Source organism: Lynx rufus, unplaced genomic scaffold, assembly GCF_022079265.1.
Source record: "Lynx rufus isolate CCGP_SWC_20201006 ecotype Redwood Valley unplaced genomic scaffold, mLynRuf1.p SCAF_7, whole genome shotgun sequence".
In the NCBI taxonomy this organism is placed as follows: Eukaryota; Metazoa; Chordata; class Mammalia; order Carnivora; family Felidae; genus Lynx; species Lynx rufus.
Window position 1 is genome coordinate 16,594,844 of NW_025814889.1, and position 144,179 is coordinate 16,739,022.

At 41.8% G+C, this 144,179-nt stretch overlaps 1 protein-coding gene across 3 annotated transcripts; it reads left to right on the forward strand.

Moving 5' to 3' along the window:
- Nucleotides 1-5,249: 5,249 nt before the first annotated feature.
- On the forward strand, nt 5,250-89,928 carry SLC39A12 (solute carrier family 39 member 12). Of its 3 annotated transcripts, none has more exons than XM_047067414.1 (12): nt 5,250-5,510; nt 13,249-13,530; nt 17,644-17,851; nt 29,744-29,916; nt 35,162-35,333; nt 40,566-40,738; nt 43,634-43,786; nt 45,625-45,735; nt 49,328-49,394; nt 53,449-53,607; nt 55,642-55,829; nt 89,800-89,928. In XM_047067414.1, exons 1-12 carry the CDS (start codon nt 5,250-5,252, stop codon nt 89,926-89,928), a joined length of 2,076 nt encoding a protein of 691 aa, XP_046923370.1. The 3 variants fall into 3 exon arrangements, with proteins under 3 accessions (XP_046923370.1, XP_046923371.1, XP_046923372.1); XM_047067415.1 differs by having other exon boundaries at nt 45,628-45,735; XM_047067416.1 differs by lacking the exon at nt 45,625-45,735.
- The last annotated feature ends 54,251 nt before the right edge of the window (nt 89,929-144,179 follow it).

Here is a 144,179-nt window from a genome sequence, read left to right on the forward strand (position 1 = left end):
CGGCAAGACTGACCTGAGATGAATAACAACGATGAGCTTCAAAATCATGCATAGAACATAATTCAAATTTCGTTAAAATAATCAGTAGAGATAAACTAAAAGACATAAACTAAAAAAGATACACATAATACAGAGGCCACTTTTTTTTATACTCTTAGGTGTTTTCTATAGTTTCTTTTATTTTTTATTTTTAAAAACTAAAAAACAAAAATTTTAACGTTCATTCATTTTTTGAGGGACAGAGACAGAGCCCAAGTGGGAGAGGGGCAGAGAGAGACGGCAGGGGGAGACAAAGAATCCGAAGCAGGATTCAGGCTCTGAGCTGTCAGCACAGAGCCCGATGCGGGGCTGGAACTCGTGATCTGTGAGATCATGACCTGAGCCGAAGTCAGACGCTTAACTGAGCCACCCAGGCGCCCCTATGGTTTTTTAATTAGTGAGTATATATGGCTTTCGTAAGGAGAAGAAGAATGTTGCTTGAAAGCTGCACATGAAATGTGTGTTTCTTTTAAGAATCATTTTTACTATCGGCTTCCAAATCGAAGATGGCCGAAAGGTCTAAAGTCAAAACAGATTGACATTTTCTAATTGTTACTTCCGTGTCGCAGACTCAGAAGTTGTGTAAGGTAGTCCCTACCCTGTAGGGGCTGTCTTCTCAGTGGAATATCCTGCTTTTCCTCTGAGACATCGTTTCCTGAACAGGTAGCATTTGTCTCACACGCCTGCTAGGTTGCCCTGTTAGGTAGTATTGAAAAGTAGAACCTGAGATTCTGTTGGTTTCAAAGTTCTATTTTTTGCTTACTTTTTTTTTTTTCCTCTGAGAATTTCTGGGCTGAAAGGTTTGGGGAAGAATTCGAAAATCAGAATGTAGCAGATCATTTCCTTGATGATGGGCTCTCCTCTGATTCCTCTGTGTATCCCCCCCGCCCCCCACCCATGCTGTGCTGTAAGAGAAGCTTGCACTTATAAGTAGAATCAAGGGACCTCGTCACAACCCAAGGTTGCTCCATGGCGTAAACACCAGTTTCAATGCCGATGGGCCTGGATTTCTTGCGGCACCTACCATCTGTGTGACACTGAGTATTTCTGAGATGTACAATGAGTTCATTAGGTTCCATCGATATCACATGAGAAAATACACATGAAGTTGCTTAGCACCATGCCTAGGCATAAAAGACACTCAAAAAGTGATAATAAACATTTTTATTTAGAGAGGTTAGTGTCTTGGAAAAAGAGGGAAGAAGACCACGTAAAGGAGCACCTGGGGAGAAACTGGGCCCAGAGGTAGCTCAGAGTTGTAGGACCTCCTATTACTGCCCGAGAAACGCGCCCCCCCCCCAAGGCTGAATGCTGAAGAGGCACGCACGAAACCCTGTCACCAGCTCAAAGCCTCCTTTCCTGAGGAAATTTGCTGGCAAATTGTTGAAATGGATATATAAATCTGTGATGACTACGGAAGTGAATGATGATCCCTAAAGTTGTACAGTGCACAACCTGCAAAACTGTACTGGGCATGCCAGAACTATATCCACAAGATGGCTTTCTCCTCGTTTCAGTCTCTTAAATTGCTGATGTGTTGTATTTTACGTTTCCCAGTGGGCCCCTTTAAATTCTTTCTAGGTCAAGGCAGGGAACCCATGTCAATACGTTATAAGACCTGAAGAAGTTGAAAGGTAGGATATACCAAAAGGCACAGAATCCACGCTGAAGGAAGGACTGGTGAGTCCCTGTCTTCCCTCCCACTTCCGGTCCCCTGCATCTTCCTATGATGGCACAAAGTATCTGTACATCAAGACATACTGCAGCAGACGTGAGTGGTCCCAAGGGGGCTAAATGCCTTGCAACTACCAGTCAGGAGGAAATTAGCTCCTTCTTTATGCATTTGTTTAGCTAACATCTGAAACGTACTACCCCTCGACGTTGGCTTCGATTGCAGATACAACCATGTTTGAGAAAGGTTGGTTTCAGGCCTGTGGGGGAAGCAGACGGCTGCGACCCAGAGTCAGGAGAAGGTGACACCAGCCGTGTTCCGCCAAGTGTCTCCTTACCCTTTATTATTCCCACTTTCTTCCGATCCGCCTGCCGGCCCTCCGCGGTTTGGCTGGACTTGGGGCCACATCCAGGGCTTCCCCCCGACCCACCTGAACGTCATCTCAACGGGGACAGGGACAGGGACGTGGTCGGTGGCTGACTGTGGGGGCGCAGCCAGCCTTGGGGGCAAACAGCGCAGGCTCGGGCACGTGACAGGGGGAGGCAGTCGACCTCGTGGGGTGTCGAGCGGCTGTGGGTGCGGTGGCTGCAGGCGGTGGGAGCAGCGGAGAATTCCTGCAGGAGGTCACGTGCTGGGGTCCTATCGGGAGCGAATCCCTTAGCCACAGGGAAGCCGAGGCTGGGAAATAGGACTTCTGGGGTGGACACCGGCATAGGGGAATCGGGAAAAAGCTCCCCAAGTCTCGGAAGGGGGGCACTGTCCTGGCACCAGAGGTTAGAGCGAATCAGGATCCGGTTCCGCTGCAACCCGGCAGTTTATGCAGTGAGACCTGGGCAGGGAAGGCAGATGCGGCACCTGCTGGTTTGGGGCGGGGCCGGGAAGCCAGGGCTTAATTCTGGAAACAAGGTCAAGCTGAGGGACTGAAAGCACGTGATGGGAGGAGGTGATACTGTGCTCAGTAGGTTTTGGACTACTTTGCTCTAGTCACCTCCCAGACGACCCCCGAGACCCCCGGGGCTGAGATGGTCTCCCCTGTGGAGATGGAGGGGGCTCTGGCCACGTCCCTCTGTCCTGAGCCCAGGCCCTTCTCCGCCCCGACTGGGGTCACAACTGGGGGCGGGTCCTGACCAGCTCCTCTCGCCTCTGCTGGCCTGATGATTCTGGACACTAACTGCAGCTCATCTCACCAGAGAGCTCAGGAGAAACAGGCCAGGTCTCTGCCCTTGGCAGTTTAGGCAAATCCAAGGGCTCCGTGATGTGCAATTAAAGAGACGCCGGGCATTTCTGGGAGCATTTGCCTTCCACGTTTCTGTGAGTATTAGCAGCGTTCTCTTAGGATGGCCTCACCCTGCTGCTGCCAGTTTTCATACCCAGTTAGTGACGGAGGAGCTAATCCTCCCAACTGCTTTCTCTTTTCATTTCCTCCGCCTCCTTCCAGAAGCCCCCTCCCCTCCCCACTCCTACCCCAGGGCCCGAACTCGGAACTCCGTCCCTTCCCTTCATCCTTCAGCTTCTCTTTGTTTTTCATGTACTATTTACATGCACTCTGTGCATTTTGAAATCGTGGGTTGTAGCTTCTTACCTCCTATACAATTTGCCACTTTGTTCTCTCAGTCACTCCTTCGTAAGAATTTGCTGAGAGCCTGTTTCACAGGGCGCTTGTATCACAGACTCTGGGGTCAGAATATACACCCTAATTAAAGTTCCCCACTCCCATCCACTTACTTCCCGGGTAAGAACTTTATGCCTCCAGTAAAGACTTTTCCTCCTGTTTAAAGACAGCTTTTTACAGATTTTCGAATGCCTTCAACCTTTTAAACCTCTGCACCTGATAAAATTAAGGCTTTAAAGAGCTTACTTTTTCAATAAATCTTTGGTTTGAGGGTTGATAAAACAGAGAAGCAACTGAAAAGAAAAAAAGAAATCTCGATCTAACACTAAAGCCTTTCCGTCCTGCAAGGTGGAATCCTTTGACCTAGATCTGTCTCTTCAAAGGCACGTGACTGTAAGAAATTCTAGGTTTTTCTTAGACTTCTAAGAGAACTGGTAAATATTGATCTAAAACGTTAGGTTCATTAGCCAACTTTTATTTGATTTTCCTGAAAATCAGCCAGACAGAAAGTTCTCACTTTTACCCGCCTTCATTGGTATCCCCGGAGCAGTTTTCTCCACAGCAACCGAAAACGTCTCTGGGTTGAAATAATCCTCTCCTGCTTCCAATGCACAGTCAAGGAATTTTAAAACCAGAGGACTTTGTAATCACAAAATACTCTCCGAGATTTAGAAGACCACAGAGCTCCAGAGAAATAGCCATTTATCTTTCTTCTAACGGTAAGCACTGCGTTTAGAAATGTTTGTAGCATCTTCTGTCATTCTTTAAGGCTAACATAAGAATCTTAAACTCTCTCTCTCTTTTTTTTTTTAATTGTGGAAGTAATCCCAGTATCTTTGTTACTACCCCACAGTCATTATTAGGTCATTTCTGGGCCAAGATCTGACATGAGATGCTGTTAACAATTTGTGTTCCTTAAGCAACAGATTGAAGAGATTAATTTTTTTTTTTTTTTCAGAAAGCTGATTGGCTCTAACATTGTCCTTTATGCCTTTACAGACCACTGAGTCTGTGGATTTATTGTGGCTCTTGTGGTCTTGAAACACTCTTGTTTTTCTGCTAGCTCCTACTTTTAATAAATTAAAAACTGGAAAATGACCAGTGTTTTCTGGACGTGACAATTTTCTTCCATAGTACCCTTCTTATCTAAAACCTTCTCACTCAGCATGATGTACGTAATTTGTTGAAATTTATTTTCTCAGGCACATCTGGGTGGCTCAGTCGGTGAAGCATCTGCCTTCGGCTCAGGTCATGATCTTACGGTTCGTGGGTTCAAACCCCGGTCGGGCTCTGTGCTGACAGCTCAGAGCCTGGAGCCTGCTTCAGATTCTGTCTCTCTCTCTCTCTCTCTCTCTGCCCCTTCCTAGTTCGCACTCTGTCTCTCTCTGTCTCTCAAAAGTAAACATTTAAAAAAACTTAAAAAATAGTAATAATAAAAAGAAATTGATTTTCTCTTTATTTTTATTTGTTTACTCGAGTGATGAGAACCACACCTCACAGAGTTCTACATTAGGATGGGATAAAATGAGGGTATTTCCTGTCTGGTTCCTATGACTTGTACCCCGTGCAAGATAAACAGAGAAACTTACTCTTCCTGACTTTTTTTACTCTTTTTTATTTTAGAAGGAGGCAGTGTGACAAACTTCTTGGATGTTCTACAGTTCAAAAGTCTCCAGCCATGATAGTTTCCTGCTGTTCGCAGTTATAAATGACCTACAGACCCCCTACTGTTCAGAAACAGCTTGCCATTGCAAATCAGCTTAGCCACCCAATTAATGAATCCTTTCAAACACGTTGCAGCCACGGTAATTAAGGCCTTTATTTTCCCCCTTTACCACAGAAATTCCTCCCATTACAAGTTTACACCGTGAACGGCAAGCCACCCAACTCCCTTAGACACTGACTTGAGGTAAAGGAAGAGTGGAAATGTGCTTCTGGACAAAGCTTCCGGTATTTTGGGTGCCATTGTTCCTTCTCCTCAGCCTTGTTCCCTCTACTGAGACAGAAAGACCCTCAACCCAGGACAGCGGCAGCACTTGGAGTCCGGGCCACCTGACGGAAGTGCTACGAGCTCTCTCTGCTGGCGATCCCCCACCCCTGAACCATTCTGGAAGCCTCCTCAAAACACTGATGGAGAAAACTGGCTGCCCACGGAGGACAAACGGAATGCAAGGAGATTGCCATCTGGTTAGTGTGACAGAATGGGATCAGGTACCAGGGAACGTTCAAGAAAGAGCAGTGGCTTCTCTAGCCGTTTGCTTCAGTAAGGCAAACTCAAATGCAGTACCCAAGTGGGCTGTGCCTTGTGATATCATGTCTCCCATATTTAGGATACGGAAAGTCATTTAGCGTTCTACAAATAGTACTTGAAAACAGGGAGGATCTTGTTGTAGTAAAATGGTAATGTTTGTAGAAGCCTTTCTACGACCCTTGTGCAGGTTCAGAGGTATTTAGTTATAAGTGTGAACTTTTTTTTTTAATTTTTTTAACGTTTATTTATTTTTGAGACAGAGACAGTGCATGAACGGGGGAGGGTCAGAGAGAGGGAGACACAGAATCTGAAACAGGCTCCGGGCTCTGAGCTGTCAGCACAGAGACCGACGCGGGGCTTGAACTCACGGACCGTGAGATCATGACCTGAGCCGAAGTCGGCCACTTAACTGACTGAGCCACCCAAGCGCCCCTGTAAGTGTGAACGTTTTATTTTTAAGAGAGAGAAAGAGTCCGTGCGTGCACAAACTTGGGGGGGGGTGCCCGAGGAGGGGAGAGAGAGAGAGAGAGAGGGAAAGAGAGCAAGGAAGAATCTTAAGCAGGCTCCATGCTTAGTGCGGAGCCCAGTGTGGGGCTTGATCCCACAACCCTGGGATCATGACCTGAGCCAAAATCAAGAGTTGGACACTTGACCGACAGAGCCACCCAGGTGCCCACAAGCATGAACTTTCAGTTCTTTCTTCTTTCTGATTCACTAATCTCCCCCCCCCCCCTTTTCTTTTGTGGTTGCCGTGAACTTGTGCGTCACTGGTTAGATACGATTTGTTTTTGATGGCACAATGATAGTACTATTATATTTGTCTAATGTTGAATTTTTTAAGTTTACTGATTTAAGAGAGAAAGCATGCATATGTATGAGCAGGGGAGGGGTGTAGGGAGATGGGGGCGGGGGAGAGAATCCCAAGCAGGCTTCACACTCCACACTGAGTCCCTTTGGGGACTCGATCCCAGCACCGTAGGGTTATGACCCGAGCCATAGTTGAGAGTCAGATGCTCAACCAACTGTGCCACCCAAGCACCCTTAATGTCGGATTTTTAAGTACTTTACCCTGATTGTTGATTGGTGTTTTCTAGTATTTTGCATGGTGGGCAGTTAATGAATTGGGTGATCACCCTCTTAAAAATGAGGTATCCGGGCTGAAATGAGGTCTGTGGCTCCTGCGGCCTGGGCCCACAGCCTACCCCCGGTTTGCCAGGCGACTGACGCCCTGTTTGCACCTCAGCATTGTCTGGGCAGCTCTCACCAAATACTATGTGGAGACTTCTTCCTCCATAGATGAGGTTGAATTAACTTGCCTGGGATGGAATTAAAAAAAAAAAAAATTCGCTGCAGGTCACATGAATGTAACATCCACATTAATGTAAATTCAGCATTTAAGGTAGAATCAGAATGTCTGTGTCAGGGTAGGGGAATTGACAGGAGCCTCACCAGAGGTCGGAGCCCATGTCTTAATTATACCCAAAAATAGACAAAAACACTCTTCACCATCCCTTTCCTGACTGGCGAGATTTTTTTTTTCCCAGAATGAACCTACAAATAAATAAATGAAGACATGAGTGAATGAATGAATGAATGAATGAATGAATGAATAAATAAATAAATAAATAAATAAATAAATCTAGTAACTGCCTCCAGCAAAAAAATTTTGGCAGACTTTCTCAATCGTGCTTAGTTTTAGGGAAAACATTTCCTGGCCAAGTGTTTTTGTTTTTTATGTTTTTTGTTTTTTTATTTTTTTGTTTTTTTTGGTTTTTCTTTCTTTCATGACAGAAGGGTCTGCTAATAGAATTTGTCTCTGCTCTGTGCAAACAGTGAATAATTCAATAATTAGTGAAATTCCCAAGGGTCCCCAGAGCAAACATGTGTTATAATAGGCAACTCATCTGTGATGACATTAATTTATATATATAGCAACATGAGACTTCCCCATGGAAATAAGTAGGAGTCATGTCTTATTAATGTCCTCTGAGAATTTGCTGTGGGGAAATGTTCTCCTCTAATGACATAAAGTGCCTTATTAAGGCTGTTTGAATATTAGTCAAGCTAGGGGGAATGTAAACATGCAAAATTGTTCTATGTTTTGTTTTGTTTTGTTTTTCAGAGGGAGACGCTGTTTTGCACTTTTTGTTTTCTGTGACATTATCGAGACTTTGGCCAATTTCGCTTCCGTTTCAGCTATTTTTATTCCTATGAAGTGAAACACAGTCTTTAATAGCTTCGCCCTCTTGCTGCTGCTATTTCTTTGTGTAAAAGACTGAGGTAAAAAAAAAAAAGTCATGGGGTGGCCTGGGTGGCTCAGTCAGTTAAGTGTCTGACTCTTGATTTCGGTTCAGGTCATGATCTCACGGTTCACGAGTTTGAGCCCCGCCTCGGGCTCTGTGCTGGCAGTGCTGAGCCTGCTTGGGATACTCTCTCTCCTCTCTCTCTCTGGCTCCCCTTTCAAAATAAATAATAAACCTTAAAAAAAATAAATGCAAATTTCAGCTTTACTTGCTCAGAGGGCTACAATTCACCTGAATCACCCATAGGCAAGGATTCCATGAAATCTCTCCACGTCATTCATAAAAAGCCGGGGAGAAACAGTGTCCTATTGATTTCACAAGCATCTGCATTCTGGCACAAGCCACAGGGCTTAGCTTGTCGTTGGATCTTTTGTGTCTTTTTAGGAACTTCGTCCAGTTAGAGGCAGGGTTTAGATTAGAAATTCTGTGGTAAAAAGAGGGCAAGGGGATGAGCTCATATCCCTAAATGTCTGAAAAAAAGAGGGAAGTGAGTGTCTTAAATTTGTGGGGGGGGAGACGAAAAGTTTCCAATTTTATTTCAGGCTTAGGTAAAAACTGAATGGGTGTGTGTGTGTGTGTGTGTGTGTGTGTGTGTGTGTGTGTAAATCAATCTGAACTATCTGAAAGCACTGTGCACTTAAATCCATTCAAACTTCAGCCTTTGAAAATGGACAGTCTTGCCTGATCGTGGCCTGGTTTCTTTTTTTCAATGAGAAGGGCTAGACTGCAGTTTTAATGAATTTAATGAGGGATTAAGTAACTCTAAGAGAACAAATTCCACTTCAGTAATGATGAGAACCATAACCCTACATGAGTTCCAGAAGCGGTGAAGGGATAAGAACCTGGTATCTGGAGTCAGCCAGCCCTGGGCCCAAATCCTTGTTCTGGCACTTTCCAGCTGTTAGGTCATGCTGAACCTTGGCTTTCTCATCTGTAAGACCAAAGTGCCAGTCGTCTCCCCGGGGAGCTCTCTGTGAGGACCGCAGGGCCATATGTGAGCTAGCTGGGTCACGAGAGCGCCAGCTCTCTCTGTGCCCTCACATTTCCTGTATGTTGTGGACATGTCCAATGCAGCGCTTCTGGGAAATAAGATCCTCCTCAGCACCCCCTCCTGTCCCCTCCCCCCCCCCTCCCCCAACTGTTCAGGGCTGGGGGTGTTTATTCAAGACCTCCAGGAGATTCTCAGACACATTCAAGGTAGAGAACCACTGCTTTAAGGTCCTGCATTTAATTCAACCTCCCTCCCGAGTTTGTCTTAACCTGCCTTGCGTTGAAGAGTGGACAGCATCGAGCTTTATCTTAACTTGTTGATCTAACAGGTTTCTTAACCCTTCTCAGTAAGACTTATCTCTTTGTCGGTCAGAAATGCCACAAAATCTGGTCATGGGTCCACAAAAAGCCAGTGTCTGCCATCAGCAAACACCCCTCCAACTCTTTGGCAGGAAAAGGAAGAAATATAATTTCCTTTTTATGATCAATTCTAAGACAACCCACTCCCCCCAGAAGACCTTGTAAAAGCCTAAGAACTTGAAAAAGGCCAGTGGGCTTATCCAGAACCCCAAATCAACTTTAAGCATCTTTGGATCTAAAAATTTTAAAGTTTATCAAGTCTGACAACTCCTATTAACATAGAAGAAAGATTTCCTGTTGCTTTTTGTTACCGAGACTCTCTCCTCGCATAAGCAATGAACAAAGCTGAATGCAACAGCTGGGGGAGGTGATCTGATTTGGCTATTGGAATCCAGAATCTGTGCTTTTCTCCCCAAAAAACTTAGGCCCCACATGACAAGATTAAAAGGAAAATCGATGGATTATTCCTGAATGAGTCCATTCTTCTTTAACAAAGAATCACTTCACCAGGGTCAGTGCTTTGGATGGGTCTTGATGCCTATGAGGTGTAAGTATTTGCAAAATTGGACTAAACGTCCTCCCCCCAAAACAACCCAGCCACTGCTAACAGCTCTAACAACTGAAACAAATCTTGTGATGATGAACCGGAAAGTGCAGTCCACCATCAACCCCCATGGTGCTTTTTGTCATGTCAATGTCTGTTCGATTTTCTGGTGTTTCCTACAGTGTTCTTTCCTCAAGCCACTGTCTTTCGTACAAAGGTAACTCCTTTAAGAATCAGATGTCTCGGGGGCACCTTAGTGACTCAGGCGGTTGAGCAACCGACTTCGGCTCAGGTCATCATCTCATGGTTTGTGAGTTCAAGCCCCACATCAGGCTCGCTGCTGTTAGCACGGAGCCCGCTTCGGGTCCTCTATCCCCTTCTCTCTCTGCTCCTCCCCCACTTGTGTGCTCTCAAAAATAAATACACGTTTAAAAGAAGAATCAAATATCATAAAAGGGCAGAAGGTTTTCAATTCATGGTCATTTGATTCGCAATTGAGCTTTATTCCAGCAGGTCTCAGAAACTTAAAGCAAGGTTTGGGCAACTTCTGTTCATTCAAGATGACTGAAATTCTAGTCAGACAAAATGAGATGCTCCACAGGTATTTAAAACATTTTCAGTCAAAAGCAATTGACCTTCCATGTTATATGCTTTTTAGAAACCACTTCTGGAGCGAACATTAGTATGATTTCAGATCTTACCCTCTCCTCTGCTGCCCCAGGCCACATCCCTCCTATTCCAATCCTAGAAAGGTACATTGAAGAGGAACCACAAATGGACAGGAGTGTGAGGCACATCGGATGGGTGAAGTGTAGCCATATACTCTGCTGTGTGCTATCAACCAAGCTCTGGCCACATGTATCTGGTCTGGTGGCTTCACGGAGGTCCCATTTCTCGTGTCACTGATACCCTTTTGCCTACCTACTCAACCTCATCAAACAGCCTAGACAGCATTTGAAAGTCTGTCAACAGGAACTCATTCAATCTTCAAGTGGTACTATGTTCTCTCATTGATTTATATTAGAGGCTTACCAATTACTTGGCCTCCCCATTGACCTCTTTTTCTATCAAACAGGAGGGAGAGAAAATTACTGGTTGAAGGGGTTGTACTTTCAGTACATAGGTGGGTCTACAGCTCAAATTCTTCATGGCCCAAAGCAAAGAGATAAACAAATAAAGCGAATCATTGGCATAGTGGGAATTAAGATTGGGCAACCACTATTAGCTTTGTGATTTTAGGTACATTATCTACCCTTTTGTAGACTTGGTTTTCACATATGCTATAGGTATACCTTCCTTGTAGAAGGAGGACATACCTCATGCTGGATCCTGTGCACACAAATGTACCCACTGTTTAATTCACGAGGCACCAAATAATTGAGGAATTGGTACTCTAATTCTTTACATCATTGCAGAAATAGTTGGTGACTTATCAAATAGGCTGGGGCCATTTTGTTTTCTATTTAAAATTTTGGAATCATGTTCTTACCATCAAAAAACTCATTATCTGACTTTTTCCAGAAGCGATTAGATTGAGGAATGCCCAAACACATAAGGTGTTTAGCACAATCCTGGGCACCTGGCTTCCAGTAAAGGCTAGCTAATGCTATCAATAGTTCGGTTTCAGGAGGCGGTATGTTACAAAGAGAGGCTTGATGACACTATGTTTCAGTTGACTAACCTCCTTGAGTCTTGGTGTCAGCCCCGCCAATAGCTACCAACCCATGGACTTTTCTCGTCTGCTACTCAAGAAACAGAAATGTGCTGGGGTGGTTTCAGTGGTGGAGCTCAATAGTCACATTGAATGACTTGATGGGAAGCCGATGTCTCTCTTTTTGCCGAACTCTTACCCCATCGCAGTTGAGTTGGGGAGAGAACAGAACCTGTATGGCTTGTGAAGAATGTGATTAATGCTTTGCTTTGGAGACAGATGACATGTTTCTTCCTGACTCAGACAGTATGTCCCAGATGTTATCTGGTGGGACACACAGCATACATGGAATTAGGACACCTGAAATTTCCACCTCAGAGAATAGATTAAAAGATACCATCGTACATTGTCCCACATTGGGAAGAGTCCTTCTGGGGCTCAGGACAGGCATCCCTCCGTGCCTTCATTCTGTGGCTGTGCCTCTGGGATCCTAGGAGAGTTGTCAGGAGCTCCCCACTGTCTCTGAAGGAAGGCAGCTCCTGTCTTGTGGGGAGGGCTTCCGTTCCATAGCCCTGTGTGTATCTTTTTCTCATTGTCCCGTTACGTTACCCGAAACACCTTCTGCCATGCAGACTTCCCAGATTAGATGAGCCAGACGTCTTGCTGTGGGTGTGAAGCAAGTAAAGTGTCATGGAAGTATTTTTTAGCCGTTCTCTTAGGTAGGATAAAGGCGAGGCAGGTGGCATTCGTTCATTCCATTCCACGCCTTGTAAGTGCCAGGCATTGTGCTGGATGCTGAGGATAGAACCGTGCACGGACAGAACCTGGCCTTAATGGACCACTCGTTCTTGAAGGAAGAGCGAAAATAAACACGGGGAGAAAGCAAGTTTAGAACACTAGTGCTATGGAGAAAATAAACGTGATATATGTTAGAGCTGCCACCAGCCACGTGTGACCGTGGGCCACTTGATAATGTGGCTCATCTGAATCGACACGTGCTGGTAAGTGTAAAGTACGCACCAGAGTTTGAAGACTTGGCACGACGAAAAGAATGTCAAATGGCTCACAAATAACTTCTTAAAATTGTGATTACAAGTTGAAGTGATCATATCTTGCATATCTAGGTTTCAGTAAGACACATTACTAAATGTATTATTAAAATTAATTTCGCTTTTTCAAATGTGGCCACTAGAAAATTTAAAGCGATGTGTGACTCGCCTCTGTGGCGAGGGTTGTGTTTCCATCGAACAGTGCTGTGCTGGAGAACGTGGGACGGGGGAGTCGGGGCTTTCTACTTTGGGTAGGGTGTGGATCCTCAACGGGGTATCTCTTTAAGCTGAGATCAGAGAATTGAGGGGGAAGGAGACCCGAGAGATGGTGGAAAGAGCTTGGTGGAACTGATGGAAAATCACAGGGGTGGAAGGTTAGTGAGTGATGTGGAGAAAGGCTAAGGTAAGACAAGAGAGGTAGGCAGGCAAGAGCCAGACCAAAGAGAAAATTGTATGGAGCTTAGATTTCAATCTAAATGCAATGGGGTCATTACCTTAAACGCCAAAGAGCCAACGGGTTTTACTCAAGGCAGCAGATGGACATCTGGAGAGAGAGAGATTACTCTCAGGGAATAAGGGCTCCCCGGGAGGGCAACATCAATGTGTAGAAGTCCAGCCACGACTACCTTATTTGAAGCTGGCTTGTTAGACCTACCCGTATTCCCCCCCTATTCGTACAATAATGAGCACTGGAGATCTGGCGGTCGTTAGTGTTCTAGGACTCTTTGCTAAACTTCGTTTCTACTTTTGTTGTTTTATGTTTTGTTTTTGGCACAGTGCTTTGAACCAGATGCCCTGTTGCTAATAGCTGGAGGAGATTTTGAGGATCAGCTCAGAGAAGAAGTGGTCCAGAGAGTGTCTATTCTCCTCCTCTTTTACATTATTCATCAGGAAGAGATCTGTTCTTCTAAGCTCAACATGAGTAATAAAGAGTATAAATTTTACCTGCACAGCCTCCTCAGCCTCAGGCAGGATGAAGACTCCTATTTCCTTTCACAGAATGAGACGGAAGATATCTTGGCGTTCACCAGGCAATACTTTGACACCTCTCGAAGTCAGGTAAGAAGGGCACAAGTCAGGTAAGAAGGGCACCTGGCTCTGCTGCTAAGAGGCAGACTTGGAGCCCTGTTTTCTGTCACTTGTTTATCCCCATGACAGTCAAGGACGTCTAAGAGAGGTATTTGTGGGTTTTAGTGATGGGATGTTAAGTGACATCATTTGAAATTCTGAGTATAAAAGGGGGAAGGGTGATGACTAATGATTGTAAAAGGAGTTCTAGCCAGAAGGCAGGTGGGTGGTTGGGTGGGCAGGAAAGCCAGGTGACAGGACAACTCTCTTTTCCTGAACGTGAAAGTGAGTGATTCATGGCTTCCGATCGATCTCCAAGAACTGACCCACGGTGGGGAGGACGCGATGCTCTTTGCCTCGCCTTCCGGCCAGGGAAAAAGAAGACAGAACCGGTGTGAGAGAGGTGAATTTATCATTCGTTGCTTCACCGAAGACGCAGCTTGCAAAAAGCATTATTCATGACAGTCAGCACAGACAATAGCTCTTCTGTAGCTTTTGATTTGTGCCGCACATGTTCAGGGGTCTCTCGAAGTGCTTTGCTTTCCTCGTGGCTCCCACTGTGAGGAACCAGGCACCTGGTCCCTTCCGGCCTTCGTTACTGTTCCAGCAAGAGCTGGCCTTTCAATTAACTTTATGCTTTCTGCCTTGCGGTGGGGAGTTTGAGCAGATAAAGCGCTCTGGACGTAGGAAAAATTTTAAAGCCACATTTTCTTAAAGAATTGATTGAACAGTCACCAGTGCATTTTGAAGAGTGCCATGAAACCTGTTTTATTTTTCTCTCTTGAATTTTTCATTGACGTGTGTCTTTGAGCTGCTGTAACAAAGTGGCTTCTACACAACAGAAATTTATTTCTCATGGTTCCGGAGGCTGGAAGTCTGAGATCAAAGTACTGGGCAGATTTGATATCTGGTGAAAGCCCCCATCCTGATTCCTCAGAGACCATCCCCTCACTGCGTCCTCTAATGGCAGAAGGGGCAGAGGAGCTCTCTGAGGTCTCTCTCCTCAGGGCACTAATCCCATTCCTGAGGACTTCACCCTCATGACCCAATCACCTCCCAAAGGCCGCACCTCCTAACACTATCACAGTAAGTGGCAGGATTTCAACATTTGAAATTTGGGGGAACGCAGTCATTCAGTCCTTAGTGATGTATATGGACGTATTTGGTTTTTGGCCTCAATTCTGGCTTCCAGGAGCCCAAAGGTGTCTGTGCATTCATGCTGTGGCTCAACGACGAGCCGACACGTCCTCCAACTTGCTGCAAAAACGTTTAATTTCTCTTGCGATTGGCACACAGATGGAAAGACTGTTTCCTGAGGTCTTTGTGGGCATCATTTTGGTAACTCTCATCTCATGACTCTCCAAATAAGGCCGTATTTTTGTGTCCACTTCCAACTGAGAAAACGGGTTCCTTTCTAGAATTCGGTTTCTGCTTCAATAAGGAAGTACGCCCACATACAGTTTCTTCAGTGCAACATCCATATGATACAAGATCGGTTCAGGTCAGCCACTTCGAAGCAGATGGTGTGTACATATTCGACGCAGATTTCTGGTTATCCAACACAGGCCGCAAATACCTGGGCCTCCAAGCGTATGTGAGAGCCAACATTCCGAGAACAGAATAAAATAATTCAAGATTATGTGTAGACGTACTTTTTCCTCCTCTTCAGTCAAGAAGAATTAAGAGCTCGTAACCCTTGCTGGGCCTCGGACGGTTATCTTCTGGAGGAGAGCACTGTCTCCAGTTCCTGGGAAGGATCCTTTGTTCGCTTGGGCTGGAATTCCCTTAGGAATCCTTAGTCACTCGATCCAGACTTGTACAGGAGGCCTCTGGGCATCTCACCGGAGGATGCCGCTGTCTCCGACTAGAGAGCGTGAGGCCGCAGACGGTGCTGGCAGACCAGGCCCGCCATTACCAGCAGCTCCAGGTCTTGGTCTGCACAGGACTCAGCCTCTGCAGGTGAAGCCACTAACAGCCACTCCAGGGGGGCCTTAACCAGCTCACCAAGAAACAGCTTTACCCCGTAATACGCTAACGTAGCCACCCTCCCTGATGGCCCAGAGTATAAACATCCCTCTATTCCTTCATTCTCTTTTATCCAACTACTATTTTATCTTCTTGGCTCAGTCTCTTGCTCCCACCTCTCCCTGTTTTTTCCCCCCACTGTTTGCTGTTTCCATGGGAGATAAGCAGGGATCTCTACAGACTTCTCTGCTAGCCCTGACTCTTACGTGGAGGAATAATGGGTTGGTATCACCATTATACAGTTGACAAACCCCGAAACCTGAGCCATTTTTAACTCTTTGGACTCCTTCACATTTTCCTACAAGTCCTTTGTAATGTGCCTCAAATACGTCCATTTCTTTCCGTCTCTGGTGCTACCCTCTTAGGTCGAGCAGTATCTTGGACTAATAAATAACTCCCGAACTAGACACTCAGCCCTTAGTTTCTATCCCTGGCAATGTCTTCACTACTTTGCCACCAGAGTGATATTTCTAGAACATACCATATTGTATTGTTCTTTTGTTTATAGCATCAGTGGCTCCTCTGAAGCCTTTAGGGAAAAGTTTGCGTGATGGCTCTTGCTACCTTCTCCAGCCTCCTGTCTATCAGGTGACCACTGGACACTGGGACCAACAAGAATAGTAGCTAAGACTCGCTGACCGTGTTCCGTGCACCAGCTACCATATTAAGTATTTTACACACATGAGCTAATCTTAATAACCTTTGTGGTAGGCAGCTTTGTCCCTTTTTACTGATAAGAATATGAGAGTGAGCAAAGTTAATCATTTGGCCCAAGTTTGCTCAGTTACAAACAGCAGAGATAGTTTTAAAACCTAATCTGTCTGTCCCAAGCACGATGCTACGGAACTCACTTTGATGATAGGAAAGGCCCATCAGCAACTTGGATTTCCGTTTATTTCTCTACACAAAAGGAAGGGTATTTAAGAGCATAGGCTATGGAGTCAGATCTGAGTGTGCATTGGGACTCTACCTGTCACTGGCCAGGTGGTCTGGGAAAAGGGTATCCTGTGCACAGAGCTCTGGGACAATGAAAAGAGAACATAGTGTCATGGACCTAGCATGGCGTCTGGCACACAGTAGGTACTCAGTAAATGTCGGTGTGGCGACGAGGCAAAAATAGGGACTCGGTCCGTTTCAGCCATGATGATGATATTATGGATGTAAAGCCAAGGGAGAGATTTTTATGAATGGGCGTTCTAGGGGCACGTAAGGCTAGAGTCTAGCCTTTCAGATGCTCATATTTAATTGAAGACCACTCAGGGTACCCATGGAAAAGATCCCATGTCCTATGGGAGTTCAAAGAACACAGAGACTGTGCCAGCTTTGGTCATCACTTAGCACTTAGCACGCATTGAGCCTGAGACTAAAGGCAGGCGTTAAAAAGGAAGTGCTCTGTGATGACACGAGGCCGCAAGGCCGGTGTGAAGTCAAGGTCGGGAGCAGAGATTTGAAAGTCCTTACACTGTGGGCTGGACTTGAAGGTGGAGAAAAACAAGTCACCACCTGGAAGCCTGTGAACAAGAAGAGCGAGAGATCTCTTTGGAGAAGACACATCTCTGAGGGAATAGTGAGAAAGGTTAGGTAACTGAGGACCACTAGGGTGGGAGTTAGAAAATACAGGGGCGCCTGGGTGGCGCAGTCGGTTAAGCGTCCGACTTCAGCCAGGTCACGATCTCGCGGTCCGTGAGTTCGAGCCCCGCGTCGGGCTCTGGGCTGATGGCTCGGAGCCTGGAGCCTGTTTCCAATTCTGCGTCTCCCTCTCTCTCTGCCCCTCCCCCGTTCATGCTCTGTCTCTCTCTGTCCCAAAAATAAATAAACGTTGAAAAAAAAAAAATTAAAAAAAAAAAAAAAAAAAAAAAAAAGAAAATACAGTGTCCGGGCAGATAAAAGAAACAAGCATTTTCCAGACAGAATTCTATCTGAGACTAGAGAATGTTGATAGTTGTGTTCCTACAAACAGCTCAGACCTCTTTAAGGTGAAAAACTCTTCTTTGTCTTTTGGGGAGATCCTAGAGATATTTTAATCAAAATGGCTTTCGAGGTGCAAGCTTTTTCTTTTTACTGTGCATCTGATTTCAGTGTATGGACACCAAAATGCTGCAGAAAAAGTCCGGAATACTGAGCGGGGATGGCGCTGATGAAAACACACTCCCTCGGTTGGCAGCGACGATCATCACTTTGTCCCTCCAAGGTGTTTGTCTGGGGCAAAGAGACTTGCCGCCTCCAGACTATTTTACGGAATATATTTTCAGTTTTTTGAATAGTACAAATACTCTCCACCTGTCAGGTAAGGATGCTTTTCATGAATGTAACTACCAAGTCATACCTACTAAACAAACTGTGCCAAAAAGAGTGACGCTTTTTGATGACTAAATTTGTTCAGGTATTTTCTAAACACTATTTTATCATAGCCTGTGGTAAGACAGCTCAGGTGGCCCTTTTAAGGCAAACGTGCTATCGTATCTTTGTGGCGATGAGGCAAAAATTGGGACTCGGTCCGTTTCAGCCATGATGATGATATTATGGACGTAGAGCCAAGGGAGAGATTTTTATGACCTGCCGTAAGTGCTGAGGAACGCTTGTCTGTTTGGTACGTAGTCCTGGGCGAGGGGTCACGAACTATTGCCTAGAATGAAGACATGGAAAGCCCAATGGCGCAAGAGCCTTGGTGGTGTTTGCTTGTAGCCGTAAAGATCTATTATTTAATTTTAAATAAAAGGCGTGTGAGCTCTCCGTCCTGGTTATATTAGTGACTGCCAGCTTTTTGGAACTCCGAGAAGAAATGGGATGCCAGGGACGGAGACAGAATGTTTGTTTTGCACATTTCTTTGTACTCGACAAGGCATTAAAAATGAAATGACGTCTAAAAAATCTGTACCAGGAGGCCCTGTTTTGCACACCGAGGGCTCTCGGAATGTCGCGTAATAGCTGTTGCTGCTGCCAACACCCTTCCTCTTGGGAAGTCACGAGAAAAAGGGAGATGTGAGTTTACCAAGGGACCGACAACGCCCGTGATCTGGGTAAACCTCCCAACTCTGAAAGAAGGGATTGGGGTCTGGGGCCATACATTCAGTGTTGAACTTTCCCTGGACCTGTTAGCACAACCATTTGAAGGACAGATGCGGGTTTCTGCAGTTCATTTTCTTTTTCTGTGAAAAGTTGAAATGTAATTAAATCATGTTACCTGGCTGTCATACACAGGAAACAAGCCAGGGAAAGGCATGTTATGCCGAGAACAATTTTGAGGTGGGAAACAGGGGTTGGGAAATTTTAGCGGTGCGATTCCCGTTGCAACTGGAGGAGAGCCGTGACTCCACTTTCCAAACAATGTCAAGATGTAGGCCACTTGAAGGCTCTATCGCCCCCAAGAAACGGGAGGTGATCAGACTGCAATACAGAATATAGTTAGAGGCAAGCTGGGTAGATATGGATCATTGTGGACCTCCATTAAAATGCCCAAGTAACTGCTCACGAGCGATCTACAGTATCGCCTCTTGGGGCAAAAACCAGTCACTTTTGCATCTGAGAAGTCACAATTCCGTTTCCAAGTGCCATTTCGTGTCAGCACAATTAGGTGTTTGTTTCAGAAGCTATGAGACATTTTCTCTCACAGCTGCCCCGAGCTAGGACTCTGCTGATATTGATGGTATCATAGAAGACAGTGTGCTCATTTTAAGTGTTGTTTTTCATTTAAAACTAGTAGAGTTAACATACAGTGTTGTATTAGTTTCAGATGTACCATATAAAGATTCAATACTATACATAACTTATCGCTCATCAAGATAAATGTATTCTATATCCCTTTCACCTATTCCCCCATCTCCCCCTGCCCCCCCCCCCCCCCCCCCCCGGAAATCATGTGTTTGTTCTCTACAGTTAAGAGTCTGTGTTTTGGTTTGTCTCTCTGTCTTTGCTTTTTTCCTTTGTTTGTGTTGTTTCTTAAATTCCACGTGTGAGTGAAATCATACAGTATTTGTCTTTCTCTGACTCATTTGGCTTAGCATTATACTCTCTAGCTCCATCCACGTTCTTACAAACGACAAGGTTGCGTTTTGTGTGGCCGAAGAGTATTCCGTTGTATATATACAACATCTTCTTTACCCATTCATCTGTTGGTGGACACTTGGGCTGCTTCCGTAGTTTGGCTATTGTAAAGAATGCTGCATAAACATGGGGTGTATAGAACCTTCTGAATTGGTATTTGTGCATTCTTTGGGAAAATACCTAGTAGTGCGATTGCTGCTTCATATGGTAGTTCTATTTTTAATTTTCTGAGGAAACTACATACTGTTTTCTGCAGTGGCTGCACCAGTCTTCATTCTTCCCGATGGTACACGAGGGTTCCTTTTTCTCCACGTCCTTGCCAATATTTGTTATTTCTTGTGTTTTGGATTTTAGTCATTCTGAAAGGTGTGAGGTGATATCTCATTGTGGTTTTGATTTGCATTTTCCTGATGGGAGTGATGTGGAGCATCTTTTCATGTGTCTGTTGGCCATCTGGATTTTTTTTTCTTTCAAATTTTCATTCAGATTCTAGTCAGTTAACATATAGTGTGATATTGGTTTTAGGAGTAGAATTTAGTGATTTATCATTTACATATAACACCCAGTGCTCAACACAAATGCCCTCCTTAATAGCCCATCCCCTACCCAACTTCCCTCCATCAACCCTCAGTTTGTTCTCTGTAATTAAGAGTCTCTTACGGTTTGCTTCCCTCTCTGTTTTTTGTTCTCCTTCCCCTATGTTCATCTGTTTTGTTTCTTAAATTCCACATATAAGTGAAATCTCATGGCATTTGTCTTTCTCTGACTCATTTCGCTTAGCATAATATACTCTTACAAATGGCAAGATTTCACATCACTGCAGATGGCAAGATTTCATTCTTTCTGATCGCTGAGTAATGTTCCATTGTGTATATACACACCCCATCTTCTTTATCCGTTCATCAGTCAATGGGCATTTGGGTTCTCTCCATAATCTGGCTATTGTTGATAAGGCTGCTGTAAACACTGGGGTGCATGTGCCCCTCCAAATCAGTATTTTTGTATCCTTTGGGTAAATAATACCCAGTAGTGCAGTTACTTGTCATGGAATAATTTTAATTTTAACTTTTTGAGGAACCTCCATACCGTTTTCCACAGAGGCTGCACCAGTTTTCATTCCCATGAACATTGGAAGGGATTTCCCCTTTCTCCACAACCTTGACAATATCTGTTGTTTCTTGTGTTGTTGATTTTAGCCATTCTGACAGGTGTAGGGTGGTATCTTATCATGGTTTTGATTTGTATTTCCCGGATGATGAGTGACGTTGAGCATCTTTTCATGTGTCTGTTAGCCATCTGAATGTCTTCTTTGGAAAAATGTCTATTCATGTCTGCTGTCCATTTCTTAATCGGATTGTTTGTTCTGGGGGTGTTGAGTTTGATAAGTACTTTATAGATTTTGGATACTAACCCTTTATCCGATATCTCACTCACAAATATCTTCTCCAATTCTGTAGGGTGTGTTTTAGTTTTCTTGATTGTTTTCTTCAGCTGTGCAGAAGCTTTTTATCTTGATGAGGTTCATAGTTCATGTTGGCTTTTGTTTCCCTTGCCTCTGGCGATGTGTCTAGTAAGAAGTTGCTCTGGCCAAGGTCAAAGAGATTGCTGCCTGGGTTCTCCTCTAGGATTTTGATGGTATCCCATTTCACATTTAGGCCTTTCATCCATTTTGAATTTATCTTTATGTATGGTGTAAGAAAGTAGTCCAGTTTCTTTCTTCTGCATGTTGCTGTCCAGTTTCCCCAACACCATTTGTTGAAGAGACTGTCTTTTCCCCATTGTATATTCTTTGTCGTTTGTCAAAGATTAATTGACCATATAATCATGGGTTCATTTCTGGGCTTTCTATTCGGAACAGAATAGTGTGCCAGAATAGTGTGCCAGTACCATACTGTTTTGATTACTACAGCTTTGTAGTATAACTTGAAGTCCAGAATTATGATACCCCCTGTTTTGTTTTTTGTTTTCAAGATTGCTTTGGCTATTTGGGGCCTTTTGTGGTTCCATACACATTTTAGGATTGCTTGTTCTAGATCTGTGAAAAATGCTGTTGGTATTTTGATAGGGATTGCATTACCTCTGTAGATTGCTTTGGGTATTATAGACATTTTAACAATATTTATTCTCTAATTCATGGGCATGGAATGTTTTTCCATTTATTTGTGTCTTCAATTTCTTTCACCAATGTTTTATTATTTTCAGAGTATAGGTCTTTCACTTCCTTGGTTAAGTCTATTCCTAGATATTTTATTATTTTTGTGTAATTGTAAATGGGACTGTTTTCTTACTTTCTCTTTCTGCTTATTTATTATTAGTGAATAGAAATGCAGTAGGGACACCTAGGTAGCTCAGTCAGTTAAGCATCCAACTCTTGATTTCAACTCAGGTCATGATCTCACGGTTCTGTGTTCGAGCCCCACATCTGTGCTGTCAGCACAGAGCCTGCTTGGGATTCTCTCTCTGCCTTTCTCTCAACCCTTCCCCTGGTCTCTCTCTTTCTCTCTCTCTCTGTCTCTCTCTCTCCCTCACACACACACACACACAAACACACACATACACATTCTCACTCTCCCCCAAATAAACTTAAAAAAAAAAAAGAGGGGCGCCTGGGTGGCGCAGTCGGTTAAGCGTCCGACTTCAGCCAGGTCACGATCTCGCGGTCCGTGGGTTCGAGCCCCACGTCGGGCTCTGGGCTGATGGCTCGGAGCCTGGAGCCTGTTTCCGATTCTGTGTCTCCCTCTCTCTCTGCCCCTCCCCCGTTCATGCTCTGTCTCTCTCTGTCCCAAAAATAAATAAAAAACGTTGAAAAAAAAAAAAAAAGAAAAGTAACAGATTCATGTTCACTGATTTTGTATCCTGCAATCTTATTGAATTCATGTATTAGTTCTAGTAGGTTTTTGGTAAAATCTTTAGGGTTTTCTATGTGTAGTATTATCTCTTCCTTACCAATTTGTGTGTCTTCTATTTCTTTTTCTTATCTGATAGCTATGGCCAGGACTTCCAGTACTATGTTGAATAAAAGTGGTGACAGTGGACATCCTTGTCTTGTAACTGACCTGAGAAGAAAAGCTCAGTTTTTCTCTCCATTGAGGATGATATTGGCTGTGGGTTTTTCTTAGATGGACTTCATTATGTTGAAGCATATTCCCTCAAAATCTACTTTCTTGAAGGTTTTTATTATGAATGGGTGTTGTATTTTGTCAAATTCTTTTGCTGCAACTATTGAAAAGATCGTATGTTTTTTTATTTTTTCTTTTGTTGATGTGATGTATCACACTGATTAATTTGCAAATATTGAACCACCCTTGCATCCTAGGAACAAATCCTACTTGATCGCGGTAAATGACTTTTTTTAATGTATTGTTGGTTTCAGTGTGCTAATATTTTGTTGAGGATATTTGCACCTATGTTCATCAGAGATATTGGCCTGTGGCTCTCTTTTTTGTGGTGTCTTTATCTTGTTTTGGTACAGGTAATGCTGGCCTCATAGAATGAATTTGGAAGGTTTCCTTCCTCTTCTTTTTTCTGGAATAGCTTGAAAAGAATAGATATAACTCTTCTTTAAGTGTTTAGTAATTTCACCTTATGAAGCTCTCTGGTCCTGGACTTTTGTTTGTTGGGAGTGTTTTAGATTACTGATTCAATTTCAGTACTAATAATCAGTCTGTTCAAATTTTCTGTTTCTTCCTGATTCTGTTTTGTTAGGTCACATGTTTCTAGGAATCTATCCATTTCTTCTTGGTTGTTCAATTGGTTGGCATATGATTTTTCACAGTTTTCTTTTATAATCCTTTATATTTCTTTGCAATTTTTATTTCTTCTCTTTCATTTCTGATTTTTAAAATTTGGGTCCTCTCTCTGGCTGAAGGTTTTATCAATTTTGTTGATCTTTTCAAAGAACCAGCTCCTGGTTTCATTGATCTTGTTTTTTGTTTGTTTGTTTCTATATTGTTTATTTCGGCTCTAATATTTATTATTTCCTTTCTTTTACTGGCTTGGGGTTTTGTTTGTTCTCCTTTTTCTATCTCCTTTAGGTGTAAGGTTTGCTTGTTAATTTGAGATTTTTCATGCTTTTGATGTAGGCCTGTGTTGCTGTAAATTTCCCTCTTAGAGCAGCTTTTCGTGCATCCCAAAGATTTGGGGCCGTTCTGTTTTCATTTTCATTTGTCTCCATTTATCTTTTAATTTCCTCTTTGATTTTTTGGTTGACCTATTTATTGTTTAATAGTACATTATTTAACCTCCAAATATTTATGTTCAGATTTTGTCTTGTGGTTGATTTCTAGTTTCATAGCTTTGTGTTCAGTAAAGATGCACGGTATGACTTCAATCTTTTTGAATTTGATCAGACTTGTTTTTTGGCCTAATGTGTGATCTATTCCAGAGAATCTTCCATGTGCACTTAAAAACAATATGTATTCTGCTGTTTTAGGATAGAATGTCTGAATATATAGACCCATTTGGTTCAATGTGTCATTCAAAGCCACTGTTTCCTTGTTGATTTTCTGTTTGGATTATCTGTCCATTGATGTAAGTGGGGTATTAAAGTCCCTTACTATTTTTGTATTACTATTTATTACTTCCTTTTTGTTTGTATTAACTCTTTTATGTATTCGGGTGCTTTCATGTTGGGTGCATAAATATTTACAATTGTTATATCATCTTGTTGGATTGTCCCCATCAAAACATTTTTTTGTAATGCTTTTATTTTTGAGAGAGAGAGAACATATGCACAATGAGTGGGGGAGAGGCAGAGAGAGAGAGGGAGACAGAGACTCTGACATAGGCTCTGCACTGTCAATGCAAAGCCCAACGTGGGTTTCCAACCCACAGACCATGAGATCATGAACTGAGCCAGTCAGCTGCTCAGTTGACTGAGTCACCCAGGAGCCCCACACCATTAATGATTATACAGTGTCCTTCTTTGTCTCTTATTTCAATCTTTTGTTTTAAAGTCATTTTATCCAATATAAGTATTGTTACCCTGGTTTTCAAATCCATTTGCATAGTAAATACTTCTCCATTCCTTCATTTTCAATCTGCATGTGTCTTTAGGCCTGAAATTGGTCTCTTATAGGCAGCATATAGATGGGTCTTGCTTTTTTATTCATTCTGTCATCTTGTCTTTGATTGGAGCATTTAATCCATTTACATTCAAAGTAATTATTGATAGGTAAGTATTTATTGCAATTTTGTTACTTGTCTTATGATTGTTTTTGTAGTTCTCTCTTCCTCCCTTCTCTTGTTCTCTTCTCTCATGATTAGTTGGCTTTCTTTAGCGATATACTTGGGTTCCTTTCTCTTTATTCTTTGTGTATCTATGACTAGTTTTTGATTTGTGGTTTCCATTCATTTTGTATATTAAATTGATAGTCACTCACGGCTGAACCCATTCTTTAAACCTCTCCCCACCTCCATGTTTTAGATTCATGGTGTCATACTTTACATCATCTTATTTTGTGGGTCCTTTAAGTGATTTTTATAGATATACTTATTTTTATTGCTTTCATGGTTCCTACTTTTCTTACTCTAACTTACAGTCTTTCCTTGCCACACAGAATCCACTTTAACATTTCTTGTAGGGCTGGTTTAGTGGTCATAAATTCCCTTAACTTTTGTTTGTCTGGGACCTCTTTATTTCTCCTTCTATTCTGAATGCTAACCTTATTGGATAGAGTACTCTTGGTTCCAAGTTTTTTTCTTTCAGCACTTTGAATATATAGTGCCATTCCGTTCTGGCCTGCAAAGTTTCTCCTGAAAAATCAGCTGATAGCCTTATGGGGTTTCCTTTGTATGTAAGTATTTTCTTTTCTCGTGGTGCTTTTAAAATTCTTTCTTTACTGCTTCTTTTTGCCATTTTAATTACTATGTGTCTTGTTGTGGACCTTCTTGGGTTGATTTTGGGGGGCTCTCTGTGCCCTTGGATCTGGATTTCTGTTTCCTATCCCAGATTTGGGAAGTTTTCAGCTATTATTTCTTCAAATAAATTTTCTACCCCTTTTCTTTCTCCTTTCCTTCTGGGTTCCTTATAATGTGAATATTGCTGAGTTCCCTAAGTCTATTTTCATTTTGAATTTTTTTTTCCTCTCAGCTGTTCAGCTTGATTTCCTTCTATTATTCTGTATTCCTGGTTGGTGGCCCATTCTTCTGTTTCCTCTAGTCTACTATTTACTCCATCTGGTGTATTTTTTATTTTATTTATTGCATTCTTCAACTCTGATTGGTTCTTTTTCTGTCTCGTTGTTAAGGGTTTCATTGATGTCCTTCAGTCTTTTTTTCAAGTCCTGTGAGTATCTTTATAACCACTGATTTAAATTATCTAGCAGGCATATTTCTTATCCCCATTTTGTTTAGGTTGCTTGCTGTGATTTTGTCCTGTCCTTTCATTTGGGACATATTCCTCTGTCTCTTCAGGTTGTCTAACTCTCTGGGTCTGTTTCTTTGTGTTAGGAAAGTCAGCTATGTCTCCTGCTCTTGATAGTAGTGCCCTTATGAAGAAGAAGTCCTGTAGTGCCCTGCAGTTCAGTGTCTCCTGTTCAGCAGAACCTGGTGCATCAGGAGAATCTTCTATGTCTCTTGCATGCATCCTGCTATTGGCTGAAACACTTTTTCCTTCAGTCCAGTAATCTGCAATGGCTCTCTTTGCCTGTTGTGGACAGGGTTTGGTCCCTGTGGGGTTAGTGCAGGACACTTTCCCTGTATTGTACCCTAAGAAGCCTTCATTGGTGGGTGGGACCTATAGTAAGACCAGCTGTCTGTCCCACTGCTAAGCCTCTACCCTGATGGTTGTGTGTGGTTCTTTCCCTCTCCCTGGGGCAGGAGTTAGTTTGGTGTGATACTGGCTCCTGTTTGGGATGCTTGCACACTGCCAGGCTTGTGGTACCACTTTGGATTAGCTAACCCAAGAATGTATTGGAGGGGGCAGATCCTCAGAAGTGTGTGGGGTCAGAGGAATGGTATTAGCAAGGTTTGCCTGGGTCTGCTGCAAGAGGGGACGTGAAGCAGAGGCCTGGCTGGAGGGAATGTGTCTGCAGGGGAAGAAGGGGCAGGGCATGCTCTTTGTAAGTTATGCAGTGAGTGTAGGTGCTGCAGTGGGCCCCACCGATGTCTGTGTGTCTGGGCTGGGGGAACAGGGAAGGAAAATGGCACCCACCATCATCTTTGTTCCTGGAAAAATGTCCCATTGGTCCCTGCCCTTCTAGCTGGAGCTCTTAGATTAGTAAACACATCTCTCTCCCGTATGCTCCTGGTATTTTTCAAACTGCTGTTTCTACCTTGTATCACAGCAGGTCTGTCTGTTGTAATGTTTCTTTAAGGACTGGGAGTCAGTTTCCTCTCACCCTCCCGGTTCTCTCAGAGCCAACCCCACTGATTTTTAAATTTCCAGATTTTAAGCCTCATTCATTGTAAGACCTTGTGAAATTTCGTCTGTTTAGTTTTCAAAGCCAAATGTTATGGAGATTTGTCTTTCCTGAGTGGGCTCCTTGGTGTGAGAATCTACTTCTCTCCCCTTTCTGGGATTGTGGGTCCACCCTCCCCCAGACTCTCCTGCAGTCTTTTTCACTCCTCACCACGTCTCCACCCTTCTTACCCTCTTCAAAGCTGCCTCTTCCCTACATTTAGCTGTGGTGAATTTGTTTTTCCAGTCTTCAGGTCGTTTTCTGGGTTTTTTACACTGATTGTTGCCTAGTTGTATCAATGGGACGAGGTGAACTTAAGGTCCTCCTACTCTGCCATCTTCCCCAGAAGTCAGTTTTAAGTGTTTTTTGTTGTTGTTGTTGCTGTTGTCGTTATATAAATTCTGAATATTAAAAGTAGGTATCTAATAAAAATGTAATGAACAAAAATATAAACAGTAATATAGTCAACCCCCAGGCACACAGTATCTAGCCTCAACACTTACCAGCAACTGGATAATCTTATTTTTTATTTGCCTCCACCCTTTCCTATCACTTGATTATTTTGCAGCAAATGATTATTAAATATTTCTGTGTGAATCTCTAATAGACAAGCGTTTTTAAAAGCACCTTATTACCAATATCACAACTAAAAAATTAATATTGATTCCTTAATATCACAAAAAAAGCCCATTAATGTTTACATTTCCCTGATTGTTAAAAAAAGATGTTTTATTTTTTATCACACCAGGATCTAAATAATGTTCATAAAATGCAGATTGTTGGTATATCTCTTCAATTTCCCTTTATAGATGTCATGCCTCTCCCCGACTCCTTCTCTATTTCGCTACGGTTTTTTTGTTAGAAAAAAGGGGACTGTTTATCACATCTGGGTTTTGCTGATTGCATTTCTAGTCATCCAATATGCATTTCTATGCACTGTGTTTCGTGTATATTGGATGTTGTAGAGATTTGATTAGGTGGTTTGTTTACTTGAAGGATGCTGTCTTAGAGTTAGTACCTTCCGCCAGAAGGTACATAACATCTAGTTTTCTCTTTTTGAGAAGTCATAAGGTATTGATGATACTTGTCTATATTGATTATTTGCAGCTTGTGAAATGGTGTTCTTCTAATTGACTCTTTTCTTCTTCATTTATTAGTGTAATAATTCTGTAATGGAAAACTTCCCCTCGTCACAATTTCATTTTATTGAGGTTTGTAAAGAAAAGTAAGAATAAATTCTTTTTTTTTTTAAGTTTATTTATTTACTTTGAGAGAGAGCACACAAGTGGCAGAGTGGGAGGGCAGACAGAGAGGAAGGAAGAGAATCCCAAGCAGGCTGCATGCTATCAGTGTGAGCGCATGAACTGTCAGACTGGATTATTTCTGGTATTCTTTCTTCGTCTTCGGTAATTTTTCCTTTTACCATTTCACATACGCTGCTGATCTCCTTTTGTGAACTTTTCATCTCACTCACTATATTCAACACCAGAATTTCCATTTGGACCTTTATATAATTTTGATTTTCTTATTTCTTCTATTTGCTGATTTATTATTGTCACACTTTAATTCTTTAAATATGATTTCCTTTAGTTCCTTCAGCGCACTTATAATAGCTGCTTTCAAGTCTTTTTCTGCTTAATCCAACATCTGGGAATACTCAAAGACATATTTATTGACTGCTTTCCTCCCTGATTCTGGGTCACACGTTCCCATTTTTTTGCAAGTCTTATAATTTTCTTTTCGCTGAAAGCCAGTCATTTAAAATAAGATATTGTAGTAACTCTAGTTTGTAATTTTTCTTGTCCTCGATGATGACATTCAGGAAAATACCAGGGACGTTGTATTCCCAAGCAAGCTGATGGATAAATCCAAAGAAATTCACCACTATACTTAATTTTTCTGCATACCAATTAATTTTTTAAAATTTTTATTTATTGATTTACTTTTGAAAGGTGGGGAGGGGCAGAGGGGGAGAGGGAGAGAGAGAATTCCAAGCAGGCTCCATGCTGTCAGTGCACAGCCTGACGTGGGGCTTGACCTCCTGAATTTTGAGATCATGACCTGAGCCAAAATCAAGAGTTGGACCCTTAACCAACTGAGCCACCCAGGTGCCCCTGTACTAGTCAGTTTTTAAGAGCCTCGAGCTGTACCAAGGGAAGCTAAACTGTAATCTATAAACTGAAAACCATACTACAATAGTATTAGACGACAAAGTCAGTTGTCTCTATAGTCTCAGATCTCTTTCATTTCCTTTCTTGTTTCTGCATAAACAAACCCTTAAAAGGAAAATAATTTGATTGACTTAAACATATCATAGTTTACCTACGGAGGATGTATGTAATACCTCAAGGAAATGAATTTCCTATGGATTAGGCCAGTTCTATCCTTTGTGTGCATTTTTATGAGGAACATCTAGAAAAAGAAAGAGTTGGCTCACGAGAAGGCGTTTCTTTGGAGGAATTGCCCACTGTATCATCCCTAGGAGTTAAAAGTGGTGGGAACATCTTTGTAAGACTGATTCAGCCCCAAAGCTTAGTCAAGATCTTGTGAGGGGATTAACATTCACGTGAAGTATAAGTGTTCTTTTATTACTTTTCAGAGTAATGTCTTGACTTTTCATTAGGACCACATTTATTTAGCAAACTATCTATGCTGTGGCCATAAGAAATTGTACTTATCCTGAGATTGACCTGTCTTTATTCTATGTGACACCAGATTTTGTATGAAATTTCTAGAACTAGACCAACTCCTCAACACTCTCTGGACCAAAAGTACCTGTATCCGAAAAGATAAAATCCATCGCCTTGAAAGGAAACAAAACAACCTAACAATCTATGACTGGGGATACCCTAATCTATCTGTATCCATGGACCAAGAGTCAGAAGACAGTTCAGTTTCCTGGGATAAGGTATCGTTATTCTTCTTCTTACACCACCAGTTGCTACTGTCAAAGTGGTGAAAGTTCTGTAAGAGTTGTGAAAAACTTAAGGGATGATGTGTATTTCCTTCAATGTGAAAATATTGTATTTGTACGGAGTGGTCATGGGTTGTTTTCTTCTACAAATGGGTCTCTGCTGACATAAATGTGAGGCCAAGACATGTAGGAGAATAAGACAATAGATGTAGATAGATATAGATAGATATACAGATATACTTCCTCTCTTGTATCTATATCGCATGCATGAATAATTAACTCAACAAACATACTGAACATTTATTACCTGCCAGTCACCATCACGGTCATTGGGTATACAGTGTTGAAAAATATAGGCACAACGCGGGGCACCTAGGTGATTCAGTCGGCTGAGCATCTGACTTCAGCTCAGGTCACGATCTTGCAGTCTGTGAGTTCGAGCCCCACATTGGGCTCTGTGCTGACAGCTCAGAGCCTGGAGCCTGCTTCGGATTCTGTGTCTCCCTCTCTCTGCCCCTCCCCCACTCATGCTCTGTCTCTCTCTCTATCTCTCTCTCTCTCTCTCTCTCTCTAAAATAAATAAACATTAAAAAAAATAGGCACAACTCCTTTGGAACCTACAGTGTAGGAATAGGACACAGACATTGCATATATACTTACAATGATGAATGAATGCTTTAAACTTAGATAAGGTTTTGAAGAGATTACTTTGGGCTGTGAGCAACAGAGAAATATTTGTATAGTGGGTAGCACTGAGAAGGTTTTTGAGAAAAGGTGATGTATGAACCTATGAACATATTTATACCCATATTTCCTAAAGTTATGCCCCAAAGTACATTCACTTGTCTGTCTTGGTATTTCTTGAAATGGGTCCTATGATTAAATTGGTGTGGGAAATACTAGAAATACATATTACACTGTGGCATATTAGGGTATCTGGGAGGTCTCTCAGCAAATAAACTTCTTTGATCTTATTGAATCCAGCAATTCTCAAATTTTGACTCTAGAATCCTTCCCTGCCCTAACCATTTAAAATCCCGAGAAACTGGTGTTCCACGAGCATGGCTTATGCTTATTGAGTACGTATGATGTGTTAGACATAATGCTATTTCACCTGCATTGCCTCATTTAATTATTATAACAACTATATGAGATCGGGGTCTATTATTCCATACTATAGATATTTTTCCATACTACAGATGAGGAAATTGAGGCATGGAGCTAATAAGTAATTGCTTAATGTTTACAGAAACTGAGGATATATACAGAGGTTGATTACATATTCTGTGCTCTTAACTGTGCTATTGCTTGGGGAAGTGTTGACTTAAATAAAACTAGTTTTGTTATTTGTATCTCAGATGAGCAAGGTACAATTTGTACCTTAAAAGAGCAAAATCCCCTATAGATTGCTAACAATTCGGAACGTTTTTCCTGTGAGTTATGAATACATGATTGCACAGTACCATAGATTCCGTCCCTACCCCTGGAAGTTTGTATCTCTTAATACCCTTCACCTGTTTTGCCCAACCCCTTCAACCCTCCCCACCCCCCACTCTGGCAACGACTAGTTAGGTCTCCATACCGAAGAGTCTGTTTCTTTTTTATTGTTGTTTGTTCACTAGGTTTTTTTTTTTAGAGACAAAACCAGATTATTAATTAGAATATTAGATATTTTTAAAAGTGAATTTTTGTTACTTGTGCGGTATATATAAGACATTTATTAAAGTTGATTCTTTCAAACTCATGCTTATTGTATTCAACCCAAGGTGAAGAGAGCTGAAGCCTGTGTTGGTCTTTGTTTGCGAAGTCTTTTTAGATGCTTCTTCAGGACTGGCTCTGGGGAAGGGGGCAAATTTGCCTAATGGAGACCTTATCTTCATAACAAATGCAGATTGTTTCCTAAAATTTAGAAACTACCTACCTAAGGCACGTGGCTTTAAAAAAAAGTTTTTTAAAAATGTTTTTATTTATTTTTGAGAGGGAAAAAGAGTGCGAGCAGGGGAGGGGCAGAGAGACAGGGAGAGACACAGAATCCGAAGCAGGCTTCAGGCTCTGAGCCATCAGCACAGAGCCCAACACGGGGCTCGAACTCACGGACCGCGAGATCATGACCTGAGCGGAAGTTGGACGCTCAACTGACTGAGCCACCCAGGCGCCCCAAGCATGTGACTTCTAGGAACAGTAAGAGTCATTTGCTGTGCTACCAATGCCAAGTAAACAAAATCAACCTTTTCAATGGTTCTTCTCTGTCCCAACATGTCACTTTGCTTGTGACTCTTGATAGGACACTACGATAGACTAGATCTGAAGAACCTGTGTATGTTATTTAGACCAGTGGTTCTCAAAGTTTTGTCCCTCGACCAGCAGTGTCAGCATTGTCTGGGAACTTCTTGGAAATGCAAATTCTCAGGTCCCACCCCATCATCTTTGAATCAGAAACTCTGAGAAGTAGAGCCCAGCACTCTGCCTGTTAGGAAGCCATCCAAGCAATTCTCAAAACTAAAGTTCAGGAACCACTGCTTTAGAATATGTTTGTAAAGTTACCATAGAAGTCTGATGACATCAACACAAGGATACACATATACTGAAATTTTATGTAAGGGAATAAAGCTAGTTAAAAAAATTTTTGTTTTTACATTTATTTATTTTTGAGAGACAGAGAGAGACAGCATGAGCAGGGGAGGGGCAGAGAGAGAGGGAGACACAGAATCCGAAGCAGCCTCCAGGCTCCGAGCTGTCAGCACAGAGCCCGACGCGGGGCTCGAACTCGCGAACCGTGAGATCATGACCTGAGCTGAAGTCAGATCCTTAACTGACTGAGCCACCCAGGCGCCCCAGGAAATAAAGATAGTTTAAAAGTTATTGGCTGGATAATCTAAATTTTCATTCTATATTATTCTTTATTAAAAATATTTTGGGTTCGGGGCACCTAGGTGACTCAATCGGTTAAGCAGCTGACTTCGGCTCAGGTCATGATCTCACAGTCTGTGAGTTTGAGCCCTGCGTCGGGCTCTGTGCTGACAGCTCGGAGCCTGGAGCCTGCTTCAGATTCTATGTCTCCCTCTCTCTCTGCCCCTCCAGAGAGAGCTGCTCTCACTCAGTCTCTTTCTCTCTCAAAAATAAACTGAAAAAAAAACTATTTAAAAATCTTGGGGTTTAAAATTTTACAGAATATAATGAATCACCTTTAAGGCCATTTATGTTAGTGATTTCAAAAAGAAATTTAAAACCAACAAAGGACCTGAATAGTACAGGAACAGCAAATAAAGATCAAGGGCACAGAAGCTTATAATAGAATATCCGTACTCTAGGAGAAGGTAGTCTAAGACCAGAACTATTCAATTTCTTGGCAATGAACTGGGGAAAGACGCATGGCATTCTGTTCATTTCCTCTCTCCCCTGCTTTACTTAGCAGTCGAGCACTTTTTAATGAGAATGTTTATTACGAAGGATTCGTCATCAAAAGTTTGGTGTTCGTTTCCCTTTTCTGTTGTCAGTAGCTTTAATGATGAAGTCATTGTATCCCATTAGTAACAAATGGTGCAACAGAAGATACTGTCTTTGGCATAAATTATTTTGACAAAAGGAGAAAAAAAAAATCCCAAGTTTAGTTTTCTGTTGCTGCTTTTTGTAGTAGAAGCCTTTTGGAGTTTTGCCCAGCCTTTTTCTGAGAAATGCCTGCCTCAGCCACAGGCCTGAGGCTGGCAGCCATGTCCGAATGGAATGATCCCACCTCCTATCTCGAGGCAAGACTGATTGAACCAGAGGGTTGTCTGACCCAAGGGAGTTCATCTGTGGCTTTGCTGTAGCAATCAGGTCTCTGTCAGGACTTGCAGACTCAACTCAGTCTTGGGTTTGTGGGCTGAGAGGTCGCTTCAGAGTTGGGGCTTATATGGCCATGTGTTTACTGAAAGAGAAAACACCGGACTGTAAAAGGAAATAAATATATGCAGAGGGAAAGAGAAAGGAGAAAATACTTGGTCCCGAAGAGAGAGAGTGAGAGAGAGAGAAAAAACAACTTTAGGTTCTGATTTTCTAGCTTCAGATTGAGTTCCTTTTGAGGTGTGGCTATCTTCTCAATCTTGGAGATCCTTAGTGTCCTTTCAATACGATCTCCTCTTGGTTCTTGCTGGTTCAAGTGGCTTCTCATCCCTGCCACCAAACATTTCCTGATCAAGATAGGACATTTTTTATTCACGGGATCTTCTCCCCCCAAAAATTGTATGTGGGAAAACCCAGCAAATATGTGATCATTATTTCCTGATTAGCAATGTGCCTTCTTAAAAATCCCTACGTTCTAAAGCGTGGCAAATCAGGAAAGCCTCGCAAGTCGATGAGTTTCTTAAAATACCTTATTGATTGTGACTGGAGCTCACGAAGATATTGCACGAGGGTCTGACTTCAGACCCCAAAGATTCTGCACGAGGGTCATCCATTTGTGCTGGTGGAACTATACACATTGAAACCTTTAAGTGTAACTTCTGACACACAAAATCAGCCCTTAACACTTCTGAGATGACCAATTCCTTGTGGCAGCTTTTAGAGACGTCTTGCATTTGTTCTTTATCTATGATCCTGATCTCTTATAAATATGCCTATACAACATAGAAAGGCTTTAAAGATAGAGGAGCAGCAGTAGGCAATCGTAATGATTTCAGTTGTTTTTGTGGAGAAGGGACATCCCTTACAAAGGTAGCCATATCATTTAGTGTTTACACACGAGCTGGTTGACACAGCATTCACTTTTTAAAATATTTACTTTGATTGCTTTTGAAAATACATGTTGCCTACACAGGCTTACTAAATCAGAGAATATTAAAGACAATGATCTTATAACCGCAGAGCACCTGTTTATCATTTGAAGTCTCGGTTTTGTTGCTACAAAGCCATCCCCACTAAAAAACAACAAAAGCATTGAGGCTTCCTTAGCCTGCTGGCTAGCAAACCATGCCACACATTGTAAAACACGGTTGCATGTTTTCAGGAAGGAAAAAAGTGTGCAAAACTCTTACTAGATAATACTCAAAATAAAAGTGAGATACAGCTGGCTTTGATCAGAGATGAAAAGTAATCCTTGGAAATTATATATGCACAAAGATTGCAGGGAAGAAAAAATGAAGTCATGGCTTCATGTGTCCTTTTTAGCCATTCTGTTTAGTTCTGACTCCTTGGGAATGGCAACTGATGGTGGTAAGTTTGTTTGCTGAGATTAGTAACAATGACGTTTTCCCCCAAACAGACTTGCTTCTCTGCCGGGCAGCTGGTGGAGATATTTCTCCAGAATAGCCTTTCACCCATTTCGAAGGAAGACTTTCAACAAATGAGTCCGGGAATCATCCAGCAATTGCTCAGCTGTTCTTGCCAGCTGCTCGAGGACCAACACACAAAGCTCCCACCAACCACTCTGGAGAGTAAGTTGTGGTTCTTCCCTGAGAAAGTTGGTGCCTATAACGTACATAATAATAACAGTTGATGGAAAGTTGGTGCACATAATGTACGTAATAGTAACAGTGAACAGAAAGTTGGTGCATATAATGTACACACTAATACCAGTGAATGGATGGATACTTACTATATACCACACGCTGTTCAAAGCATTTTACGTGTCTCACCTCATTTCATCCTCACAAGCACGCTATGAGCTAGATACTATCAATGTCCCCCTTTTACGGATAGAGAAACAGGCACATAGAGGTTACGTGACCTTCCCAAGGGCGCACAGCAGGTAAGTGATGGAGTTGGGATTCAAACCCGGGCAAGCTGGCCCCAGAGTCATTGTTGTCAGCCACTATGCTACAGTACCCTTCACTGAATATTTTATAGTTTGTATGTACGTTATATAAATTGATTTTTGTCCCATGTATATGACTGAGTCATAGACCAACTTAGTTCATAGTTGAGAAGGGGCATGATATGAGAGCAAGAACCTTAACGATGGGGTCAGAAATGCAAAGCTGGGCCATGCCTTCTATCCCCAGCCCACTCTTGTGATCTTAAGCCATCTCTTTATTTCCCTGAGCCTGTCTTTTTTTTCCTGCCCAGTGCTACTCACTGTAGCCCTACTGCGGTAGGTGAGCTCTATGCCTTCTTGGGGTAGCTGTAAGTTTCAAATGGGATAACGGGTACGAAACTGTGTTGTGGAATTTAAAGCACTGTGTATTTAAAAGAAAAGGAAATAGTGGCCTGAGAACATTCGTGATGGACCACAAAAATGTGACCGTGAATGCAGGCACCATTCCAAATATTACCAGTGATCCCAGGGCCTTGTGTATGGTTTTTTCAGAGCATTTTGCTTTCTCTTTGCGATAGCCTCGTGATGCCCATCCGGGATGAATTGTCCATCTGCTCACTCCTAACTCACAGGGAATTGTGCCACATTCAGTGGCTCATTTGAAGAGTTCATGTGAACAGAAACCTTGCCAGACCTAAATATCTACCACATTCGCTGAAAGGAAAAGAATTTCATTAAAACTGAGCTCTCATTAAAAGTGAGCAACTACATAATTCAGCACCTGGTGAGCAGTGATGGTTCTGAAATGGGTAAGAGGGACAGAAGCACGGGCACCTGGGAGACTCCAGGAGTAAGTTCACATTTACATTCCCACCACCTCCCATGGTGTCTGCTTCAAACAGGCCGCTACAAAATAGGTTTCTGAACTGCAGAGCTGTGAATTGTTTTTCTTTCTCATGAACACCTAGATCCTTCTAGGGACTAGTCTTCCTGAGAAAAATTCAGAGAAATCGCACTCACTATGGAACCTAGCCAAACATTACTGTGCTCGATTTAAAGTGTTGCATTATGTGACTTAAGGGAAAGGCTTAAATATCAGAAAATGTAGGAAGGAGGCATAGGAGACGTTACTAAGAGTAGTGTTTGGTGTGCCGGGACCTGACCCCAAAGTTCCAGGTTGGGTTGAGTTTCCAGGAAACAGTGTTATGACCACGTATAAGTCAGGTTTCAGATATGTTCAAAGCAGCTGCCTAAGAATGGCTAGGTGTTTAATTATTAGGTCAAGTTCTATTATAATGATGCGAAACATTTAAATAGAAACTCTATAAGTTGCCTGACTCCAGTCAAGACGTCATGACACCTATATGAGGACCTGGGGTAATTAGCAGAGTCCTATTGCCACAAACGTCAGATTTTATGGTTTTCAGGCGATCTTTGCCACATGAGAGCAGGTGAAATCTGATTCACAGAGGACCTGAACGTTTCTAAGCCCTAGAGTTAGGAAGTGTCCATTCCAGGGGCTCCTGGGTGGATCGGTCGGTTGAGCGTCCGACTTCGGCTCAGGTCATGATCTTGCAATTTGTGAGTTCAAGCCCTGCATCGGGCTCTGTGCTGACAGCTCGGAGCCTGGAGCCTGCTTCGGATTCTGTGTCTCCTTCTCTTTCTGCCCCTCCCCCACTTGTGCTCTGTCTCTCTCTCTCTCTCTCTATCAAAAATAAATAAAATAAAAATTTTTTTTTTTTTTAAAAAGGAAGTGTCCATTCCCCTCCAATACCAGCTGTAGTTGCCCTCAGGACAAAGGGGAGAGGAGTAGAAGAAGAATCAAAGGACTGGAAACTTTGTCTTTTGCCTGGGAAATGCCACGCCCTAATTTATCCTTGTGAATTCTCAACATTTTCTGACCTTTTGTAGCTTTCATAAAAATGTGGCAACTTTGAAACATATTAGACATCCAGGTGCTCATGTTAAACTTCAGCTGTCTTTAATTTATGTATTTGATGAGAAGAATGATACTCCCCCATACAGTCTGTTTGTCGAAGAGTATGATATGAACCTTGGTTAAATATCTCCAGGGATGTTTTTATAACATAGGTATTTTTATTATGACAGAACAAAGTGAAACCTCTAGGTAGGTATATGACCATTCCAAATGATTTTTATTATTTTTTAATTTTTTTAAGTTTACTTATTTATCTAGAGGGGGGCGAGAGAGAGAGAGAGAGAGAGAGAGAGAGAGAGAGAGAGAGGAAGGGGCAGAGAGACAGGGAGACAGAGAATCCCAAGCAGGCTCCGTGCTGTCAGCACAGAGCCTGTCACAGGGCTGGATCCCCACAAACTAAAATCATGACCTGAGTCAAAAATCAAGAGTCGGATGCCTAACTGATAAGCCATCCAGGTACCCATATTTTTAAATTTTTTAATTGTGGTAACAAACTGAAATTGAAATGAAATTTAACCATTGTTAAGTATAGAGTCCTCTCTATCCTTTGAACAACAACTGTTTTATGGAGAGGTTCCCTAGAAGTGAAGGGGTAGTGATAAGAATGGAAAAATTTAAAAATTGCAAGTGTTTGCTTCTTTTGAGTACACTACCAACTCTATTTTAATATTAGACTCCTGTCTAATTTAGAACATAGAATTCAATAAAAGTGCTCTTAAAATCACAAGTCTATTATCATGTTGCCAGCTTTTATCATTGACACAAATTAGTGTAGAGGGCGAACCTTCCAGAAAAGAACCAGAATGGGAAGAATAGAATGTTTTCTGTTATAACAAATTTTAAGATGATCGTTTCTTTTTTTTTTTTAATTTTTTTTTTTCAACGTTTATTTATTTTTGGGACAGAGAGAGACAGAGCATGAACGGGGGAGGGGCAGAGAGAGAGGGAGACACAGAATCGGAAACAGGCTCCAGGCTCTGAGCCATCAGCCCAGAGCCCGATGCGGGGCTCGAACTCACGGACCGCAAGATCGTGACCTGGCTGAAGTCGGACGCTTAACCGACTGCGCCACCCAGGCGCCCCTAGATGATCGTTTCTTAAAATCTACAATAGGCCTCAAGTAGTGTGGTAATTGAATTGTTTGATTTAACTTATCTGTAGTCAGTAAGGATAGTTTAATTTTGTAATTAACTTCCTTCGTTGTTTACAGACCAGTTTGCCATGGCTTGTTAGTAATTTCTAAAGAAGTAGGACAAGTATTTGCTCTGAGTATCTGCAACCAAAGGAAAATGGTGGCCCGAAAAACTCTTTATCCCCAAATCATTTATTTATACAGTTGACTCTTGAACATCATGGGTTTGAATGGCAGGGGTCCACTTATATGCAGCTTTTTTATGTATAATAGAGTATTGTAAATGTATTTTCTCTCATGATTTTCTTTTTCTCTCTTTCTTTCTTTGTCTTTTTTCTTTTAGAGAGAGAGAGAGTAAGGCAGGGAGAGGGGCAGAGGAAGAGAGAGAGAAAGAATCTCAAGCAGACTACATGCTCAGTGTGGAGCCCAGCATGGGGGGCTCAATCTCATGACCCTGGGATCATGACCTGAGCCCAAATCAAGAGTTGGGAAGCTCAACCAACTGAGCCACTCAGGCACACTATTTTTATGATTTTCTTAATAAAATTTTCTTTTCTGTAGCTTTTAAAAATGTTTTAATAATGTTTACTTATTTTTGAGACAGAGAGGGACAGAGCATGAGCAGGGGAGGTGCAGAGACAGAGGGAGACACAGAATCCGAAGCAGGCTCCAGGCTCCGAGCCGTCAGCGCAGAGCCCGACGCGGGGCTCGAACTCATGGACCATGAGATCATGACTTGAGCAGAAGTCGGACACCTAACTGACTGAGCCACCCAAGCACCCCTCTGTAGCTTAACTCTTGCATTTTTCAAAGATCAACTCTGCGTGACACTGAAAGCCACTTTTTTCCTTTCTCTTAATCTTTTCTTTTCTTCCTTGTCTCTTCTTCCCTCACACATATTTGCTCTTGTTTGAATAATCTTAAAAATTGCACCCCCTGAACGTTTTTTGAAAATTCAGAAACCTGCCAACATGGGATCAACTTAGGGGTTCTAGAAGATTATTGCAATAATTTAAAACCTAGGCTGTCCAAATTTATATTATCAACCATCACACATTCATCGATCAGTTTTTACCGATATGATCGCTCATTTTAGGCACGGAGAGTAATAAACACTTTCAACATTACAGATAATTTTGAAAATTTTTGGAAGAAGGTACTCACCTTGTACAGAAACGTAGGTCTCCGGTGGCCCCAAACTGTGTGCTCCCTCTGCCACTCTGCTTCCTTGGCGTCAAAAGATTTAGATGGGATTAGAAGGAAATCACCACCAGTCTATGGCAGCATATGTTATAGTTTAAAGTGGGGGAAATTAATAATTTCTTTGGGGGTGGGAGATGAGCTAGGTCCTTGTTTGCCGTAGTGATTTTAGTAGGACGTAGTCAGGGTAACTTCAAAGCAAAAAGGTTAACGGTGAAAGTCTTTTCATTCTTTTCCTTAAAAATCAAGACCTTTTAGGGGTGCCTGGATGGCTCAGTCGGTTACGCATCCGACTCTTGACTTGGGCCCATGTTGTGATTTCACCATTTGTGACACTGAGCCCCGCATCGGGCTTTGTGCGGACGGTGGAGGAGACTGCTTGGGATTCTCTCTCTCTCCCATCTCTCTGTCCCTGCCCGGCTCTCTCTCAGAGCTCACTCTCAAAATAAATGAACATTAAAAAAAAAAAAAAGAAAGAAAGAAAGAAAATTTAAGACCTTTTACACGCTATAACACTCATAAAACAATTCCGTATCCCGACCACCTGTATCATAAGATGGATTCTTCTGGCATTTTCACTGGCCAGGGCACTCCTAGCAAATGAGGAGCACTGACTGCTTTGCAATCTCCATTTGGCTTAGAATACGGCTACAGCACAGTGGCCGTGGCCCTGCTCACACTGGGCTCCATGCTTGGGACAACGCTGATTCTGTTCCACAACTGTGAGGAGAACTACAGGCTTATTTTACAGCTGTTTGTGGGTCTGGCCGTCGGGACGCTTTCCGGGGATGCTCTGCTCCACCTTATCCCTCAGGTAACTCTTTTCCTGTTTGCAATGGTGTGTTTCTCATTTCCATTTCCATTTAGTCACTGGAGGTGTTGATGCAAAATTTCAAAGGGACTTGGATGAATCAATGCAGTGGCCATTTCCAGTTGTCTTTGGAAATAAGTGTTATTTCCCCAAAGCACTTACAGAGGAAAAGAGATAGCCAAGCCTTAGGTTTACCACGGGTTATTCTTATTTTTTAAATAAACCAAAAAAAAAAAAAAAAGGTGATCAGATGCAGATTCCTATGAAGAAAACTTCAGGAAGTTTTCACTAATTATCTGCCAATAAAAATGAATGGGTTGCCAGAGGTTGCATTGAGTTTTCTCCAGTTGCCCCCAACTCTCATCAGATCCCGTCTCTGCCCTCTCTGCTGTGTTTTTCCGCCCCAGACAGTTGTGCCTCTGCAGCTCCCTTGCAGGCTGCGTTGTTGTCTGGATTGAGCCAATGGAAGGCACAACAGAAAAGCCAGGGTAGGAGGAGAGAGTAGCAGAGATATCTCTTCCTCACTCTCTCCTGGCTCTGCACCTGCTCTAGAAGCAGCTGATTTCCTACAATATTACAGCTCCTCCTGTGGGAGCCCTTCTCCCCGACTCCTCTTCCCACTGAGCTGCAGAAACATTATTTCCAACCTTTGCCCTTTCTGCCCCAAGAGTGGAAATGGTTTTCTGGGGTTACTCGCTTCTGGGTGTCTCATTAACCCCTTGTACCTGCCTTTCTGCCTACACCTCTGCCCTTACACCATCATTAAGCTCTCCTCATCTGAACCATCGAAATGAATTTTTTGTTGGGCTAATAACATCTAGATTTTCCTTAAGAAAAACGTAAGCCTCAGGAAGCTGGCTCTTGGCTGAAGTTTTCTGAGGCTCTTTATTTGTCAAAAATGAAAGGTCCAGGACCTGACATGCAAGAGTTCAGACGGAAGGGTCTCCAGATGAGGTTATTTCTTCCCTCTGAAATCTCTTGAGACTGGACAATGATGGGCAAATGAGCCCTCTTCTTGCAAAGCCGGAGATGTTAAAAATTTCCACCAGCCTCTGGCAATTTCCTACAGGGTCACTCTTGTTGCTTAAAGGCTCAATGATTATTAGATGTTTTGAAAAATCACAAAGTGAGCATTGGAAAATGAAACAAACCATTATTTGTTTTAATTTCCCTCGTAATCTAATTTTCTGGAAATATTTCAGGGCTTATTGGCTTGAGGAAGCGGCCGAGGCCTTTTTCTAGGTCCCTTTAGCGGTTTCAGGGCTGTTCACTGCAAAACAGCTAGAGGGTCTTAAGGCTTCCCGCGCCTCTCCCAATGGGGGGCTCACATCTCCCAGCAGCAGGGCATGGGCTTGGGGTTTGGGGGGCCGTCAGCGGGTTCTGCAGAGACACGTTCCGGAGAGGAGCTTAAAAGATTAGCCAGGTTTCACGAAAATTGGAAGGCAAGTGTTTTACTTGAGGGAAGAGATGCGGACAAACGTTACTGGGGAAAGGAAGAACAATGCGGTACCAGTGTGGTGGAAAGCTAGAAAAATCAGTGGTTCCTGAACGAGATCCATGGCCAGGGTTCAGAAGGCCACACGGAAATGAGAAAAATACCACTGTCAGGATTTCTTTTTTCTTTTTTTTTTGACTAGCAAAATTTATTCAACTTAAAGGTCTGCATTTGATTCTGAGATTGTGGGGTCTGCTTCTGTTTTGTTTTGTGACCTTACCACGTCCCCTGTTTTGTGAAATAATGGTAATTGCGAATATTAGATAGGTATCCTTCCTAATGCCTTTACCAAAAGGAAAAGCTGCCTACTGTATATTGGATTTTAGTTAGGTTCATAAACTCATCGTGTACACTTAGATGCACACATTTACTCACACATGTGAGTACATTATGTGCACATGCGCATACACACTTAAATCTACGCGTGGACGTATGAACACATGCACATACAATATGTATGCATAGAATCTTTTTCCTTTTTTGTTTTTTTAAATTTGATGGTCACTAACATCCTAAATGTAGAAACCACTGAGCTGTTTGCCAAACTGCCTTCTCCTGGGGAAGGAATATGATACATAATGATTTACTAGCTCACAAGAAATCATGAGGTCAACCAATGGGATGAGTCAACTAGAGGAAAATTCCTAATGCATTTCATGTATCCTTTTGTTTCTCCAAGCGGACAGTACTGCTGGGTATACACTCAGTGGAAGATATCGTTCAGGCGGATTTCTTACGTATCAGAATATTTAATAAAAGTTTTCTTTTTAAAAAAATTTTTTTAAATGTTTTACTTATTTTTGAGACAGAGGCAGAGCGTGAGCAGGGGAGGGGGAGAGACAGAGCGAGACACAGAGTCCGAAGCAGGCTCCAGGCTCTGAGCTGTCAGCACAGAACCCGACACGGGGCTCGAACTCACGAACCCGCGAGATCATGACCTGAGCTGAAGTCGGTCGCTTAACCGACTGAGCCACCCAGGCGCCCCTAAAAGTTTTCTTTAATTGCAATGGGGTGTGGAGAGAGTAAACCCTGGATGAAATGTATCTTTATATTTCTTCTGGGTATAAAATATATTCATCTGTTATTAAAGACTTGCTGGGCAAACAGGTATGGATTGAACTCCTAGGAAAAGACAGGGACTGAGAATATCTCAAAATTTAGGGTTAAAGTTCTCCTTTCTTTTCCCTTGTGCACATTTTATTTGACCCTGATTAAATCATCTAGTGGAAGTATTCGTACAACTGAAAGCAAACGTGGCTTTCAATGATTCCAGCGGTTGTCACGGGGTTCCCCAGAATGAAAGGTGAATATATTTAATACCGGGCCTATTAATTAACATTTAAGCCATCGTAAGTCATTTCTTTGTGTCTCCTTTTTGTGTTTGCTTTTGTTTTTTTTTAAAGGTTCTTGGTTTACACAAGCAGGAAGGCTCAGAGTTTGGACATGTCCATGAGAGCAAAGGTCATATTTGGAAACTGTTAGGCCTAATTGGAGGCATCCATGGATTTTTCTTGATCGAAAAATGTTTTATTCTTCTCGTATCACCAAATACCAAGGTATATTTAAAATTTTCTTTATCTTTGCTTTAGGGCTTCATAATATTCCTCCCTTATTTCAAAAGTACTTGTTCAAAAGTGACTGACGTCTTCGTGATGCTCTCTATGTGAGGGATGGGGCTCTGATCTCCAGTCACGCTGACTGGCAGCTTCCCTCTAAGTATGGTTCTTAATTTTTTAAACATGTGTTGCTGGCCCGTTAAGGTACTTGTTAAAACCTGCTCTTTGACCTTCATGGCTAGGTTAGAAACAGGAGACCATTTCATGTCTGGGAATGAAGGGGCTGAAAGGCCTACGCACTAATGAGTGTTTTGGATGTCTTTCATAACCCGAAACAAATAAACATGGAGACAAAAACTTTGCAAATTCACAAAATTACCCATCATTTTCTATCTTAAAACCACTGAAAATTATAAGAACAAGGCGCTCAGAAATGGGGTTTGTGGCAGATCTTTTTTCTTTTTTTTTTTTTGTGGGTTGAATAATTGCTTGCATTGTACCTGTATTTGTTTGATCAGTTTCTGGGTCTGTGATGAAATATAAAATGCAGTATGGTTTTTTTTCATGGATTTGCGTTGCTCTTACACGTTATCCTATAAGACAATAGATTAACTGTCTGGTGGGATGGTTAAAAAGGTAAATGCTTACAAACAACTGTGGGAGACTAAAATAAAGTAAATTTTCCTTACAAAGTCCTGGGGCTCTGCGGTCTGCTATGGTTTTTCTACGTATTTTCTGGCTTTCTACTTGTGCACGTAATTCATAATGTCTGTGCTCAGGGAAAACATTAGCAGTCATGTAAAATATCAGCACTTGTTTATTACGATTCCTAAATGTATTTGAGGCACAAAGTCTGTGTGTCAAAAATTAAGATGGTTTTATGGATGGACAGAGGGATGATAGATGGATAGACAGGTGGTAAAATGGCTTTAGTAAATGGTAATGGTGGATCTTGGGAATGAATATCTGAGTGATCACCTTACACTTCTTTCAGCTTTTCTGTGAAAGCTTTAATGAAGCAAAGTTTTTCTTTGTCCTGGAGCTCACGCTAGGAGGCTATAGTAATTGATGGTCAAACCATCTTTGACCACAGTCCCCACCCTGCACATTCAACAACTTAACCTCCTCAGGAGGGGTTCTCATCTCAAGCACAGAAGTAACTATCAGATCCCCTTTGTACACAATAGATTGGCGTTCTTAGCCTGGGAAAACTAAATTACAAAGCCAGCCTGTCAGCTTGTATGTGACAATTAGAAGTTTAGCCAGGGTGGGAGTGAGTGAAATAAATTCTGGGCATCCAAAAATGAAAAGTTTATTCAGACTGTCCTTGGACTTGTCAGAGAACTTACAATAAGGTTTGAGAACATATTTCAAGACTCCTTATATTGAGTAAAATAAAGGGAATGTGAATATTTTAGAAGGTATAAGTGCTTTAATTGATGAATATGTTTCTGAAGATATTAATTTCATTGTTATAGGGTGTGATATAGTTTCAGTTATCATCCTTTTGGTATCTCCAGCAGAAAGAATTCCAAATTTAATTTCATAGTAAATATACTTTTTCAGTAAATACAAAAGACAATATCAAAACAACCACTATTCAAGTCTCTTAAAATCACAACTAGACGTATTTAAAGTTTCATTCTTAGGGCATTCAGAATATGCACAATGTTTCAGAACTGGCCTGTGCTTCTCCAAGGTGAGACATTTTAGTATTTGCCACAACGAGCCCGCCACTTTGGCCAATACGCAAGATGTTAAATAGAACCATGGAATTCACAAAGGCTGCACCTGTGTTCTTCTGGCTTCAGCACTAATTTTAAACCATCCTCATCCAGCAGGGCATGTCATTGGTTAATGGGCACGTGGAACATTCCCACCATCTTGCGCTCAACTCTGAATTAAGTGACCAGTCAGGCAGAGGCAAATCTGCTTCCACTATCCCGTTGGTAGGTTACCGATCTGAGGTATTCTACTGATCTGATTACCTTCCTTCCTTTGTTCCTTAATGAACAGATGAAAATCAGTAGGCTAGATGAATATCTATTTGTGATTTGCCTGTTTTGAACCATGATAAGTAGTTTGGGAAGCTTTGCCAAGCACCTGAAAGCTGTTTTAAAGAATAAAAAGCTTTTTTCCCCACGGATTCAAATCCTTGGTATCTGCACCACGTTGAAGCATATATGATTAGATTGCATAAAATACATCTTGATCATTTTGTTTACAGGGTTTCATAAACCCGTTGACCTCCAGGTTTTCCATTCTGAGGAATCCTTAGCCATGACCAGATGGGGCCAAATAAATTGTGAGCAAGGAATTAGTGCAGCTAGTGTGGTAGGGTCCCCTCCCTAAGGAAAGAAAAGAAAAAAAAAAAGAAAGAAAGAAACCTCAAGGTAACCGGCTATGAGCGTGCGTGACAACATCCCTCATGACCTTGTAACATGAGACCACTTAATCAGACCACATGTTTCTGTGTGTTACCATATATGGGAGACAAATAAATAGGAAATATATAGAAAGCTATGCCATACGACGTTCAGGGCTCAGTTCTTCAGGTATGAACCCAACTGAGCAGTGCCCGCAGGAATAAAGTTGCTTCCTAGAAAGAAAAACCTCAGTGTCATGACTCTGTTCGAGAATCCTGCTACTCTAGGAGTGGGGTGATCATTTTGTACTGCAGAAGATAATTGATTCTGCCCCATAAGATGTCTCGTAAGTGGCTTCTGTTACACTGAGTTTTCCGGGACAAATATTCCACGCAAATTTGCAAAACACAGCCTCCCATCAGGTTGAAAACAATGCTCCTACTCTAATTCTTAAAGTAGCAAGTAAAGGGACAGGAAGAATCTGAAAGTGACATGTAACAGAACACTTGTCTCCTCTAACCATGGCCATTGGGGGAAGGGTTTACAGTTCAAGGATAGATTCCTGACCGAGTGGAAATAAGTAAGCCGTGCCTGGGACATTGCCACAGCAAATAGAAGTCTGCTGGTAGATCACAGATCTAGAGCTAACTCAATTAGGAACAAAACCATCCCTTTAAAAAAGTGACTTTCAAAGCCTTTATTATGTTTATGGCTTAGATGCTTCACATATGGCTTGGAAGAAGATAATTTCAGGCTGAGGTTAGTTTTATAATCAGTTTAATGCCGATTTTATTCCGTTTCAATGAAGGGTTCGGAATCCCAAGACCCGTATAAGTAAATGTCCGATGCTAGCTAACCTTGTGAGTTTTGAACTATTTGAATATGCCGGTTCACTAATACTATACTCACTATTCCTCTGGTTGTTTTAGCTGCAAGATCAACTTTAAGTGATAGAAATAATATGAACTTTTAGGATTGTTTGGTTCAAGTTCCTGGTTTTTCAGGGAGGAGGGAAACTCATAATTCTCACCCGTCAAGGAGTCTTGGATGCTTGCCTCTAAATCCCTTTACACAGTATATGGTTTTGGAGGGAAAACCTTAGCATAAATTTTTGCACTCCTGCCTTTTACTAGATCCATAGAACCTTTCTATGGTAACCAGGCCTTTGATATAGTGTAAAGAAAAATCACATTGTTTTCTTGTTCACTTTTATCCTATATCCTTCAGGTCCTACCTTACTTCTCAGCCCCTTATCCAAAAATTGCCCATCATATCTTTTGAGTAGTGGCCACTGTTCCACTATGTGAGATATACATTTACTTTCTCTGTTTTACATTTTTAAAAAAGGTGCTTAGGCTTCACATGAAATATGGCTCAACATTTTCACAACTTTGGGTGATAGAATGATGTGAATATGCTTTTAGTTTTTTTAAGTCTATTTATTTATTTAAGTAATTTCTACAATCAACGTGGGGCTTGAACATATAACCTTGAGATCAAGGGTCACACGCTTTTCCAACTGAGCCAGCCAGGCGCCCCGGTAAATATGCTTTTAAAAGCTTTTAAAAGGACATGTTCAATAGGATAGTTTTCCCTCACTATCCAAACATAGAGCATTTCTATGAAAACTTTTGTAAGCCAAAATGGTATAAAGTGAAGAAGCAATTACCATTCCTTTACGTGGAAAAACTTGTGAGTATTCCCAGTCCCCCAAAATAACCTCTCTTAGGACATTTTGATACCTTGCGGGCACATTTTGCTAAGAGGTGCACGAAATAAATCAAAATAAAGCACAGGGGCACCTGGGTGGTTCCACTGGTTAAGTATCCCACTCTTGATCTCAGCTCAGGTCTTGATCTCAGGGTTGTGAGTTCAAACCCTGTGTTGCGCTCCACACTGGGTGTGGACCTGCTTTAAAAACAAAAAAAAAAAACAAAAGAAAACAAAACAAAAAAAAACCCAGATGCTCCCAGATACAGAGCCAAGCTCTGATGGCTTGATGCTGAGATGCTGGGAACAAGCTTATGGGAGCCACTCAGTGTTGGGGCACATGGCACCACTTTAGGCTTGCTGCAAAACGAATGCTGAGTGCTATTTTGTGCTCTTGGCTTTTTTTTCATAAAAAGCAAAAATCCTCTTTGGATTTCTTTCAGTTAGTGAAAACAGGTACTAATGTAGGTTTTTGCTAAAAGCGACATGGCGTGACGTGAACTTAAGAAAAGCAAGGACTACCTGTGAAAAGTCTTCTTTTCACATAACAGAATGAGAATCCGAGGCACAGGGACGGAGGATGACGTTTCCGGAAACTAATCCATGAGTCAGTCTCTGAAATGAAATCACATCATATTAACTCACAGAAGTCAATTTCAGAATCTGACCTGTCATATGAAAGGATAGAAACAGTTTAATTTGTTGTATTTATCTTTTGTAAAGTCTGTCGATTTGCTTTCTTTTTTTAATGTTTATTTGTTTTTAAGAGAGGGAGAAACAGAGTGCAAGTGGGGGAAGGACAGAGAGAGGGAGACACAGAACCTGAAGCAGGCTCCCGGGTCCGAGCACAGAGCCTGCTGCAGGGCTTGACCCCATGGACCATGAGATAATGACCTGAGCTGAAGTCGGACACTTAACCGACTGAGCCACCCAGGCACCCCTGTTGACTTGCTTTCTGATTCTTTTACCTGCTGGCAAAGCCCCCAAAACAGAATATTCCATCACAAGTAATGTGAGGCATTGGGTCTGCATGGCTTTGTTCTCTATCCACAATACACGATGTACTTAGACATCAGGAAATGAATCCTACATCCACAGTCCACCACACAGGACAATTGTCAAATTAGGTCAAGAATCAAGAACTGTTTCTACGGCTTTTGGATTTCATAAAGGTTTACATAATTTAAGAGCCTGGATTACAGACTGTCCCAGCAGCCTCTAGCTCTGTATGGAAGATTCTGATCTACATAAAGTGCTATCTTTGCCCCAAGGCGCACAGTGCCAGAAGTTTGTTCACAGACCTCCTGCTTTACGTTCTATGCTTCCCTGTGAAATTTAAAAGTTCTGCTCTACTCTGGAGTATTAAAATGTTTAAAAACCAGCATAACTGTCCAGATATTTCAATTTTACAATGAAATGGTGGCCATGGCTAATCTTTCATCACTTATTTTTTCATTTAAAATAGAAAGGCCCAGAAGATTCACAGGCAGCTGAAATTCCTGTAGGCAGTATGACAGCCTCCAACAGAAAATGTGAGTACCAATGTTAAAGAGCTAAACCTAAAATGAAGAAAAGTGTTGTAGAAGAAAGGTTATGTCTGTTTGGGAACAATGTGCCGAAATCACGTAGGTTTCTCATTGGGTTTGTTTTGCATTATTACAGCCTCTACAAGAATATGTTTAATACTCATTCCTATCCGTCTTTCACACACACTGCACATTAACATCAACTTTATACTTTAAAAGCAATGGTTTCAGATGACGGTTTGAAACTGATCTTCTGAGAATTTCAATTAGTGTAGATTCATGTGTAGTTATATCAAGGCTCCTTTAAAATCATGAGCATAGTACTAATAAGGTATAGACTTGTGGAATCACAATGTTGTGCACTGAAATTAATGTAGTGTTGTGTGTCAATTAAATGTCAGTTAAAAAAATCCATGCTTACATGATAATTGAGCCTTTCGCTTCTCTATGAAGCCTGGAAACTTCTATCACAGTCTACTGAACCTGAGCGCAAATGTCTGTCTCATGTGTGATGTTGTCATTGAGACGGCTTGTTCATAACATTTGTAACCAACTGGTTTTTTTCTGTGGTTTCTTTATTTCTGAATTTAATGTACCCATTTTGTATACAGCTTTCTTCCTTTTTATTTATGTTTCTGAATACTTTTCCAAATTTTTTTGGTCTCTTCTGGGTTTGCCAGTTGCTTCCAAATCTTTGCCCCACTTTTCTCACTGATATTACCCGTTTGTGGCACAGACTTCTCAATATTTTTATATTACACAGTCATGATTAGTTACTCCCATTCTACCCTAATAGATTAGTTACTAATAAAAATAGCTAACATTATATGCCAGGCATAGTGCTCAATGGATCATGGATTATTTTATTTAATACTCATACAACTTAATGAAGTAAGAACAATTATTAGCCTAGTTAAACAAACGGAGAAACCAATTGTTAGAGAGGGGAAGTTCCTGCCCAGGATTACATAACTAGGAAGCTTCGGTACTGAGGAACTAAGGAATGCCCACGGGCCGACGGTTTCTATATGGCCATTCATGCATGCATGCCTCGATGTCTTTTCTCACGCTCTTTCATTCATTGAAGAAATGTTTGAACATGTACCATGTTTCAGGCACTGTGCACACACTGGAGAATAAAATAAGAATGGTCTTTATCCCTGGTTTGCAATGTGGTTGGGGATATAAATACTAAAACAACAAACACAATTGCGACGATCACCATTTTAAACGTGTTACATATATTAACCTCGGTAATTTATTTCTTTGATTCAAAATACGTAATCACGTGGTCTGGCCAATTCTGCTTTCAGAACATTGCTACTAATCTTTTTCCTTCTAAATCTTTAGTTCCAGGAGAGATTTTAGAATGCCAGGCAACTAGTAGGGATGCAATAGACATTTCTTCATTTATTATTTTTTAAAATTTTCTTATGTTTATTTTTGAGAGGGAGAGAGAGCACAAGCAGAGGCAGAGACAGAGGGAGACACAGAATCCGAAGCAGGCTGCAGGCTCCGGGCTCCGAACTGTCAGCACGGAGCCCGACGGGGGGGCTCCGAGTCACGAACTGTGAGATCGTGACCCAAGCCAAAGTCGGGTGCTTAACCGACTGAGCCACCCAGGTGCCCCTCATTTATTGTTTTGGAAGGAAAGGAAGAGGAAAGAAGGAAACGCCCAGGCAACTTAGGAGTGGGGTGACATATGCTAGATGAAGGAGTAATGATGGTCCGATTCGAGTATTTTGGAGGCCTCATATCTTTCTTTCCACTTCAGATATCAGGCTTGGCTTTCAGAATGAGCAGTGAACAAATCCAACTTTGATTACTCCACTGCCCTTTTGCCAGGGACATATTGAATTAGCTTCAAATATTTGATTACTTGTTTCACATTACCTCATTGGTGGGACTCAGCTTGTGTTTCAAAAGACAGGATGTGAAAATCCTACCCACAGTCTGATTTAAATACACAAAAAGCAACATGATACAAGGTCCGGCCCACGTCTCACCATGGAAAACCTCTGATAAGTTAGAAATGTAGAAATGAATAGGACTGCCAGCTACATAAGCCAAGATAAAATATTATTGATAATTCTGTAATAAGTACATTAGATTACCAGTGAAGGCTTGTCTTATCTCCCTCTGAATAATATTTAAGTTGCCTTAAACAATGTGTACCATTGTGTTCCTTGGGGCTTGCACGCAAATACGTCTGTTTGCCTTGTGGTTTATTACATGTCCATGATCTGACATTTAGAAACCCATAATCAGAGAAAATAAAATAATAGACAACAAAAATAGGCCACACTGTTTCTTAGCAGAGTATAAACTGAGTAAAAAAATTTCCATTTGAGTATATGCCACTCATATCAAAGCTACATATAAGCACTTGGAAATCACAATTTATTTGCGTGCTGTGATGTTGCCAAATGTATTGCTTTGAGTTATTTTATTTTCACAAAGAAGAGCTTTATTTCTGAAAATTGGCAGGAACAGCAACACAACCTGGTAGGATTATTAAATTTTGAGAGCTTCTAGGCCATGCCAGTAAGAACTCCCTGAATTCAATAATTTGATATTTATTCTGTTTTCATGACAGTTGCCTGAAATCTCCTCATTTTTAACAGAGAATAGAATGAATTAGTCAACCACAAGAAGGATACAAGTTAGTCTAACAGTGATAGTTATAGACAAAGCAGGATTTTTGCAAGTGAAATGCGTGAGACATCTTTGCACAGCAGTCCATAGTCCGTTTCCTGCCCAATAGTCTGGACTACATCTGCCGATTACTTGCCTGAAGTTACTTATCTTACGGTGTGGGATGTGGAATGAGTGAGTCAAGCTGTATTCCCCAACCAAAATAGAAAACCATAGTATACTACGGTGCCCCCGTAGTCTAAGGCCACATAACAGAAACCAGGAGATAACCTCTTTCTGTTTACTGAGGGTAAAATTGTTAGAATACCGTGTTTGGTTCTAACAGCAGCAACACCTACTTCTTACTCTAGGCATGCAGTGGAGAGCCACTGAGTAATTAGTGAAATTTTAGACCATGGAAATTGATTTGAATGGCCCTTCTTCTCAAAAGGTATGCCTACATGGCTTACCGTCAGAGTAGGTATTATCCCCCCAGTAGTTTTTGAATTTATTAGTTGTTCCATTTCATGACGGGGCTGTACTAATATGCAATTTTAGGTTTTTGAAAAAAAGAATTCTGTCCGTTAGAAACTTGAACCCAATTATGATCCAAAATATTTCATTAATTATTTCATTGACTCTCTACTAATCAGATAATGTGTATTATGTAACACAATCCCATGAAAGCAGCTTCTCTTTATTTTGTTCAATGTCCAGCTGGTCGAGTACTGAAAGTTACTTTCCAGAAAGACAAGAACATTAGCTAATTGTTCCAAAGCTAATTTGGTGGCCAGCCGAGTCGATAATGGTTCTGTCATGGTCACAGAGCTGGAAAGTGAACCAGAGAACTTGGGACGGTCGTGAGCGCCAACCAGAAAGGGGAGCAAGGAGCAGAAAATGGCAAAGTGCACTCCAGCAGATAGGCGCCAGGAACAGTCTGACCCAGAGGAGATAGTTTTGGAAAACAGCCTCCATTTTAATGACATTCTGCAAGGAGGGTCTTAAATTATTTTAAAGTGCTTTGCAGAAGACGCACATGGAAAGGTCATTGGTGGGATTTGGGAAGGTTATAGCAACATTTTTATTTTTCTTTTTCTTTGGGGTTAGCTGAACAAGGTGAGAGAATAGTGAATGCCAGGGCCTAATTTATCTCATGACTAGTCAGATCTGTTAGAAAAACAATGGCCACGCAGCCAAATGTGTCCCTTACCAGATTGGCATCTCCAGTCCTGACTTATTTGGAACGCGGAAAGAAAGTGACCCGCTTAATTTGAGGCAGTCTAAGAATGTCAAGGGTTGTGCTCGCTTCGACAGCACACGTACTGAGAACGACAGGATGGAAGGGAAAGGTGGTCGTGTGTGAAGGGTTCCATGAAATATCTAGTGCCCTGTGAATGCTTTCTCACACCTTTGTTTGGTCCTTTAGGCAAAACCATTAGCTTGTTAGCAATCATGATACTGGTTGGGGACAGCCTGCATAATTTTGCAGATGGCCTCGTGATAGGAGCTGCCTTCTCATCTTCATCTGAGTCGGGAGCCACCACAACACTCGCCATCTTGTGTCATGAAATTCCACATGAAATGGGTAAGTCACATAGTAGGGGCCCTGTTTCCTGCTTGTTGAGAACGCCGTAGTGTTATTTCTAGCTGTGGCCTCGAGGTGTCTTTTTCCAGCGCACCATTGAAAGATGAATACTTTCTGTTCACAATCTATTTAAACGGTAAGAATAGCACAACTCGAAAAAAAAAATGCTGTACCTTGGGAGAAAATTCAGCTAGACTCTTTATGATGTTTCCCAGGGTCATAAGTCACTCTTTTTGGATTCTGGAGAGTTCTATGTGGGAGAAAGTCACTCAGAGAAACCTCGCCGTTAAAGGCCTTGGCAAAGGCTTTAAAATCTGCGTATTAAATGTGGGAAAAACATTACGAGGGGAACTTTACCCATTATGTCAGCAAACAGGCCAATGAGATAAAATAACATTTAAATTAAGGCCAAACCGTGGTTTCATCAACTTGATTTATATAAAATGTCTAAGGCCAAGCATAAAATTGAAATGACAGGCGTATGGTGGCAGAGGCACATGAGGCTCTTTTTCTGGATAATCTTAATAGCCCCGTAATTCAAATTCTGCCTCCCAGGAAGCGAGGAAAGACAGAATAGAGGTTTCGGAAACAGGCCCAGAAAGAGCAGAGGCTGACCCCGGCACACATGTGCCCTAGAGAGGGGGCTCTTGCCTGTCTCGCTGCCCCCATTTCCGGGTCTACATTGTCCCCTTGGGCCACCGGGACCTCTGGTGTTCAGGGTCCACTGCCCATAATTCTGTCACCGGTCCTTCTTAGAGCAGTTTATCCAAGGCCCTTCCTGAATCCACTAAAATGTCCCTGGTCTGGGTGCCATATAGCATGGTCCTGCTTTTCACTGCTATTTTTTTAGTGGTGGTTTATTTTTGAGAGAGAGACAGGGTGCGAGTGAGGGAGGGGCAGAGAGAGAGGGAGACGCAGAATCTGAAGCAGGCTCGAGGTTCTGAGTTGTCAGCACAGAGGCAACAGGGGGCTTGAGCCTAAGAACCGGGAGATCATGACCTGAGCTGAAGTCAGATGCTTAACCAACTGAGCCCCCCAGGCGCCCCACTCACTATTATAATAAAACCACAGAGGAGTCAGACAGTCTGGGGCAGGCCAGCAATGACGGTTGAAGACCCGTTCATAGGACCAGTTATGCCGTGGAACTAAGAAACTGAGTCCCCAGACTATTCATTGAATTTTCAGCCTCTTCCCTATCTCTCAGACTAAGAACTAGAGGCTCGCAGATTAAAAGGTGATTCTTCTGGGGCGCCTGGGTGGCTCAGTCAGTTAAGCATCCGACTTCGGCTCAGGTCATGATCTCACGGTCTGTGGGTTCGAGCCCCGCGTCGGGCTCTGTGCTCACAGCTCAGAGCCTGGAGCCCGTTTCAGATTCTGTGTCTCTCCATCTCTCGGCCCCTCCCCTGCTCATGCTCTGTGTCTCTCAACAATAAATAAACATTAAAAAAAATTTTTTTTTAAAGGTGATTCTTCTTTGGGAGGAAAGGTGTGGAGAGAATAAGGTCATGTTTCTATAGTCATCAAGGCAGTAAAACATTTTCTAAAGGAAAAATTTGTTTTCCTAACCAACTTTGGCAATGATTTTTAAATCTCCTATTAAGTAGTTTTCTCTCCGTAGCAGTTCTTACATAAGCAAATAAGAAAAGCCGACCCAACGTGATTTAGCCTGGCAAGTTTCCAGGCAAAAAGGTTTAAAAACCCTGGAACAGCAAGTGCTTTATTCTGCATTTATCTAAGTTGAAAATGTCACAGGGCTTTGGGAACTGAAGAATATGTCACAGTTCTCTTGGTCTATGCGATCTTCAGGAACAGAAAAGGAAGACAGCTCTGGAAATGTAACTTCCTAACAGTGTAATGAGAAGGCTACGAATCCCAGAGAACTATAGGCAAGGGCTTTGTTAAACCGGTCAGTCAACTTTACTTGTAAAATCGGTCCCAGTTGCTGAAATTTGGAACAACCTAATAGCACATTCCTCTACCAGAGGCATCCTCAGTTAAATAAGGATTATATTTTCTTGTGCCCTTAAATTTCAGGAGACTTTGCTGTGCTCTTAAGCTCTGGACTTCCCATTAAGATTGCCATCCTTATGAATTTTATAAGCGCGCTAACTGCCTTCATAGGACTATACGTTGGTCTCTCCGTATCAGCCGATCCATGTGTGCAGAACTGGATCTTAACAGTTACTGCGGGGATGTTCTTATATTTATCCTTGGTGGAAATGGTAAGAATTGTGGCTTTTCTATTTTGTTTGTCTAAACTCTGAAAATGTAAAACAGAGACAAAGCCATAAAATGGAAGGATAGATGGGGAGAGGGGAAGAAGGATATGTTTAAAAATATAAAAGGCTAAGGAAATAGTCTGTGTAATCCAAGAAAGTAAATTGTAGGCAGAGGAAACATAATTTGAGATACAGAAAATATTGACATCCTTTTAGTGAATTTAAGTGGAATGAACGAAACCTTTAAAATTGCCAAAAAGTGATCATCAGTTCATCCTGCTCTAGCTTTGCATCTCTGTATGAGGCCTGTCCTTCTAGCTGATAAATGGAAAGTTCTGTGAAACAGCCGGCTATTTTGTTTATACATTGGAAAACAGTTCGTCCGAATTTGTCATTCATTAATGAGCTGTTTGGTTTAATTAACCAACTATAGTTTGGGTTGTTTTGTTTTTTAGAGAGAGAGAGAGAGAGAGCACATGAGTGAGGGAGAGGGGAGACAGAGGGAGAGAATCTTAAGCAGGTTCCATGCCCAGCCTGAAGTCCAACTTGAGGCTCAATCCCATGACCCTGAGATCATGACCTGAACTGAAATCAAGAGTAGGTGCTCAACCACCTGAACCACCCAGGTGCCCAACCAATGGTAATTTTTAAAAATAATGATTTAAGTTTTAATTGCTGAAGGGCTCTCAGACTGGTGAAATGAGAAAGGTTATAGTGTTGAGTCTCTAACATTGCAACATACCTTTCTTCGAGAGGGCCTTGCTAATGCTAACGGTGACTCACTCATCACTTTTCATCCTCAGAAATCTGATAAAGGAATTACAGCTGGAAATTTCACCCTGCTTTGCTTCTGGAAACTGTAAAATAAACCAGACTTTTTAAGGTCACCCTCTACTGGACTTTTTATGACTTAAATGTATTAAGGTGGATAATACTATCCCTTCTTGGGGCACCTGGGTGGCTCAATCAGTTGAGCATCCAACTCTTGATCTCAGCTCAGGTCTTGATCTCAGGGTTGTGAGTCCAGGCCCCGCGTTGGGCTTTGCAACGAGTATGAAGCCTACTTAAAAACAAAACAAAACAAAACAAAAAAATGAACCTATCCTTTCTTATGTGAATTATGAATAATGCAAATAAAAATGACATACATGAGTAAAAGAAATACTTAAGAGTGAAAACCAATACAAAGCCAATCCAAATGGAAGTAAAATTATGTGATGGCCTGTATTCTGGAGCAGAAAAGTAAAACGAACGATCTTGAAGAATTCGATAAGGGGACTCTTGAAGTGAACACAGCCATTTTAAACCCCAGTCTAAATACGTTTGACTTTTTGGTTGTTTTTCTTAATTCTTATGAGATTCAGAGAGATGAGGTCAACACCAAAGGCTATTTCCGTGTTTAGAAACGTTCTTACATGTAATTTACGATACTCAGGGAATTTCCTAATCTTGATGATGAAGACAGACTTGTGGGGCAAGTTCAACCCACCTCTTCCGAACCCCAATCCTCAAGCCGTGGTCAGTATGACAGAATCTCATGATCCTTCCAGTTCGAGAAGTCTGGGTTGCTAGCCTTGAGTGATGACTTCAAAAGCACACTGTCACTCATCATTGAATGTTGTGAGCTACTTTTTGTGTAAAATGCCTGTATATCAGTCCTGAAATTCACTCTTGGATCTCCTGACGGTCAGTTTTCTGCTTCTAACTTCCTTTGCCTTTATGACTGAGTTGGGGGCAGTTGCTGTATTATTTAGTTATTCCGGTTTGCTTTTTTTTTTTCAAGTCTGTATCTCTCTTCAACTCTGATGGATACGTATCTAGTTAATCTATCTATCTAGTTAATGCTTTCTCTTTGTTCGTGAGTCTGATTTCCCAAAATGGACCTGAGGACATTATCAAGAACCATTTGTCCCGTAGAACCCTAAGCTGGGTACATCATTTCCCCTTAGGGTTTCTCCTCCTGGTCTTGCAAGGTTAGGCGATTGCTTGTAAGAAATGTGGCAGATATCCTATGAGATTCCAACTAGAATGAATCTTGACCTTGTTGCAAATTACTATCGGCCAAGGGAAAACCGGCATCCTGGCAAAAAGACAGCAAAGAAAATACTCTGGAGTTTCCTGGGGCGACTTGCTATAATCCAGGTCGCCTGCTCTCACGGCCTTTTGAGTAACTTCTAAACAAATAGGACTCTTTCACATAGCAGCAACTTTAACTGTTTCTGTGAGCTGGGGCTGTGCCAGAGAAAATAGTCTTTTGTCATTTAAAGGGAAGAAAACAAGTTTTCAAGACTGTGTAAAACAGGAAAGAAAAAAAACGACAGTAAGTAAAGGGTAAGGGCGGTGGGAGGGAAGGGGGCAGGAATCCTTCCATACACTGGTTATTTACTAAACGCTGGAAATTTACCAGGCACCTTCTCAGTTGGGCTAATGTGGAAAGATTAGCTACATTTTTGCCTTGCTTGTTTGTTTCAAAGAAATTGGGCGTGTTCTTTCAAATCCCAGAAGAAAAGGAACTAGGGGCAAAAATGGGGCCATTAGCAATGAAGTCAGCAAAGCAGAAATTCTTCACTAGGGAAATCTGCCAGCCTAAATTCTCCAAAGTGGGATTGCCTCATCCAAGCACACTAACTCTTGGTGGCATTGAATGGTTTCTAAAGAAATTTAAGAATGAATGCGGGCCTGGGCGGCCAGAGGAAATTCATGCTCCTTTAGAAAGATCAGTGTGCTAGGCTGAGTTTGCCCCAAGCAGAGACTAAAGACGCATGCGTGTGTGATGGCAGTTCACCTCCTAGGAGGTGAACCCAGGAGAGGAATGAAGGGCAGGTGGAGTGAAGCAGAAAATGACAAAAAGTCAATACACTGATGTGTTTTTGTTAACGTGACCACCACTATGGGGACCCACCACCGCGGACCTTCTGTGGGGACTCCTGTCCCCGTTGTTCAAAGCTAGACCCACAAATATACCCCCCCCCCAACACACACCCCTTTCAGGCTATGCATGCTTGAGCACCTGGGAAGTTCCCGCGATGGTCTCAGGCCAAAACACTAGAGAAGCCCAGGGCAGGAGAAAGAGAAATGCAGTGTGGACTAAAGCGAAGCTTCTCTGCAAAACTTGCTAACACCTGCTTGGAAATGGTCTCTGCAGCAGTGGCTGAGCACCAGAGATGAGAGAATATGAGAAGTCCCTTCAGGGTTGGAGGCCAGCCAAAAACTCCATAGAGAACACAAGAGAGTGGAATAAGCTTCAAACCCTATTGGTCTTTTTTTTTTTTTAAATGTTTTTGTATTTATTTTGAGAGACAGAACGTGAGTGGGGCAGGGGAGGGGGTGCGGTTTGGGAGGCAGGGAGAGAGAGGGAGAGAGAGGCTCCCAGGCAGGCTCTGCGCTGTCAGCACACAGCCCCACGTGGGGCTCAATCTCATGAACCATGAGATCATGACCTGAGCCAAAATCAAGAGTTTGTTGCTAAACCGGCTGAACCACCCAGACACCCGCCCATTGGTCTTGTGGCAATTATTTGATATTCAACCCTCTCTGTCTTCTAGCACCCAACCTTGGTTCTCCTCACCTTCAGGCAGCGCTTGGGCTGATCCAGATTTCTTTCCTGGTAGGGCAGCCCAGATCTTCACTGACGGGTCTACTTTATCCTAGTTGGGTCATGCTTCCTGTGGTTGCCTGTTCACCATCGTCATCAGGCGTGGAAGCATCAAGAGATGCTTCAGGAAACTCCTAGTTTCTGGCTGTGTGCCTGGGTTCCTCCATTGTGTAGCCATAACGCTAGTACAAATTCTACCAATGGAAGAGCCAGCAGTGATGGTCTACCATTGCCTCCTGATTTTCTCTCTGCTATCTCTAAGATTTCCTTCCTTCTATTCACTTTGCATTAATTTTCTGTTTATTTTCTTCCTTTGTGAGATGGGATGATATATCGTTGATTTTAAATCTTTTCTTCTCTTAGATTAGAAGATCTAAGCATTTAAAGCTATGCATTTTCCTCTAAGCACTGCTTTGCTGGATCCCATATATTTTCATATGCGGTGTTTTCAATACTGATCGCCTTGAAATGTCTTTCAATTTCTCACATAACTTTTTTCTTATTTGGCACATGTTATATAGAAGTAGGGTGCCTGATTTCTCAGTATCTGTAACTTGTAAAAGTAGCTTTTGGTTACTGATTTTAACTTAATCCTTCATTGTCAGATATACTCTATATTATTTTAGTTCTTTGAAATATTTTGAGGTTTGTTGCATGGCCCAGTGGTCTATCCTGGTAAATGCCCTCACATGCATTTGGAAAGTACACAAGTATGGCAGCTGTTGGGTATTAGAGTTCTGTGAATGTCGGTTAAGTCAGGCTGGTTGATGGTTTCATTCGTGTTTTCAAAGTCATACTGATTTGTTTTTCTCTACTTGTGTTAATTATGAGGGAGTGGCATTAAAAATATAGACTTAGGTATGTGGGTTTGCCTATTTCTTTCTTGGTTTTGTCAGTTTGGCTTTATGCATTTGAAGCTCTGTTATTACATGCAGGTGTATTTAGGTTTGTCCTGTCTTCCTGATGGAATTGATATTTTTATCAGGCTGAAAGTTCCCTCTCTTTACCTCTGATAAAACTTTGTCTTGCAGCCTCCTTTGTCTGATGTTAATAAAGTCACATCTGCTTTTCTGCTTACTGTTTGCACAGGATATTTCCTTTCATCCTTTTGTCTTCTCCTGGCTATAGAAAGTAAGTGGTGGGGTCTTGACAGAGTATTTGAAGTGTCACATAACAGAAATGTCTGATGTAGTCAGCAATCCCTGGGATTAATAGGTTAGTGTCCATTTATCTTATTTATTCACTTTATCCAAATTGTATTTATAACCAGATCGACTGATTTGTGTTGTTGTTGTTGTTTGTTTTGTTTTTTGTTTTGGTTTTTTGGGGTTTTTTTTGGTACTTCCATGTTTGCTACAAAGATTTCATGAGATTTGTCCTCTATACATATAATGCCCTCTTCCCTAAGATATACTTGTCCTATTCTAGGGTACCTGTGAATATGTTATCTTACATGTCAAAAGAGACTTTGCAGATGTGATTAAGGTTTAGGACTTTGAGACAGGGAGATTATCCTGGATGATCTGGGTGGTCACATTTTAATCACAAGAGTCCTTAAGGGGCGCCTGGGTGGCGCGGTCGGTTAAGTGTCCGACTTCAGCCAGGTCACAATCTCGCGGTCCGGGAGTTCGAGCCCCGCGTCAGGCTCTGGGCTGATGGCTCAGAGCCTGGAGCCTGTTTCCAATTCTGTGTCTCCCTCTCTCTCTGCCCCTCCCCCGTTCATGCTCTGTCTCTCTCTGTCCCAAAAATAAATAAACGTTGAAAAAAAAAAAAATTAAAAAAAAAAAAAGTAGGAAACCTTCCCCAGCTATAGTCAGAGAGAGAGGTGATGGCGGAAGGAGGGTCAGAAAGATTTGGAGCTGCCGGGTGTGGAGTTGGAGGAGGGGGGCCAGGAGCCAAGGAACAAGGAATACCAGTTGCCTCTAGAAGTTGGAAAAGACAAGGTAACAGATTCTCCCCTGGAGCCTCCAGAAGGAACCAACACCTTGATTTTAGCCCCATGAGACCTTTGCCAGATTTCTGACCCATACAACTGTAAGATAATAAACTTGTATCATTTTAAATCACCGGATTAGTGGTAATTTGTTAACAGCAGCCAGAGAAAACTAATATATCCCCGTGCCACTAACCTTGGTTGAGATGTTCTCGAGAACAGAGGCAGCAACGTAGGACTCTCTTGTTCTGCTTGGGAACTGAGAGTTCCTTCTAAGAAAATTCTCAGAACTAAAAGGTCTAGAGGATTTCTCATATTCACCTTCTCTAAAGTTTACAGATTTTCTCAAATAGAAGGAAAAGACAAGCCCAGAAGTATTCTTTTTTTTTTTTTTTTAGCCGTTTGGATAAGAGAGACTTGCTTTTAATAAATAGGACTTATTATGTAAATCATAAATTAACTCATTTTAGAGAACATAAGACACCATGGCAAGGAAAGGTTTATTTTGGATATGAAACCGGTTTCAGACCTTGAAGCATTTTTTTTCCCTAAAGTTTTAGATCCTGCAAAACTGTTTCCATAACAACAAGCCCATGGAAACCCCAAGGGGCTATCACCACAGATGTAACGAGAGATGTCCCTGGAACTGGCAGAACTGGACAACTGCCCAGGAACCCATACGTTCATAGCCTCCAAGCTGTAGCTCCTAGAGGTAGGTAGTAGAGAAGGGAGCCCTGAATTCACCAGTTCATGCCCAAACAAAATGAAACCAAACTCAGGTGCCCCCTCCGTGCACATCAAGACCAACCAGTCGAGTGTAGACCTTATCTCTAGCCCTCTCGGCTACAAATCTCCCTAACTACACAGTTCTCTGGATCTCTTTCCCTCCCCTCTGCACTTCTTGCTTGTTTGTTTGAGCAGCTGCTCTTTTTTTTTCTTTTCTTTTCTTTTTTCCTTCTCTTTATTTTTCTTGAGAGAGAGAGTATCTTAAGCAGGCTACACACTCAGCACAGAGCCTGATGGGGCTCCATCCCACGGCCCTGGGATCATGACTGGAGCCGAATTCAAGAGTCAGATGCTTGACTGACTGAGGCACCCAGGCGCCCTGAGGGGATGCTCTTTTCAAATTTCTCCTCCTGTTCAAGATTATTACTCATGTTCCTTCAGTCTTGATTTCACTTACGTAACCATGGGGGAGGAAACACCAAGACTGAAGAGCAGTCACTTAGAGCACTTTGCGTATCTACCCACTTCTGTGAATGTCTCCTTGAAGCAATATGGCTGCCAGATTTTGCCTGGAACATTTTCAAATTTCCAGATGTGAAAGGTAGGGCAAAGACTCCTTTGAACTTAAGATCCTCTACTTTAAAAAAGAAAAATTTTTTAAATAGGCTCCATGCCCAGTGTGGGCCTCAAACTCACCATCCCCAAATTAAGAGTCGCGTGCTCTACCGACTGAGCCAGTCAGCTATCCCAAGATCCTCTGCTTTTAAAATACACCAAGGGGCGCCAGGGTGGCTCAATCCATTAAGCGTGGGACACTTGATTTCCATTCAGGTCGCGACCTCATGGTTTCATGGGTTTGAACCCCATATTGGGCCCCTGTGTTGGGAGCACAGAGCCTGCTTAGGATTCGCTCTCTCCCTCTCTCCGCCCCTCCCCCATTCACACTGTCTCTGTCTGTCTCAAAATAAATAAATAACCTTTGAATATATGTGTATATATATACACATACATACATACATATGTATATGATATATACATATGTATATGATATACATATGTATATATGTGTGTATATGTATGTATGTGTGTGTATACACACACACACACACATATGCATACATACATACATGTGCGGCACCTGGGTGGCTCAGTCGGCTAGGCATCCGACTTCAACTCAGATCATGGTCTCACAAATCACGAGTTTGGGCCCTGCATTGGGCTCTGTGCTGACAGTTCAGAGCCTGGAGCCTGCTTCAGATTCTGTGTCTCCCCCTCTCTCTGCCCTTCCCCTGCTCACACTCTGTTTCTCTCTCTCTCAAAAAAATAGATAAACATTAAAAAAATTTTTTTTAAACTATACACACACACACACACACACACACACATACATATATATAATATATACCCAAACACACAAAAGTAAAATCTACGTATTAAACCCAGTCAATAAACAGGATTATAGATCATCAGACGATGAGCATCCATGGGCTTCTCTACATTTATTTTAGCTCAGTAGATTTAACAGCTTCATAATAGTTTTCACAAAGGGTGAAAAGAACATAAGTTGACTGATAAAACGGCCACCTTTCTAGCGAGGCTTCTCATCTTTCCTTAATCACATGACTACAAAATTAAACCAAAACGAACCTACACTTTTAGGATATCGATCCTATTTCCTCTTCATTATTCTTTATCCTCCAATTTACTGATTTTGATGGGGTCTTGCTTTCTCAGAGAAATCTAGTTATGTCCAATGCACTTCAGTCAGTAATCGATAATCACCAAGTTGGTTCTGATAAAAGAGTCCTTGCTCCCTCCAAGAAAACTATTAAGCTATCGTTTCTTTGAAGGTTGAGAATACCTACGTGTCATGCCCTTTAAACAAAATCCACCCATAGAAAGGGGATATTTTATTTGAAAGACATATAAAATAACGTTGATATACATACTTGCTTTCAACAAATATTGCACTTGAAATCAGTGAATGCAACTGACATTTAAAGTACTCTTTCTCTGGGGGGAGAAAAATGACAAGCATTTAAAAACCATGTCAGGCAGCAAAATTAATATAATTTAACATTCACAATTATTTCTTCCCCAAAACAAGAAGTATGAATCATTCTTGCCAACAATTTTGAAAGACTTTTATTTTCTTCCTTTATACATCAGTCAAACTCTGCACTTAGGTGTTTTCTACCGAGAAAATGATTAATAAACCCAATTTTGATAAATGCTGAGCTCTGCAATTTTTAAAATGTGACTACCAGAAATGTTGGCCTTTTTCTGCTCCTTGTATTTTTTTTTCCTTCTAGCTAGTCTCTCAAACCATGCACCTGTGCACACCCACATCTTCCAAAGTAATCCATTTCTTAGGAAAATACTAAAGATGGCTAATGGCTCTCTTTCCTGGGCTATATAATTAAGAATTTGTCTAACTGAATCATCCCCCTAAGGAATAAATGAAGAAGTGAATTGTTAGAGACAAGTTAGAAGCAGGTAACATCTTTGTCTCTCTGAATCATGTGTGACAACAATGAGGTCTTTGCTCTACAGCTCAATTTTCTTTTTTTTTTTTTTTTTTTTAAATTTTTTTTTTCAACATTTATTTATTTTTGGGACAGAGAGAGACAGAGCATGAACGGGGGAGGGGCAGAGAGAGAGGGAGACACAGAATCGGAAACAGGCTCCAGGCTCTGAGCCATCAGCCCAGAGCCCGACGCGGGGCTCGAACTCACGGACCGCGAGATCGTGACCTGGCTGAAGTCGGACGCTTAACCGACTGCGCCACCCAGGCGCCCCAACAGCTCAATTTTCAAGAGGAAATTTTCATTTGTTTTCCAATGCAAACTGCTTCATAAATTCCCTTGGGAAGATTAGATTGGGAAATTAGAAGCCTATAATACCTGTATTTAAATATTTAAGTAAAATATCTAATGCTGAATTAAAAAAAATAATAAAAACCTTCAGATAGACCTCCTCTCTGGTACCTTCACTTTGGTGATCCCAGATACATGGAGGACTGTGGTCCTTACTTTCTTGCTTGCAGAGGAAAATTACAACTACTGTATTAAGTTGTTTTGTGAACAGAGCTACTAATTTATTTATTTATTTATTTTTTTTTAAATTTTTTTTTCAACGTTTATTTATTTTTGGGACAGAGAGAGACAGAGCATGAACGGGGGAGGGGCAGAGAGAGAGGGAGACACAGAATCGGAAACAGGCTCCAGGCTCTGAGCCATCAGCCCAGAGCCTGACGCGGGGCTCGAACTCACGGACCGCGAGATCGTGACCTGGCTGAAGTCGGACGCTTAACCGACTGCGCCACCCAGGCGCCCCAGAGCTACTAATTTAAAAAGACCTACATTCAAAGCAGAATTTGTGTCAGTGGGAACAAATCTCCCAATTTTAAGGTATTGTTGAGTCAACACAGTAATCTGTGTTGAGGATGTTACTGTTTGTAATCAAATATGGGGCTGAAATAGAATGCTCTTCTCTTATTTTTGTCCTATAGAACTTGTGACTTTTATTTCAAGACAATATTCTGGCCATTGCTTTTACCCCCTGGAATTTTTTTAAAATTCCAGTACAATTAGCATACAGTGTTATATTAGTTTCAGGTGTACAATATGGTGATTCAGCAGTTCCGTACATCACCCAGTATTCATTACAACAAGTGCACTTAATCCCCACCACCTATTTCCCCCATCCCCTCACCCACCTCCCCCTGGGTAACCATCATTCGCTCTCTCTGTTTAAGAGTCTGTTTTTTTGGTTGTCTCTTTTTTGTGTTCATTTGTTTTGTTTCTTAAATGCCACACATGAGTAAAATCCTGTGGTATTTGTCTCTGATTTATTTCTATCAGCATATACCCTCTAGGATCCATCCATGTTATTGCAAATGGCAAGATTTCATTATTTTTTGTGGCTGAGTGATATTCCATTGATATCCAGTGATATTCCACCTCTTCTTTACTCATTCATCTATCAATGGATGAGTTGCTTCCATAATTTGGCTATTGTTTATAGTGCTACAATAAACACAGGGGTGTTCTTTGAATAAATACCCAGTAGTGGGATACTGGATCATATGGTAATTCTATTTTTAGTTTTTTGAGGAACTTCCATACTGTTTTCCATAGTGACTGTACCAGTTTGCATTCCCACCAACAGTGCATGAAGGTTCCTTTTTCTTCCCATCACCAACACTTGTTGTTTCTTGCGTTTTTGATTTTGGCCATTCTGACAGGTGTGAGGTGATACCTCACTGTGGTTTTGATTTGCATTTCCCTGATGACAGTGATGTTGAGGATCTTTTCCTGTGTCTCTTGGCCATCTTGATGTCTTCTTTAGAAAAATCTCTGTTCATGTCTTCTGCCCAGAAAATAAAACATACTTCTAGCCTCCTCCTTTATATTGCTGTCAAAGAAATGACTAAGAAAATGAATTCAAAAAAACAAAAGAAAAAACATATAATGGACAGAAGGATAGATTAGGTTGAAACCACACACCAACTTTTATTGAATCAAGTCTTAGGAGACTGTTAAAGGCACGAATTGATACGAGATTTTTCTGCAAATACTCCGGAGAAAATTTTCATTCTCCGGAACATTGTAGAAGGAGAACTCCAGCAAGCCCTCCTGAGATTTTGTAGTTGAGAAAACCTCATTCTGTGGATAGGCAATCTTCCCCAACCAGTTATAGCCAGGAAACAGCCAGGTTGCTTTAAGGAAAAGAAACTTAGACTTCCCTCCATCATGTTATAGCTGACAATCACAAAGAAATTCAAAGTAAGCCACACTTCAGACTCTAAAAAAGGACTCTAATAAGGGCACTCATCCCAAATGGCTTTGTTCCCATGACCTCATCTAAGGCGTCAGTTCCTAATACCATCACACTGGGGCATAGGGTTTCAACATACAAATTTTGAGGGAAAGAAAACATTCAATCCATAACATCTATGCTCCAGGACTTTGAGGTCTAAACATAATACATGTTTCTCACTACAAAGTGATGATAATGAATCCTTACCAGGCAGTGAATGACCCTCTACCTATCACCTACGTTCTTGGATGTAATTAAATGCTGCTTATTGTGTTATTATAATAAGCTAGAGTTAATCAAAACAGAGCTTGGAGTATGTGTGTGTGTGTGTTTGTGCATGTGTGGTGTTTATTATGGTAAAAGATACAAAACAAGAAATTTACTCTTTTAACCATTTGAGGTGTAGAGCTTAATGACATTAAGTATATTCACATTCTTGTGCGTCTATCACCACTATCCATTTATAGAACTTTTCTCATCTTCCCAAACTGAAGCTCCATACTCATGAAGCACTAACTCCCCACTGTCCCGACCCCTACTCTCTGGCAATCACCTTTTTACCTTCTGTCTCTCTGAATTTGACTACCCTAGGTACCTTATATAAGTGGAATCACACAGTATTTGTCTTTTTGTGACTGTTTGATTTTACTTAGCATAAGGTCCTCAAGGTTGATCCGTGTCAGCATGTGTCAGAATTTCCTTCCTTTTTAATGCTGAATAACATTCTATTTGTGTCTGTACAACACTTTGCTTATTCAGTTATCCATCAGTAGACATTGAGTGGCTTTCACCTTTTGGCTATTGTGAATAATGCTGCTGTGAACATGGGTATACAAATATATCTTGAAGTCCCTGCTTTCAATTCTTTTATGTGTATATCCCAAAATAGAGTTGCGGAATCATAGAGTGTCTATTTTCAATTACTTGTTTTCCATAGTGGCTGCATCATTTTACCCACCCTCTTTCTCTGCATCATCACCAACACTTGTTATAGCCTGTCATTTTGAAAATAACAATCCTAATGGATGTGAAGTGGTATCTCATTGTTGTTTTTGTTTGTATTTCCTGAATGTTCAGTGATGTTCTTTACCATCTTTTCATGTGCTTATTGAACATTGGTATATTTTCTTTGGAGAGATGCATATTAAAGTCCTTGGATCATTCTGTTTAGATTTTCGTGTGAGTGTGAGTTGTAGGAGTTCTTTATATATTCTGTATATCAATCCCTTATCAGATAAATGACTTACAGATGTTTCCTCCCATTCCGTGGATTGCCTTTTCACTCTGTTTATAATGTCCTTTGATGCATAAGTTTTACATGTTGGTAAACCCAAATTTAATCTCTTGTTTTCTTTTGTTTTCTTGCCTGAGCTTTTAAAGACATACCCAAGAAATCATTGCCAAATCCACTGTCATGAAGATTTCTCACTATGTTTTCTCCTAAATGTTTTACAGTTTTAAGTCTTACATTTAGGCCTTTTATCCGTTTGGAGTTCATTTGGTATAGGGTATAAGGTTAGAGTCCAACTTCATTCTTTTGCATGTGGATACACAATTTTCCCAATACCTTATGTTGAAAGGACTGTTCTGAAAGAATAGATTTGGCACTCTTGTCAAAATTGCCTATGTATGCAAGAATTTATTTCTGGTTTCTCTATTGTATTCCATTGGTCTATAGTGTGTCTTTATGGCAGGACCAGACTCTTGATTTTTGTAGCTTTGTAGTTAATTTTGACATCAGAAAGTGTGAGACCTCCAACTTTGTTCTTTTTCAGGATTGTTTTGACTATTCAGGGTCTCTTGAGATTTTATATGAGTTTTAAGATAGATTTTTCTATTTCTATTAAAAAAATCATAAAGATTTTGATAGGAATTGCATTAAATCTGTAGATCACTTTACCTGGTATTGATATCTAACCAATATTAAGTCTTCCAATCTATGAACATAGGACATCTTTCCCTTTATTTGTGTCTTCTTGGTGAAGTTTATTCCAAAGTATTTTATTATTTTTGATGATATATTGCAGCTGGAATTGTTTTATTTAAAAAAGTTTTTTTTATGTTTACTTATTTTTGAGAGCATGAGAGACAGAAGCCAAACAGGAGAGGGGCAGAGAGAGGGAGACATAGAATCCAAAGTAGGCTCCAGGCTCTGAGCTGTCAGCACGGAGCCCGACGCAGGGCTCGAACCCAAGGACCATGAGATCATGACCTGAGCTGAAGTCAGACACATAACTGACTGAGCCACCCAGGCGCTCCTGGAATTGTTTTCTTAATATCCTTCCTTTTCAGAGTGTTCATTATTTGTGTACAGAAACACAGCAGATTTTTGTGTTGATTTTGTATCATACAATTGCTAAATTTTAAATATATTTTAACATCTCAAAAGTAAAAAAAGATATTGGTACTGGGTAACAAATTTTTATTTATCAGGACATGTTTTGTAAGCAGTATTTTTTAAAAAAATGTAACGCTTTAGTGAATACAATTGTTTAGGTTAAAGACATTTACAAGTCAAAAGGATTCCATTATTAATCACATGAGGTCATTTCTCTTCTTTTGTTTTTTTAACTCACTCAAAACAGAAATCTGACTCAATTTTATCCACTTTTTTCCTCTTCTTCTTTAATTTTAAGTTATACGAATAGATAAACATGCATTCATGAGAAAAAGTAAATAAAAGAAATCTCTGTATTTCCTTGAAGTTAGAAGGGATGATGTTTTGTTAAATTCTTAATGAACAGTGTATGACAAATTTGATCCTTGTGTGATCTTTCATTTACTAGACCAACTTCCCTGGTAGATTTATGTAGTCTGTGACAGTGAGTGCAAGATACAGTCTTGTTTACATATTAAGACTAACATGGGGCGCCTGGGTGGCGCAGTCGGTTAAGCATCCGACTTCAGCCAGGTCACGATCTCGCGGTCCGTGAGTTCGAGCCCCGCGTCGGGCTCTGGGCTGATGGCTCGGAGCCTGGAGCCTGTTTCCGATTCTGTGTCTCCCTCTCTCTCTGCCCCTCCCCCGTTCATGCTCTCTCTCTGTCTCAAAAATAAATAAACGTTAAAAAAAAATTAAAAAAAAAAAGACTAACATAGGTTGTTTACAATTCAGTTCATCTAAAGTTAATTGAATGCGTGAAAAAATCACTGCTGTGAAGACCGAGCCTATGTGTGGCTTCATATTGTCACCAGTCCCGAAGAAAACCAAAAAGGTCATGTGATTGTTTCCGTGGTTGAAGACTTACTAAAACAAGTATATTGTTCACTCAACAGATGAGAGAAGAAAGACAAAACTTAGTCCACCTATGTGTTGGGTTTATAAAGACCAACAGTGCTTCTAATTTATCAATTTTTCAGCAAGTTGTGATCTCATGGATGACTTCTTCAGAAAATTTTCTTGGACACAGCTCATGGATAAAGGATCATATAGACTGAGTGTTAGGTTTTACAAACACTGGCCGAACTTTCGGGTGTCATTAAGAACCATAGCAAACTGAGGGTACAGGGGAAGATGGCGGTGTAGGAGGACGCTGGCTCATCTTGTCCTGCTGATCGCTTAGGTTCCACCCACATTGGCCTAAATAACCCAGAAAACCACTGGAAGACTAGCAGAATGGACTCTCTGGAGCCAAGTGTAGACAGAGGCCCACGGAAGAGGGTGGGAAGGGCGGAGAGGCGGTGCGCACTCCACAGACTAGTGCGAGGGAGCCGGGGTGGTGGAGGGGCAGCCTGCCCGGCAAGGCAGAGCCCCCCGAGGTCTGGCTTGCAAAAGCGGAGGGACCTGACTGCGTGAGTTCTGACAGCCAGCAGGACTTAACATCTGGAATTTTAAAAGTCAACATCTCTGCTCTCGGAGAGCGGGGAGGGCGAGAGGACGCCAGAAGGGAGAGTTATTGAGCCCTGGAAGGACAGAGCTCAGCAGGGGAACAAAGGCACTGGCAAGCGCCATCTCCCTCTCCCACCCCCCAGCCAAAATTCCAAAGGGAACCAGTTCCCGTCACCAAACTTGCTTGCACCGTGCAAACGCCCAACGCTGTGCTTCTGTGGACCCATCCCTCTGACGGGTCTGCCTCCCTCCTGGTGCTTCAGAGCAAAACAGCTACCTAAGCCTGTCCCTCCTGACCCTGTGCACCTTGCGGATTGACCCCATCTAATACGCCCTTGGCCAGATCCCATCGATGCAGCACCACAAGCCTGGCAGTGTGCAAGCAGCCCAGACAGGGGCCACACCACTCCACAGTGAGTCCTGCCCCTGGGAGAGGGGAAGATAAGGTACACACCAGTCTGACTGTGGGCCCAGTGATATCTGGGGGCAGATATCGGGTCTGACTGCAACCCTGCCCACCAACACAAGTTTCTCTGGATAGCACAGAGGAAGTGCCCTGCAGTTTGAAGTTACCACAGGCACTACCCAAAATGACAAAACAGAAGAATTCTCCTCAAAGAAACTCCAGGGAGTAGCGACAGCTAACGAATTGATCAAAACCAATTTAAGCAATATAATTGAACAAGAATTTAGAATAATAGTCACAAAATTAATGGCTGGGCTTGAAAAAAGCATAGAGGACAGCAGAGAATCTATTGCTACAGAGATCAAGGAACTAAAAATTAGTCATGATGATTAAAAAATGCTATTAATGAGGTGCAAAGTAAAATGGAAGCAGCCATAGCACAGATTGAAGAGGCAGAGGAGAAAATACGTGAATTAGAAGATAAAATTATGCAAAAAGAGGAAGCTGAGAAAAAGAGAGATAAAAAATTCCAGGAGTATGAGGGGAGAATTAGAGAACTAAGTGATGCAATCAAACAGAACATTATTGGTATCATAGGAATTCCAGAAGAAGAGAGAGAGAAAGGGGCTGACGGTGTACTTGAACAAATCATAGCTGAGAACTTCCCTGATCTGGGGAAGGAAACAGGCATTGAAATCCAAGAGGCATAGAGAACTCCTTTCAGACGTAACTTGAATTGATCTTCTGCACGACATATCATAGTGAAACTGGCAAAATACAAGGATAAAGAGAGAATTCTGAAAGCAGCTAGGGATAAATGAGCCCTAACATACAAAGGTAGACATATAAGGGTAGTAGCAGACCTATCTACTGAAACTTGGCAGGCCAGAAAGGAATGGCAGGAAATCTTCAATGTGATGAACAGAAAAAAATATGCAGCCAAGAATCCTTATCCTGCAAGCCTGTCATTCAGAATAGAAGGAGAGATAAAGGTTTTCCCAAACAAACAAAAACTGAAGGAATTCATCACCACTAAACCAGCCCTACAAGAGATCCTAAGGGGGACTCTGTGAGTAAAATGTTGCAAGGACCACAAAGTACCAGAGACATCACTACAAGCATGAAACCTACAGACATCACAATGACTCTAAACCCATATCTCTCAATAATAGCACTGAATGTAAATGGACTAAATGCTCCAACCAAAAGACAGGGTATCAGAATGGGTAGAAAAAAAATACCCATCTATTTGCTGTCTACAAGAGACGCATTTTAGACCCGAGGACACCTTCAGATTGAAAGTGAGGGGATGGAGAACTATCTATCATGCTACTGGAAGTCAAAAGAAAGCTGGAGTAGCCATACTTATATCAGACCAACTAGACTTTAAATTAAAGTCTATAACAAGAGATGAAGAAGTGCATTATATAATAATTACAGGGTCTTTCCATCAGGAAGAGCTAACAATTATAAATGTCTATGCACTGAATACAGGAGCCCCAAATATGTAAAACAATTAATAAGCATAAACATAAGCAACCTTATTGATAAGAATGTGGTAATTGCAGGGTACTTTAACACCCACCTACAACAATGGATAGATCATCTAGATACAGGATCAGTAAAGAAACAAGGGCCCTGAATGATACATTGGATCAGATGGACTTGACAGATATATTTAGAATTCTGCATCCCAAAGCAACAGAATGTACTTTTCTTCTCGAGTGCACATGGAACATCCAAGATAGATCACATACTGGGTCACAAAACAGCCCTTCATAAGTATAAAAGAATTGAGATCATACCATGCACACTTTCAGACCACAATGCTATGAAACTTGAAATCAACCACAGGAAAAAGTCTGGAAGATCTCCAAAAGCATGGAGATTAAAGAACACCCTACTAAAGAATGAATGGGTCAGCCAGGAAATCAGAGAAGAAATTTAAAAATATATGGAAACAAATGAAGATGAAAATACAACAATCCAAACACTTTGGGATGCAGTGAAGGCAGTCCTCAGAGGAAAATACATTGCAATCCATGCCTATCTCAAGAAACAAGAAAAATCCCAACTACAAAATCTAACAGCACACCCAAAGGAAATAGAAGCAGAACAGCAAAGACACCCAAAACCCAGCAGAAGAAGAGAAATAATAAAGATCGGAGCAGAAATAAACAACATAGAATCTAAAAAAAACAGTAGAGCAGATCAATGAAACCAAGAATTGGCTTTTTGCAAAAATAAACAAAACTGATAAACCTCTAGCCAGGCTTCTCAAAAAGAAAAGGGAGATGACCCAAATAGGTAAAATCATGAATGAATATGTAATTATTACAACCAATCCCTCAGAGATACAAGCAATTATCAGGGAATACTATGAAAAATTATATGCCAACAAACTGGACAAACTGGAAGAAATGGACAAATTCCTAAGCACCCACACACTTCCAAAACTCAAACAGGAAGAAATAGAAAATTCGAACAGACCCATAACCAGTGAAGAAATTGAACCAGTTATCAAAAATCTCCCAACAAATAAGAGTCCAGCACCTGATGGCTTCCCTGGGGAATTCTACCGAACATTTAAAGCAGAGATAACACCTATCCTTCTTAAGATGTTCCAAAAAATAGAAAGGGAAGGAAAACTTCCAGACTCATTCTATGAAGCCAGCATTACTTTGATTTCCAAACCAGACAGAGATCCAGCAAAAAAAGAGAACTATATGCTAATATCCCTGATGAATATGGATGCAAAAATTTTCAACAAGATACTAGCAAATAGAACTCAACAGCATATAAAAAGAATTATTCACCATGATCAAGTGGGATTCATTCCTGGGATGCAGGGCTGGTTCAACATTCACAAATCTATCAATGTGATACATCAGATTAATAAAAGAAAAGATAAGTACCATATGATCCTGTCAATCGATGCAGAAAAAGCTTTTGACAAAATTCAACATCCTTTCTTAATAAAAACCCTCGAGAAAGTTGGGATAAAAGGAACATACTTAAACGTCATAAAAGCCATTTATGAAAAGCCCACAGCTAATATCACCCTCAATGGGGAAGAACTGAGAGCTTTCCCCTGAGATCAGGAACACGACAGGGATGTCCACTCTCACCGCTGTTGTTTAACATAGTGTTGGAAGTTCTAGCAATCAGACAACAAAAGGAAATCAAAGGCATCAAAATTGGCAAAGATGAAGTCAATCTTTCGCTTTTTGCAGATGACATGATATTATACATGGAAAATCCGATAGACTCCACCAAAAGTCTGCTAGAACTGATACATGAATTCAGCAAAGTCGCAGGATACAAAATCAATGTACAGAAATCAGTTGCATTCTTATACACTAATAATGAAGCAACAGAAAGACTAAAATAAAGAAACTGATCCCATTCACAATTGCACCAAGAATCATAAAATACCTAGGAATAAACCTAACCAAAGATGTAAAAGATCTGTATGCTGAAAACTATAGAAAGCTTATTAAGGAAATTGAAGAAGATATAAAGAAATGGAAAAACATTCCATGCTTATGGGTTGGAAGAATAAATATTGTCAAAATGTCAATACTACCCAAAGCTATCTACACACTCAGTGCAATCCCAATCAATATTTCATGAGCATTCTTCTCAAAGCTAGAACAAGCAATCCTAAAATTTGTATGAAACCACAAAAGACCCCGAATAGCCAAAGTAATTTTGAGGAAGAAGACCAAAGCAGGAGGCATCACAATCCCAGACTTTAGCCTCTACTACAAAGCTGTAATCATCAAGACAGCATGGTATTGGCACAAAAACAGACACATAGACCAATGGAATAGAATAGAGACTCCAGACTTGGACCCACAAAAGTATGGCCAACTAATCTTTGACAAAGCAGGAAAGAATATCCAATGGAAAAAAGACAGTCTCTTTAACAAATGGTGCTGGGAGAACTGGACAGCAACATGCGGAAGAATGAAACTAGACCACTTTCTTACACCATTCACAAAAATAAACTCAAAATGGATGAAAGATCTGAATGTGAGACAGGAAACCATCAAAACCCTAGAGGAAAAGGCAGGAAAAAAACCTCTCTGACCTCAGCTGCAGCAATTTCTTACTTGACACATCTCCAAAGGCAAGGGAATTAAAAGCAAAAATGAACTATTGCGACCTCATCAAGGTAAAATCTTCTGCACTGCAAAGGAAACGATCAACAAAACTAAAAGGCAACCAACAGAATGGGAAAAGATATTTACAAATGACATATTGGACAAAGGGCTAGTATCCAAAAATCTTTAAAGAACTCACCAAACTCCATACCCCAAAAAACACATAATCCAGTGAAGAAATGGGCAGAAGACATGAAGAGACACTTCTCTAAAGAAGACATCCGGATGGCCAACAGGCACATGAAAAGATGCTCAACGTTGCTCCTCATCAGGGAAACACAAATCAAAACCACACTCAGATACCACCTCACGCCAGTCAGAGTGGCCAAAATGAACAAATCAGGAGACTATAGATGCTGGCGAGGATATGGAGAAATGGGAACCCTCTTGTACTGTTGGTTGGGAATGCAGACTGGTGCAGCTGCTCTGGGAAACAGTTTGAGGTTCCTCAAAAAATTAAAAATAGACCTACCCTATGACCCAGCAGTAGCACTGCTAGGAATTTACCCAAGGGATACAGGAGTACTGATGCATAGGGGCACTTGTACCCCAATGTTTATAGCAGCACTTTCAATAATGGCCAAATTATGGAAAGAGCCTAAATGTCCATCAATTGATAAATGGATAAAGAAGTTGTGGCTTATATATACAATGGAATACTACTTGGCAATGAGAAAGAATGAAATATGGCCTTTTGTAGCCACGTGGACGGAACTGGAGAGTGTTATGCTAAGTGAAATAAGTCAGGAAGAGAAAGACAGATACCGTATGTTTTCACTCTTATGTGGATCCTGAGAAACTTAACAGAAGACTGTGGGGGAGGGAAAGGAAAAATAAAGTTGGAGAGGGAGAGAGCCAAACCAGAAGAGACTCTTAAAAACTGAGAATAAACTGAGGGTTGATGGGGGTGGGAGGGAGGGGAGGGTGGGTGATGGGCATTGAGGAGGACACCTGTTGGGATGAGCACTGGGTGTTGTATGGAAACCAATTTGACAATAAACTTCATATTAAAAAAAAAAGAGCCATAGTAAACTATCTACTTACCTATCTACTTAATTTAAAAAATTCTCCATAGTTACCAATGTCTCTTTTTAATCATTTTCTAGATAACATGTTATCAATGAGTAATTATCAAATGACCCTTCAAAAGATCAAAAGAAAAAATTAACTGAATGCTTTATTAACTTTGTTGTAAATACCCAGATGAGTGAATATTCTAAAGTCCATTTTTTTCATGCATTTGATAATATGCAGATGTTATACAGGTATAAGATTGTGGAAAATACTAGCGAAAAAAAAGATCCTTCTGAGTATAAACAGAAGACTTTGAAATGGCACTCTCTAGTTTGACCTAAGCCACTAAACAGTCCAGTAACTTAAAATATACTTTAGCCTTTCCTTCTTCTCCTCCTTTTTTCTCCTATTTTTAGAGGAATAGGAATGTGTGGGCAGAAGAAATACAGAATGATCCATAACCATTATAATTCTTCTCCCAGTGGGACTATACTTCCCGCAAAGTGTTTCTTTAATTTATCTAGTGACTTTTTTTTTTTATGTGTGGCTGTCTTATCAAGCACTTGAAATATGGTTATTGTAACTGGGAAATGGATTTTTTTTAGTTAAAAAACTTTATTTTTGAGAGCAGTTTGAGGTTCATGACAAAACTGAGTAGAAAGTCCAGAGAATTTTCAAATAACATCTGTCCTCCAGGTGCATGCTTTTCCCCACTCTCAACATCCTGCACCACAGAGGTACATTTGTTATAATTAAGAAACTCTGTTGACACATTATTATCACCCAAAGTCCAGAGTTCACATTTATTGCATATGTGGTGTTGTATGCTCTATGGGTCTTGACAAATGACACATACCCACACTTGTAATGTGTAGAATAGTTCCCCTGCCCTAAAAATCCTCTGTGTCCTGCCTCTTCCCTTTCCATTAGCCCCTAGAAACCACGAATATTTTTTAATCTCTGTAGTTTTGCCTTTTCCAGAATGCAGTGTAGTTGGAATCATTCAGTATGTACCTTTTGAAACTGGCCTCTTTCACTTAGGGATATGGTTTTAAGGTCTCTCCCAGTCTTTTCGTGGCTCGATAGCTCATTTCTTTTTGGCACTATGTCATATCTGGATATACCACAGTGCATTTATCCTTTTGCCCACTGCAGAACATCTTGGTCACTTCCAGGTTTGGGCAGTTACAAACAAAGCTGCTATAAATATCCATGTGCAGGGTTTTGAGTGAACATAAATTTTCTATATATTTGGGGAAATATCAAGGAGTGTAATCCCCGGATCATATGATAAGAATATGTCTAGTTCCAGGAAAGATTTCCAAATGTCTTCCAAAGTGATTATACCATTTTGCATTCCCACCAGCATTAAATGAGAGTCCCTCTTGCTCAAGGTCCTTGTCAGAATTCAGTGTCATCGATGTTTGGATTTTGGCCTTGGTCATAGTTGTGTAGTGATATCTCGTTGCTGTTTTCGTTTGACATTTCCTAGTGAAATATGATGTTAAACACCTCTGAATATTCTTGCTTGCCATCTGTGTACCTTCTTTGGGGGAGGTGTCTGTCCAGGTCTTTTAACCATTATTTGAAACTGGGTTGTTTCCTATTTATGCATTTCAAGAGTTCTTTGTATGTTTTGGATGGCAGTCTCTTATCAGATGTGTCTTCTGCCAAAAATTTTTCCAAATCTCTGGCTTGTCTTTTCATTTTCTTGATATGTCTTTTGCAAAGAAGAACATTTAATTTTAATGAAATTCAGCTTATCAATGATTTCTTTCTTGAATCATGTCTCTGGTATTATATCTAAAAAAGGCATCACTGTACCCAAGATCATGTAGGTTTTCTCCTCTGTTATCTTCTAGGAGTTTCACACTTTTGTGTTTTCCATTTAGAGCTCTGATTCATTTTGACTTAATTTTCGTGGAGGATGTAAGGTCTGTGTATAGATTCATTGCAGGTTTTTTTTAAAAAAGACTATCTTTGTTCCATTTTATTACTTTTGCTCCTTTGTCAAAGACCGGTTGGCTTTTATATAGGTCTATTTCTGGCTTCTTTGTTCTGTTCCTTTAATCTGTCTTTCTGTCCTTTCACCAGTTCCATACTGTTGTGATTACTGCAATTTTATATTAAGTCTTGAAGGCTGACAGTGTCAGCTCTCCAACTTCGTTCTTCTCCTTCAATTATATGGTGGCCTTTCTCGGTCTCTTGCCTCTTCATATAAATCCTGGAATCAGTTTGTCAACAGCCATGAGAGAACTTATTGAGATTTTGGATGGGACTGTGTTGAATCTATAGGAGAACTGACATCTCGACAATATTGATTTTTCCTATCCATGGACATGGACTATCTCTATGCTTCTTTATTTTTTCCTTGATATCTTTTTTTGGAACTTTACACTTTTTCTCACACAGATTGTGTACATAATTTTTAGATTTATCCCTAAGTATTTCATTTTTTGATGCTAACATAAATGCTAATGTGTTTTTAATTCAAATTCCAGTTGTTCATTCCTCATATGTAAAAAATTAGTCAACTTTTGTATATTATTGTCTATTACTGTATCTTGCAACTTTGCTATAAGCACTTATTGGTTCTAGGAGTCTTTTTGATGATTCTTTTGGATTTTATACATAAATGATCTTTTTCTATATTCCTTTAAATTCCCTTTCTCCTCTTATTGAATTCAGTAAGACTTTCAACTTGATGTTGAAAAAGCATCAGTGGGATGGGACATCCTTGCCTTGTGCCTGATCTTAGCAATAAGTCTAGTTTCTCACCAAGCATGATGTTACCTGTAGGGTTTTGTGTGTTTTTTTTAATTACAGATGTTCATGATGAATTTGAGGAAGTTTCTTTATAATCCTAGTTTCTGGGAGTTTTTATCATAAACGAGTGTGGAATTTTTCCAGTGCTTTTTGTGCATCTGTTAATATCTTCTTTTGACTGTCGATGTTGTCATATAGACTGTATTAATTGTTGAATGTTGGACCAGTCTTATGTATTTAGATAAATCCCATGTGGTTGTGGTGTGTAGTTCTCTTACATATTGTTGGATTCAATTTGCTAATATTTTGTTGAGAAGTTTTCATATCTGTTCATAAGAGATATTGCTCTATAGTTTTCTTGCAATGTCTTTAGTTTTGGTATTAAGATATTGCTGGCCTTTTAGAATGAGTTAGGAAGTATTCCCTCTGCCCCTGTCTTCTGGAAAAGATTGTAGAGAATCGGTATAATTTCTTCCATAAACGTTTGGTTGAATTCACTGGTGAACTCATCTGGGCACGGTACTTTTGTTTTGGAAGGTTATTGATTATTTTTCTTTTTTTTTTTTTTGGAAGGTTATTGATTATTGATTCAATATTAAAAATAGATATAGGCCTATTCGGATTGTATATTTTTTCTTGTATGAGTTTTAGCAGTTGTCTGTTAAAAGAATTTTTGTGTTTCATCTAGATTATCGAATTTGTGGGTATAGAGTTGTTCATAACATCCATTTATTATGCTTTTATTGTCCTTGGTATTTGTAGTGATACCCCTTTCATTTCTGATATCAGTAATTTATGTTTTCTGTTTCTCTTAACCGGGTAGAGGCTTATAGATTTTATTGATGTTTTCATAGAATCAACTTTTGCTGCATCTGTCCATTTCTGATAGAAGCATGTTAAGGTCTCCAACAATAATAGTGGATCAGTCTCTTTCTCTTTGCTGTTCTATCAATTTTTGTCTCACATCTTTTTTTAATGTTTATTTATTTTTGAGAGAGACAGAGACAGAACGCAAGTGGGTTGAGGGGCAGACAGAGAGGGAGACCCAGAATCCGAAGCAGGCTCCAGTCTCTGAGTTGTCAGCGCAGAGCCTGATGCGGGGCTCGAACTCACGAGCTGTGAGATCATGGCCTGGGCTGGAGTCGGATGCTCGACCGACTAAGCCACTCAGATACCCCTCACATTTTTTAACTCTCTGTTGTTAGGTGCACACATATTAGGAATTGTTATGTCTTTTTGGAGTATTGAGTCTTCTGTTTTTATTTAATGCCCATCTTTATCCTTGATAGCATTTCTTGCTCTGAAGTCTGCTCTGTTTGAAATTAACATAGGTAGTCTTGCTTTCTTTTACTCAGTGTTAGCATGATATATCTTCATCCATGTCTTTACTTCTAATTGATATGTGCCTTTATATTTAAAATGGACTTCTTGTAGAAAGCATATAGTTGGGTCTCATGTTTTGATCCGTTCTGAAAATCCCTCTTTTTTTTTTTTTTTGGTGTATTTAGTCTATTGACATTTAGAGTGAATATTGATATAGTTGGATTAAAATCTACTATATTTGTTACTGTTTTCTAATTGTTGCCTTTTGTTCTTTATGGCTACCTTTTTTTGCCTTCCACACCTTTTCTGTCTTGTGATTTTAATTGAGCATTTTATATAATTCCACTTGACTCATTTGTTAGCACATGAATTATACTTCTTTTTTGAGTATTTTAAGTGGTTACTCTAGAGTTTTCAGTATACATTTACAAGTTATCCAACTCCTCTTTCAAATAACACTGCTCCGTGGATAATAAAAGTACCTTGTAATAAGAAAATATTCCTAACCCATCCTCCCCATCCGTTGCATCATTTGTCAATTATTTCAATATTACATAAGCATACATACATAGGCACACACAAGCATACAGAATGGAATACATTGTTGCTATTATTATTTTGAAGAAACCATTATCTGTTGGATCAATTAGAACTTTAAAACCTAAAAGTTTTCATTTTGCTTTCACTTATTCACTTTCCGATACTCTTCCTTTCTTGTGTAGATCCCTGTTTCTGACCTTTATCATTTTCCCATCTCCAAAGAACCTCAATTAACATTTTTTACTGGCAACAAATTTACTCAAGTTTTGTTTGTCTGATAAAGTCTTATTTTCCTTTCTCTCTTTTTGTTTTCTAAGTTTATTTATTTTGAGAGAGAGAGCATGAGTGGGGTGGGGGTAGAGAGAGAGGGAGAGAAAATTCCAAGCAGGCTCCATACTGTCAGCACAGAGCCCAACGTGGGGCTGAAACTCACGAATTGTATAATCATGACCTGAGCCGAGATGAGGAGTTGGATATTTAACTGACTGAGCCACCCAGGCGCTCCCTCCTTTCACTCTTGGAAAAGTTTGGAGGTGCAGAATTCTAACTTGGTGATTTTCTCTCTCAAATCTTTAAACATTTTCTCTCACTCTTTTTTTTTTTCTTCCATAGTTTCAGAGGAGAATTCAGATATAATTCTGTCCTTGCTCCTCTCTATGTAAGTTTTTTGTTTGGGTTTTGGTTTTGGTTTTGGTTGGTTGTTTGTTTTTGTTTTTGTTTTTTACTCTGCCATCTTTTAAGGTTTTTTTCTTACCTTTGTTTTTCTAAAGTCTGAAAATGATATGCCTACGTGAAAGGTGTTTTGTTTTTGTTTGCTTGTTGGTTGGTTGGTTTTGTTTTGTTTTGTTGGCACATCTCCGCTTGCTATTCTCTGAGCTTCTTTGGAGCTGGGATTTGGTACCTGATATTTTTGGGGGGGAAATTCACAGCCATTATTGCTTCTAATATTGCTTCCATTTTCTCTCTCTCTTTTTTTTTTTTTTCCTGATATTACCGATACACCTATATTACATGTTTTCTCTCATGGTTTCGATATTATGTTTTGGGTTTTTGGGGTCTTTTTTCTCTCTGCTTTTCAATTTTGGAAGTTTCTATTGTCATAGCTTCAAACTCAGAGTTTTTCCTCAGCTATGTCCCGTACACTAATGAGCCCATCATTGTTCTTTTCTCTTGCAGTGTTTTTCATCTCTAACTTTTCTTTTTGATTCTTTTTTAGAAGAATCTCTCTGCTTATATTATCTATCTTTTATTGTTTACGTTGTCTACTTTTCCCATTAAAGCCCTTACCATATGAGTCACAGTTTGTTTGTTTTTTTAATTCCTGGACTGATTATGCCAACTTTCCTGCTGTATCTGACTCTGGTTCCGAAGGTTGTTCAGTCTCTTTAAACTGTGTTTTTTTGCCTTCTAGTAATTCATGTTATTTTGGTTGAAAGCGCGACCTGTTGTACTGGGTAAAAGGAACTGTGTGGTCAAGAGTCCTGTAGTAATGTCGTGGTAAGGCATGGAGAGAAGGGGAGCCTTCCATAGTTCTTTGATTAGGTCTTGGTCTTGTGGGGAGCCTGTCTTCCAGACTGTGAACTTGCCTCCTCCCCCTTTAGGTGGAAGAAAATGGCTAGAGTGGGGTGAAGTTGAGGACTTCCCTTCCCTAGGTGGGATAAGCTCTGATAAAACTCCAGCAGGTTAGACTTTGATAAAATAGTTTCTCATTAGGGAAATCCTTGTTAAGATCAGAATCTCTAAAGGATTTAAAATGGCTTCTTTATCTTCCTCCTGATAAAAGCACAGGGGGATCCCCCCCCCAATATTCACTGTGAGAATTTGGTAGAGCTCCTGGCAGTAAAATCAACAAAAGTGTGGGGAACCCTCTGAGACTTAGGGTCCCCCTAAATTTTTTAATTCTTAGGCTTGTCTACACTAAGCCTGTAATAATTTGTCAATTACAGGTTTGTGTGTTTCTTTTTCCCTACCTTGGCTTATTGGGTCCCACAAAAGTTTCTTCCTGTAGGTTTCTGCTCAGGTAAGTTGTGATTCTGTATATTCACTTGACTTTCTTTCCAACGTTTGGGTCAGTCATTGGACCTCACTTTTCTGTCATATCTGAGAAGAGTTGTTGATTTTCAGTTTGTTCATCTTTTTTACCAAAAAAAAAAAAAAAAAAGCCAAATCATGACTTTCACTAACAAACTTCCATCTTGTTCTCAGATGTGGGTCTTCTGCAAAGACACAATTAAGTTCTTTAAAAATGTGATGAGGGCTCCTGGGTGGCTCAGTTGGTTAAGTGTCTGACTCTTGATTTCAACTCAGGTCATGATCTCACAGTTCCTGGGATCCAGCCCCATGTTGGGTTCTGTGCAGACAGCGTGGAGCCTGCTTGGGATTCTCTCTCTCTCCCTCTCTCTGCCCCTCCCCCATTCACACTCACTTGCTGTCTCTCTGTGTCAAAATAAATAAACTTAAAAAAATAAAAATAATAAAAATGTGACAATTAGAACAACCTATGGAATGTGTGCCCCTAGTGAGAGTAAGTATTATTAGGACAGCCTACAAAATACGTTTCTGAGGTTTTCTCTCTCATCATATTTCTTAGGAACGAGAACGGCTCCTTTTAGCAAATGCAAATGCATACCTAACTCCATGTGCATAATGAATGGGTTTTAGGGTCTTTCTGAAAAGAAGATGGTGTAAGTCAGTTATCAAGAGAGCCCCATGAATGGAGAAGCAAATTATTTCTCTTGAAAGTTAATAATGTCAAAAACTACGTATTCCTGAGAAAGGAAAAACATTTAAATTACAATTTTACCTTCATAAAAAACATCACCAAATATCTTCAATTAAGTGAATGTTGAGGGGTGCCTGGGTGGCTCAGTCAGGTAAGCATCTGACTTTTGATTTCAGCTCAGGTCGTGATCTCATGGTTTGTGGGTTCGAGCCCCATGTCGGGCTCTGTGGTGACACTGCAGAGCCTGCTTGGGATTCCTTCCCCCTCTCTCTCTGCCCTTCTCCTTCTCACACTCTCAGTCTCACTCTCAAAATAGATAAATAAGTAAATAAACTTTTTAAAAAATAAGTGAGGGGCACCTGAATGGCTCAGTTGGTTAAACGCCTGACTTCGCCTCAGATCATGATCTCATGGTTTGTGAGTTTGAGCCCCCCGTCGGGCTCTGTGCTGACAGCTCAGAGCCTGGATGGAGCCTGCTTTGGATTCTGTATCTCCCTCTCTCTGCCCCTTCCCCACTCACGCTCTGCCTCTTTCTCTCTCAAAATTGAATAAACATTAAAAAAAATTTTTTTTAAATAAGTGAATGTTGAATATTTATATTTAAATTATAAATTTTTAATAATGAAAGGACTTTGACTTTTCGGTGTTTTGTAGACGCGTTGGATGCTGAACTTTCTTTTTCAGTACACACATTTATGATCTATACTGAAAGTAAATGTTGAAATACGTAGCAATAGATCTTTAATACCCACAAGAAACCCGTTTCAGATTACAGATAGAAGTAGACAGAGAAGGCTTTGCACAGGAAGATCCTGCAGCTTAGATGTGTAAGGAGAGACAAAAAATCTTAGTTCTAGAGAATGTTTTATAGATCATCCTCCTTTGCGATGAGTCCTCCCTAGTATATAATTATTACAAGGCACATGCCATTAGAATTTATCCACTTTCTTTCCTCACGTGTTCTAACATTCTCTGTGAGCATTCCCTTTAAAAAGTTAAGACTATGAATACAGTTATGGAGACTGACTCAAGTATAAATCATGTGCTTCATATCACTTTCTAAATGTCCAGAAATTCTAATCAGAGGTTTGGTCACCATACCTACATCTCAGTTAGTTAATAGAAATATTTTTTTTTTTTTTTTTTTTTGGGACAGAGAGAGACAGAGCATGAACGGGGGAGGGGCAGAGAGAGAGGGAGACACAGAATCGGAAACAGGCTCCAGGCTCCGAGCCATCAGCCCAGAGCCTGACGCGGGGCTCGAACTCACGGACCGCGAGATCGTGACCTGGCTGAAGTCGGACTCTTAACCGACTGCGCCACCCAGGCGCCCCAGTTAATAGAAATATAGGGACTATTATCTACAGATAGGTCAGTCACCATGTAGACTTGGTCCATCTGGGGAATTGGTCTCCAGTGTCTGATTCAAATTTGAAAAAAAATAAAAAAGCATGTCAAAAGGCTTTTAGGTAAAGATTTTCTTTTTCTTTTTTGCCAGAACATTACAATTCCTTGGCTGTCATATTTTGGCATCCACTGATTTGAGTTGGGGAATTTGCTAAACATGGAGGTAAAAAAGAAAGTTGCTTTCTGCTTCAAGATTTCCAAATTTCTGGCAGCAATCTAAAAAACATATCTCTTAGCTCTATCTCCGGGCAAAAGTGTTTTGCTAACATTTCTCTTTTTTCCTGACCTTTTACTTCATTGTTAACATACTCTATCCATCATTTCACCCCCTCTAGTCTTAGGATATAATCAGGATCTGTAAAATTATTCAATAAGGGAATCTAATTGCCCTAGAGGAAAAAGGGACTTTTCTGTCTTGAAATCCAGGGGAAAATGGGTAGCACTAAAACTCATGTCAGGAATTTTTTAAAAAGAAAAAACAAAATATATACTCTTAAAAATGAATGCATATATATCTTTATGTCCCTTCAAAACTTACTGACTGAAATGATAACAAAAATATGGGTAAGTTCAAAGAAAGTGAAATGTTGTAATCAGACACGGTTGGGATTTGGCATTTTACATTTGTGTCTTTTGGAAAGACTTTCTGTGAGACTCTCTGGTATTTTGGTGCATATCCAAGAGATATTACGATTTATATATTCATCCATAATCACCCAAAAAAGAGCCAAGTATTTTCTCAAAAGCAAGCTTAGCTCGATTTTCTTACCAAAATCCACTTACATGCGAACGTGCAAAGTTCAGATAGACCATCCAAATCAAGATGATCCAAATCAAGATGAGAATCTCCTTAAACTTTTTTTCAATGTCGATTTTCATTGTTTGTCCATTTCTATAGGCTTACAAGGTTAGTCTTTTTTTTTTTAATGTTTATTTATTTTTGACAGAGAGAGAGAGAGAGAGACAGAGCTAGAGCAAGAGAAGGGCAGAGAGAGGGAGACACAAATTCTGAAGTAGGCCCCAGGCTCTGAGTTGTCAACACAGATCTTGACGTAGGGCTGGAACTCGTGAACTGTGAGATCATGACCTGAGCCGAAGTCAGACACTTAACTGACTGAGCCACCCAGGCGCCCCGACTCTATGATATCTTGCCATCCATTTGGGTGTGCCTTCTAGCAGCTCATCGTTCCCTTGAAGTCTTTCACGATGCTCTGGCTACAGGTCTCATGCAGCGCTTACTTTCATTTACATCCGTTTTATCATGCCCTTTCTCATATCCTGCACCCCATTTACTCCTCATAATCCTGCAAGAGCTAAATTATTAACTCCTTTTGGTTCTGAGGAAACCATGGCTCAAGGAGGATAATGACTTACTCAAAGTCACATGAATGTGATGTCAGAACTAGGACAAGAAGCCCGCTCATCTCATTACTGTAGTAGACAGAGGATTGTACACTCTAACAACTCCATCCTTGGCCCTCCGTCTTGTTCGTGTTTGCCCCGTGTACTCTCTTGGGGCTCTGTGTTCCAGGCCCCTTGGAGATCAATATACATGCCTTAGAAATGTCCACCAAGGTCGGGATGGCGGGAAGCTTGCTTTGGCTTCCCATGAATCGGTTAGAGATAACATGCTCACTCCCCTTTCTGAACGCACAGGGGAATATTCTTTGGGAACATTCTATGGATTTTCAAAATGTCATCTTAAGTTGCAAAACTTCCCAGAAGACATTGAGTTCATGTGAACGGTGGCTCCTGGAGCTGTAAAATCCTCATGATGTTTTCTTGTGGACAATGCCATGTGCATACTCAGAATAAAGGATTCTTGGTTTTCTTCCTGGGAATGGGGCCACTGACAGAGTCTGGAAGCTCTTATAAACACATTTATTCAATTCTATCGTGTGTCACACACTACAAGCAAACAGCAGGTCTACCAACAGGCTAGTGAGGAAAACAATAGATCAAACAATTGTTTTTAAAAATTGTGGCATTTCTTTGGATTGAGTCATGACAGAAACTGATTGAGATTTTGCGGGAAGTCCCAGGACCCTCATTTAATTTCTGTGTTTTTGTATCTACAACTTTTTGGCTATTAAATCTACCTAATCAAGACCTACTTCTTTCCAACGAAAGATCCTGACTAGAAGTTTGAGGCAAAGATGAAAATTAGAAAATGAGCTTTCTCAATTGTAGGTTAAGACACTGGTGGTTTGAAAATAAATCTCAAGTTCTGTCTATTGAACCAGAACCATGTTCGTCACCGTGCTTTCTGTCCTGCCTGAAGTAGTTTTCTCAACACGTCGTTGAAAACAGCATGATTGTTCAGCAAATCTTTCACATTTTGTGAGCATTTACCAAGAAAATCTTTTTAGAAATTACTTCTACTTCATCAGAGATGAACAATCAGGTAGTGCTGGACACAGCAGACATAAGATGAGCTGTAAATTCATCCACATCTTGTAAATGAACATTAATTACCTTGCTTGAAAAACAGGGAGGAGAGGGAACTACACAATATCTCAATACCTTAGTGTATTTGGAAAGAAGGCTGGTCAGAGCTTCAGCCTTTATGTTACCAGAGATGGCATAATTAATTGTGTCACCAAGATGGTCTGAAACATAAATTATTGAGACAGAAGGGAACTGGTGGCCCATGTTGTCTGGCCTTGGAGTCACCTCTTGGAAATTGCTTACAAACTATTGAGAATCAGATGTATGGGGTGACTCTGATGCATGTATCTTGTTAATCCCTCCAGATTACCATAAATTGTTGGCTCTTTGGGAATATTCTATGGATTTTCTAATTTCATTTTGAGTTTATAATAGATAATGAACCAAATAGTATTAGTCTCAAGTAGTATGATTAACCTGATGTTTAACCATGGCGGAGACAAACCAACGGGACACATGATTTCGTTAAGGTCATCCACCCAGGACAGCATTTCTGGATCCTACTTTGCCTTCCAGTCCACTGCTCCATGTTAGGGTGTAAGATAGCAGGACACAATAATCCTAATCTTCATTCTGTCCATTTATCTAATTTTAAAAGGGAGAAATAGGGGCGCCTGGGTGGCGCAGTCGGTTAAGCGTCCGACTTCAGCCAGGTCACGATCTCGCGGTCCGTGAGTTCGAGCCCCGCGTCAGGCTCTGGGCTGATGGCTCGGAGCCTGGAGCCTGTTTCCGATTCTGTGTCTCCCTCTCTCTCTGCCCCTCGCCCGTTCATGCTCTGTCTCTCTCTCTGTCCCAAAAATAAATAAACGTTGAAAAAAAAATTAAAAAAAAAAAAAAAAAAGGGAGAAATATCCATCTCAAGCATACCCAAATAGAACATTCCAGATGCTCTTGTACAGGCCTGAAAAAAACATGTCAAGGTAAAAAAAAAAAAAAAAAAGTGTATCAACCTGTTTTCTCTTGCCGTAAATCTAAAACGCTCGCACATTTTATATGTTTTATCTCTTTCTGGCTGTAAATAACCCAGTTTTCAACCAGATGTGATTTTTACTCCTCAGGGAAATTTGACAACATCTGGAGACATTGTTGGTTGTCCCAACTGGGGTCAGAGGTACAGCTGACATATGTCAGGCAGAAGTCAGGGATGCTGCTAAGTGTCCTACAACCCCCGTAACAAAGAATTATCCAACCCAAAATGTGAACAATGGCATGGGTGAGTTAAGTCTCCCCTCCAGGCTGACCTAAGCCTGTTTTCTAATAGAAATGACTATGTCATACGAGAGATCTCCACTCACCTTCCCGGGGTGAGGGATTTGAAAGAATGTGAGACAAAAACACATCACAGGGAGGACAGATACGGCACAGGGAATATAGTCCACGGTGTAAGAGCGTTGTAAGGTGACAGATGACAGCTTCACTTGTGGCCAGCATAGCATACGGTGTAGAGGTGGTAAGTCATTAGGTGGTACGCTCAAAACTAATGTAACATTGTGTGTCGACTGTACTTCAATTAAAAAAAAAAAAAAGAAACCAGAAGAGACCCTTCAAAACTGAGAACAAACTGAGGGTTGATGGGGGGGTGGGAGGGCGGGAAGGGGGGGTGAGGGACACTGAGGAGGGCACCTGTTGGGATGAGCACTGGGTGTTGTATGGAAACCAATTCGACAATGTTTCATATTAAAAAAAATAATAAAGGCCAAGTGAAAAAAAGAAAGAAAGAAAAAATACTACCTTGAGGTGCTGTTCCTAGATGCTCAGAGGAACATTTTGCTGTCAATGGTGTTAAAGCCATTTCACAAACAAAACCCTTGTCACTCGCCTCTAGGAGAGTAAAATGTAGCTTTAGGGCGTGATTCCTTTACTGTTCTGAAGGTCAGAAAGACCTTGAAGATCTCTTTGAAAGGAAACAAATATGTGCTTTGTAACAACCAGTAAGTTTAATGGCTCCATAAACCTAACAGAACAGTCAAAAGTAATACTTTTCATCTATTATCTACTTCACAGTAAACAAAAATAAGAAGGATTGCGCTTGGTTTCAGTTGATAACTCTGTCATTTTAAGACTTCTGGCAACACTAGGATTCTTCTAACCGCAATCAAATGACTTAATTTATCTTACATTTTCAAATTTTGGTTGGGAGTAGGTATTAAGCATTTTGTAACTGCTTTGGGAATTTGAAAGGTTATTAGGTTCTGAATAACAGTCTCATGTTTTCCCACCAAACTTTTCCCAGCAGTGAATATATCTGGATCTTATTCTGGTTTTTTATTCTTTTTTTAGCTTCCTGAAATGACTCATGTTCAAACACGGCGACCCTGGTTGATGTTTCTCCTGCAGAACTTTGGATTGACCCTAGGTTGGCTTTCTCTCTTACTGTTGGCTATATATGAACAAAATATTAAAATATAAGTTAAGAGTCTCACACTTCTTCAAAAAACGAATTTATATGGCCTCCTTTTGTTTCTTTTGTCGTACTCTATACAGTGATTGTAAATTAATTATTGTTATCTTAGACGAAGTATGTGTCTTTTAGGTCATTAAGTTATTAATTTTATAAGGCACTTTTGTTTTAGGATACAAAGATCACGTTGCCCGCAATTGAAATTCTGGTTTTAGTCCCCGGCACCATGATGGAACTAGTATCTTTTTTAGTAATTAGGAAATTCTAAATCAATTCTGGGAAACTTTCAAACAATATTGTTTTGCTAATAAAGAACGTTTGTTTGTAGTATTTGAAGTGGACAGAGGCCTGTTGGGATAAATTGGCTGCAGCTTCTGTGATGTCAATAATATTTTTCTGCTTGTAAGATGACAAACCCCAAGGAAACTAAATGACAGACAAATGTAATAAAGCCTAGTGTTAATGTGGTGATTTGTATTACCTTCTGTTTCTGAGTGTCAGATTCTGAACCAACTCTTGCAAAACCAATATCGTATAGTTCTAGAAGCCTTGCCCACTGGCTCATAAGTGATGTTACATCAGCAAACTCGGGAAGCCTAGAGGATAATACATGAACATTCTATCTAATCACTAAATGAAACCTGTTTTAGGTAAGAAGAGCTGGAAACAAAAAGGGAAGTTCAAAAAAAATGTTTTAAATAACAAAAGCTTAAGTCAGGCCGTAGATCAATAAACTGTCACAGTTTTTGGTTTTTTTTTTTTTAACATTTATTTATTTTTGAGAAACAGAGCATGAGCAGGGGAGGGGCAGAGAGAGAAGCAGACACAGAATCAGAAGCAGGCTCCAGGCTCCCAGCTGTCAGCACAGAGCCCGACGCAGGGCTCAAACCCACAAACCCTGAGATCATGACCTGAGCCGAAGTCGGACGCTCAACTGACTGAGCCACCCAGGCGCCCCTAAACTGTCACGGTTTTAACAGAGTGTGCTTATGGATATAATATTACTGACAATGTGATATAGTTTATATTTTTGGGAGGAAATCTAAACATGATTCCAGTAGGTAAGTTCATGAAATGTGCAAACAACGTTACTGACAACCTAGCCAATTTGTTAAAATAGAAAATAACCCCGGCTTTAGTTATTTTTCTTGGAAAATTAGAGCCTAATATTTTTCTTATTTTTTTAATGATATATCTTGACAAGGGAAAAGGCCCATTTGACTGCCAAAAAGACTCGTAGCAACCAATCCAATCGTCTCTCCTGCCTTTCTTACCGGTAAATAGATATTCTGCCTTGTCCCACCCAAACACGATTTTTTCTACCACCGTTATTTGACTTCAAAGTGAGGCGGGTTTCTTCTTCAGTTGTCTCTAGAGCCTGATTTCAGGGGGCCTCATGACAAAGTACAGCAGTTCACAAATGGTGGCATCCAGTAAGAGTGAGGAGGGAACATAAGGCAAGCTGATAGGCCGAAAACATCCACCCCTCCCCCCCCCCCCAAGCAGGTGGGATGTGTGATATTCCTTGGGCACTCCTGGCTGCCCAAGAACAAAGGAAAGGGGGAAAAACAAATGGTTAACTGATAGAGATCATTGTCCTGCAGGATCTAAGCCTCCACCACCCCTCCATAGTGATGTGGGGAACAAAGGCAGAAGGAAATGGCAGATAGAACTAAATTGCCTTCTAACCTGCAGCCCATTGACAAATACTTGATGTTCCTCCAGGAACTCTTTGCTAAAGGGAAAAACAACCCTAGCTTGACAATCGCTAGGCCTCCAGTATCCCTTGAGTCTTCCTTAGCATATGAAAATCTCGCTGGAAACTTCCCCTGGACTTCCCCCGCCTGCCCACTCCATAGTATATAACCAGCCTCTCTTCATGGTCCTGGGGCAGCTCTTCCTGCCCACGGGTCCTGTCCCCGTGCTTTAATAAAATCACCTTTTTGCACCAAAGACGACTTCAAGAATTCTCTTTTGGCCGTCGGCTCCGGACCCCCAGTGAACCCCACTGTCACCCCAAAACGCCTCATCAGGATCAACCAGGGGACCGCTTAAAACACAGACTGTTCCTCCCCGTCCCGAGAGTTTCTGATTCTGTGAGTCCGGGTAGCGGTTGAGACTTTGATTTTGAGCGGCTTCCAGGTGATCCTGATGCTGCTCGTTGAGGCACTCCTGGAGCTCCGCCCGCTCGGTAGAAGTCAGCCACAGCTGGCTTCGAGAAAGAGCAGGCACACAGCCCCGCTGCCCAAGGGCTGTGTGATTCCCGTGAAGTTGATTAACCACTCTGTAAACCTCACACGAGGCCAGCCCCCTGGGTTGAAACTCCTTTCCCTTTGCCTCCTGGTCTCGGAGCAGAGGATCAGTTACAGGAGTTACTGGATGAGGAGTCCAGAGACCTGCACTTGTACTCACAGTCGCCTTAAAGGTAAGCAGCCGCGACACCTAGAGCTTTGCCCTTCTTTTGTTAAAAAAAGACACTTGTTTGTAGCGGAACAAAACCACCTTTGTGGTCAACACGGTGTGGAGGTTGCGTGCTAGAAGCGCCTGGCGCCATTTGCGTTTTGGTCTCTGTGACCCAAGTTCTGATTTTGACATGGAGCCTGAGTTTGTGCCAATTTAATCGGGAAAGTTCCGCTGGGTAAATTATTTCAAGTTCACGTCTAGCGCAGTTTGGGGCTAGCTAAATTACAATTTGGGGGGTGAGCGACTCACAGCATAACGTTCCAGGGAGAGTGAATTGAATTTGACCTCTAGGATGAGTTTGTGGGTACGGTGCAGAGGGGCTGGAGTGATTGGAAGGACGTTCTCGGTGAACGTTTTGCAAGCCTGTACCTAGTGCCCTGATGGTAAACAGAGTCCTGGCCATCAGAGGTCATCTGTAGGATGTCACCCGAAGGATACGGGGGTAATGACTTCCGAGGGGCACCTTTCTGGGCTCAGCACTCCTTCCTTCTGCTCCCTGAGCTGGCTCTTTGCTGATCTACTGAGCAACCCCGTCGCCCGCGAGGGACTTCCAGCCACAAGCAATCTTAGAATTGCCAGCAATTCTCTTTTCCTCAAAACTGAGGGGTAATGATAAAAATATTAGGACAATTTTCGCCTTCTAAATATGGGCAGAGTCTCAATTTGGGATGGCTGCACATCATCATCCCGTGAAGTTATCTAAATTCACGTGTTCCTGAAATTCGGGGTAAATGGCATTTTTCCTGAGGCCAGATTTCTCAATAACCGTAGAGTCTTTCTAGGCCTAAATTTAGGCCTAATTTAGTTTACTAGGCCTAAATTTAGGATTCCGCTGTATTTCTACTTGGTGATTGATTTCTTTTGTCGTCACTGAGCTAGAAATGGTCCAAGAGAAAAATAAAAGAGCAAATCACACAGAAATCTTATGTGAACAGCCATCTTTATGGAAGACGTCACCATGTCGCTGTGATGCCAAGTGCTGGGCCTGGGGAGATGGTTCCAGCACCGCGTGCTTCAGGGCGAGAGGGTTCTGCGTGTGTGCTCATGCGTTGTGGCCAATACCACTCCGCCCAGAACCCAGACTTTGGAGGCGAGACTGTGCCTCTTGCTGAAAGACGCACCCGTCAGGACGCTGCATTTTTACACTTCCTTTCTCCTTCAGAGCTGAGGGGAAGGGTCCTACCATTTGGCTGCTAATCGCTAGGGTACACGGGATTAATCAGGTGGGGGGTTTTGTGTGATCATTAAAAAAATCGGGCTTTTTTGAAACTGGAATCTTGGTTCGGAGACCAATGCTGCCACTCAAGAGTCTTGCAACTTGTTTGAACAGCTATTTCTCCTCATGTAAAATAAGGCTAAAAAGGGAACCTAACTCCTAGGATTGTGGTGAGGTCCTTAAGAGATTCTTACTGCTCATGAGGCCCTTAGCTCAGTGCCTGCAGAATGGAAATGGATCCATACAGAGGAATTTATCATCGGTACCCCCTTGGTCGTCGGTTCTGTGGTTTACCTCCCAGGGCTGTGCTTTGGGTCGAGGAAATGTTTTGTCTTGGTGGAGAATGGAGAGCAAGGCTTTTTCTGTAATCCTCTTGTGACACCTCCAACCAGCCCCCGCCGGTCCTTCAAAGCTGCCTTTCACCTTTACTCACTTCTGGAGCCAGAGAGATGGGGGTCCCCTCTGGTGGACCCTACTCTGCCCATCTCCCGGGGAAGCCTTCAACCATCATGATTGCCCTCAGTGTGAGCCCTGCCGCCCCCCTCCCCTTTCTCTTTCTCTCTCATAATAAATGAAAACCTATTATGTTCTGCTCCACTCACACTTCTAAGGCTGTGGAGGTTCAATGATGGAGCCTGACGGAGAGAAACCTGAGGCCATGGCTATCGTCACAATTTGATTTCAACTCGGGGAGACAAAAAGTAGTTCCACCAATTGCCCCTGTTACCATGCACCTGCTGAGGGAATGAAACCAGGTCTGAAAAGAGTCCAGCCCCGTCAGGGTGAGCGGAGCCTCTGCCTGCTGGAGGCCTGGCCTGTCTAAACAGCCAGATGCCCTCTGGCTGGCAGCACACACAGCCCGCGCTGGACCCCGACGTCACCATGGATGGTGGCACTCTACCTCACCCAGGCGCTGCACCTCCCCCTAGTGCCGTAGCTCCCCTCGCTGTGGCGTGATGAGCCCCACATGCTCACACTTTTACTTACGGAGGCAACTCTCAAAACCCAACAGAAATTGTAGGGAGTTTGAGAAGCTAACGAGGCTTTCCCAAATCCAGAGTGATCTTACCCCACACCCATTGCTTCTTTGAAAGGCCTACCTATGAAATGCGTTTGCTCAACTGACTGTAGCCACCTCGCCCTGCCCCTGCCTCCATGTCCAAATCTCAGTGGCAGATATTTGTCGCGTGGACCTTCCCCCTGCACATTCTGTGACACCCCACCCCCGATGCACACACCCCTTAACCCTTTTCGCAAAGACTTTTGTTTCTCAGAAGCTTTCCTTTCATTATATAACTAACTCCCTCCACCTCCCTAGTCATACTGAACAACATCAAAAAGGTCTTCCTCAGGGAGGCTGTTTTTTTTTTTGTTTTTTTAATTTATTTATTTATTTTTAATTTTTTTAAACGTTTATTGATTTTTGAGACAGACAGAGACAGAGCATGAACGGGGGAGGGGCAGAGAGAGAGAGAGGGAGACACAGAATCGGAAGCAGGCTCCAGGCTCTGAGCCATCAGCCCAGAGCCCGACGCGGGGCTCGAACTCACGGACCGTGCGATCGTGACCTGAGCTGAAGTCGGAGGCTTAACCGACTGAGCCACCCAGGCGCCCCTGGGAGGCTGATTTGGCTCAGTCAGTTGAGCATCTGACTCTTGGTTTAGGTTCAGGTCATGATCTCAAGGTTTTGCGAGTTTGAGCTCCGCACTTCTCTCTCGCTCCCTCTCTCGCTGTCCCGCCCCCACTTGTACTATCTCTGTCTCTTGCAAAATAAATAACTAAACTTTAAAAAATTTCTAAAAAAAGATCTTGCTCTTCCCCTGCCCACAGAGAGAGATGCTTGGTCCAGCCATAACCCACCTGGGCTCCCACCGATTCCCATTCCCTCCAAATTTTGGCAAGTACCTAGGACTTGTGTTTTCTGGGTTAGGTTGTCTCATGGTCTCAGTAATTCCCTTAAATAACAAGTTATGCAGGGCGCCCGTAGACTCAGCCTCCAGCATCGCATAAGGCTGGTGCTGGAACCCCAGTCAGACACTTAACTCTGATCTTAGCGTAGTGTCATAATAGCGAACATTTTTATAGCATTTATGGTGTGCCAGATGCAGTGACAAGTGCTTTATGAGAGTCATTTAATTCTCTTAAGGAGCCTGAGAATGTAGGCCTAATACTATTTTCATGCGCCCTTTTACAGATGAAGAAACTGAGGCCCAGAGAGGTCAGTTAAACTTGCCCAACGTTAGAGAGCCAAGGCAGGCTGGCTCCAGAATCTGTGATCTTAATCCCTATATCACACAGCGTCTGTAGAGAGGCAACTGAAGTTTGGAGAGTCTGAATGATCACCTGAATTCTCATCCCTGTGAAGGTGTTGACGTAGGACTTAATTTAGATCTCTGACTGTAGTCCAGCCATCTTAACAAATATCTCCATTCACCCCTGGTCCTGCCCAATCAAGATCTCAGTCCTTTGAGGTTGCTTTTACTACCCAAGTCATGTTGAAATCCGTGAGGATTTGGAGTCTAAGCAAGTTTTTTTTTTTTAATTGGTATATAACTGAATATAACAACATTATATTTCAGATATGCAACATCATGTCTCGATGTTTGTATGTATTGTGAAATGTTTACCACAGTAAATCTAGTTAACATTTGTCACCACACAGAGTAACACATTTCTTTTCTTGTGATGAGAACTTTTAAGATCTATTCTCAAAAACTTTCAAATACCCAACACGTATTTAAATTTTTTTTAATATTTTTATTTATTTTTGAGAGAGAGAGAGACAGAGAGACAGAGAGAGGAAGACACAGAATCTGAAGCAGGCTCCAGGCTCTGAGCTGTCAGCACAGAACCCAATGTGGGGCTCGAACTCACAAACTGTGAAATCATGACCTGAGTCAGCCAAAGTTGGACAGTTAACTGAGCCACCCAGGCACCCCTACACAACACAGTATTGTTGACTATTGTCACCATGCTGTGCTTTACATCCCATGACTTATTTATTTTATAACCAGAAGTTTGTATCTTCTGACTACCTTCCTGCATTTCTCCCACCCCCATCCCCTGCTTCTGGCAACCACCAATCTGTTCTCTGGGTCTATGTGTTTGGTTTGGGTTTTTTTTTTTTTTTTCAAGATTCCAGTTTTCCATGAGATCATACAGTATTTACGTTTTTCCATCTGACTTATTTCCCTTAGCTTAATGTCCTTAAGATCCATCCATGTTGTCACAAATGGCAGGATTTCCTCCTATTTATGGCTGTATAATATTCCATCACACACATATATATGTGTGTGTGTGTGTGTGTGTATATATATATATATATATATATATATATAATGGTGGTGAAGTATATATATTACCATATATATGTAAAAGTACAAGTCTCAGATTTTCTTTATCCTTTCATCCACTGATGGACACTTAGTTTCCAGATCTTGGCTATTATAAATTTTTTAACCCTCCATACTCTTCCATAGTGACTGCACCAATTTGCATTCCCACCAACAGTGCCCGAGGTTTCTTTTTTCTCCTCATCTTCACCAACACTTGTTATTTTTTGGTCTTTCTGATACCAGCCATTGTAACGCAAATGATAGGTCGTTGTAGTTTCGATTTGTATTTCCTTGACTGTGAATGATCCTGAGCGCCTTTTCAGATGCGTATTGGCCATTTGGATGTCTTATTTGGAACAATGTCTATTCAGGTCTTCTGCCCACTATTTAATTGGACTTTTTGGGGGTTTTGTTTATTCGTTCGTTTTGCCATTGAGTTGTATGAATTCTCAATATATTTGGGGTATTAAATCAGATATCTAATTTGCAAGTGTCTTCTCCCATTTGGTAGGCTCCTTTTTCGTTTTGCCGATGGTTTCCTTCGCCGTGCAGAGCTTCTAGTTTCATATAGTCCTGCTTGTTCATTTTTGCCATTTTTACCTGTGCTTTGGGTGTCCAATCTAAAAGCTATCACCAAGACTGGTGTCAAGGAGCTTACCGCCTATGTTTTCTTCTAAGGGTTTGATGATTTTGGGTCTTAAGTTCAAGTCGTTAATCCATTTGAAGTTGATTTTTGTGTATGGTATTAAGACAGTGGTCTGGTTTCATTCTTCTACATGTAGCCATCCACTCTTCTCAATGTTATTGATTGAAGAGACTCTTTTCCCCATTGTGTATTCTTGTCTTCTGTGTCATAAGTTAATTGATCATACACGTATGGGTGTATTTCTGGCCTTCTGTTTTGTTCTTCTGATCTATGTATCTGTTTTTATGCCAGGACTATACTGCTTCTTTTTCTTCCAAGATTTTAGCTAAATTCAAGTTAGTTAACGTATAGTGTAATGATTTCAGGAGTAGAATTTAGTGATTGGTCACTTACATATAACACCCAGTGCCCATCCCAGCAAGTGCCCTCCTTAATGCCCATCACCCATTTAGTCCATTCTGCCCCCCCACCACTTCCCCTTCTGCAATCTTCAGTTTGTTCTCTGTAGTTAAGAGTCTCTTGTGGGGGCACCTGGGTGGCTCAGTCGGTTGAGCAACCGACTGTAGCTCAGGTCATGATTTCACGGTTTGTGGGTTCAAGCCCCGCATCGGGCTCTGTGCTGACAGCTCAGAGCCTGGAGCCTACTTCAGATTCTTTGTCTCCCTCTCTCTCTCTACCCCTCCCCCAATGATACTCGGTCTCTCTGTTAAAAATAAATAAACCTTAAAAAGTTTTTAAAGAAAAGAGTCTATTATGGTTTGCCTCCCTCTGTTTTTGTCTTATTTTATTTTTCCTTCCCTTCCCCTATGTTCATCTGTTTCTTTTTTTTTTTTAATTTTTTAATGTTTTATTTAGTTTTGACTGAGAGAGAGAGACAGAGCATGAGCGGGGAAGGGGCAGAGAGAGAGGGAGACACAGAATCTGAAGCAGGCTCCAGGCTCTGAGCTGTCAGCACAGAGCCTGATGCAGGGCTCGAACTCACAGACCGTGAGATCATGACCTGAGCCGAAGTCGGACACTCAACCGACTAAGTCACCCAGGCGCCCCTGTTTTGTTTCTTAAATTCCACATATGAGTTAAATCATATGGTATTTGTCTTTCTCTGAGTGATTTATTTTGCTTAGCATAATACACTCTAGTTCCATCCACATCATAGCAAATGGAAAGATTTCATTCTTTTTGATGGCTGAGTAATTTTCCAGTGTGTGTGTGTGTGTGTGTGTGTGTGTGTACATACATACATCACATCTTTTTTATCCATTCATCAGTTGATGAATATTTGGGCTCTTTTCATAATTTGGCTATTGTTGATAGTGCTGCTATAGACTTTGGGGTGCATGTGCCCTTTTGAATCAGCATTTTTGTATCCTTTGGATAATTAACCTAGTGGTGCAATTGCTGGATCAGAGGGTAGTTCTATTTTTCACTTTTTGAGGAACCTCCATACTGTTTTCCAGAGTAACTGCACCAATTTGCATTTTGACCAACAGTTATGTAAGAGGGTTCTCCTGTCTCTACATCCTCTCCAATATCTGTTGTTTCCTGAGTTGTTAATTTTAGCCATTCTGACAGGTGAAAACCACACAATATCTCAGTGTGGTTTTGATTTTTATTTCCCTGATGAGTGATGTTGAGCATTTTTTCATATGTCCATCAGGCAGTTATATGTCTTCTTTGGAGAATTGCCTGTTCATGTCTTCTGCCCATTTCTTCACTGGATTATTTGTTTTTTGGGTGTTGAGTGTGATAAGTTCCCTATGGATTTTGGATACTAGCCCTTTATCTGGTATGTTGTTTGCAAATATCTTCTCCCATTTCATAAGTTGCATTTTAGTTTTGTTGATTGTTTCTTTCACTGTACCGAAGCTTTTTATCTTGATGAAATACCAATAGTTCACTTTTGCTTTTGATTCCCTTGACTCTTGAGACGTGTCTAGTAAGAAGTTGCTACGGCCAAGGTCAAGAGAGGTTGTTGCCTGTGTTCTCCTCTAGGATTTTGATGGTTGCTGTCTCATGTTTAGGTCTGCCAGCACTATACTGTTTTGATTACTCTAGCTTTATAATACAGTTTGAAATCAAGGAGCACGATGCCTCCAGCTTCGTTCCTCTTCCTCGTAATGACTTTGGCTATTTGGGGTCTTTGTGGTTTCATAAAAATTTTAGGATTATTTGCTCTATTTCTGTGAAAAGTGCCATTGGGAATTTTCATGGGGAAATCACTGAACCTGTAGATTGCTTTGAGTAACATGGACATTTTAATAATATTAATTCTTTCAATCCATGAACATGGAATATCTTTCAACTTATTTGTGTCTTCAATTTCTTTCCTCAGTGTCTTATAGTTTTCAGCGTACAGGACTTTCACTCCCTTAGTTACATTTATTCCCAAGTATTTTATTCTTTTTAATGCAATTGTAAATGGATTATTTTCTTAGTTTATCTTTCTGATAGTTTGTTATAGTGTATAAAAATGCACCAATCTTTGTATATTGTGTTACTATATATTTCCCTATTCAGGTCTATTAATACTTGCTTTATATAATTACGAGCTGCTATGTTGTGTGCCTAAATATTTATAATGTTATGTCCTCTTGTTGGACTGACCCCTTTTTCATTATAAAATGACCTTCTTTGTCTCTTGTCACAGTCTTTGTCTTAAAGTCTGTTTTATCTGTTCTAAGTATAGCTACCCCTTTTGGTTTCCATCTGCACAGAATCTCTTTTTCCATTACTTCACTTTCAGTCTATGTGTGTCCTTCCTTCTGAAGTGAGTCTCTTGTCAGCAACATATAAATGGGAGTTCTTGTTTTTGCTCATTCAGCCATCCTCTGTCATTTGATTGGAGCATTTAGTCCATTTACATTTAAAATAATTTTTGGGGCGTCTGGGTAGCTCAGTCAGTTAAGCATCCAACTCTTGGTTTCACCTTAGGTCATGATCTCACAGTTCATGAGTTCCAGCTCTGCATTGGGATTCTCTCTCTGTCTCTCTCCTTCTCTGTCTGGCCTTCCCACTCTCTCTAAATAAATAAATAAATAAATAAATAAATAAATAAATAAATAAATATTGATAAGTATGTACTTATTTCCATTTTGTTAATTCTTTTCTGGATGTTTTGTAATTCCTTTTTTTCTTTCTTCTCTTGATCTCTTTGAGACCTGATGATTTTCTGTAGGGGTCTTAGATTCCTTATTCTTTCTCTTTTTTGTATATACTATAAGTTTTTACTTTCTGTTACTATGAGGCTTACATTAAAAAAAAGAAACCCTTACATTTATAACAATATATTTTATGTTGCTAATAACTTAAGTGTGAATGTATCTAAACCTCTACATTTTTACATCCCCTCCCCACATTTTAGTTTTTTTAAATTTTTTAAATATTTATTGTATTTTTGAGAGACAGAGAGAGAGCAAGCATGAGTGGAGGAGGAGCAAAGAGAGAGGGAGAGAGAGGAAGACACAGAATCCAAAACAGGCTCTAGGCTCTGAGCTGTCAGCACAGAGCCTGAAGAGGGGATCAAATACATGAACCACGAGATCATGACCTGAGCCGAAGCTGGCGCTTAACTGATGAGCCACTCAGATACCCCTCCCCCACATTTTATTTTTGATATCACAACTTACCTCTTTTTATCTCATGCATCCATTAACAAATTATTGCAGTTTTAGTCATTTTTACTACATTTGTCTTTGACCTTCATATGCCTTTACAAATGATTAATCCATCACCTTTACATTAGATTGTTGTAATTTTACTATATATTTACCTTTAACAGAGAAATTTATACTTTCACATGTTTTCCTTTCACTACTTAGCACCATTTTGTTTCAGCTTAAAGAAGTCCCTTGAACAAATTTTATAAGGCCTGTCAGGTGGTGACAAGTTTCTTTAGTTCTTATTTGTCTTCAACTCTTTATCTGTCCTTCAATTCTGAGTAAATATTTTGCCAGATAGAATATTGTTGTCAATTTTTTTTCTTTCAGCACTTTGAATATATCATGTCACTCCCTTCTGACTTACAAAATTTCTGCTGGAAAAATCTGCTGATAATATGGTAGGGATTCCCTTGTACACAAAAACTTATTTTTCCCTTGCTGCTTTGAAGATTTTCTCCTTGTCTTTGAATTTGACACTTTAATTATAATGTATCTTCGCATGGGTTTTTTTTGGTTTCTCTGGAATTCCTGAATCTGTATTTATGTGTCCCTCCCCACTTTAGGGAAATTTTCAGCCATTATCTCTTCAAATAAATTGTCCATTTTATCCTTCTCCTTCTTGAACCCCTATAATGCAGATGTTAGTGTGTTGGTTTGTTTGATGGTGTCCTATAAGTCTGTTAAGCTGTGTTCATTCTTTTTTCTTTTTGATGCTTTGATTGGATTAGTTCCGTTGTCCTGTATCTTGAGTTCACTGATCCTTTCTTCTGTTTCATCTAATGTGCTGTTGAAACTTTAGTGTATCTTTCAGTTCAAATACTATATTCTTCAGCTCTGTGACTTCTATTTGGTACTTTCTTACAGGTACATTTTTTTATATCTTTGTTGAAATTCTCAGTTTGTTCATTTACTCTTCTCCTGAGCTCAGCCAGCATATTTATGGCCATGATTTTGCACCCTTTTTCAGGTAGATCACTTATCTCTGTTGCCTTAAGGCCTTTTCCTGAGGTTTTATTTCATTCTTTCATTTGGAACATATTCCTCTATTTCTTCATTTTTCCTTGACTTGCCATGTTGGTTTCTATGCATTCGATGAAACAGTCCTCTCTCCCAGTCTTGAAGGAGTGGACTTGTGCAGGAGATGAAATAGGTTGTTCAGTCCTGCTGTAGCTCTTGGTTGTCTCTCAAACTTTTGTGATTGTCCAAGGAGACTTCTTTGCACTTCAGCGACTTCTAGCAGTTGAGGGTGTGCCGAGGGTCTGTCACTGTCCCAAAGGGAAGGATGTCAATCAACACCTAGATTCAGGCTGATTAGAAGCTAGATCCTCAGGTAGTAACTTTTTAAATGTGCGAGTTTATGTCTTTCGAAGGAAGAGTGGAAGGCAGGTGTTTCTGCTCCCTCAGCACTGAGCCCCGATATGAGAACTGTTTTGTTTTGTTTTGTTTTTTGTCACCATCCCATTGAACCTTGAACACAAGCCACACTGGCCATCACAGTTAGGCTATTTTTAAAACATTTTTTTTAATGTTTATTTATTTTTGAGAGAGAGAGACAGAGTGTGAGCAGGGGAGGGGCAGAGACAGAGGGAGACAGAATCCGAAGCAGGCTCCAGGCTCCACGCTGTCAGCACAGAGCCCAATGCGGGGCTCGAACTCACAGACTGGGAGATCGTGACCTGAGCCAAAGCTGGACGCTTAACCAACTGTGCCACCCAGGCGCCCCGATCACAGTTAGGCTATTGAAGGGTATGTCCTCTGGGTGGCACACACAAAAGCTGGGCTGCCAGATGTAAAACTGGAGCTCCAGATTTGTACACAAGCTTCTCTCTGGGATATCCCAGTGTTCCGGAAAGCAGCAGAGGGAGAACACAAAGATGGCACCCAGCCTCCAAGGTCTCTGAAGAAGATTCCTGTCAACCCTTATATGTGTGTATGTGTGTTAAGTTAGATGGCTGCCCCTCTGACCACAGCTCTAAAGACAACCTAATTCAAGACAACTTACACAGCAAGACCGGTTGCCTCAGTCTGTCGCCTCTCTGCCGTGCTCCGTGCATTGGAGCTGGTTAAGAAGTCTTTCTCTGTTTGCGACCGTCCTGTGGGACCTACCAGCATAAGACTCACTGGGCACCAGAGCCAGGCAATCTAGAGGTTTGCCCTGTGCAGCTGCTGCCCAGGGCAATCTAGAGGTTTGCCCTGGGCAGCAGCTGCAAAAATCAGGGTGCCAGATAAATATAGAAGCTCCTTTCTGGGAGACACTGGTGCTGGAGTGAGACGGGGAGAATACTAAGGTGGTGATTGCCAGCCTCTGTCTTTGAAGAGCATTTCACTAGGCCCCTAGCTGTGTGTTAAATTGGATGCCTGTCTCTCAGGCTGGTGCTTTTGAAAAGAAGCAAAGAGGTCTCTTTCACGAAAAGTCTGGGCACGTTTCATCCAGCACTCTGCGCTGGGCCCTGGCATGGATGAGGCTCGATTTAAGAACTGTTTCTTAGCTCACTGTAGCCTCGTGGGTCAAGGGGAGGCAAACCGTGTTGACTTTCAAAAATAGATGTTTTGGGGGGCTCATCTCTCAGGTAGAGGCCTTAAAGTTGGGATGCGGGATATGGGCTTCAAATGTTTTATTCTTCAGGAAAAAGCTCAGGATTTTGAGTTCCCTCTTGATTGTGGGTTGTCACGCTGGGGGTGAGGTTTTATGGTCAAATTGTGTCTCACCCTCTCCATCCCACCTCGATGTGGGTTTTTTCTCTTGCACCTAATATGGAAGCTCATATCACCTCAGTTCGTGTGGGGGGGCCCCCCCAGAGGAAATTACTCCTTATGTATCTATAGATTTATCTGTGGGAAGAGATAAGTTCCAGATCCTTCTACATCGCCATCTTGAACCAGAAGCTGTTTCTTTATCTTGCGATTTGGGGAATGTAGCAAACAATTGCAAAATGTTAGATGTACAAGGTCACGTAATGCGTTTATTATGCATTAAAAAACTGGTCTCGGGGCGCCTGGGTGGCGCAGTCGGTTAAGCGTCCGACTTCAGCCAGGTCACGATCTCGCGGTCCGTGAGTTTGAGCCCCGCGTCGGGCTCTGGGCTGATGGCTCAGAGCCTGGAGCCTGTTTCCGATTCTGTGTCTCTCTCTCTCTCTGCCCCTCCCCCGTTCATGCTCTGTCTCTCTCTGTCCCAAAAATAAATAAACGTTGAAAAAAAAAAATTAAAAAAAAAAAAACTGGTCTCATTTGGAATTTTAAATGCATTTCCCTTTTAAAAAATGCAGAGGGAAATACCAGGCTATCAGGCCAACCTGGAAAATATAGATGCTCTTGTGGATGCTAAGTCACCCGGATCAACAGTCACAATACAAGAATAGGTGGGAATAGATGTCCGAAATTGCCTAAATCTTTTTTGTGCCCAAGAGACATAGTATTCTATGATAGTATTATGTGTGATGAACCCAGGTAACAAGTACAGCACTGAGACCAACATTTGGAGAGAGTTCATGGAAGGAAGTTTTGCTTTCTTTAAAAAAAAAAATGAAGTGAGGAAAGAGGACATATCGAGAATTATGCTTTAATAATAATGGTGATAGCTATGACTTAATTGAATTTCTTTATACAAGGCACTTACCACCTTTCCTGTAATGCTTCTCTTGTCATTTAAGTCCCATATGAGACCATTTTGGAGATGAGGGACTTGAGGCAGAAAGTTCAAGTAGCTTAACGAGGACACAGCACCTAAATGCAGAGCCACTGTGATTCCATGGCCTTGGGTCTTTCCCATCACACACATTGCCTCAGACAAGAATGACAAGAGTCAAAAGGCATTACTAGAAGTGATGTGCTCTGTAGGAATCCCCTTTTTGACACATCTACCTCCAGCAATGGAACAAGCTGCTTTGGAATGAGGTGATTCCCCAGTGGGGCAAGGCTGTTATTAGGAGATATGGAGCTAGATGACCTTTAAGCGCCTCCCACCCAAGACTGGGAGCTGACAGCCGTTCAGAGGCATTTTGTTGGAGGGAATGGAGGCCGACAACCTATTTGTGTTGCAAAGACTCAAACTTCATACTACATACAACTCAAGGAAGAGAAGCACTTTCCCATCTATTTCTGGAGCTCTTTTAGCTTTGCCAACTCTACCTGCGTGCTGTCTTTTCAAATATCCAGTTACTGTCATAGCCCTCAGCAAAAATTTTGAAGTTGACACTTTCCTTGTCTGTGTTTTCTGCCAGACTTTTAGTTCTTCCAGGGTAAAACGCTCTCTCTCACTCATGTTTATACTCTTAGAACCTAGCATTTAAAAATTTGTTAAAATGAACCGTCTAAAAAACAAATCAGAGGACGTCATTCCCCTATTTGAAATATTTTGTTTCTCCCTATTGCCTTCAGGAAAACGTCCAAGTTACTTAACACAGAATAACTTAATAAATGTGTGATTTGTTCTGTTTTGACTTCTCCCATCGCATTTTCATTCCCTCTTTGTGTTTTACATTCCAACCAAATCAGACTGCTTGTGTATTTTCCTTGTACTATTGCTATGTCTCACCTCCATGTGTTTGCAAGGTGGTTCCCTCTATCTGGCAAGCCTTGGGCATGACTTCCTTGAGAAGTTCTTCCCTTGTTCTTCCTCCTAAGTCTCCCCAAATCCAGTGGGATCCTATCACCATCTTTTCTCCTTCCATTGAATCTCTATCATGGTACCCATGACTCATATTATATATCACTGTTTAGACAGTGCTCCTTCCCACCGGACAGCGATCTTCTTGAGAACAGATACTACACTTTGATCATCTTTATATCTACAGAGCCGTGATCTTGGCTCTTAGAAGGCATTTAGTAACTATTTGGTGAATAAGCACATAAATCAATTAAAGTGATTTGGCAACTGAATTGAAAATTCAACCAATATTTCAAAGTTGTTTCTTTTTTTAATGTTTTCAAAGTCTATTTGAAAAACAACAGAAAACCTCACAGAGATGCCATATTGCTTTGTCTTCACAAATAAGAAACAGATCTAATTTGCCTAAATGGCAGTGAAAGGAAGGAACCATCTCCATTTGCTTCTCACGAGCTGATTATCTGGTTACCTTATAGATTCCTAAGTTAGCTGAGGTGTGTCTAGAAATATGGCTTCACTTTGTTTTAAAAGCTATTTATGGTGGAGATCTGCAAATCTTTAGGCTCCAAAGAATTACTTCGTATGAGTTTTTCTTGTGTGTGTGTGTTTTGTGGTATATAATTCTGTGTTCAGTATTGTTTTAATGCAAGACTTTGAGGAAGATTCGATTATCAAGAGATTAGGATCACCTCTTAAATTTCTCTCCTGGCATAAAATTTATAAATCACCCTTCATATCGGAAACCTGTTGAGTAGAAGAGACCAGTCTAATGAAACCCCAGCCTAATCTTTTGGACGGGATCACAAGTAAGATATTCAAAGTACTTACCTATAGTTGTACAAGTATTAGCCTTGGGTTTTTGTAAATTACTTAGAAAGTCTTTTCGTTATTATCCTTATAGTGTCACTAGATGGATAAAATGGTTAGCCTTGTGCTATGGACTAAACGCTATGTGTGTCCCCCCTGCCTCCCCCCCAATTCATATGTTGAAATTCTAACCCCCAAGGATGGTATTTGTAGGTGTGGCCTTTGGGAGGTGATTAGGTGATGAGGGTGGAGCCCTCAGGAATGGAATTAGTGTCCTTAAAAAAGGACCCCAGAGGGGTGCCTGGGTGGCGCAGTCAGTTAAGCGTCCGACTTCAGCCAGGTCACGATCTCACGGTCCGTGAGTTCGAGCCCCGCGTCGGGCTCTGGGCTGATGGCTCAGAGCCTGGAGCCTGTTTCCGATTCTGTGTCTCCCTCGCTCTCTGCCCCTCCCCCGTTCATGCTCTGTCTCTCTCTGTCCCAAAAATAAATTAAAAAAAAAAAAAAAAAAAAAAAGGACCCCAGAGAGCTTACCTCACCTCCACCATGGCAGTACAGAGTAAGAAGACAACTATCTGTTGACCGGGAAGCGGTCCTTCACCAGACACTAAATCCTCCCATAACCTGATCTAGGATTTCCGAGCTTCCAGAACTGTGAGAAATAAAATTCTGGTATTGATGGGCTACCCAGTTGCAAGTCTTTTATTTTAGCAGCCCAAACAGACAAAGACACCTTGGTTTTCAGGAAAGGTAACGCTAGTGGGCCACTGAGAGATTCTTTTGCCAACCGCCCAGGCTGCATCTAGCTGCAGAACTCAACTGTTGGTGTGCCCCTGTTCAGAGTTTCCTTTGTGACTAACACGGAAAAAGATAGGTGAGACATGTGACAAGATCACGGTTTAGGTATGGTGGGGGGTTCACACCTATCTTTTAGGGTTCACGTAAGAAGCACATGAGAGAGTGCAGTTGAGAGTGTCTGCAAACAGTAAATATCTATGCAAACAGTAGATTATTTCATTCTGGACGATTTATTTAAAGAGGAGACACACTCACATTTGAGCTCATGTAATAGTATTTGTCTGATTGTCTAATTACATCCTACATCAGGGCTATTGTTGATCTGATGTCAAAGCCTTAAAAGTTAAACAGAGCTCTCTGAAATAGACATGTAATGTGATTATATACAACTCCGCGTACAGAATCGGAGAATGCTTGGCCTGCAAGGAAACTTTGATAGCTTCCAGCTCAATCTGTTATTTTACAAAGGTAGAACTTAAAATACCAGGAGGCTAGTATAATGTGGTGTGATCAGAAGTATGTTTGGGGGAAACAAAAGTGTTGGCAGCAAGGGAAAGAGAGCTACAGGAAGAGGTTTGGAGAAACTGACTTGGCTTTGGGGGGAAAGGAGCTGGAAGAACGAGGGAAAGCTGTCCAGGCACAATGTTGGAAGGGGTGCCACAGCCTCCATCCTAATTCCAGACGTTTTCTTTCCAATTAGCATTAAAGAATCCTGAGTCAGACGGGCTGGGGTTTGAGGCTCTGATCAGGTTGATGGCTGGGTCACTGCATCTCAGAATTAGACCAGCGTGTCTGAATTTCAACATCACCCCCAAGTCTCACTCTACGGTTGGCTCATCAGAAGATTTGGGAATCCAGGAAATGGAGATTGGGGCATCACCCTGACCCTGGCCAGGGTGCTGCACTTGGTGAGTTGCAGGGCTGAGCCCAGAGCCCAGCTCTCCTGACTCATCGTCTGTCATCCACGCTGCCTGTCTATTTTGAGTGTATGTTCTGGTATGGTCTTCTTTCTGGGACCTTCGTTGTCTCTTTCTTCAGCCAGAGCTTTCCTTGCAGAAGGACTAACGATACTATTTATGTAACTCTATAACTGAAAGCATGAGAGGTTTGGGGGAATCATTCTACATCTACATCATATCACATAAAGGGAAGAGCTAACCCCCGTACCCCTGCCAGCCCTGGGACCACCACCTTCATTTGTGATGTACCCATGTGTACCAGGCACTGTGGTGGGGCGGGGGGGGGGGGAGGGGATCTACTACTTGGAGGAAGTTATTCTTACATGAGTCCACTGTTGTTTAGACAACATATATAGCCACATGTGGGTATCATCCAACATTTCAAATGAATTTACTTCTTCATGTTGTCTGTTCAGTAATAATGAAATTTGTTTATTCTGGCTTCCGTAGCCTGGCATATTGAAAGAGCATGGGCTCCAAGGCTTGCCTCTGACACTCGTTTGTGGTGGTAACTTGAACAAATTCCTTAACCGCTTTGAACCTTAGTTCCCATGTGAGGCAGATGTAACACTTTCTGCCTTGCAAGGTTGATATGGTATATGGAAGAAACATAACATAGTCCCTAGAATATAATAAGCGGTCCACATATGATAGCTGCCATTATATTGTTGCTTTTGTTAATAATATTTTTTATCAGCCCAGATATAAGAAAATGGCTGAAGACTAAACTGAGTTCATTCAAAAGCAATAATGATATTAACATTAGCGACATTCGCCAAGCACTTTCTATATCTTGGGCACTGTTTTATAAATAATTGCTCGTATTATCTCATTTAATCCTTACAACCACCTTTACTACCTAAAATTCATGATGAGAACCAAGGAGTAAATACGAGTAAGCAGTTAGCCCAGGAACTGGCGTAGAGTAAGTGCTATAAGAGTTTATTAAAGTTAAGAAGATAAATACTATTATTTTCCTCATTTATCAGATAGAGATGTTGACTCCCAGAGACTGTGACTCCGCCCAAGTCACGTGGCTAGTAAGAGGTGAAGCTGGGACCCAAAGCCTAGCAAGCTAATTCCTTCATTCGTCACACTGAAGTGTCACAGCAAGTGGTACTATCATTTCCCACAGAGTAGACGTTTGTACCCCATGACAGAACTGAGGGTTACCTTCCGTAAACTGGTTGAGTTGCCTTTGCTCTTTCCGCTCACATAGGGACCTTGAAAAGTCTCCATTCCCTCAAGAGACCACACCTTTTCCGTCCACACTGTATCTCGCAGGGCAACCCAGATCAGAAATCTACATGCCCTCTTCCTGGAGTTTTTCTAGAATGTTCCTAAGTCCCCTTTTGCACAAATCTCTATATTCTTTGCCCCAAATCTCAGAAGACGCACTCCTAAAAATGTGCATTTGTGTTACATAACCATACGGGAGAAGTTTGGGACACATTACCTCCTAGGGGCCTGTGTCCGGGCAGCCAGTGGTGTGACGGTCGGAACGTTCGCTCATTGTTAATACAATCATTTTTACCTTTTCTTCTGCGTAGCCCATATTTCATGCATTTCCACAGAAAGCCTCCTTTGGATTCCAAGCCTGTTATTTTGATCTGTACGATAAGAAAATCACTGTCGTTTCAATCCGTAGCTCGCGGGGCCTGCTTTGCTTTTTTTAAGGACGATAAGTTCTTAAACACAAGCGAGATGAAAACCATACCGCACTTCCCTCGGGGACTATTTAAAATGTAAAATATAAATATTTCTTCTTTGAATGTACTTAACTTAGCAAGCCTGTGTCTGGTTTGTGTCCTTCCAGTCATCGCACTGACGCTGTGTTTGCTGTTCCTTCATTGAGCTGAGTGGAAATGAGCTGGAGAAGCGAAAATCAGCACTTCAGCCTTTTCTGTGGAGCAGAGCGCGTGAAGCTTGCCAAATCTTCCTTGATCGCATAATGCCTCTCAGATAAGGTTAACTCTGCAGTAGGCCTTGCCTCGTGGTAGTGTTTTATGGTGACAGATATGCTGGCTCAGGGTCTCTTGGTGCAGTGGGTCCGGTGTCAGGAAAAGCCAACAGGACGGTCAACTTTCGGGGGCGGGCCACACGTCATCTCGCTTGGCTCTGCGTTTGGGGCTTGTGGTCTTTGCCTGGTGAGGCCCACCTCAAAACCACCCCACTCCCTACCACTCCTGCCCCTAACCAGGGTGTCCTGAGTAATTTGTGAACATGGAGAGACTAAGAGAGTGGTAGCCTCTCTGCCTTCTGGCATCTTCTTACTTCACTGAGCTTAACTGCCATACTTCAGGTCAGACTGAGAGTCATGTTCTTGCCTCACACAGTGTTTAATTTTTTTTTTATGTTTATTTATTTTTGAGAGAGAAAGAGCGAGAGCGAACGTGAGCAGGGGAGGGGCAGAGGGAGAGGGAGACACAGAATCCAAAGCAGGCTCCAGGCCCTGAGCTGTCAGCACAGAGCCCGACGCGGGGCTCGAACTCACGGACCGCGAGATCATGCTCTGAGCTGAAGTTGGACACTTAACCAACCGAGCCATCCAGGCATCTCTCTTTTTACAGGTCTTTAGTTATGAGAAAAATCAGACAATGAAGGAGACTATCTGGCAAAGGAATAAAATGTCTGTTAAGACGGGGGACACTCGGGGTGCTTGAGTGGCTCGGTCAGTTGAGCATCTGACTCTTGATCTCATCTCAGGTCTTGATCTCAGGGTCTTGGGTTTCAGCCCCACATTGGGCTCCGTGCTGGGTGTGGAGCCTACTTAAAAAATTTTTAGAAGACAAGGGACACTTTAGTACCCCAGAGACAGCACCCAGTGGGAAAGTGACTTCTCATTCTCCCAGCCACTGAAACCTTTCCCTCAAGCGCAATCTCATGAGGAAGTCCCACTAGAATGGGAATGGGGTGGGGAAGGAGCAAAACAAATTTCATATAAAATTAGCATTTTAACCATTTTTAGAGGTACAATGCAGAGGCATAATGACATTCCCAGGATGTGCTACTGTCCTCACTTCCATGTCCCACTTGGTCCACCGCCCCACCAGACACTCTGTGGCCATCAAGCAGTAACTCCCCATGCCCGCGACAGCCTGGGTAGACCCCAGTCTACTTTATTTCTCTTTGAATTGGCCTATTCTAGGCATTTCATGTAATTATGCAGCATTTGTCATTTTATGTCTGGCTTATTTCGTTCAGCATGATGTTTTTAAGATTCATCCATGTTGTAGCAGGTGTCAGAACTTCAGTATCTTTTTTTTTTTAATTTAAATATAATTAACACACGGTGTATTATTAGTTTTAGGGATTCACCGATTCTATACATTACTCAGTGTTCATCAAGTTAAGTGTATTCTCAGGCACCTGGGTGGCTCAGTCAATTAAGGCTCTGACTTTGGCTCAGGTCATGATCTCACAGTTTGTAAGTTTGAGCTCCACATTGGGCTCTGCACTGTCAGTGCAGAGCCTGCTTCGGATCCTCTCTCTCTCTCTCTCTCTCTCTCTCTGCCCCTCCCTCTGTCTCTCAAAAAATAAATAAACATTGGAGCCCCTGGGTGACTCAGTTGGTTGGGCGCCCGACTTTGGCTCAGGTCATGATCTCGTGATTCGTGGGTTCAAGCCCCATGTCAGGCTCAGAGCCTGGAACTTGCTTCAGATTCTATGTCTCCTTCTCTCTCTGCCCCTACCCTGCTCATTCTCTCCCTCCCTCCCTCCCTCTCTCTCTCTCTCTCTCTCTCTCTCTCTTTCTTTCTTCCTGTCTCTCTCTCTCAAACATTAAAAAACAATTTAAATAACTAAATATTTTTTAAAAAGATAAGTGTACTCTTAATCTCTTGTATCTTGTTCATCCCCTTCATCTATTTCTTTTAATGACTGAATAATATTCTCTGGTATGCATATACTGTTCTGTGTTTATCCACTCACCCCCTGGTGGACACTTGGATTGCTTCCACATGTTACCAATTGTCCATAATGCTGCAATGAATATTATCACACAAGTGTCTGCTCAAGTCCCTACTTTCACTTGTTTCGGGTATACCCGTAGGAGCGGAATTGCTGGATTATTTGGCAATTCTGTGTTGACCGTTTGTTTGAAGAGCCACCAAACTGTTGTTCACAGCAATTGTATCCTTTTACATTCCCACCAGCAATGTGAGGGTTTCAATTTCTTCACATCCTCCCCAACACTTACTATTTTCCATTATTATTGTTATTATTATTCTTATTACCATCTTAGAGGGTGCCAAATGGTATCTCATTGTGCTCTTCCTTTGTATTTCCCTAATGACTAAGGGCGCTCAGCACCCTTTCATGTACTTATGGGTTATTTGGGTATCTTCACCGTAGAAGTATCTACTCAAGTCCTTTGCCTTTTTGAAGTCAAGTTTGTGTCTTTGTTGTTGTGACTTAGGATCTCTTCATATATTCTGGAAATATGATCAGGTATATACCAGATACATATTTTGGAAATATTTTCTCCCATTCTGTTGGTTGTCTTCTCACTTTCTTGATAATATGTGTGGATGCACGCAAGTTTTTAATTTTGCTGATGTCCAACGAATCGACTTCACCTTTAAAATCTTTTTTAAGTTCTATTTTTTTTTTGAGAGAGAGGGAGAGAGACAGACAGACAGAGAGAAGGAGCAGGGGAGAGGCAGAGAGAGAGAGAGAGAGAGAGAGAGAGAGAGAATCTTAAGCAGGCTCTGCACCAAGCCTGACACGGGGCTCATTCTCACCACCGCAAGATCATGATCTGAGCCAATACCAAGGGTCAGACACTTAACTGACTGAGCCACCCAGATGCCCCTCAACATTACCTTTAGCTGCTTGTTTGTTGTTGTTGTTGTTGTCTATCTCAGTATCCATAGCCAAATCCAACCTTACAAAAATCTACCCCATGTTGTTTTTGAACTTTTTTGAAGACTTATTATGTCTCTGGCACCTCCCATATATAATCTTATTTAATCCTTGCAGCAAACCTATGTGGTATTATTTATTACCTCCTTTTGATTGATGAAAACACTGAAGCTTAAAATAATAATTTTCCCAAGATTGTGCCACTAGTAAAGTGATAGAGTGGGAATTTGAACTGGGGCATCCAAATTCCTAATAGATACTAATGTGGGGGGTTCAAGAATGAGATATAATAATTTATCTGATTTCTCAGGAATTTCCCCAAACTATAAGTTATGCTTAAAATACTTCCAGCATTCTTTATGCACTTTACTCACTAGTATTGGTATCTAAAATTTCGTGTTTGATGAGTAAGAAATATTAAATTGAGTAGTATCTTTAAACCACAGCAAATGTTCAAATGTTGGAAAATGCCAGAAAACCGCACTGGCTAGTATTCAAATAATGTAATATTTGGGTCTCCCAAAAAGGTGAACATAACTATAAAATTCATGTGTAGACATTGCCAATTTAAGGATTTATTTGCTTCTAAAGTTGTTGTTTCTTAGAACATCATCTATAGGACTTAAATAAAGCCTACGATGTGTATAAACCTACTAATATTTATTTTATGGACCAGAATGACTCACTCTTAGCAGCAGGTCAAGTCAGAAGCACACACGTATAGCAACAGCTACAAGTAAGACTGGCTGGTTAGATCATAAATATTCCCCTTCTATGTTGATGGCTAAGCTTTCATTTTTGCTGGAGAATTATATTTTCTCCTTTCCCCAATTTCTCAACTGATCTTCCCCAGGATATAGAAACACATACAAATTTTTTGAGAAAGGACAAGAAAGAATTCTTGCATGGAAACACTTGCAATGGAACCAGATATGGTTCCATGAAATTCTTGCATGGAACCAGATCTGGATTTTTCCCCCTTAAAACCCATATTTTTGCTGTTGCTACATCTGGCAGCCTCCCAAGAGAGGCTCAGAAGGAAGAGGAAAAGGAAAAGAGCCCTCAGTTGTAGGATTAGGAGGTGTTCAGTATAACATGGTGAGAGTGTTTCTTGTGTGTATTTATTTCCTATTTCTGTCGTAACAAGTCACTACAAATGTAATGGCTTAAATTAACGCAAGTTTATTCTCTCAAAGTTCCGGAGGTCAGAACTCCCGAATCAGTGTCACTGGGTTAAAGTCAAGTTGCCAGCACGAAGGCTCTGATGTTCTCTGTACTTTCAGCTTCTGGTGGCCACCTCTGTTCCTTGGCTTGTGGCCCTTCCTGATGATCAAAGCCAATCACTCCAGTCTCTTTCCATTTCGGGTCACCTTCTCCTCTTACTCTAACTCCTTCATCATCCCTCTTTTAAGGATTGCTGTGATCGCATTGGGCCCTTCGGGTAATCCCGGATAATCTCCCTCTTCTAAATCTCTTGACATTAATCACATCTGCCAAGTCCCTTTTGCCCTACAAGGCAAGATTCACAGGTCCCAGGAAACAGGAAGAGGACTCAACTCAGGGACCGTTATTCATCCTACTGCATTGGGCATGGTCTACACTTCCAGTGAGAATGAAAGGCAGATGGGAGTGGCCAGGACCTAAGAACAGGGGAGCTCCTACGGCAAGGTGTGGAAGAATGTGCCCAGGTGCTAGTAATCCTTCATTGTACTAGGGCAAACTCAAGGTCTAAGACAACTCCACAAGCTTGTTTCCTGATCAAGGTCAAGAGCTGGCAAGAGGTCTGAATCTGACAGTGGACCCAGAGCTCCTGCTTAGGTTTAGTTTTAAAAGAAGATCTGGTCTCTTGGCAGGAAAACAGAGATGGATCAAGTGTGTCTGCAGGGCTCACAGGATAAGCAGAAGAACCAGTTTGTGCCTGCACTGGGAATTCAGAACATGGAAAAAATGCAAACGCATCGTTCTTTCGGCCTGAGGGTTAAGAGAGCGTGGGTTTTAGAAGTCGTGTTATTCCAACCTGGGATGGTAAGCTCTGTGAGTAGGTGAGCTGAGACCCAAGAAAAACATGAGGTTCTCTGTGGTTAGAATTAGGAACAGGCCCAGGCAAATCAGATTTGCAGAAATAGAGATTTAGTTATTCTTAAGGCCATTGAGCATTTATATCTGGCACGCATGTACGTGTGCACACATGGGGTGGGTGAATTTTAGAAAGTATATATATTTTATTTATCCCCTCTCCCAAGTGGTACACTGCAAGACTGTCTATAGCTTCCCGATACCAAAACCAATATGAATGTTGCAATAATTATACTCAAATTCTTCTCCCTACGGATCCACGTGAGGATTTCTTTGAACGTATACCCGGAACAGGACAACATCAGTCTGACAGCTGACAACATCAGTCTCCATTTCCTCCAGCAGTGCATGAGGATTCAGATATCCCTACCTCCCTGTCAACAGTTGTCATTTTCCATCTTTCTAATTTTGCCTGTTTATTAGGGGATGTGTCCTGTCTCAGTTCACTATCACATCATTGTTTCTTATGCTCCTTAGTCATGTGACTTTCCTCCGCTATAAATCGCCTTGTTGTATCCTTTGTTGACTTTATACTGGAATTGTTACTTTTTCTTTCTTGATATGAAAGTGTCTCTTGTATGCTCAGATATTAACCTTTTGTTGATTTTAACCATTGCAGATCATTCTTCCATTCTGCACCTGTCTTAATTTTGTCCACGATGTGCTTTGCTGAACAGACATTTTTAACTTCAGTGTAATCGAACTCATTAAGTTTGAGATTTATTGTTTGAAGATTCATTTGAAGAATTCTCCCCATCGTGGGGCGCCTGGGTGGCTCAGTCAGTTGAGCATCCGACTTTGGCTCAGGTCATGATCTCACAGTTTGTGGGTTCAAGCCCCGCATGGGGCGCCACACTCTCAGCACAGAGCTTGCCTGGGACCCTCTGCCTCCTTCTCCCTCTGCCCCTCCCCTGCTGACTCTCTCTCGCTCTCTCTCTTTCTCTCAAAGAATAAATAAGTTAAAAAAAAGAGGCTTCCCCGTCGAAAGTCACAAGAAACATCCCATTTCCCAATAACTTCAGGTCTTTAATCCATGTGGACTCCATCTGTCTGGTGTTAGCTAGTAATTCAGATTTATTTGCTTCAGATAGTAGGTCCGCTTTGCTAACCGTAGCTATACAACAATCTATTCTTTCTCCATTGATTTGTGGTACCGTTGACTATATATTAAATTTCCCTATACACATGGACCTGCCTCTGACTTCTAGTTTCTATTTTATTAGTCTACTTTGATGCCAGACTGTACTGTTTTTATTACTGTTATTATGCTAAGTCTGAATAACTGATACATGTCCCGCTCATAGATATTCTTTTAAGAATAACTGTCAAAGACGTTCATTCTTTTTTTTTTAATTTGAGATATAATTCACCCTATCGTAAAATGTTCCCTTTAATGGTGTATAATCCCATGGTTTTTAGTGTATTTGTAACCATCGCTATACTCTGATCAGAACCTTTTTCTTACCCTAAAAAGAAACTTTAAAAAAATATTTTTTTGATGTTTATTTTTGAGAGAGAGAGAGACAGAGCACGAGTACGAGTGGGAGAGGGGCCAAGAGAGAGGGAGACCCAGAATCCGAAGCAGGCTCCGGGCTCCGAGCTGTCAGCACAGAGCCTGACATGGGGCTCCAACTCACAAGCTGTGAGATCATGACCTGAGGTGAAGTCGGATGCTCAGCCGACTGAGCTGCCCAGGTGCCCCTAAAAAGAAACTTTATACCCACTAGTGATGACTCCCCATTTGCCTTCCCCAAGCCCCTGGCAACTTCTAACCTACTTTCGATCTCTATGGATTTACCTATTCTGAACATTTTACTTAAATGGAATCATACTGGAGCACCTGGGTGGCTCGGTTGGTTAAGCATCTGGCTTTTGATTTCAGCTCAGGTCACGATCTCATGGTTCATGAGTTCGATCCCATGTCAGTCTCCATGCTGACGTTACGGAGGCTGCTTGGGATTTTCTCTCTTCCTCTCTCTCTGCCCCTCCCCCACTTGTTTTCTCTCTCTCTCTCTCTCTCTCTCTCTCTCTCTCAAAAATAAATGGAATCGTACAATACATGATCTTTCGTGACTAGCTTCTCACTTTGCAGAACATTTTCCAGTTTTGTCTGTTAGTATGTATCAGTAGTATTGAATATTTTTATTGCTGAATAATATTCCACTGTGTGGATATACCACATTTTGTTTATCCATTCATCAGTTAATGGATATTTGTTCTTATTTTTTACTATCATAAATCATGCTGCTATGAACATTTGTGTACCTGTTTTTGAGTGAACATAGTTCTCAGGTCTCTTGGGTATATACCAAGAGTCAAATTGGTGGTCATATGGCAACTTTACATTTAAGTTTTTGAGGGACTCCCAAACTGTTTTCCAAAGTGACTGCACAATTTTCCATTCCCACCAGCAATGTATGGGGATTCCGATTTCTCCACATGCTTGTTTTACTGTCAATCTTTTGGAATACAGCCATTCTACTAAGTATGAGATTTGCCTCATTTGGTTTTGATTTCCATGTTTCTTTCTTTTTTAAATTTTTAATGCTTACTTATTTTGAGAGAGAGGGAAAGAGAGTGTGTGTGTATGAGCAGGGAAGGAGCAGAGAGAGTGGGAGAGAGAGAATCCCAAGCAGGCTCCGCACTGTCAGCAGAGTCCCACACAGGCTCAATCCCTCAAAGCATGAGATCATGACCTGAGCTGAAATGACAAGTCAGACGCTTAACTGACTGAGCTCCCCAGGCGCCCCCTGATTTCTATGTTTCTGATGACTAATGATGTTGAGCATCTTTTCATGTACTTGTTGGCCATTTGTACAATTTCCCTGCAAAAATATCCATTCAAATCCTTCGTCCATTTTTAACTGTATTACTTGTCTTTTTATTGATGAATTATAAGTGTTCTTTATATATTCTGGGACCTAGACCGTTATTAGATATAAGTTGTAAATATTCTCTTCCATTCTGTGGTCTGTATTTTCACTTTCTTTGAGTCCTTCCCATGGACTTTCCCAAACTTCCCAAGTTTTCCCATGACTGTGAGAGGCTGCTGTCTGTTTTCATTGTTCAGTCCAAAAAGTTTAGAATCATTCTTGACTCTTCTTCTCCCTTAACCTACATCCAGTCTGTCAGGAAGTCATATTGGTCTGACTTCAAGGATAAACAAAGCCGGATCCCTTTTCTCCTTATCTACTCTTCCTTCCATCAGCGTTCCTGTCTTTACCTGGATCATTGCTTAGGCTCCGAGCTCTTTTCCCTGCTTCTACAACAACCCTCAAATTGTCTTTTCTCAGTATAGTTTCAGAATGATCCAGTTATAGTCTAACTCAGATTATATCCCTCCCGTGATCAATTGCTCCTCAAATCCACTCAGAGTAAAGGCCAGACTCCCTGCTGTGGCTCAAGACACCTGCCGGGTCTGCACCCCACCCCCCCTCCCCGCTGCGAACACTTTTCCTGCCGCTCACCCCGCACTCAGCTCTGCCCCAACCACACTGACTCCTCATAGCCTCCCACCTCTGGGCCTTTGCATTTACTGCTCCCCTTACATTGATGCGTGTCCACAGATGCCGACAGGATGCTGATTTTTCAGGTATCTGCTTAAATGCCATATTTCCGCGAGGACGTCCTTCTTTACCTTCTTTAAAAATCACGCCTTCGTCACCACCGCCATGGCCCTCCCTTTCCTGTTCCCTGGTTTGTTTATTTTTTTCCATAGCACTTGTCCCCTGTCCATTACTCTATGTTGCACTTGGTTTGTTTTTGGTCGGTCTGTCTCCACCCCCACTTCAGCAAGTAAGTTCCATGAAGGCAGGGATTCAAAAGACGTTAAGATGCACCAGACCACAAGTTTTGAAACTTGACTGTTTGGGAGTCAATACAGCAGCAGTTTGAAGCATTTGTCTTTCCTGCTTGCCACGGATTTGGGTGTGGTCTTTCCTGCTCCGCCGTGCAGCATGCTTTGCCGTGGCACTATGACCTCTACGAGAGTGAGTACTCTGTTCGTTCGTTTTTGTTTGCTTTTTAAAATCAAAAAGTGCATATGCATTTTGAAAAAGAAAAGGAATCACTGAATCCTGAGAAATCTGTTCCTTCTTTCCTTCTTTTCTGGAGGTGATATCTCATGGGAGTCTGGCTTCCCTTCTCTACCTAGAACACCCAGCTGCTCCTTAGCAGCATGTCTCATGTTCATGGGAACCCAGAGCGGGGAGGGCCTTGGAGCATACACTCCAGGGTAAATTGCCCTCGGCCACCCAGCAGTCCTGCTTCCTCCATTGAGACCATCCCCTTGCACTCGCTCTCTGGTATTAGTGTCTTCTTAAATTTATTAGCATAGCGTACGTCCTGAAAGGACACAAATCATAAGTGCACGGCTCCGTGAATTTGCACAGGCTGAACACAAGTGTATAACCAGCTTCAAACAAAGAAATCCAGCCCTACCTAGGAGACCCGCAGCTGGATTTGTTGCACTTTTAGCTGGTGAAGGAGGCCGGGGCGAGAGAACGAACAAAGGGACCATAGAATTACACATTTTTTTTCGCTTTAAAACCAGACCGTATCTTTTCAAAGACTAGCTTCCACCGAATGTGCCTGATATTTCTGGATTTCTGAAATGACCACATGTGATCTCCGTGCACGTATCTGGTATACAATTTATAGTAACATTTTAGCTTTTCTCTCATTTAAAAAATAAACTTAATGTTTTATTTAGGGAGAGCTAATTTTGAATGTACGTGGCCCATTTGTCTTTTGATCCCGCAAGTGGATGGCTCCCAGGACAAGAAAGGCAGTGAGGCGCCGTCTGACTTGACTCTGAGATAACAACACTCTCCGAATCCTGTCCCTCCTGTCCTCAAAGCCTTGCCTGGGATCCAGGCTCTCCCTACAGTAAGCAAAGTAGACAACAATCTATGCCCCTGAAGTGCGGTGAGAGCCTCAAGCTCAAAATATCCCACTGGGTCATTGAATTCAACTTCCCTAAGTTTTAGTTTCATTATCTACAACCTAGTGCTAGAGACCCAAGCCCCCTTAAAATGGAAATAATCATAGTAATCATGTGGTGGGAATTGGATGAAATAATGTATTTGTGGTAGGTAGAATATTACCCCCTTCCAGATGTCCACGCTAATCCCAGGAATCTGTGAATATGTTACCTTATATGTCAGAAGGGACTTCGTGGTCGGTTACAGTTAAGGAACTTGGGATGGGAAAATGGCAGAGGGGAATTAAGGTTACAAGTGGAATTAAGGGTACACATCAACGGACTCAACCCAGGGATTTCTCCTGAATTATCTGTGTGGGTCCAAGTGTCATCAGAAGGACCCTTAAAAGTGGGAGAGGGAGACAGAAGAGAAGGTCAAAGGGCTGTAAAGAACTTGACCCACCATTACTGTCTTTTAAGTAGAGGAAGTGACCCTGAGCCAAGGAACACAGACAGCCTCCAGAAGCTGGAAAAGGCAAGGAAACGGATCCTACCCTAGAGCCTCCAGCAAGAAACATAGTCTTGCTGACATCCTGATTGTATCCCTGTGAGAATGTCGCATTTCTAACCTTCAGAAGTGGGGGATAATACATGTACGGTATTTCAAGCCAATAAACTGGTGCATTTGTTAAAGCGGACATAGGAAACTAATAATTTAAGATCCTAATGAAGGTCCAGGTACTAATAAGTGATCAATAAATACATGTTAGCTATGCAGGCTAAATAGGGAAAAGGGGGGGGCTGAATGCTTCTAAAACCTTTCACAATTTTGTCCAAGGTTGACCCTGTATAAGTCATCGAAGGCCTGTTCCTAAATCACATAGGGATTCACAGAGCTGGGTACAGAAATGAAAATAGTTTTTCCTCTTGTCAGAGTTGCCATGTTTAAGTTCACCCCTAACAGTCATTTTGCCTGGAAAGTGTGTGTGTGTATACATATACACGTACGTAACTATATGCACCTACGTACCTGTATACAAATATGTACCTGTATACACGTACATATGTATATATGCCTACAGAGCTGTATACACATACATACATATACACATAGACATACACACACATACATGCATATATACATATTCTATCAAAAACTAAACTAAATCTTGGGCTATAGCCACGTCGAATGAATGCCCCCGATGTTATTGGTTACCATGATGTTAGTGCGGACCCCATCACCTCTCACATCAATGGTCTTGACAGCCTTCCGATGGGCATCCTAAACACTGCTGGCTCCCGCCTTCCAATCTGTCTTCCGTGGTGCCTTTATGGAGATTCTTAAAAAAAAGTAAATATCTGGTCACGCCGTCCTCCGTGTAGGGCATTCAGTGACTTCCCATAACTTTTACAGGACAAACTCCTAAGCTCATCAGTGATTTTCAAAAGGACTTTGTAGTCTGTTTTCAAAGCCTTTTCGTTTCTAGAAAACTTCAGCTCTCACCGCTTGCCTACTTGAGCTCTGTGCCCTGGCCTACCAGGGTAACTCCTACATCCCTAAATACACCCATTGCACCTACTCACCTCGTTATTTGTGCCATGCTATTCCCTTTTCTGGAATGTCTTTCTCTAGCATCTTGGCAAGTTTTATCCAACATTGTCTAAAGTGTTTGCTGATCTACCGAGCTAGAAGTAGTCTCTCCTCTGCATTCACACACCATCATTGTGCTCACCTGCTATCTTCTAAAACGGTGGTTTTCCTACTGCCTGAACTTCTCTGTGAACACACAAGCTTATAGGGAAAAAAGGTGGGAATCGGGGGTACGATACCTTACACGCTGATGAATCCCACATAGTAGCTGCAATTGTGCCTTCCCTTAAAGGACCCAGGCCACGTGTGGCTATCTAGATTTAAATTAGTCAAGTTTAAGCCAAATTAAAATTTATTCGTCATACTAGCCACATTGCAACTGTTCAACAGCCATGTGTGGCTAGTGGCTACCATACTTAAGAGCATGGACACAAAGTAATTCCGTTATCATGGAGAGTTCTGTTCGTCAGCGCCGATCTAGAACACAGTTAAGTGATCAGTATATACCTGAGGAGAAAAGAAGGAAAGAAATAATAATGAGAAAGAAAGAGGAATAGGGAAGATAATTAAATCCCGAAAGGATGTCAGGAGAGATTGTCCAAGACTTTGAAGTGGGTAAAAGAGCTTGCCAAGTGTCCTTCCAACAAAGGGCTGGCAATCCCTTTGGAGATTATCTGATTCTGTAGCGATGTGTACCTTTGACTTATTATCTAGGCAATTGTACATCTATGTAAGGGAAGAAGTTAGCTTGTGGAAAACTGATAGCCGTGCAAATGATTCTTGTCCGCAATGATGCAAATGAATATTGTTCCACTAGAGAAACAGTTCATTTCCCGCTGGTATAAAAGATAATTTCAAGCTTCACAACTGATCGTCCATTAGATATTAGCACATTTTACCTCTGTTAACAAATTTATTTCAGCATTCGTAATTGATTCTGTATCTCTCTGTTCTTCAGTCTCTTTCTTTCTTTCTCTCTTTTTGTTTTGAGAGAGAGAGGGAGAGGGCACAAGTGAGCAAAGGGCTGAGAGAGACAGAGAGAGAGAGAGAGAATCCCAGGAGGGGCAGAGAGAGTGAGAGAAGCGGGGCCCACCCCAAGCGAGGCTCCTGTTCACCCCATGTGGGACTCAAACCCACAAACCGTGAGATCATGACCTGAGCCGAAATCAGATGCTTTATGACTGTGACACTGGGGCGCTCTCTTTAATCTCTTTGAAATAGCCTTCATGTCTTACCAGTTCCTTCTTTGATTATTACGTTGGTTTTTTTTTAAGATTTTATTTTTAAGTAATCTCTACACCCAACGTGGGGCTCGAACTCACAACCTCGAGATCCAGAGTCGCATGCTCTACTGACTGAGCCAGCCACGCGCCCCATGTTCATTTTTGATATATGCATCAGATGCAGGTTGTTGACATTAAAAACATTGTACCTTAAGGATGTTCAAGTGGGCTAGACATGGAAGCCTGGAGAAATGCACCGCTTGGGAAGTAAGCCTTAGGGGCTGTATACGCCCAACCTTATCTCATCTTGGCTCCCAGTGTGAATAACAAAAAGCAGAACTGTAACTTTCTGTTACTGACTCTCAGTTCTTTAGATTCTTCCGTCCTCTCTAATGATTTCGGTTTTTTGAGCGTGTGTATGTTGTTTTTGATTCCAGTTGCACGGCCACTAAGCCGCCTACCGTTGGTTACAGCAATGATGAGTTTAGTTAGTCTGTCTGGTGCTTCTTACCAGATGGATGATGAAAGGAATGAGAGCCATGTTGAAAAATTTTTGAAAATTGTTCTCTAGCAGGGCAAGGCAAGCGACGCATGGAGGGAGGATCCTTTGTTGGAGGTCTTTTTTGAGCTGCTGGTCCCGGTACATCTTGTTAAAATCAGAACCTGACAGTAAAGTGGAAGAAAGAGATTTTATTCAGGAATGACTGCAAGAGGGGAAGAGAGACCTCCACATAGAACTGGGATCAGTTCTTTTTTTTTTTTTTTTAAAGTTTATTTATTTATTTTGAGAGAGGGAAGAGAAGAGGGGTAGAAAAAGTGGGAGAGAGAGAATCCCAACCAAGCTCCATGCTGTCAGCACAGAGCCTGATGCGGGGCTCAATCTTAGGACCTGTGAGATCATGACCTGAGTCAAAGTCAAGCTTTGGACAGTTAACCCACCGAGCCACGCAGGTACTCCAAAACTGGGTTCGGTTCTAAAGATAGCATGTGCAGGTGGAGACTTATAGCCCAGGATCAGGGTGGGGTCAGCAGATGGGACATTACTAAGGAAACATAGGGATAAGGGGGATTCTGGCTAACTCAGCTTGACAGGACTTTTGCTAAAGGCAGGCCATGTGATTGGACATCACCTGGGGGAAGGGAGGGGGTCAGGAATTTGATCAGACATCAAAGTGATCAGTTATCAAGTGGGAGAATTTCTCTGTTCCTGACTTAGCAGGGTTTTTGCTAAAATTGGGCAATGCACGGACGGGCACAGGAGTCCCGAAGTTGAGGCCTCATTGAGAAGAGAGTTCAGAGCCCCCTGACTCAAGTTTGCTCAAGGAGAGCGTCTTCATTAACAAAAAGGAGCTTTGGGGATGGCCTTTGGAAAGAAGAAAATTGCTTTGCCAACGGTATAGAAACTGAGAATAAGTAATCAAGGCAGAGGCTAAAAAGTGGAAACCTTTTGAGTTAATTTTTTGGCTTGAAAGGTTAACAGGAAGGAAAAGTCTTTAAAAAGAGTCCCATGTGGTCAAGGTAGAAGTTTGTTACTTTGATTTTGTTTTATAGTTTGAAATGTTAAAATATATAAATATATATAATGTTAAATATAAGAAATAAAGACAATAGGGGCGCCTGGGTGTCTCAGTTGGTTGAGCACCCCACTCTTGTTTTTGGCTCAGGTCATGATCTCAAGTTTCTGAGATTGAGCCTTGCGTGGAGCTCTATGCTTGAGATTCTCTCCGTCCCTCTTCCTCTCCTAGGCTCACATACATGCGCTCTAAGAAAAAAATAAAGGAAGGCAGGAAGGCAAGAGAGAAAGAGGAAGAAAAGGAACAAAGGAAGGAAGGAAGGAAGGAAGGAAGGAAGGAAGGAAGGGAGGAAGGAAGGAAAGAAGGAAAGAGAATGAAAGAAGGAAAAAAGGAAAGGGAGAAAGGAAAGAAAAAAAGAAAGAAATATAATGGTGTCAGGGAGGAGAGTGTAACCTCTACCCTCTTATATTAAGAGCCTGTCAATGAAATTAACAAAAGACAGATTCCTAAGAGAAAAGATACATAGCTTTTATTAATACTTACATGCATGGGAGCTCACAAAAAGAAGCAAAACTCAAGGAAGTGGTTAGACTCAGGGGTTATATACACCTTTAGCAAAACAGGAGGGGCTGGGCCTCAGGGTCCCATGTGTATTGGGGAAGTAACTAGGAAATAAGAGAGATAAAGGTTATTTTAGTAAGATCTGTTTAAGCAAGTTAGCCTTGTTGCTGCCTCCCCTGTCTCTGGTGATGTGAGTTGCTCTTCTCTTTCTGGGCAGGGTGGGGAAGAGAGAGGGACACCATCACCAATGGAAATGTATGCGCTACCTTTAGGCAGAAAATGGAAGGGCAGAGAATTCTTCCTGTATCTGTCGATTCTAAACTGTCTCTAGCTCAAAATAATCTTGATGCCAAAGTGGCATACTTCAGGATGACTTATTCTGATTCCCTTCATTGGCTTTCTAGAACGGTATTAGGTTTTGATGTGTGAAGGTTGATAAAAATTAAAGAAAGCAGTTATCCATCCATTCATTCATTCATTCACTACATTTTTATTGACGGATACTGCTGTGCCAAGCACTTGGCCAGGAGCTAAAAACAGAAGGATGAGGCATATTCTTTGCTCTTTAAGGATTTCAGACAAGCAGGAGACTGATACGGAAGAAAATTAAGTGAAACATAATGCCCTAGGTGCTGCAATATAAGTACGCGATACCAGAGAAATACAATAGGATAAATGGTCTGTTTTGGTCTGGGAAAAGCATATAAAACGATACAGGAATACATGACTATTGTAGTTACTTTCCATGGCTTCCCACGAGCTCTGAGCGCAATCTGAAATCAGTCACTCTGTGACTCAGTAATGACTACTGTCAGGCTGCAGACTGAGCTAGCAAATTAGAATTCACCGGACGCCGTGTTCAATAAACAATTCATTTTCAGATGTTTCTTTGGTTAAAAATGCATGCCTTTGGAAGTTTTACTAGTTGGTTATTTTCCTTAGAGGTGAGTAAACCAACAAAATGGCAGCCATTACATTCATATCCGGTCAAACATTACCATACGAATGTATAAAATTGGAGGGCTTAGGTGATTCAGTGCAATCTCCAAAGTCGACTTCGGACTGTCTGTTTCACTAATGTGTGTCCGGAATACCTTTATCTGACTTCTAACCCAGTCTGGGGAGCTTTGGATAGAATGTTTTGGACGGAATTTTGTGTAGCGACATCTGTTCCCTGGGTGAAAATGCATTAGCCAGATTTGTTTACGTATTTCTATGCCTCTGGTTAATCTTTTTCTTAGAAGTTACCAGTAGCTTGCATGCAAATTCTCGCAAGAACTCAAACTTCCGTAATGGGCTCTTCTCAGCTAGCTAAACTTCTCAGAAATCTGCTGCTGTTCTCCTAACTGCTTGATATCTCTCTGCATACCTATTAGAACCCATTCTCAAATCTATCACAAATAAACTTCACCTTGCTTCAGCTGTCACTCACAAGCAGGATCTCTTTGAATTAAGTCAGTTGCCCTGAGCAACACTAAAGTGCTACATGTTTCAAGGAAATCAGCATGACTCTTTGGAGGGAAAAGGGATAATTTTCCATGCTTTATGCCAGTGCAAAAATCCAACCTTGGTGCGACAATAATACAAATGCGCTGCTCTTCAATCACCATCTGACTCAATGGCTACTAATGCCAGAAGAAAGGTTCTTTTGTATGAAAATTCCTTCTGTGTCTTTGAACATACTCGTCTGTGTGGGGGCCATCCGGGTGGCTATGCTCCTGGGGGCTTTGCCAGGTGATGACAGCTGTAAATGGCCATTTATTCAGAAAGCCAGGCTGCTCACTCCTGTGTGCAGAGAACACAGCAATTATTTGAAATTACCTCTCAAAATCTTACCTCTGCCTTCATGTTTTTCTCGTTGAAAGACTAATTTCACATTAGCCGGTACAATTTACAAAAGGATTTCCAGAATTAATTTTTGTCTGGCGCCATTTTTTTTTCCTCCTGGGTGTTCTTGTCAGGCTGTTCTGTGATTCTTTTTGAACATCCAGTCCTCTCTCCCACACACCCACCATTTTACAGACCAGGGAACAAACCATGATGACCTCAATTTCCCAAAATTGGCAAGCGGAGAAGAGGGCCCATGGGTTCTAATTACAAACACCACTTGACGTGGGCCTAAGTATACCTTCTAGAGCGTTTTGTTTAGTCAGGTGTGCACAGAAACTTGTTGCCACATTATATAGTTCTGAAGAGGATCCTTGAGACCTAAAAATATATCTATTATGTGGTTTACATTCAGCTACACTGTTTCCTTCTCTCTCTGTCTCCACCTCTCATGAGCCTTGAGGAGCCATTGAGCCTTCCTTCTCTCTCTCTCTCGAAATCCTCCCATCCTTTCTTCCCTTTTCTTCTGGTCTTTCAGCCCGTTCACCTTCCTCCTCAGCTGTTGCAATGACCCCTGGGGTAGTGCCGCTTCCAGCTTTCCCCCTCACCCAACCAGGTCACCCTACCCAGAACCAGCAAGAAATAATCTTACCAGGGGCGCCTGGGTGGCGCAGTCGGTTAAGCGTCCGACTTCAGCCAGGTCACGATCTCGCGGTCCGTGAGTTCGAGCCCCGCGTCGGGCTCTGGGCTGATGGCTCGGAGCCTGGAGCCTGTTTCCGATTCTGTGTCTCCCTCTCTCTCTGCCCCTCCCCCGTTCATGCTCTGTCTCTCTCTGTCCCAAAAATAAATAAACGTTGAAAAAAAAAATTAAAAAAAAAAAAAAAAAAAGAAATAATCTTACCAGGTTGGCCCTCAGGCTCCCCGTCCCTAAAACTGGAGTCCACGGTCTTGGCGGAGTTTGGTGATACCCTCTCTGGGATCTCTCACTTTCTCCATAAACATTTAAAATGGTCGTGTCTTTGGTCTGATGAGGAGATCTAAAATTAAAATAAATATTGAATCATCTGGGTGCTCATAACCTAGTGCTGACATTGTCACCATCCACGTTTGTTTCTGTGTGTGCTCGTCCCCCACAGAACGGGTAAAAATTAATGCAGTTTTTCTTAAAGTTATGGTTAGAACGATAAGGGAATTTAGGTCGAGTGACATAGTGAAGCGGGTTTGTTTTTTTGCTTTTTTGTTTTAAAAAGGCCGTTTAGGCACAAAATGGCAATTTTCAAAATTGAGGCACATTTTGTGAATTTTTTGGAGGATCAAATATAATCATGCTCACTGGTAGACGATTCTTTTGGAATTGTCTCCACATTCAAAAGCCTCAATCAGAGGGGCGTTAGTCATATTTGCGCGTCGAAACACAAAGCGGATTTCTCCGCTTTTCCCCATGAGTTGGTCTTCTAGGTTTCTGGTTTCAGAGGCTGTGAGTTTCAAAGCCTTGCGCCTCGGAGTCTTAGGACATGGTCCCCCTGCTGTGCCTCAGTCCGGCCTCCCCGCTCTGTGATCTGTTCTCAGAGGCTGGTGACTAAGTTTTTCGAATTGTCAGCTGCACGTTTCAGTGGAACAGTCACCCTCCCCCGTTTTCTGGCTCCTCGTGGCTGTTTCAGCTCCAGATCACCCGCGTTTCTCCTCTCGTCTTCTGGTTTTAAGACTTCTGATGTTTTTGTGCCTTCCCCAGGAGCGCTGCTCGATGGAGAGGGTAGGGACAGGAAGCACGTTCAGTACTTTGGGCGGACACTGGTGACTTGTTTATCCTGTAGCTGGGAAAGCCTTCTCGTGGGTCATTTCTCATATTCTTCTCTCCTGCGTTTGCCCGCCTGCTGCCTCCCGTCCTGCCTCCGCCTCTGTCTCTGTCACATGCACGCGTGTGTTTGCAGTGTCTGATAAATCACGTAGTTACTTTTGACTCCTAATCCCTCTCCTACGTAGCCATGCTTGAAAAAAATAAAAGCCATTGTGCAACACGTGAACTGGGTTAGGTCCTCTGCCGGTAACTTTCACACACTTTTTTAAGAAACCCACCTCTGCCATTCAAGCAAAAGAGGGGATAGCTTGGCTCCTATCTACAGACCAGCTCCATTTCTCAAAAAAAAAAAAAAATTCCTTTTACATCTGACACCTCACGATTTCAGCCGTGGTAGGGAGACTAACCATACTCATTGTGGTTGGAGTACAAAATGTTAGAGGGGGGCATGTTGGCTTCCCCTGGGCCAGGTGCCCACCCTGGAACCGATCACCTGTGTCCAGGGACAGGCATAGTCTCTTCATGTGGCACCTCCCATATGGACCCAGGGCAGGACATGCAGGGGGTTGAAAGAGGGGTTACTAAACAAATCATCTTCGGGACCCATTTCATATATGACACAGTATATGAAAATCTCAACGACCACAGGAAATCAATATTGTGATTTCCGTTTTACAAATAACGAAAGATTCTTGGAGAAGTTACGCCACACAGATGATAAGTGATGGGGTTAGATCGACTTCTGAATCAAAACTTACCCCGTTTCCACGATGACATACGACACGATAATATTTGGTTGGAGACGAACATTGACTTGCTTTGGTAAAATAAAGGAATTCTTAACCACTTCTTATCCAGTATCGCTCACTGAACTTCACTAAAAGTCACCATTTTCTTACTTATTGGTTACTTTTATAAATCCAAAAAATATGACGTTAGAGCTACAAGGGACCGTGATCCTCTCTGCCCGAAACCCTACTGGACCTCCAGCCACCTTCATCGCCATGTAAGCAGATGAAGCAGACCCATCTCCCGGTTCTTAGGCCCCCTGAGCTCCAATAACCCCCCCCCTCACTGTCCACTCTCCCCACCAGACCCCAGGTACCATACTCCTCAAACTGCTCCTTTGTAAAATCTTAAATCCAAACCTTGCCCTTGCTGACCACACCTTGCCTCTTCTAGCGCTCTCATGATTCCCGCTATACTTGCCTTTGTCTCAGTGAGGTATCCAATCCCTTTGCCCCCAGTCGCCCTCCTGCCTTCCTCTCCTCCTGCCGCCCTCCCCTTACCTTCCCATCCAACCAGAACAAATCCTTCTTTGTATCAACTAGTCTTTACCAATTTCCTCCAGCCCTTGGCTACCATGGTCTCCACATCATGCTGTGTATCAATGCCCCAACCTCGCACCAGCTGAATTGTTTGTGTTCTCCACTCACTTGTACTCTTATGATGTAAAAATCACCAGAAGTACCGATTGGCACCACTAGGCATTAGTCCCAGGGCCCTCCTGTCCCATTCTCCACAGTGGCCATCTTAAGACTTTACTGCCTTTTTCAATTCTTCTGTCCCATAGTACCCTTCTCATGGCTCAGCAGGTGACTTCAGGAGGAAAATCGAAGCCCTTTTAATGACAAAATTCTCTCACCTTCCAATCTGCAAACCTGTGACCTTCTTTAGTAAAACTTTTATCACAAGGGAACACCCGACCCTCTCTCTCTGGCCTCTGGGGGCAGCTCACCTTCTTCTACAGATAGTCTTCCCACTTTCTAGAATCTTCCATATATTTTTATCTATAGCTCCTTTCCCTCAGAATTAAAAAAATACTTAGTTCAACCCATCAAAACAAAACCAAAAATATAACTTCCTTCTTTAAGACTGCTTCCGGTCAGTCACCACTAGAATACAAACTCCTTAAGAAGAAAGAGGATCTTCCCTCAGCATAATCCCTGCTCTTAATAGAAGTATTTATTAATAAATATTTGATAAAATTAATGAATGAATGCACTCGTTCAGATGCTTCAATTCATAGATAAGGAAACTGAGGTCAGTTTATTGTCCAGGTGTCTATAATGCCAAGCTGGGTTTTATTAGCTATCTGTAGATGACAGGTGTTTAATGTTCCCAACATTTTAGTCAACAGGTGTAAAAGTAGATATTTGAATGCAATATATAACATGGTTTGTACTTAGTTTGGGATGCTTTTGAGATATACATTCTGGACTTCCTGAAGAATAATATCGTCCATGTGTACGTAAGCTGATTTAGGATTTACTGGAGCAACGCAAGTGCTCACAAGCAGCAGTTATTAAGTAAACACAGCAGCCAGAACCTTTTAAAATCTATGTCAGATCATGATACGCCTCTGCTCAAAACCCTCCAATGCTTCCCACCTCACTCAGAATGAAAACCCAAGCCCTGATCATCAGATCCGGGGCTCTCCAAGACCTGACCTTCCTTCTGCAGCCCAATCCCTCCATTCCTCACGTATCCCTGAACCTGCCAGGCTTGTCCCCTCCACGGCCTCTGCCCTCCTTCCTTTGCCTGGGAAGCTCATACCCCAGGACACCACATGAGGGGTGCACTCCCTCTCCCTCCTTTGCTCAGAAGTCACCTTCTCAGTGAACTCGAGGAAGCTCTCTATCAGTCAACAAAATTTAAAGAATGAAGTTCTGTGCTTAGAGAAAACGATCTTGGAGGATGTCTTCCTGCTGTGTTACAGGAGGAGATGACAGCTACCAGGGGCTTAGGGGAATTTCAGACTTTGCCGTGGAACAGCTCACCTCCCCCTCTGCTTCCTCATGCCCCTTTCTCCCTTCCCAGAAGAAAGGACGCCAAGGTGCTGATGCCTCCCTTGGACTAGTCAAAGCTTCATGGCTCCGCACTCCCTCCCAGACATTCTGTTTCCCAAGGTGCCTTCCTGGGGATGCCTGGGTGGCTCAGTTGCTTAAACATCCAACTCTTGATTTCAGCTCGGGTCATGATCTCACAGTTCGTGGGTTTGAGCCCCACGTGGACTCTGAGCTGACAGTGCAGAGCCTGCTTGGGATTCTCTCTCCTCTCTCTCACCCAAACACACACACACACACACACACACTCTCTCTCTCTCTCTCTCTCTCTCTCTCTCTCTCTCTCTGTCTCCCTCTCAAAATATACAAAATATACTTTAAAAAAAAGGGGCCTCCCCCTTTTCCTCTCTCCCTCCTTCCCCCACCTTCCCATCAAAACCTCCTTTTCTCAGAGCAACCGAATTTGTTGGGTGTTAAATCTGTAGGCACTATAGGTAAAAAATCTGCAATGATTATTCTCCACGCAGGTTGCTTGCGTCTTAAAAGCTGAGCTTTTATTAGTTCAAACAAATAGCAAATTGGTAGATGATACAGGGAAGCAATTTTTGGCCGGGAACAATCTTGCGGAGACCTGGGCCTCCTTTGGGATCTAGTCTGGCACCGTGACAAAACATCGGCAACCTTACTTTCTAGAGTCGACCAAACCCTGATACGTGAGGCATTGTTTGTAAGAGTTCCATAAAAAGTAAGTCATTGATGTACTGAGATCTTCATAACAACATGCCCTAAATAGTATTATTCAATTTGGCATTTCACGTATAGAGTTTTTCAAACATCATTTTGTTTTTTAATTTTTGTAAAGCCAGTATCTCAGGATTTGAGCGGGGGCCCGAGTCCTGCACTGTTTTTGGTTTTGGCCCAAACTGCTCATTAATCTCACAGTGTAGCGCCTGGTGATCATGACCTGAAGGATGTGCTCTGTTTCGAAAGGAAATGTTTGACCGGGAAGCAGGACAACTTCTCACAGGCACTTAATTTAACGTGGAAACCCAGCTGTTCCTTTCTCTGGAAGTCTTAGGAACTGTTAAGGAAGGTAAAGTGGGAGAATTGGAACGTGCACTCTGGTTCATGGGCCAAAGCCGTTTTCAGAAGAAGGACCTCCAATTGGCAGAAAAGAGAGCTCAGCACACGGTGGACACCCCCAGAATGAGAAGCCAGAATGCTCAGAACATTTCCAACCAACACAGCCCGGCCTCCTGGAGCTGTCCTTTGTTGGCCGCTGGCCAGAGGAAGATATGTGGAGTTCTTGGGAAGCATGCCCAACGCAGAGTTCAAAGCTCCCTTTCTGAACAGATTCCGAGTCCCAGGAGATCAAAGGCCGTCACCAGAAGACTAGGGTGCTTCTCTTCGTGGCCTGATCTCCAAGTATTTCAGAATGTGCCAGTCTCCCTGAACCTAGTATCCCTGGCTGTTGCCTTTAATCATCAAGCTTTACCCAAGCTGTATTTTGGGGGCGGCTTTAACAAAATGTCATAGCTTCAGAAATTACAGAGTGGGTAGAACAAAGGCTTTATGTAGAAAGGAGCAGTTGTATATAAACTCCCATAACGTAATTTTGCCCCAAATGATAGGATTCTGACTTGGTGCGTATGCAGATTTCAGATTGGATGACTGGTTTGGATGTGTGTCAAGTTGGGAGGGGGCAAACTAAAATTCCTTCATGCCAATTTAACTTGATGTCTTCAGAGATTCCCTTAACTTGCCACCATTCTTTAAAGATAAGCAAAATATAATTATCTCTTTTTTTAACGTTTATTTTAGCGAGAGACAGCGTGTAGGTGGGGAAGGGGCAGAGAGAGAGACAGACAGAGATAGAAGCAGAAGCAGGCTCTAGGCTCTGAGCTGTCAGCACAGAGCCCGATGGAGGGCTCAGACCCATGAGCCGTGAGATCGTGACCTGAGCTGAAGCCAGACGCTTAACTGACTGAGCCACCCAGGCGCCCCAATAATGATCTCTTATCACTAAATTTGTTTGGCTTTGAATTTGTGACCTACCTTGGGGTCATTTTTGAGGGAATAAGAATGATTCTTTGTGGATCAGTGAGAATTAAGGAATACAATAAGACAAGTGAAGACGAGTCCTTCAGTAGGTACTGTGTTAGCTCCTTGAGGAAAATTACTATGTCTTATTGGATGGTTTCCCTAGAACCTAGTATAGTGCCTCACGGGTTGTAAGTGCTCAGTACCTATGTGTTGAATGACTAAATGAACAAATGAATGAATAAACAAAGGAATAAACACTGGGGACTTGGTTTTTTAGAAAGTATAATCTTTGGGGGTTTATAAGACGAAATCCTTACTATATTTAAAACAATATTGGAAAGGCTGTATGTTCAGGAAGTTCAGATATGTCACTTACGGAGAAACCGTCTGGTAAACCTGTGAGCAGTCAAAGGCAGAACACAATATAGCTCGAGTCAAAGCCCATTTAGGCCATCCAAGAAGTGGGAAATTGGATAGGTCGGGGCGGGGGTCACCTGGGATCTTCTGACAGTGGAGAAAATACTGAGAGTTCCTAAATAAAGGCAACTGGGATACAGTGAGTGTAACTTTACAGACATCCCCTGGCAAACACGGGTAGAAATGTACATTAGGGGCTAGGTCAACATCTCTTTGAGTTTCAAGGTCCTATTAAGAGCTCCCCCAGCATCCCTAGGAAATGCACTTACTCTCACCGGTACCCCGAGCCTGGACAGGTTTGCAATTTGCATACTCTTCCCCACTCTTTTCATACCTTGAGTGTCTGAACTGGAAACATCAACTCTCTGAGCTCTTCCAAGAAGACCCAGGCAGCCTAGGGTGGGCTTGCATCCAGCAGGTGCTTGAGTGCTGCCCAAACGTCGCATCTGCCACTTTGGATGAGTCTCCTCATGGAGTCAGTGACGAGCTAGTTCAGGTCTGCACGCTTCATTTTTCATCTGTTTACCGTAAGAGGGACTGACTCTGGTCCATCACCATCAGGCTTAGTGAATCGGCGGTCCTGGGGATTCCTTGACTGTGCCTGGAGGGAAGGGATAGACTTGGAAAGGCATGCATTGCCAGGCCCTCCCTGGCCATTGAAGGAGGGAACCATGAGGGAACCACGAGGGAACCATGAGGACAGTGGGACCACGAGGGAACAGAGTAACTCTGAAGAGTCCCTGACTAAATGTTTTGAGAAGCAATATTGTAAAGGGGAGTTTATTAAGATGTTTTATACTGATATCCTTGAGATTCAGTCAAGTGGTTCCAGAATTGTTTTCATATATTGTTGCATTTGACCAACACTGGGAGCACCTTTTAAATTTCTCTTCCTTCCTATGTGTCCCTCACGTAAGGCACTTAACTTACTTTTAGAAGGCTTTTTGTCCTCTGTTAATATTCTTTTATATTTTAGTTTATTTATTTTTGAGAGAGTATGAGCAGGGGAGGAGCAGAGAGAGAGAGAGAGAAAGAGAGAGAGAGAATCCCAAGCAGGCTTCTTATTATCAGCGCAGAGCCGATGCGGGGCTCGAATTCATGAACCGTGAGATCACGACCTGAGCCGAAACCAAGAGTTGGTTGCCTAACTGATGCCCAGGCATCCTCTCTGTTAATATTCTGACATTAATGATCGAGTTCATTGGCACATATCGAATGCCTACTGTGAGGTCAGCACTGCGCAGGCCCCTGTGTAGATCCTTCTACGTGCCCAGTCTTGAGACTCAGTCACTTCAAAGAGATTATCATCTAATTCAGGAAATAGAACTCACATAGGGGAGCCCAAAGTGCCACAGGAAATCAGGAAGAGGGGCATCCATGAGGGATGGGCCAGTCTGGGAAGGCTTCATGGCGAGCTGGAGCTGGGGCATGGTAGAATGAGGAATGGAATGAAAACAAATGTGGTACCTTGGGGAGGCTGGCCCAGTAATCTGAGGCAAGTAGTGTGTGCATGTTGGTGGGGCATGAATGCATGACCTGCGTTGAGTCCCGGAGCCCAGGGAGGAGTTGCTACAGCAATTCGGGCATGTGGTGGTGAGAGCTTGGGCAAGGGTGTTAACAATGAGAATGGAGAGTAGCTCAGGTCATTGAAACGAAATAGGAAATCCTTTATATTGACTGAATGTAAGAACGGTTCATTATTTCTTGTGTTTCCTTCTCCCTATGATTTTATGCTCTAAATATCCTCAAACATAACGTTTTCTGAATTCCTGAGTACATTGAAGGTTACATCTTCATAACCAGTCTTCTAGCTGTGGCATATAACAGAAAATAGAATGAGGATATATGGTGGAGAATCACAGGAGCCTACGTTCTAACCTGGGCTCTTAGTGTTGTGACCTTGGGCAAGCTAGTGAGGATTAAGAATGCTCCCTAAGGTTGTTGTGAAGATTAAATGTAGGTGAAGATTCCTAGCATAAAGGACCCCTTTCCTTTTCTTCCTTCCGGAAGCTCATGCAAATCTGGAGAACACCTGGCATGGTCAGTCCCAAGTTGTAGACCGTGGATTTGCCAAGTCCCACCATAGACTTCTCAGGACTCGTTTGCTCTTCACATTGCAATGCCATCATCCCAGTACTTACACAATCTGTGCCCTTCACAATTACCTTTCTGGAGCCCCACTTTGCACACTTACTTTGTTTGCCTTTTTCCCTACCGCGATAGATATTAGAGTTTGCAACCTAAAAAAGCAAAACAATGAAGGCACACACTTCTGTAACCTAGAAGCGTTATTGTCCTTGGTCCCAGTGGGTCTTCTGACCAGGCCTTTATTTGGTCTTCCTATCAAGAATGTCTCTGTATTTGCTGTAATTATCTTGCAAATGAACTCATCTTGTCCTAAGTGGGTGCCTTTTTTTTAAATACAAAAATAGAAAGCTTAACTTCTACAATAACAGAGTTGAGTGTTACGCTTATTACATTTTGGAAATACATCAAATGGCAATGATTTAAAGAACAAGAAACGTTGTGTTTGAACTATTTTTTAGCCTTCTGATTATTTCAAATTATCAGCCAGGTTTCTTATCTAACCCTTCCCCACCCATAGGCTAGGTGGGGAAGACGGGCTGCTGAAAGGTTACTCGAGATGGGAGGAGATGTCTTTTTTCACATTAATCAAGAGTAAGTTCTCCTGGCTAAGAATGATGCACTCTCCACAAGACTTAGAAAGAGTCGCTGACCAGATCAGATTGTGATGTGCAGAACTGAATATCTTGACTATAAGGAAGGAAGGCTTCTGAGTTCAGTGCGAACTCTTTTGGTTCGGTTTACGTAAATTGTAAAATTTCAAGATTTTATTGAAGACTCACTGTGTGCTAAGTGTTGAAAATCCCAAGGATATTCTCAGAGAGCCTAAATGCTTGGGTAAGCAGGGGGAACATACTCTTACTGTCAAAACTGGCCCGGTGTAGGACACACTTCCCTAGAGGGACAGAACCCTGCTTCAGTGGGAAAATGGTCTTTATATGGGAAAACACCTAACAGGCCGTTAGGTTCTACGACTAAATTTCAGAGCCAGTCCAGATGAGAGAAGGAGAGAGGTTGTCCTCTTAATAGGTAAGAGAGGGATAGAGGGAAAAGCAGAGGTTGGTGAGGATGACCTTTCTCTGAGGAGAAGACGGCCAGTAAGAAAGTCTCTTTGCTACAAGAGACTGGGGAGTAATAGTGACACCCAATATTCAATTCTACGTTATTCCCTGCTTTTCTACGTTGTGCTGTGGTCCGACTTTGTCCCAGTTTTTAATAATCTTAAACTCCAATAAATCTATGTTTAAAATAACTTTCTTTGAAGAATGAAGGAGAAAAAGATATCCAGAAAAACTGTGAAAGGTTTTGTAATGGGGAAAAAAAAATTACTCAGTGTCGAGAGTACCCTTCTGTGACCGCCCCCCCCCCCCCCAGGTTTCATTGTCTTTTGGGCTATTTTACAACTCTGGAAGGTAGAATAGCTGTAGTGATACAAATGACTCTGTTTATTAAAATGCAAATTATATAGAGCCGCTGTTGATTATTGCCATGTGGTATTGACCACTTTTACTTTGATCGTCAGTTTCTTTCCACGTCTATGTGTGTATTTTTAGACCTTCTTATTTGAAGCAGCGGGGATCATTTCACTGGTTCCCTCATCATTGGTGAGTTAAACAAAATCTTTGGCAAGTCTTTCTTTCACATTTGTACAGCCATCACAATTTAATTTTTGATGTTTAAAATTTTTAAATTTTAACTTTTAATTTCAATATAGTCGACATACAGCATTATATGAGTTTCAGGTATACAAACACAGTGATTCAACATCTATACACATTATGAAATGCTCGCTGTAAGTATAGTTAGCATCTTTCACCGTACAGAGTTAGTACAAAATCGTGGACTATATTCCCTATGCTGTGGCTTTTATTCTCGTGACTTCTTTATTTTATAACTAGAAGTTTGTACCTCTTATTCCCCTTTATTCCTCCCGTCCCTCCCCCCCCCCCACCCCTACTGGCAACTACCAGTTTGTTCTCTGTATTTATAAGTCTGTTTCTTTTTTGTTTGTTTTTTTAGATTTCACACAGAAGTGAACTCTTATGGTATTTGTCTTTCTCTGTCTGACTTCATTCACTTAGCATAATACCCTCTCGGTCCACCCATGTTGTCCCAAATGACAAGAGGTCATTCTTTGTTATGACTGAGTGATATTCCATTGTGTATATGTATGCCACATCTCTTTTATCCATTCACCTATGGATGGACACTTAGGTGGCTTCCATAGCTTGGATATTATAAAGAATGCTACAATGAACATAGGGGTACATGTAGCTTTTCAAACTGGCGTTTTTGTTTTCTTCAGGAAAATACCCAGAATTACTGGATCATGTGGTTATTCTCTTTTGAAGTTTGTAAGGAACCTCTGTACTGTTCTCCACAGTGGCTGCACCAGTTTGCGTTCTCACCAACAGTGCACGAGGGATCCTTTATTCCACATCCTTACCAACACATGTTTATTTCTTCTTTTCAGTAACAGCCATTCTAACTGGTATGAGGTGACATCTCCTTGTGGTTTCGATTTTCCTTTCCCTAATGATTAGTGATGTTGACCTCTGTATCATGTGTCTGTTGGCCGTCTGCGTGTCTCCTCTGGAAAAATGTCCATTCAGGTCCTCTGCCCATTTTTCAATCAGGGTGTCTCTTCTGGTGTTGAGTTGCATGAGTTCTTTACGTATTTTGGATATTAACTCCTTATCGGATTTATCATTTGCCATTATCTTCTCTCATTCAATAGGTTGTCTTTTCATTTTGATGATGGTTTTCTTCCTGGTGCAAAAGCTTCTTAGTTAGATGTAGAATTATCCTTTAACAAAGGAGACGGAGCGGGGAGGAGAAGGAGCATATGAAGAAGATGGGGCCACGCTTTGAGAAAATCTGTATAGATTGTAAACAACAGAGAAAGGTAAATAAGCAAGGATTGAGACTATATGGGGGGGGGCACCCGACTGGCTCAGTCAGTAGAGCATGTAACTCTTGATTTCAGGGTTGTGAGTTCAAGCCCCATGTTCAGTGTAGAGATTACTAAAAGAAATAAATAAATAAGAAAAATTTTTTAGAAAGAGAATATATCAAGAGTTAGGATTCATAAGAAAAGATAAACCATGAAACAACCATCCTTCATTTGGAGGTTCAACACAGAATTCTTGGGGGTATGTGTTAGGGTTTTCACAAAGGAATTGTGTCGTAGATAGTTTATTTGAATATTAAAACAAAGAGTAACCCCAGAAAGGTGGAAAACCTGGATGCTACCATATAACACAGGTAAACACATAATTATAACACACTGTGATAAATTGTCAGATTGGAGATGTTTACAAATTCCATGAAATCATAGCAAGGACCCCTAAACCCGCTGATTATGCCAGTCAAGTTTTCATTTAGTTTTCTATTCGTGTTTGCAAGTTGAATTTTCAGAAATAAAAGAAGAAATATCAATATCTATCCATATCTGTCTAGCTCTTTCCCCATACATCTATCTAATCATCCATCCACCCATCCATCTTTGTATCTTTCTATGGAGACCCTTCTTATCAGAGTAAGTCTCTCCATCCCTCGATGGACAGACTAGCAATTGTGTTCCAGGCAGAGTCCAACATTGTCAAAATAGCTGAGAATCCTTCACTTGTCTAATATGAGAAGTTTCTTTTGGAAATAAATTAGCAATGTCGTTCCTCTGGGAGGAAAGATATCCAGAAAGGGAGGCAAGGACGGTTTCATTCTCCAAGGAGCTTCAGTCCTCTGAGGAGTCTCAGTCAGGGCAGTGCTAGGGAAGGAGAGGAGAGGGTGTTGCTCTGAAGGTCAAAACTTCGGGTTTTTTGCCCCTGTCTCCGCCACACCATCTCACTTTCTTTGTCCAACCCTCACTCAATTATCCCTGGGAATTACCACCCTCAGTCGGCTCTGCCCCAGGGGCAAGTTTTTGAAGCCCTTGCTAGGAGGATGTCAGCCACAAACACAAAAATCAGAGGTGCCCTGGTAGTGAGGTAAAAACCGAAAGTGAGAGGTCACACAGATTTGACTTTTCATCCGACCTCCGTACTCTTCAAAGTGTAAATGCTTAACTTCCCCAGATATTTCTCATATATGAAATACTAAGATATCATGCTAACCTTAGAGGCTAGTTATTGGTAGGTCGGTAGGTAGGTAGGTAGGTAGGTAGGTAGGTAGGTAGGCAAACAAATATAATTCGTACAACTTGGCGTATGATGGATCTTCAGTGTGGTTTCCACTTTCCCCTGTACCACCAGCGAAGGAGAACGAACTAGATCTGAGAGGCCACAAAAGTTTTAGAAAAAGCTGAGATTTCCAAACAATTTTTTTCAGGGACATAAGATGAGAAAGGGCTTGGGGCTTCTGTTTTTCCATCTTTCTGTGATTAGGTTTGTGCCTGTCTAGGGACAGATCTGTGGTTGGTTCTCAGTGGCAGTAGATTGGGTTTCTTGTTCTCTCGCCTCTTTCGGGCCCTACTGCAGTGAGAAAAGAATCCTGATTACTCAATAGCCTGTCCTCCATTGGTTATTGATCAGGTCTCTGGCCAAGACGCCAGGATGCTGGAATTGTCACCTTCGAGCATCCTTTACAGCACGCATGAAGAGGGAGCAAGGGTTGACTTTTGTACTCACTATTCAACATGAGTACATTCTGGGTTTGTTTGTGGCAGGTAGATTCGGCCTCGAGACTCTGTCACCCCCACAACTAGTCATCTGGTTGACTCCTACCCACAAGACTGCCTGTAGCTGGGAATAATCACTCCTAATCTGCGAGGATGACTCAGTGTGAGCTTTTTGTCCCTGATTATTTTCCTTGAATTTTGACTTACATAGCACGATGCCATGGCCCTGGTAACATTCCTTTTCTCTTCATAGTACTGTCTGTAAACACATTGCTATTTCAGAGAGTGGCATCAAAGCCAAGGCTGGGAAAAGAATTTCCAGAATGTTCACGAGACGGTCCCATTTTAAAAGGATTTTCAGGCATGAGCAAGACCACTCAGTATTTCAATTCCATTCACCCTTCACTTTAACACTGGTGCAAGGTCACTCTACCCCCGCCCCTGCCCCCACCCCCCCTTATTTGGGAATATGACACAACTCTGCCCACTGGAGCTGTGGGGGCCCCTCAATACCTTAAACACTCTGAAACAGTGCTGTGATTTAGCTCCACATACTATTCATTCATCTGTAAATGAGTGATTTGTGATCATGGGAATCTGCTGAATAGGGTTGTTTTAAAAAGAAAGAAGAAAAAGGAATGTTAAGCAATATTTTTGTGGGAGGAGTTTTTCACCAACAAGGTGGGTCAAAGCCCAAGTCCCAGAGTGCTTTCCGGTTTTGGAAGGCAGAAGATGGAAGTTGCTCTGACCCCCTTTCAAGAGCTGACAGTCTTTTGTCCAGGCCCTGCTGGTAATATTAAAAGTTGCTCAGATTTAAACAATGGTTACAGGCAACGTATTGCTCAAACTATTAAACTCTGAACGGAGGTGAAGATTGCAAAAAAAAAAAAAAATCACATCATTGCTCTCCTTTGCCAAATGGGAGTACTGTCCTCCTCTCTGTCTTGCAAGAATATTAAAAGCTTTTTCATTTGTAAAATATTTTGAGTTCTTCCGAGAGAGAAGCTCTGTAAATACTAAGGGATTGTTATTTTTTAAACATCTTAGGAAAATACTCTTTCTATTAAACCATATTTGCACATGTGGATTTCTCTCAGACTTTAAGGCCTTACACTCTTGGTTCTGATCAATTCTCTTGAAGTGAATTTTTACGTTTATGGTGGTTTGTGAAAATCACAGCCGGTAAAACCAAGTCACAAATAAGACTGCTGTTACACTACAGCCAACAAATGGAAAGACCTACGTACGGATGTCTGCTTGAAATCGTTCTATGAGCTCATGTGAGTCACCTGTCTTTCTCCCAGATTTCTTAGCTCCTGAGAGGTTCTAGAGAAACACACCCTGCTCCTTTCTTGAGTGAATAGTGTTGCTGTTATAATAACGAAGTGAACCCCCAGGGGGCAAAGCAAATTCCAACACGCTCTATTGCCTCATCTATTACTGTCTACCAAAAGTTCCATATGAAAGTGCCCGGGGTCCTTTCGAGAAGAGAGAGTGAACAGGAGCTCATATTTCATGGATGTATCAGAAGTGTGAAGATTAACCATTGTGTGTTTCTTTCATTTTCTTTTTTTAAGTTTTTTTTTTAATGTTTTTTGAGACTGAGCTGAAACCGAGTCTAATGCTTAACCCACTGAGCCACCCGGGGGCCCCCATTGTGTGTTTCTTTCAGAGGCAACCGAGTCCCCTTAGTTTTATCCCCACGTACCTACAGACAGTCAATAGGAATATTTCCTTTGCCAGGTATGGAAGCCTTGTCATTTTTCTTCCTACTTAATTGCCAAAACTCAAAGGCGCTCTTGTGATAAGTCATTAATTATTATTCTGGTAACTTAATAGCCACCATTTATTGAGAACTCGCCAGCCCAGTAAGAAAGACTTCACATGCACGGTCTCATTGAACCTTCACGATAACCTGTGAAACAGAGAATAGGTCCATTTTACAGTTGAAGAAACGAAGGCCTAGAGAGAGAAAATCCATTGCCCAGGCCACGCTTCCAGAAAGTGGCAGCGTCGGAGAGTATTGATACAAGAAATTAGGGGCTGGTGTTGTGTTTTGCTTTGTTTTGCGATACTTTTAACGACCCCACGTAAAAGGATAGAGTAACATGTCTGTAACTTTTTCTGCACGTTACTCTCCGATCAGCCCGGGGACGCATATTAAGTCAAGAATGTCAATAAGCATTTGTGTTCTGCCTCATTCATACAGGACGGTCTAATGGGCCTAGTGATAGATATATCAGTGAGTTCATTCATCACTTGTTTCTTGTACAAGTCTTCTGATTTTATTTATCTTCAGGCCCTTGCTCCACTCATCCTTCTCTCCAAAGCCTTCCTCAGTTTACCTTTATCTTGTGTGCCTTAATACCCGCTTACTTGTTTTTCCCTGATTCCTAAAATGGATGTGTGGACCACTGGGGAGATACGAGATGGTTCTAAGTGATGTACAGACGAACATTCTTTTTTTTTTTTTTAATTTTTTTTTCCAACGTTTTTTATTTATTTTTGGGACAGAGAGAGACAGAGCATGAACGGGGGAGGGGCAGAGAGAGAGGGAGACACAGAATCGGAAACAGGCTCCAGGCTCCGAGCCATCAGCCCAGAGCCTGACGCGGGGCTCGAACTCACGGACCGCGAGATCGTGACCTGGCTGAAGTCGGACGCTTAACCGACTGCGCCACCCAGGCGCCCCCAGACGAACATTCTTAATAGTTTTGGTTTTGTGTTGCTTATTAGAGAAATTCAACCAGCACATTAAATCTGTGATACCACAAATATTATTGTTTACGACAAAGCTAAATTTCTTTGTCAGTTAAAGATACTAAATAAATGACAGTAACGTTGGAAATATGGTGTGCGATATCTGAGGTTAAGGAGATGTTGGGGAATACCATATACAATGAGAGGTTATTACATTTGATAATGTTGTCTACTTTTTACTCTATGTAAATTTGATTTTGTGAACATGACCGTTATCTTCATTAACACTTCTGAATACGTCTCCATATGTCACTTCCTATACTAAACACATAGATACATTACTTCAGTTCTCTCTTATGACAACTCTGTGAGGTGTGTGTTATTATAAGCTCATTTTATAGAAGAGGAAACTGAGGGTCACAGACTTCAAGAAGCCTCCTCAGGTGCACACCGTAAACAGTAGAGTTAAAATCCAGGTCTGTGTTTTGTGGTTCCATACAAATGTCCATCAACTGGGGCGCCTGGGTGGCGCAGTTGGTTAAGTGTCCGACTTCAGCCAGGTCACGATCTCACGGTCCGTGAGTTTGAGCCCCGCGGCAGGCTCTGGGCTGATGGCTCAGAGCCTGGAGCCTGTTTCCGATTCTGTGTCTCCCTCTCTCTCTGCCCCTCCCCCGTTCATGCTCTGTCTCTCTCTGTCCCAAAAATAAATAAACGTTGAAAAAAAAATTAAAAAAAAAAAAACAAATGTCCATC

What these genes read in the sequence shown, in the direction of transcription:
- SLC39A12 (XM_047067414.1), top strand. Translation starts at nt 5,250, where the DNA reads ATGTGCTTCTGGACAAAGCTTCCGGTATTTTGGGTGCCATTGTTCCTT. An exon ending in TGCTCCACCTTATCCCTCAG is followed by an intron (nt 40,739 to 43,633) that starts GTAACTCTTTTC and finishes TTTTTTTTAAAG; the next exon opens with GTTCTTGGTTTACACAAGCA. An exon ending in CTGCTTCCACTATCCCGTTG is followed by an intron (nt 45,736 to 49,327) that starts GTAGGTTACCGA and finishes CATTTAAAATAG; the next exon opens with AAAGGCCCAGAAGATTCACA.